Source organism: Amblyomma maculatum, chromosome 1 (assembly GCF_055883805.1).
Source record: "Amblyomma maculatum isolate TAMU_Amacu chromosome 1, ASM5588380v1, whole genome shotgun sequence".
Taxonomy (NCBI): domain Eukaryota; kingdom Metazoa; phylum Arthropoda; class Arachnida; order Ixodida; family Ixodidae; genus Amblyomma; species Amblyomma maculatum.
Window position 1 is genome coordinate 342,669,362 of NC_139344.1, and position 144,179 is coordinate 342,813,540.

General features: G+C 46.2%; 1 protein-coding gene across 2 annotated transcripts; it reads right to left on the reverse strand.

Annotated features, from left to right (window-relative positions):
• Positions 1 to 46,849: 46,849 nt before the first annotated feature.
• Positions 46,850 to 115,691, reverse strand: LOC146207619 (uncharacterized). 2 transcript variants are annotated; one of them, XM_084589208.1, is made up of 7 exons: positions 115,410 to 115,691; positions 113,760 to 114,086; positions 106,361 to 106,550; positions 72,085 to 72,275; positions 69,868 to 69,999; positions 66,751 to 66,895; positions 46,850 to 49,367 (listed from the first exon to the last, which is right to left on the reverse strand). In XM_084589208.1, exons 1-7 carry the CDS (start codon positions 115,557 to 115,559, stop codon positions 49,147 to 49,149), a joined length of 1,356 nt encoding a protein of 451 aa, XP_084445334.1. In that variant the 5' UTR covers positions 115,560 to 115,691; the 3' UTR covers positions 46,850 to 49,146. The 2 variants fall into 2 exon arrangements, with proteins under 2 accessions (XP_084445334.1, XP_084445324.1); XM_084589198.1 differs by lacking the exon at positions 115,410 to 115,691 and having other exon boundaries at positions 72,103 to 72,275; positions 113,760 to 114,083.
• Between the last annotated feature and the right edge of the window lie 28,488 nt (positions 115,692 to 144,179).

Genomic DNA, 144,179 nt, shown 5'->3' on the forward strand with positions numbered 1-144,179 from the left:
TTGCAGCAGACAAGCTCCCTGTTTAATTGCTTTATCGTGTACGCCTTTCGGCCACTCCGTCACAGACGGGGCTTTCCCGCCGCAGCTATTATGGGTCGGGGGAGAGGGAAGAGAAAAGGGAAATGAGGACGATAAGGAGGAAGAGGAAGGTGCGAGGTGGAGTCTGCTTTTTTCTTCGTCTGTTAGCCGCCTCTGGCCGAAGCTCGCAATCAAGGATACGTGTGTGGCCCCAAAGACAGAAGGCAGGGACGCCAAATGCACAACCTTTCCGGCTGCCTTCCCTCTCCCGGCGCGCTCGGCTCTGCCTCTGTTCTTCCGCAAATTGGCGAGCGAGTGGCGTCGAGAGGCGCGAGACAGAAGAACGAGCGGAGAAAGCGAAGTGGAGGAAGACGAGAGCCGTGCGAGAAGAAAGATGTGACGGCAGCGAATTAGGTTCCGCAGGCGCCTTCGAGGCTCTCGCCTGCAGCAGCACGTGCTCTCGGAGACTCTCTCTCTCTCTCTCTCTCTCTACTCGCTATGCGGTCTCTAAGCGCAGTGCTGCCCGGAGTGGAGCTGTGACGACATGAGTCACGCAGCTGCCACGTGACTAGCTTCTAAGCAGCGAATCGTGCGCCTCACAACACGTCGTTTTTGACAACGGTCATGCATTTTGTTGTTGTTGTTGTTATTCAACACTTCCGATATATTAGACTGCTTCTCCGCTGAAGTCTTGCGCGCACACCAAAATTCGCGAAAGCCGCGAACCAACTACCGACGTTAAAGTTTTGCGTTTCATACGCAACAATAGAACATGACACGTAGAGATAAGCGGTATGCTCTGGAACTTTGTGTTGTTCTGTTTCTTAGGTTCTTGTTTGTTTTGGAAAGCACCTGTTAGACCACACTAAAATCACCAGAAAAAAAGATATATTTCCTTGCTTGTTTCGTTGTTTGCATCATTTTCGCAATGGAAGAGAATAGGGGACACTGATTCTGCAAGATGAGCACATGAGAATCGCAGTATACTTGATCAAATTTATACTCTCTTAGATAAAAATCAAATGAAAAGTTGCCTACTTCTAGAGTCTTTGAGATCTGATATTCGATTTCTCTGTTGTACCTTTTTTTTTTTTTTTTGCAATCGTTAAAATTTAGCATTAAATAATCATAAACACTAAACTTTGGACAGATATCAGATTCGCCAAGAATGAATGAAGTGTGTGCAACAGCGACCTCGCTTGATGACAAGCTCCCTAACCTTCCTCAGAGCTTTACTGTAGTCTGCTCTGCTTGCGCCGCCACCCAGCATAGAGCGAGGATCTCCAGGGCATGTGACAACATCCAGCAATCCAGCGCCATTTTTGCCGCTAGTGGCAGCCGGTAGAAAGAGGGGAGGGGGAGATAACACCGAGAAGAAAAAGTGCGAGAGAAAGGCGTAGTAAGGAGGAGAAGGAGGGGGAGAGAGAATGAAAGACGGAAGGAGGGAATAAGCCCATTAGGAAATCAGCGCCTGGTGTTTCCGGCCTTGCTCGACGCTGAGCCAGGCAGCTCTTGCAGTTCCGTGCGCCAAGCACCATTGTGCTACACGCAAAGACGCTCCTCCGCAACACATTCCTGCACTTTTTTTTTTCCTCCTATGTGCGGGTTTGAGCGTGTGCTCGACGCCGCAACGCGCCGTTTATCCTGCTACTGGCTACTCACCATGCCTCGATGCCCTGATTGCGTTCTTTCATCTTGTCTCCCGCGAACTTTCCATATTTTAACTGTTTGGTCTTATCACGTGTGCTGCGCCCCTGTCCTGGACGAGTTGATAGCAACTAGCTGTTGAGAGCGAAGAAACGAAATGGAAATGAAGCACAAGGTAGAAACACTGTCGAGACTGGGCTTTCCATGTGCCTGGCAACTGCTCACAAAACGTCTATTAATATAAAAACACACTAGAGTCCGATCTTTTCGTGTGGGTGTCCGTGTGCGTGGGCGTGGGCGTACGTGCGTGCGTGCGCGGGCGTGTTCTCGGTCATGTACGTATGAGCGTGTCATTTCATCTTTCCTTGTGCATTTGATATTATTGTAATTCTAGACAAACCATTCGGGCTACCTGACAAAGAAAAGAAATGCAATGCGGGACAGTATTTTGCCTGATGAGAACTCATATTTGCTGCCAGTGATGCATAATATCTTTCCGAATTTGCGGTATCTTAGATGGAAACTAACATGGCACTTTTTCTTTTTTCGATAAGGTTAACGCCGTCTAAATATTTACATCGGAGGCCGTACCTTCAGGTGAGGAAGATAGCGAGCCACCAATTAGCTCTACGTATAATCTATCCACAATCGGGGACTAAAAACAATCATGCGGACACTGGCGCTGTCACAATGGCGCAAACTTTGCAGCGGCAGCCTGCGGTTGCACAAGAGCAAGGCTTAGCTGAAAATAGGCTCCTGTGCTCACAATTCAAAACGACAGCTCAAAAAGAATCGAGGCGGCTCTGACAAGACAATGTAATGTTAAACTCGGCTCAGCGCAGTAAAAATGACGGTGATATGAGTAACACAGACATTCAAACCAAGTATATCATATCTCCTTTTGTCTTCGTAACGATGCTTGCCGGCGATAGAAGGTCGCCGCGAATGCCCCAAGGACGGCGCTCTTCCAAGTTTGGTCCAGAAACCTCTCGAAGAGCGTTCCGGGCCATCGAAACCATGCAGTTAGCAAGCATTGTAACAATTCATAAACGGCGCTAGCGGTGCCGCTGCCTAAAGCAGGCGTCCAATCATGCGCAGTAGCACTCCGCTCAACTTACTCGCTCTTACCGTGACGGCTAAAAAATCAGCGTGAGGTTAACAGGTCCGTGATCTCCACGATTCGCAAGACTTTGTAGTTCGGAGTGATTCACTTTTAGGGGGAACATCCCTGCTGCACCTACTACACAAACAGACGCGAGCGGACGATGCAAAACACAATCTCCATGTCGTTTCGAGCGCCCGTCACTTCGATGCGGGGCCGTGTCGAACGCGCAGGTACCCTGAAGATCGTGTCCACACGCGTACAGCTCGTCCTATACCGTGGCCGTAGCTCTATTCGTGAAAAGCGTGATTTATAAATGCAAGAGGTGCAACAAGACAACATTCGTTTTGTGCCATACCGTGTAGTAGTTCGTGGCGCTCATTCTTTTTCTGAAGGTGTAACTGAGTTCCTAATTGACACGGTTATAGCGACAAAGAATAGCAATACCATAGCCATCTGTGCTAAATAAGTTGACACATAAGAAAAAGGAATTAATTAGTATTTGCCACCCATGTTAGCACGCCGTGTTAGCACACCGACATGCTTGTGAAGCAACTGGAGGCGCTTAATGCCATCATGTGTTTAGACAACACAAAACAAACAAGAAGAGGGAGTATGGCCTCAATACACTCAACAATGTTCGAACAAAAGGTTTGTTTTCGTCTAGCCTAGACAAACACAACACCCCCACTAGTAAAACCAGTGTTCCAAAAAAACCAAATTATTCTTCTGCCGCTCAGTGTTTGCCACTCACGTTAGCTCAGTGGTTGCGACTCTCGACTACTGAGACCAGAATTCGATCCCAGCCACGGGAGCCGCGTTTCAGTGTAGGCGAAACGCGAGGCGCCCGTGAACTGCACGATGTGAGTGCACGCTCCAGAACCCCAAATGGTCGAAACTATCGAAGCCCTCCCCTACGGCTTCCCCCATAGCCTGAGTTGGATTGGGATATTAAATTCCATAAAACAAACCAAACCTTGTTCGTTTCGGCCCCAAGAATTTAAACATCTCTATCTGCTGCTGTTTGTTTTGAAAGGTAAATAAGCTGTAGATCTGTCGATGTAGAGAAGCGCCCGATTCGGGAGGCAACTGTTACAACAAGTGGCAGAAAGAGCCGGTCATGCTACACGAGGAGAGAAAAGCAAGAGTTATCTATACCAAGTAGCCAATCGCACCAACAGTGATCATTAATTTCATTCAGCCTTTCACTTGCCTTATTCAAAATAGTTTGGATGCACCTTAATTAAGAATTCCCCAGTGAGTGCAAATATATATATATACTTGCTTCCAGCAGAGTTCACGGCAATGGAAGAATAGCGCCATCACAGTGTTTCAAAACTTCAGTTCAGTTCAGTTCAGTTCAGTCGTTCAGTCGTGCCCGACTCTTAGTGACCCTATGGACCATGTCACGCCACACTTTCCGGTCTCTCACTATCTTCCTAACATCACATAACTTCATCTGCAGTGCCTCGAGGATGCCATCTAACCATCGCGTTCGCTGCCTACCCCTTCTCCGGCGACCCTCAACTTTTCCCAACATCAAATCTTTCTCCAGCGACTCCTCTCTTCTCATCAGATGACCAAAGTAGCTGAGCTTTAACTTTAGAATTTGACCCTCCAATGAGCAGTCAGGGTTTATGGTTGACAATATCGACTGATTTGATCTTCTGGCAGTCCAAGGAACTCTCAAGAGTCTTCGCCAGCACCACAATTCAAACGCGTCAATTCTTCGGCGGTCAGCCTTTTTCACAGTCCAACTCTCGCATCCATACATCACAACTGGAAAGACCATAGCACGAGTTATACGGATCTTGGTTGGCAGACTAATGTCTCTGCTCTTTACTAGGCGGTCAAGGCTAACCATTGCTCTTTTTCCCAGAAGCAGGCGTCTCCTAATTTCATGGCTCCAGTCTCCTTCCGAGGTAATCTTGAAGCCCAAGAACAGAAAATCTGTCACATCTTGCACTTTTTGTCCATTGATGCTCCAGGACCTGATAGGGCAAGACGCCATGATCTTTGTCTTTTTAATGTTCAGTTTAAGCCCAAACTTCTCCCTCTCTTCTTGTACGCGCATCAGAAGTCTCTTGAGTTCCACTTCACAACAAAGGCAAAAATAAATAAATAAATAAAAGCTAGAAACATGTTTTTAATTCCTCAGATTTTCAAGTCTTGCCGCCGTCTCATTTCTGACAAACTCCAATGACTTGCGACCCCTTTTCGAAAATCTGGAGCTTCACAACCTCCGGTAGGAGCCAATATTCTTACCGTCCTAACCGGCTCGCTCGGCATTTCCTCGATACAACATTGCCTTTCTTGTCTTTCGCGGCGGTTCCCGTAAACGCGTAAAACTCTCCCCGTTCGGCTTGCAACATTTTGCACTGATGCGTAGGTCGCAGTTAGCGCCGCGCGAACAATCTGCTCTTCTTTAGTCTTCCTGTTTGGATTCCTTCCTGCGCCAAGGCACTAAACTCCCATGGGCCTACGATATAAGTAGGGGCGCGCGCACATTTGGCCACTGTGTTTCCGAAGAAAGCAAAGCTTGAAGAAGAAAGAAAACACCTTGTAAAAGCTTCGGATACACGTATTTCTCTCAAGCGACCATGCAACCGGGCCAAACGCTGGTACGGGACCGTGGTACGGTCCCATAAAAGATCGAGCTCCTTGCGAGCCGTAAAACTGTCTTCTTCCAGGGCTTTCAAGTTTTAGGCGAAGCAAACTTTACGGCTAGCGTCTGGGACGCCCGGGAGGGCGAGCAACTGGGACTAAGCAGGGGACCCACGATGCGTGGGAAGGATGACGTAAGCTCAGTGACGTAAGCGGGCGAGCAGAGAAAATTCACGGTGAAGGAGGCTCGTTTTCCGAGAGAAGGGCCATTTTAATTTACGCTTTCTCTAGGGGCGGGAGTTTGCCTTTGAGACTCTCTGCACAGAGCAGCGGTTCTTTTGAAATGCAAATGTTGCCCGTGGCTTGAAAGGAAGTAGCCGGAGGCTTTTTATTCGCAAAAGTCCTGCGCTGTGAGTGTTATCTACACTGGTAAAAAATGTGTGGGTTTCGGGCGCTTTCATTCTAAGGTGCATTCATCTACACCAAATAGTTGGCGTGTGTTCCGGGAGGTTCCATATGGGAGCATATTGATTATGCAAACCCTAATAATTATGTGTCGCAAATCAATGACAATAGTTTTTGCTTCAGTAAAACGTGTCTAGCTAATTGGTGCATTTCTGACGCATGTTGACAAGCTTGAGCATGTAGGAAGTGTTCTCCCTTCATCTTTGTCCCTTTGCGGAGCAGAAACCGTGGGTTGGTTGCCGAATAGTCAAGAATTGCTATAAAAAAAGTTCCTAGTAAAAAAGCCTGTAAAATCCCCCTAAACTACACTATAAAGCTAAAGAACAATCTAACTGTATAAATAACTAATAAACGTGTGTTCAATCATGGTGTATAAAGGAGGCTATGGTTCAATACACTGTTGCGTTAAGGCTTCTTTGATGATTTTCATTCCGTAGTGTAAGAAAGGTATTTGAGTTCTTTTTTTGTTGTGTGCGCGTGCGCGTGCGCGCGCGTGTGCGTGTGCGTGTGCGTGTGCGTGTGTGTGTGTGTGTGTGTGTGTGTGTGTGTGTGTGTGTGTGTGTGTGTGTGTGTGTGTGTGTGTGTGTGTGTGTGTGTGTGTGTGTGTGTGTGTGTGTGTGTGTGTGTGTGTGTGTGTGTGTGTGTGTGTGTGTGTGTGTGTGTGTGTGTGTGTGTGTGTGTGTGTGTGTGTGTGTGTGTGTTTGTGTGATAAACGCAGCAGTGACGCGGCTTCTATCAAGCAAATTCAACTTTGGATAACTCTGTATGGGGAGGGGAGGCTTCGTGTTTCACGGTGCACGTGTCGTAGTCGCATCGCTATTGTGCGTTGTACTGTGCACCTTCAGTTCCAAAACCACTACAGTACAAAAATGCGTTTTCAGGGTTAGTGAGGTTTTCACAGGACAAGACCTTCTAATAAATGTTTAATGAATTATAACTAAGTAATACTTCTAGTGACCGCCGCAGTGGTGCAGTGACTACGGGCGCTCAACTGCTGTACCCAAGGATGTGAGATCGAATCCCGGCGCGGTGGCCGCTTTTCGATGGAGGCGAAAAGCAAGGAGCCCGTGTGCTGTGCGATGTCAGTGCACGTTGAAGAACCCCAGGCGGTTGAAATTTCCGGTTCCTTCCACTACTGCGCGTTTCATAGCCTGTGTTGCTTTGAGACGTTAAACCCCACAAACCAAACCAAACCATGACCAAACCGATACTTGTTATTTTCGGTTAGCAGCGTTTGACGACTATGCTCAAGCGCCGGGTGCCGGCACGCTCTGATTGCTGTGTTCGGCGCACTCCTGATAACACTAACACGATTAATGCATCTTAGTGCAATGAGGGTACTTATCAGCTTATTCCACGGAAATCCCTCCATTCTTTTCCTCTAGAGCTAGAAAAAGTAAACTGGGATTACGTTCGTCATATAACCGATGCAAATGCCGCTTACGAAGCGCTTATGGGATGTTTTTTATACTTATATACGAAGCATTTCATTCGTGAGGAACGCCTAGGAAACAAAACAAAAAGGTAAAAAATGAAGTTAGAATGACAGGCGCACTTCGCAAAAGAAATTTAGGGAAAATATCGACTTCTCGACAAATTAAACGTTCCTGTGTCCTGCGGTGAAGCGGCTTGCTTTTAATCGCCACAGCAATGCTCCAAATTAAAAAGAAAAAAAAAGGGGGAGAAAATGCAGGAACACCGATTATTTTTGCAACTTTTATATGTGTTCAGGTCGCACGAGTGAATTCCCCAGAGTGTAATAAACATTCTTTTCGGGCTTCGGCAGGAAAAAGATTCGGTAGCAAAAATTATTCGCGACAGAGAAACGCTGAGCAGTGGTCGATGGTTCTTGCTATTAACGAATGTTTTGTTGACAGAGAGGCAATCACTGTCTTCTAAGCATGTAATAGCAATTTTAATCATATGATGCAAATAGGTGCCTTATTAGAAAAAATACGTGTAAAATTATGTTCTGTGTTTTAGAATGCGAAGAAATCTCCGGATAAATTTCTTGTTTTTGCAATTGATACATCACACTCACAAAGTTACAGCACGGCTAACCAAAAGGAAATCGATCAAAGAAACTAGCATTTCTTCACCAAAAAGGGTGTTTTACAAAGCAACATAGCTTTCTTGGTCCTTTGGTCGTTAATATGCATAAATGACAGTATAAAACCTTGACATTCTTTAGTCACGTGTTTCTCAAAACTTGAGTGAAGGATAAAAAGAGCTACAAACAGCTTTCCTCAGAGTATTTTTAAATTCCGCTTAATTAGAAAGTAAGTAATATCAATTGTGTAAAATCTTTATTATCCGGGGCAAAACATGTTTCGTTATGCTGTAGATGAAATAGGCAAGTCAATTTTATTGATAGCGTACTTTCTGTGAGGTGCATTTTTTCGGCACTTAAAGAAAAGACACGACAAAAAAATAAACACGTGACTGCTCTCATATACCGCTGTCAGGGGGTTTACATGAACGCGACAAAATCGGACCGAGCCGACTTGCCTGGCTGGAAATTGGCTCTCGGGCTCATGTATACGCTAGGGTATCGAGCTAAACGACTGTCGAATTGGACTGAGTCAGCTCGACCGTAGGCAGTAGGTTGGCTCGACCCTAGCTGCTGGCAAAGAAAGAAAGAAAGAAAGAAAGAAAGAAAGAAAGAAAGAAAGAAAGAAAGAAAGAAAGAAAGAAAGAAAGAAAGAAAGAAAGAAAGAAAGAAAGAAAGAAAGAAAGAAAGAAAGAAAGAAAGAAAGAAAGAAAGAAAGAAAGAAAGAAAGAAAGAAAGAAAGAAAGAGGAATGATGCCATGCACAACAAATACAATACACAGGTGGCAAAGAAGCCTCCGCCGCAAGCTCCCAGCCGCGGAAGGCCAGGAGCAGCCGACACTTTCACCCGCTACCAGAACCCCAGGGGAAGCAATCGAAATTTGAAGCCCTCCACTAAAGCACTTCTTTCTTTCACTTCCATCTTCATCCGTTTCCTTACAGCGCAGTTACTAAGACTTTAACCACATTCACGAAAAGTAAGTCGTTTACAACATATTCGTGAAGTGTCCATAACAAGACCAAGAAATCCATTCCCGCAACCCAACGACCAACGTGTTGTAACCCTAACAAGCAATAAAAAGATATGCGCCGGCAATAAAACAACGCTGCTTTCGCATAACAAAAATCACTTGGTACGCGCTTTTCGTATGCCCTGTGTGTTGTGGAGCTAATTAAAATTTTCCCATTATTAACGCCCCATGCTTCGTTGTATAGCAGAGCTGCTGTCTGCATCCTGCAGCTCCTTGTTAATAGCGGCGATTATTGATGATCTCAATGTTGCAAACAAGATGGAATTTTATTTTACTTCTGCCCCCTGAATACACTGAGAAGGATCTCGATAATTAGGTGCCTTTTTCTGCTAGCATGAACGAAAGCTGGGGTGTGCTGGCATTGTATAGTTTCGTTTTTGGTCTCTGCGATGCAAGTTTACCTGATAATACCTTAAGAATACGCGATTAATGTGAGCACGACCCTTTATGCGGGCTAGAAATAAGGCATAAAATAATTAAACGGCGGTTTAGCTTAGTAAGAACGGATACATGTGCAGAACCAATATTTAGCACTCGTTTCACTTGTTTAGATATGTTATACTTGGTTTAGCTTTGCTTTCCCGTCTCGTCACGTTTAACTAAGTTTTGCTTCGTTGAACTTTTACTTCTTTTAACCTCCATTAGCTGCAGCAGAGCGAAGACGAAATGACTGGTTAAGCGGGAAATCAAAGCGTGCTTTTACACACCATTAACCGCTTGGTTAGAGGAAGTATTTAGTTTGGAACAGTTAAGGATCAATAAAATCGTAGCGCGCTTTTATGTACCGTTCACCGTTGGCTTAGAGGAATTCGTAGAGCTGGATTGAGAATAATTAGGGACAAGGGGTAATAGATAATACTTCAGTAAACTGAGGTTCGCTGATGATATTGCCTTGCTGAGTAGTTCAGGAGACGAATTGCAAAGGATGATCAATGACATAGAAAAACAGAACGGTAGGCCTCAAAATTAATATGCAGAAGGCTAACGTTCGACATTCTCGGAAAGGAAGAGCAGTTCGCGATAAGTAGAGAGTCACTGGTAGTAGTAAGGGAATACAGCTACTTAGGACAGGAAGTGGCCGCAGATCCGGATAACGAAAGGGAAATAACTAGGAGAATCAGACTGGGCTGGAGCGCATTTGGCAAGAACTATCAGATCATGAATGGCAGGTTACCAATATCCCTCGAGAGGAAAGTATATAACAACTGTATCTTGTCGGTACCAGCTATGGAGAAGAAACGTAGAGGCTAACGAAAAGGGTTCAGCTTAAATTGATGACTCCCCCCCCCCCCCCCCCCCCTTTCTGTTCTGAGAATAAAACTGTACATCGCTCTGAGAAATTAAATTGGCCTAAAGTTTTCAACCTTTTTCAGCGACCCACTGTTATGCAATGGCTTTACTACGGCGAGCTTTAATGCTTCAGGAATAAAACAACCGTCAATGAAACTGTTGAGCACGTAAAGAAACACTGAAGGGAACGCCGGTAAATTGTAATGTAGGTCCTCTATTTTAATGTTGTCTACTCCTGCAGCTTTCTTTGAATCAAAACTAAAGACAATTGTATGAAGGTCTTCGAGTGTGGTGAAAGGTAGGAAAGTAGATGAAGCTGTGAAATTAAGTGAGTGAGGAACCTGATAAGTGGATAAAAAAGAGTTTTGGGAGACTTGGGAAACGTACGCATCGAATTCACTTACTGCAGTAAGAAAGTCAGCGAAAGATTTGACAATGATTTGGCTCATTGATTGCGTAAGATTTCTTCCAAGCAAATAGTTAATAGCTGGCCAAGTTTTGCAAGGACAGTGGTTATTATTACGAAACTTGTTTCGGAGAAACTTGAAGTTATTTTTGAGGTGCGTGTTACTGGGACGGCGTTTACATCGCTAAATTTCCTTTGGCAAGCTCGTAAGAAGGACAAAAGAAAAGAATTTTAAATTTGTTTGGGCGATGCCTGGAAAGATTTTTGCAATAAAAACAGAAGGCTCCTCCCTTATGCGAATCAGCGACTCTGACAATCTGGATAAACTAGGTTAATTATGAGCCCTGCTTTTTATCAGTGGAACAGCGTTTGCAACGCACCCAAATGGCATCCTTTTCTGCAATAGCCTGTAGAATATATCTGGAAAGCCATGGAAGATTGGGATTACGCTTTTTCTCCACTATCACATTTTGCACCGCATTTTTATATAATCAAGACCTTGCACAAATAGATCACAGACAATATGGTGGTCAACTTGCTCTAGAAACGCACCCCAGTTAAAGGACGTCACAAGGTTGTCAAATTTACCTAAATCCATATCTAGCATTTGGTCTTTATCGTCGGAGTATTTCTTTAAGGAAGAAAACACACGGCGGAATACAACAAAATAATGGTCTGATGTTTTTTCATCTGATTACTGAAGAGCGAACGTGTGCAAACGGAGCTCTAACACTGACATGATCAATGCAAGATATTATGAAATGTTTCCCAAAATGCTCTTCTCTTGTATTATCTGTAACCGTTGGTTACATAACGTGTTTTGCTAGAATTTTAAGATAATCATACGTGTGGGTGAAAGGATGTCGATATTGAAGTCGCCAACTAAAGAAATCTGTCGAATTGGCAACTGTGAGCCTAAAACGTTGTCAAATTCACAAATAAATGTCTTAGCATTTTGTGAAGGCGGCCTGTATACTGCCAGAAGAGTGACGTCACCATTAGTAAGACTTATCTACTGCGCGATGCATTCGGCAGAGCAAAATTTGACATTGCTAGGATGAGCATTCCAAATATATATATTCCACCGCCTATTCTACTAGCACGTATGAAAGAAAAGCTGAGATAGTTCGGCAATGCAAAAAGCGAAACAAGTGAAAGATGGTTGTTAATTTCAGCGAGTAAAAACACATCAAACTACAATTTGTGCTGTTAACTACTGCCAGAAATTCATTCCAATACTTACGTACTATACGTATGTTTACAAGGAGAGTGCTAAAGGCTTCATTATTATAGGGGATTAAGCAACAAAATTTAGCAATTTGATTGCACCGAGAAAAGGTAGCATTCATAATTAACCGAATTTTTCCAAATCGCCAGAGTCACTGATTCAAATAATGGAGGTGATTTCTGTTTTATTTGAAAAAAAAAAAAATCATCTTTCCATGCCATACGCAAACAACTTTATTTTCTTTGCCCTTCATACGAGCTTGACAAAACTGATTTTTTGTTAACAGCAGTGAGGTTTTCATTGAAGATGTTTTGCAACTCCTCGCTATCCACAAGAGGCCAGATCTCGCATCGGCGGTCGTCATGCGGTTGTCCTTCACAGCGACAAAAACGAACCTCATTAACAAAATTAGTTTGCTACCTTTTTTCTCCGGAAGATGGTGAGCTGCCTCAATGTTTGATTCTTGAAATTCAATTTTCAGTTTACCGGAAATGCTTTTTAGCATCTCAGGTGTCTTGTCATCATCTTTAAGGGGTAGCCCTTCTATTTCAAGGTTGGCAAACCTGCTGTATTGTTCTGTATATCATTCATGTGCTTGCGAAGATGCGTGATTTCCCCTGTTTGCCCTGTCGCCATAGTGTTCAGGGTATGAACTTCATTTTCAAGCTTTTGAATTGGAATCTGTTGCTATGTAGACGTCTTTAGCGAGGCATCACACTTTTCAGAGAAAAAAGAGAAGTCTGAACACTTTGCATAGACTCTTGTAGAGACTCGACGGTAGTATTTATGAGCAACAGTTCGTCAACTCGGCGATAAAGGGAACTTACAGCTTCCTTAAGGGGCATTAAACTCTCAAGTTTTTCAAGATAATGTTTTAGAAGAATCCCCATTTTCTGACCCTGTCTCGGTTTGGGACTCGCACTTGAAGCAAAGCCAGCCGGAGTAGGCATCAGCTCCCTTTCGAGGAGCCGAGTTTGCAGCAGCACCAGAACTTCTTCTTTCTTTTTTTTTTTTTTTTTTTTTTTGTAGTGAAAGTCACTGTCACACTTAGAGCAAGCAGGTCAGGTATTCTCCGCCACAGGGCAATACCTTGAAACATATGCCAAATTTTTGAGTGAGTAGCAGACATCTTTGGACGGCACTCAACAATGTCGTGAGTGGCGAGCGAGAGGGGGACACATGAGTGCAATGAAATGCCACTTTTACCTGCAGGAAGGTAACGATCAGTTATCGCCAAAAGCCCGCCACCGACTGTAAGCGACGCTTGTTGTCGACGCCTTTTATTCTCTCAATATCCATAAGAGCGTGGTGGAATGAGCTCGGACGCGAAAACAACAAGGCAGTGACGACTAGTTCACCCTACGAATGGTAGCAATTCATGCTTGGCGTCAGTCTTCCTCGCACCACTTCGGCCCCTCATGATAAGAGGCCCTTGATCGAGCAAAAGATGAGGTGGCGACTTCTCTTTATGGTCATTCAGTTGGATGGGGTCCACTTACTCTTTTTGTCGGCAGACGTTTAAGCAACAGCCCCAACAAGGTCCAGGGATGAGACAGCTGCCGCCACGACTAACCACTCTCTGCAGACGGGGTGGTGACCACACAGGAATGACTTCGGGACGGTTTGAGACGTCTTCCGGACAATTGCACAAAACTTGCCACCTTCCACTTTGATCTGTGCCGAAAGCGGTCTGGGGATGTTCCTACGCGTCTGTCGCGCTGCTGCCCTGGATCAATGCGGTATAATAGCTATTAACGATGAATGGTTCCTAACGACCTGGTCCTCAACCGGTCGTTAGGAATCGTCGTTCTGTACAGATGAGTCAATGGGTCGTTCACGAGAAAAGATTGCATCTTTCCTTCCCCTGAACAGCAGAAACAGGGACGCCGCCGCTTCCTCGGTATTGAAGGAGTTAGCGTTTGACAGTCGCATTATTATTGCCCCCCCCCCCCCCCCCTCATCATTTTGACAACATAAGGGATGCTGCTGTGCTCCCGTTTTCCTAATTCCAGCACAAGCGTGCTTTGCAAACTGTGTTTGCGTGTCATTCTGTCCTTTTTCATGACATGAAGCTGCGCGAACTAGTAAGATTGTTGATTAATCGTTATTTATCGCTTTCGAAGGGACGGATTAAAACAAGTTTCCAACTTTGTTATTTGTAAGCCCAGGAGCATAAAAGTACAAAAATTCTAGGAGGCTCAACTTCTGCGGTGCAAAGCTGTCTCTCCGCAACCTCGGGCACGAGCCTCTCCTCAGTGCTCACGCGCGCGCTGCGTCGGCAGCCGTGCGCATGGCATGGTGACGTCGCGTCGGCCATAACGCGACCCTGTACACTCCAGCTGCGCTCGACCGCCGGCGTGCTCTGCGGCTTCCGGCGCCTGGCGCGACATCGCCGACTGCTGCACCGAAAACAACAGCTGCGTCTCTCCGCCAGGCCAGGAACTATAGGCGCTAACGTCGAGGAGCAAGCTCCAGCCTTGATTGCGTTAGTGCGGAGTCCTCTATTACGGCCCATCTTTCTCCCATTCCTATTTCGATATCTTACTCCATTCCTCATGAAGCGGTTGAGGTGTCCGACTAGAAGTGATACAGTTGATCGGCTCTTTGCATTCGTCGAAAACCTCAAGAATTCATAAATGACGAAAAGACGATGAGATGACGCTTTAAAAATGAGAAGGGTTCAACACGGCTGAACCGAATATGGAGCGAAAGCATTAGCTGCGGGTGACGAGCGTTCTTCTCCTTCGGGGCTGTTCAAGGCCATTCGCGACTGCGGCCACGGGCTACGCGACGGGACGAAACCTGGCATAGTATTGATTTCGCAATAAAACAGCGTGAGAGGCGGCGGGAAGCGAAGCTGATGTCTGCAGCGCTGTAGTTTCTAATCCCGTTCGGGGCTGTAAGTACGTTAGGTCTGTTTCGTTCCTTCCCATTGGAACAGTACGTAGAGTATAGTGGCTAATGCGACGACCGAGGGGACTTAGCTGCCACCGAGGGCAACGACTACCACAGGATGCCGCATAGAGGCGCTGCGGACAGAGGGTTTTGACAGTGGCTTTGGGGTGTACGTATCTGCCAGGCAGTACATCTGCGGAGGCGCTCTCAACCGAATCGCGAGATCTTCCTTCTGCAAATGTGCGCCTTTTATCTTCCCGTTTGATGTCTTTTCTCGGTATGAAAGTCGTACAGGGTCCACCGAGGCTATTAAATAAACACACGTTTATCCAATTCGGCACACTGGTACAAAGCATGCCCGTTCCTTTGCAAGGCAGCTTTATATGGGCACTTTGTGATGTGGCATTCGGATCAGTAACCACTGTCACAATATGAACGCATCAAACGACGCAAACGAGAGAAACGGCATGCATTAGTGAAATTATGCACTAATGCACGCGGCAACGCCAGCTGCGCTAAGCCGCAGCAATTGTCTGCTATGCTAGATCGTCTGCCGAGACTGATACGGTCGTTCCCTTTTGTACCGATAAATCATAAGGTTTTTAATGAGGCCAATAAACACTATAAGAATAAATAGAAAAAGTAGGAAACCTTTATACCAAATATTTTGTATTGATTTACATGATGAGAATGCTAAGCACGCTTATTGTGTGCACACAGATACCTTAATCGTCGACTGATAGCAGTCATTGCGATAGATGCGTTTATTGAATGGAAAGTCAGAGAGTTGGACAGGAAAGTTGAGTACCTGACCTTCTACTTTGCACTACGGAACGGGGAAAAGGGGAAGAAAGAGGTTTGTGATGGGTAACGATGTGATGAAAAGAGGTATGGCAAAAATACACGTGCGAAAAAGCTTGTCTCACAAGCGCGAGTCCAGTCCGTGTCGCTCAAAAAACTGCAAAAAGCCCGCATTGCCTGTAGAGCTTTCCATTTGTCCAGCCAAGAGCCTAGTAGCAAATCCTCTGAGAAAGGCCTGTTGTCCAAACGCTTTAAGGAAGTGGCTAGCATTACCCTTTCGCGCACATACAGCGCATGGGCTCAACACTAATATATGCTCCACAGTCTCCGTAATGCCACAAGTGGAACATTGCGAGAAGTCAGCCCGCCCATTTAAAACGGCTCCACACATTCTTATGGGAAACTGCTGGTGCACGGCACACTCGGCAGTAAATTATAGGCACCACACCACTGGGGCGGCAAAGTTCGGAGTGTTTCGGATATGTTCGGCTTCACGTTGTTCTCTATAGGTTAGAGGTCATATATTCTTTTCCGGGTCCCGGTTTTTCTCAAGTCCGGCTTGATGTTATCCTTCAGCTTCGGATGAATGTCTTTGAAGGCATCCTCGTGAATTAGAGAAAATGGGCCCTGAAGACAACACACATGGAAAACGAAAACGACGAGGCTTTGCCTCTGTCTCCGCGGTGTCCTGTTCCGCGCGTACGAGACACAGCTAGGCTCGAGCTAGCACGAAGATTTATCATCCTTTGTGGGAGTGCGTTTGGCTACGAAAAATCCATGCCCAGCAGCTCAGCCTTCAAGTTTCGCAACTTTAAAGGCCCTGGTCGGAGCTCGGTTCACGCCAAATGACCTCTTCTATCCTTGTGTGCTTTGAGTGCGTAGGGCATCACCTGTCGCATGTGGTTGAGGTTGAGGTTGTTACTATAGCTACAGGTCGGGTTAACCTTGCGGATTCTGCCGGCAGTTGCTCCACCGCAGCAACAATTAAATATTAAATTAAACATGCACAATCAGACGTAATAGTCAAGTCACTCTGCTGTCAATATATGGAGTCGAGTCCGAGTCCTGTAGGAAAAATTGAAAGAAGGCGTGAAACCTTTTGAAGCGAAAAGCTTCACTAGGCTAGCCAACTCCAAGTCTCGCGTGTGCTCCTTCGTTAGAAACACATATAAAGCCCCGCTTTAACCAAGCCGTATGAACGTGCCTTAGCGGCCTATAGGGGTAACGTGAATGCAAGGGTTCTGGCAGGCTGAGTCTGACATAACCGTCCCATGTGAAACGAAAGACCCAAGTTGGCAGCTCCTGCCGGGGGCCACGATCATGGACATGAACACGGACACGACACACAGCGATGAGCGGTTAGACCTGGCGTAGTATTGCTTTCAGAATAAAAGCCACAGCTGCGCATGCGCAAACCACGTGACGTCACAGGAGAGGTGCAGGTGGTCGGAGCCGCCGCAACCGCCGCCGCTACTCCGCCGGTTGACCTTTAGCCGACGCCGCGCGCTTATCTTATGTGATGTATGGCTGTTCTCAATGTTTCACCGTGATGATAAGCCATGGAATATCTATAAGGTGCAACCGTGAACAACAAGGTAAGCCACAACTACGCCAAGGAACCACAAGCTAAGCCATGTAATCGTCGAAACTTTTCGCTTCTGATATCCAGGCTTAACCAAGTTAAGCCACCACCAAAATTTTTTCTAAAAGTCTGAGTTCACACGGGTAGACAATGTTCTCAAGTGAACTGTGGGGGACTCTGTTGTCATAAGGGTAAAACGAACAACGCGCTGCACCTCTGGCAGCACGTGATGTAATGTTTTATATTACCGCAGCACATGTGGAATATGTCGGAGATGATACCAGGCAGATCTTGTACATCCACGAAGAAGTACGAGCAGGGACATTGTACATGCGATGTAATAAAGTGGCTTGGGGCCTTTAGTCCTTTGGTCACTGTCGCATACAGTCTCTCCACGGCCACCTGCTGTCATTAACTAGGTCACCGAGGATTTCTGGTCCAATACAGGGGTTCAGTCAATTTCAGCCTGAGTTTGCCGAAAATAGTTTAGAGCTTTTTGTTGGACTAGTTGGCGCATGGCTTTTTTAATGCGAAGCATTACTTAGCTATGTTAACAGATTTTTGTCCGCAGCAGTTCGAATTGAGAAGTGGTAGAGGTTAATGGTTGGTTGGGTTTGTGGGGTTTAACGTCCCAAAGCGACTAAGGCTATGAGAGACGCCGTAGTGGAGGACTCCGGAAATTTCGACCACCTGGGGCTCTTTAGCGTGCACTGACATCGCACAGCTCACGGACGCCACTTCGTTTCGCCTCCATCGAAACGCAGCCGCCGAGGTCGGGTTCGAACCCGGGTACTCCGGCACAGTAGTCGGGCGTCTTACCACTGCACCACCCCGGCGGGTGGTGCAGTGGTTAATGAGGTTAATGAGTGGTGCCAATCGGTAGAAGGTGAAGTAACGTTGTGTCCGACAAAATAATTAGGTAACGATCGCAAATCGTGCCTGCGAACATGTAGACAAAAGCCGCGCGCAGGAAGTTTTTTCAACATGGTACATTATTACAGAAAAATCACTGATACATTGGTCGCTTTTTTCCTTGATGAAGTCTCAACTACATGAATAAAACCAGTTGATAGTTAACACTCTTCTGTCCTCTTAGTTTTCTTATGTGTCTGTATTGCAGTTGTTTTGTTTTTGTTTTTTGTGCGCGCAAGCGTCATTAAAAAAAATTTGCGGGAGGTAAAAGCATTTCACGCTTAAAACAGTACTCGGGGCGCAGTGCCCCAAGTGCTGTCCTCTCTCACCATCCTTATAATGAAGCGCCTCGAAACTTGTGGCGACATCTGTGGAGGCATTCTGGACGAACCGCCGCTGCCTCCGAGATCCTGTACCAACGCCAAGCGCGAACTTAGCGCCCTGCTAGACTTCATGTCGAAGTCTGGCGCCCTCGACCTCACCTAACCAATCTCCTTCCTCTCTAGGCCTCAGGTCGCACGCGAGGCGTAATAAATAGTAATAGATATGTCATCCCCAACCAGAACATCAATCCCCCCCGTAATAGATATATACAGGGATGACAACCTCGGCCAGGCGGCGCGAGCTGCGGAAGCATATAAAGGAACACTAGAGCGAGCGAGCAATCAGCGCCCTTTTCGGCGGGAATTTCATATTAGCGGCAGCAAGGCGACCGAGACGCTTCGTTTTGGCATGCACTGTATGAAGAGACATTTTTTTTTTTAAATATTAAATCGCGAAGGACATTTTCGGTGTGAATCTCGCGAAAGGAGAACAATTGTTTATAATGAGCACAATGCGGAGCAAGCATGCAGTACAAGGATGTTTTCCTGCACTCTAAAAAGTGTGTCGTAAGTGAGCGATCACAGCCCCTACGACGTGCATCTCGACGTAAGTACATAATTTGTCAGGTTTTCTGAGAAAAATTGGACTTTCACTACTTGTTAGGAACGGCTCGCACGCTGTCAACCAAGTTTCAGATGCTTGCCGCAAATATTAATCGCCTGAGCTGCGGTGTCAGGTTTCATTGCATGCGTTTATATTTTACTCGTGAGTATGTAAAAAGACAGGTCCGCAGGTGACGATATATGTGCCATTGAATTCCTGATAATAATTTGGTGTGAACATTTATTTTTGTCCGAGCGAGTGCTCCTGTGCCCTCGTTCAGACACGCACTTCGTTAAATTATTTTTAAATTGTGAACTATCAAGTACACGTGACGATAAATTGTAAATTTCCGAAACGTCGCAGCTCAGAGCACTGCACTAGTACGCTCAAAACCTATTATTTTCTGCGTGTGCTTCGTATTGTAACTGAAGGCTGTTCTCGATTTGCAAATGTGAATTTAAGCGATATAATAATAATAATAATAATAATAATAATAATAATAATAATAATAATAATAATAATAATAATAATAATAATAATAATAATAATAATAATAATAATAATAATAATAATAATAAAAGCTTACAACTGACGCGTCATAGCAGCACTGAACAAACAAGCAGCCTTGGCAAAAGCTGTTATGAAAAGTTAATGATAAGGGGTTGCGGGTTTGCCCGCCGTTATTAGCTACCCTTAAAAAGCGGCCGCTTGTACATACGCAAGCTCAGATAAATCAGCTGACGCCGCTGATTTCGCTAATCGCGGTGCCCTTCGCAATCAAAGCTGGCAATCCGGCGTTGAAAACTAACTGCAGCTAAAAGCTGTCCCCAAATGTCTCGGTGATTTGGAAAACACCGTGAAAACACGAAAAGCCTCTTCGTCAATTTTCTTTGCTTTTGCGTTGCTAACTTGGAATGAATGAAAACAAACCAGCAAAAATCCCATTGCGGCAAATAGATGCGGAATTGTTATATTTAACGTCACCTGCTAAAAACACGCATTTCCTTCAACGTGCGACCAACAGCGAGCGATTCGGTTGTAGGCTAGTCAAGCTCTCTTTTTATACGAGGCCTTTGAATCAGTCCCAGAGGCAGAACTGCGATCGATATAGCACAATGCTACACAATACAAATTAGGCTGATACTGCCGCAAAGGAGACAATTGATTTCGCGAACAGTTGCTATTCACGCTTCACGCTTCTGCTTTTCACACAACTTGCCCGAGAGAGGTGGCTAAATTTCATAGGGGTTCCCAGCGCTTCATTTTGCATCAACTATTGTGGCAATCCATAACAACAGCAATACATTCCCGCTTTCTGTGAAGACAAAGGAACAGATGCCATTGCAAAAGGTGGCATAATATTACTCGCGATGCGAATTTCGCACTGCGAATTTCGCGCTGCTAAACGCGTCGCAGTACCTGGCTGCACTCCGAGCCGATGCGGCGCTGCTGTCGAGCCTCCAAGCTTGAGTTTGGGAGCGCATGACTCAGGAACCATGATCCCGAGTCATGTCACCCCTAGGCCACGCAAGGACGTTCGGATAGCTTGGTTTAATAAAACAGGGGCTTTACACTATGTCGGGTGGATTTTCTCAAAATGTGTCTTACAACTGTATGCGCCATGCCGTGGTGCTGCAGTGCTAAAGTAGCCCGACTAATGTATGGGAAACCGACCACCGGCGGCTGCGTTTCGGTGGAGGCGGAATGGCGTCCGTGTGCTGTGCGATGTCAGTGCACGTTAAAGGTCACCAGGTGGTCGAAATTACTCCGGAGCCCTCCACTCGACACCTTTTTCTCTCTTTCCGCTTTCACTTCCACCTTCCTCCCTTCGCTTACGGCGCGGTACAGGTGCCCACAGAACAAGTGTGACAGATATTGCGCCTTTCCCTTCCTGTGAACAAATGATTATCATGTCAGCCTTCTATAGTTTCGAAATGTCTCAGTCCTGCTTATCGAAAACGCAGAAAACCGGAAGATGCGATAAAGTGCACTTGAAGCTTACGAGAGTCCAGGGCTTATGGCCGGCGCTAGCAGCAATCTTGGTGGCATGGAGGACACTCTCCAGGCGGATGTGGATGCCGTGGAGACTCACACCTGGGATATCGGATTGAGTTGCTCCCCGGCCAAATCAGAGCTCTTGCTTTTTCTGCCTCGGACCGTAGCCCCCCTATCGCCTTCTCCCGTCACTGCCTACCTTAATGGTACACTCATTCCTCTCGTCTCTATCCTCCGCATTCTTGGACTCGTTCTTAGTCCAATGGCAAGCACACCACTCTCACCACTCGACTCACAAACACTGTGCACCAAACCATGCGCCTCATGCAACCAAACCATACGCATTGCAAACCACCACCATAGCATGCGCGAACATGACCTCCGCCGACTTATCCAGGCCTTCGTTCTCAGCCGCTTCATAAATTCTCTTATCTCTTTCTTTCTCGTAGCGAGGAGGACAGTGTCAATATCCTCATTTGCCAGGCTTATAAGTCTGCACTGTTCCTTCCCACATCAACATCAACGCTCGGCTACTCTCTATGGGCGCCCATAACTCGCTTTCAGAGCTTAGTGAAGTCCCTCGCACGGCTCAGCTCCTCCGTCCCTCCCGCACCCACCCGGGTCGCGCACTTCTCTCCACCCTTAAGCTCTCCCCTCTTATCCCTGTTCCTACCTCACTGTCCATCCATTCCCACGTCTCCTCCCTCCTAACAGTGAGTCGCTTGCCTAATAAGATGCATCCCGAACACCATCCTTCCCGCAAAGGAGCGTGAGCCTCCACGCTTTGGCGTGAGTACGGACGGTAACGAGCCGTGGCTTACATGGATGCCGCCCCGTACCGCTGCTACCCAACCCATGCTCTTGCAGTGAGTGATAATTCTTTTATACCCATTCAAACTGCATCAGTCTACACTTCGACTTATGTCGAAGCCGAGGAGGCAGCTATTGCCCTCGCTATTATTCAAACCTCCGCCGAATACATTTTCAGTGACTCAAAGCCTGCGATTTATAATTACGCGCGCGGTTGGACGGGTGGCACCCGCGGCTACCTGGATCTTGCGTGCTGGTACCATTCCCTCTCGCCCTTTCTAAATCATCAGGGTGCCCGCTCACGCGACTCATCCTGGCAACGAGGCGGCCAATTCCATCGCTCGCGATTCGACTGACCGAGCAAGCCCGCTCCCGCCGGGAATATGCGCGACGCGCGGCCCTCCGCACAATCTCTTTCCCAGCACCACCAACACTTGTGGCGCCATCTTCCGGCCCACATCAACTCCAGCTCGTCTTGCCCTCCTCCACCCCGGGACGTACTCGCCGACCTGTCTGTTATGCGACGGCTCCCGCGCCGATTACTCTCATATCCTGTACTCCTGCCCGGAGCACTTATCCTCTGCCTCTTGGCACTTTAACAGTCCGCAGCAGTGGGAGGTGCTTTTTGACCAGCACCGAGCTGAACGTCTAAATTCGGCTGGCGACGTGGGCGGAGGAAGTCTCGACTAAGCACGCCCTGGACGCCACAACCGGCAGCCCGAAGGCCGCCCGCAACGCTGCTATATAATTTTGTTTATGTTGGCCTTTGGAGGGTGGCTGTCCCTGGCCCTGATGGGGCTGGGACAGGTATAGTCATCGCCACTTGCGGCGGGGGCCAGCCTGCCACCGAATTTTTATCTGTTGTAGGCCGTCATTGCACCCGCCACTGCTTCGGTGGTGGACGACGGTTGTTGCGGCGTGCGTCTTTCTCTCTCTGTTCTTTTTTTTTTTCTTCTCTATTTTATCTTCTGTCCGCACGCGGCAGCGGAGGTGGCTCAGCTACAGAGCCAGTAGCAGGCGCGTGCATTTTCTTTTCCTTCATCCTACAGTCACAACAACCACCGCACGGCAACGAGAGTGCGTGAGTGAGTGAGTGAAAAACTTTATTTAGCTCTAGATTGGCTTGTATTCTGCGGTTTTCAGATGGCTTCGTCCATCTTCTAAGACAAAGGTCGGTTGCCCTTAGTCCAGGGCTCCGCTGGATGCTGCTGCCAGTTGTGCTCGCCGAATCACACCTTCTTGGTCGACTCGGCGATCGCTGGAGAGCACTCCCTCCCATTGCTCCGCACTCGGGTTTCTTATAACGGGTACCACGCTTATCATCTGGCATGCCCACGTTATGTGGTACAGCGTGGGTGGTTCTTGGCACCAAGGGCATTTGTCAGTGTACTGTGTGGGACACATTTTGTTGAGTACGTGTAGGTTCGGGTACGAGCCCGTTTGTATCTGCCTCCACGCGACTGAGTCCTCTCTGCTAAGGGAGTTGTGTGGTGGTGGGTACCGCTTTCTGCAGCCCTTGTAATGGTTTAGTATCGCCGAATAATCTTGGGGTACAGGTTCGTTCCACTCTAGGTCGCCTACGTTGGATGCTCGGTAATAAGTGTACCCTCGAGCTATCCTGTCCGCCTGTTGGTTCCCTGTTACTCCCACGTGTGCCGGCGTCCATACTAGTATGCTTGATTGGTTTTTCGTTTGGTTGTCGTGTTATGTGGCCCCCAGAGCGGAGTATGCGGAGCGCTCTGTGCCCGATTCTGCCGCGAAGATAGTTGCGGCATGCTGTTTGTGAGTCTTGTTAGGTTTGGGGGTCGCGCGCCCCTCGGTAGCGTTGGCCTGGCGGCTCCGTGGACGGCGGACGGCATCAAAGGTGCCAGCAAAGACGAGGCGTCTTTTAACGAAACAACCTTTAATGTAACATCATGAAGAAACGGGCAGTAAAGCTGACCCGGAGAGATTACAGACACTCTCACACAGCTGGTGTCTAGCGTCGTGCCGACGGCGCGTCAAAGTAGTCTCTGTCCCAGCGGAGTCGGCCGCTGCTTTTTATAGGTTTTCCCGTTCACAGGGAAAAGGTAAACCCTCACAGGAAAGGGAGAGCCAAACATGTTGGTTCACGACGAATGACTCAATCGCAGGTGTTCCGACCTCATCTCCTCCACCTCCTGCAGACAGGAGAGGGCGACGCACTTTCCCTCGAGCTCCAGGCTTGGCCAGCTTTTGCACACACACGCACGCACACACATTTGGCGCGTGGCAGGAACACGCTGAGACTTGTCGGCGGGAGGAAGCGTTGCGCGGCCGATGAACGGCGTCGAAATGGCCGATCCGCTCGCGGTTCTGCCTGTTGCTGTGCGGTGGCCGTGTCAGCTGTCCCACTTGTCGGTGGAGAAACGTAACAGTATGCCCCGCCGGGGAAGGGAGATCCCGAAGGGCAGGGGACTGCATCCGCTGTCCGGAGGGATCGGGATGTTGCTGCTAGCCGGGGTTGTCCGACTCTGTTTCTCTTGAGCCAGTCAGCCTGAAGAATTCCTTGGCAAGTCCGGGTTTCCAAGGCACTCTGCAACTTGTCTTCAAGAGAGATTGCTGACAACCCACAACGTCACTACCACGCTAAAAACTCAACCGTTCAGCCAGCAAGCACGGCACAATCTTCACTAAGTTTTGCCAGACTATTTCCCTCTTATGCCCCCATCTACATTAAAGGGCAGCTTAGCAGCACTTGGAACGCGTCCACAAATTTGAAAATCGCATTTTCAAAACAGCACTTCAAACAAAAATAATGCAATGCAATCTGTTCAAAATACTATGTCAGGAAGAAAAACACCAACTAGTGAATACAGGCTTCTTCTCACGTTAGGGGCTCCGACTTATGCCATCGGCGTTACCGTTGAGATCACCTTTTTCACTAAAGCTTTGGCTGTCCGTTTCACGGAACAACTTTACCTTCCTGTTTCTGTACCAAGAAACAGACGAGCACGAGTCACTCGCTTTTCTAAACAACCTATCCCTCTCTTTACGCTTGGCGCACCAGTCACGCATTTTTTTTTGCACGGGCGCATTTGTGCTTTTGGGATAGTCGCTTTCTCTTTCGCGATAGCTTCAACTTCCTCGCTTCTTTCTCGCGCCTGCCTTTCCGTTTTTTTCTACGGCAGCACTGGAACACAGGATTTCTGCTTTCTTTTCGCAATCGTTTCAGTTTGCTCTCCTTACGATGGCAGCATTCTTTCTCGCGCCTGCCTTTCCGCGTTTTTCGTCGGCAGCGCGGGAATACTAGCCTTCTGCTTTCTTTCTGCAATCGTTTGAGTTTGCTCTCCTTACGATGGCAGCATTCTTTCTCGCGTCTGCCTTTCCGCGTTTTTCGGTGGCAGCACTTGAATACTCTAGTTCCACTTTCTTTCGGCGCGAGCTCTGGCCAGCTAGCGGTCAACGTTCTAGCGGTAACCGGAGCTAGTAGGACACGGGTGTCGTCGAAGTGCGGCGCCGCGTCTGCATCGCGGCCCGCAGCGCAGGACTCACTTTCAGTCAAGTCCGAACGACAACAACGGCTGACTTCAGTCGTGTCAGTCCCCCTTCAAGGCATTTGCTCTGGCGGCTCGCCACTCAGTGCGTCGCCTCGTTCAGAGCTAACCGGAGCAGGATCAAGCTCCTGCGACAGCTGGGGCGCTTCGGATAGCGTGAGGGTCATGTGCGCTACGTCCACGTTCGCACTGGGGTTGCTTTCGCAAATACAACCTAGCGTGGTATCAGAGCACGAACCATTCTGACTCTGCTCTGGTCGCTCGCTGTCGCCTTTGCAAGTCTCGCTCTCTACAGCATACGCGCACTCCTCGTCGGTCTGCCCTGGCTGATCACAACTCGCGGGCTGCGCAGTTTCCCTGATCGGCACTTCGTTTCTCTGCGTGCCCTGCTCTACGACACAGCTGATTTCGGAAACCGAAAGTTTCTCCTTTTCTAGCTCATTTCCATCTCCGCCATGCTCTACACAAGCTTCTGCTTTCGACTCGAGAGACGGTTCAGTTACTACCAGTTCCCCACTCTCATTTGATGGAACTGTATCTCCTACAGCTACTTGGGTCGGCATGCAGTTCACCTCGCTTAACGGCGTCACTTCGGACTTCTCGCCGATTAAGCCTGTGCTAACCGTCTCAGCTAGTGGCTCGACCAAGGTAACACGATGCTCTTCTGTTCGAGAATCGGTCGGCTCACTACTGCGGTCACGTTGCTCGGCCGCTTCCCCAAGCTGTTTCTCACACTCCGGTGCAAGTTCGATTTGCTCCGGAATTTCCGCACTGTCTAGCCATTCGCTTACAGCGGCTTTCAACTGATACGCCAAATCAAAGTACGACTTGTAACACTTTTTCTCGCTCTCATATCTTTTCCGAAGATCATGAGGCGTTATCTGATATCGTATCAGCAATGACTCTTTTAGTTCATCATAATTTTTCAAGCGGTCGCCAACCAATCGCTTGATTTCATCCGACGCTTCAGCGGAAAGAAGAGCTACCAACATCTGCGCCCAACTATCTCGCTCGAAACGTTTACTTCTGCAGACACTTTCGAAGTCTGCCAAATACTTTGCCATATCCTCGGCGATGAGGAACGGTGGCGGACCGTCTCGCGCTATTGAACTGTTACAATGAATGGCATTAAAAGCTTTAATCTTTTCCACGCTCATTCCATGTGCTGAAATCTCCAGCTGTATCAGTTTGCTTACGCGGGCGTCCTCTTTCTCGTAACGTTCCCTACGTTCACGATCCTCTTTCTCGCGACGTTCACGTTCCTCTTTCTCATGACGTTCACGTTCCTCTTTCTCATGACGTTCGTCAATGATCTCAAGGCATTCCAAAAGCTCGTCATCTTCAGCTTCCAACGCAAGAATAGCCTTTAACACTTCTGGTTTTCTGAGTTTGACAAATCCAGACCCAACTCCTCCGCAAGCTCCAGCAATTTCAGTTTGCGCAACGACTTCAAATCCAAATCCATGGCTGTTCCGAGTGCTGCCTTCTCTACTGCCCACTATTGCCTTGCTGCAATTAACCCAGCAACAACGACAACACAATTACCAGCTCTGTTCTCTACTTAACAAAAGCCTGGCAAAACTCAGTAGAAGAAAGTCCCGCACTCACCAAACCTCGCAGCCAAGAATCCAACGCAGTCGTTCCGCTGCAGGCAACCAGTCATCACACAGGGCTCGTTGCACTGCTCCCGCCTTTCCGCTGAGCTGCTTTGATTCACGGGTCACGCCTGTGACATCTCCGCTCTTCCCACCAGATGTTGCACCTCGGTCAGGCCTGGCTCGTTTCACCGACCACGGTCACTGCTTGGTCGTCCTCGTCTTTCCGCTGTTCACCACTTGTTGGACGACGGTATCGCCTGACTCGTCCCTCCGACCACGGTTACGGCTTGGTCGTCGTCGTCCCACCGCTCACGGTTACGGCTTGGTCGTCCCACCGCTGCCTACCAGTTGTTATGTTTGTTTCGCGTGGGACTGGGTTAACGTACCGCTGCCAGCTGTTATTACGTGCGGCGCGCAGCCCCTTGGTAGCGTTGGCCCGGCGGCTCCGTGGACGGCGGACGGCATCAAAGGTGCCAGCAAAGACGAGGCGTCTTTTAACGAAACAACCTTTAATGTAACATCATGAAGAAACGGGCAGTGAAGCTGACCCGGAGAGATTACAGACACTCTCACACAGCTGGTGTCTAGCGTCGTGCCGACGGCGCGTCAAAGTAGTCTCTGTCAGGGTTGCCAGGTCCAAAAAACGAAAAGTCGCCACAAAAATGGGGAAAGTAGCCAGAAAGTAGCCAACCAGAGGAAGAGCAATAAAAAGTAGCCAAAAAGGAGCCATGAGGCCATGCATGGGGCAGTAAATAGAGCGCTCACTGCAAAAAGACAACCAAAAACATTCGTTTAATAGTCATTTTATTCCAACACTCGTGAAGAAACAAATGCCAGTTGCGTCTTATAGAAACTAAATCACGTAGAAAAGATTTCTGAAAAAAAAAAAAAAAAGAACTGGCTGCGTAAGACTGCGATACTATATAAACAGACATAAAACTAAACTGACCAGATAAACACACATGTTATCAGAAACTTCTCTGTGATGATTAGAAACAGTATAAAATGCATAAAATTATGTCCACGAAAATGTAAGTATAAAATGTTAGTCGAGTTGGATGTCTCATACAATGGCTACAAAAGGAGAACACGACGAAAGGAAACTGCAACCACTCAGGTGCGATGTTCAGGCCTGCCGTAAATAGTTGAGTTGACCTTCTCAATCATCGTTTGGGTTTATCAAAGATATGGCCAATGTGCAGGAGGTGTTCACATGATCACACACACTTCTTTTTGATCATGACTACTAGGCGTTGGACGGGAACCTTCGGTTTCTCAAGTATAATATTACATTATCGAGAGGCGTTTACCTTAGAAATCATTCTTTCATAGGTATACCGAGTATATTCGTAAGCTTCCTTGACACTAGTGCCTAATAATGTTCGGCGAATTGCGGTCAATGAATGGTTGTCCGCGCTCCTTGATCGCATTGAAAGTGCGCAACTGTTTTATTTTGTGAACAAAGTATAAGTGCAAAGCCACTTTCACACTGATGAGACAAACCTATGGACAGAAGATGCACTCATGACTAATTTATTGTCAGCGGGTGCACGCTAAATAAGACGTACTGCAAGCAAATATGCACGGGCAAAGAAAAACATTTCGAAGCAGTTCGTGGTAAGCCTAGTTAGTGTGTTAGCTCTGTTGTGATTTTTGTCTAAGTTTGGCTAGCTAGCATAAAGCTTTTACATTTGCCCTTAGTTTGCCATCTATAATGCAAAGTTTGGCTTTAAGTGCAGTTAAATAATTAGCACTAATTAATTTGGTTCGATAACTACCACAACTCATTTGCACTCAACCTAAGCTTTCGAAAGGTATATGACGATGCATATAACTCACTAACGCTAACTAATATGGATTGCTAACTAATTCAGAGCATTTGGAGACATCCTAAGCTTTTCAACGGTATATGACTTGATCGTCTAGCTCAAAGTTTGGTTTTATACAAAATTAAATAATTAACCCAGATTAATGAGGATCACTACCACAGTGCCATTACACTTGACCTAAGCTTTCCAGCGGTATATGACTCGATGCTGCAGCGCGAATTTGGGTTTCAAGTGCGATTTTGATTGATTGGTTGGTTCACAGGAAGGGAAAGGCGCAGTATCTGTCACACTTGCTCTGTGGACGCCTGAACCGCGCCGTAAGGGAAGGGAGGAAGTGGGAGTGAAAGTGGAAAGAGAGAAAGGGGAGCCGTAGTGGAGGGCTACGGAGTAATTTCGACCACCTGGGGATCTTGAACTGCGCTGACATCGCACAGCACAGGGACGCCACTTCGTTTCGCCTTCATCGAAACGCAGCCGCCGAGGTCGGGTTCATATCATTTAATTTCGCCCGTAGTTGGTCAAAATAAGTGTATAATTAACCAATGATCCAAACTCGAGGTTTATCACGTGACATATACTATGCTTAGCCAAGATAGCTTGAAAGTAGCGAAATAAACTAAGCGGCCGCTTTGACTTTCTCTGATCTTAAAGTTCAAAGCACCAGCCTAGGTCGTTTTCTCGTTTTGCGAAAAAAAAACGGAAGTAGCGAAATAGACTGAGCGGCCGCTTTGACTTTCTCTGATCTTAAAGTTCAAAGCACCAGCCTGGGTCGTTTTCTCGTTTTGCGAAGTTTTACCGCGGTGACGGAGTTCACGCTCAAAAAAAAGATAAAAAAACCCAAACACAGCCAGTCAGAGGCAGTACTAGACCCTGGAGCGCAGACCTGGCCCAAAAACGCGCGCTTCACTGACTGCTGCGGCCGGACGGCGGGCGCCAGGGAGAAAAAGCGTGTCGTGCGCAGAGCTCGTAGCCGCCGCGCCCCTTAGCCGCGCGAGGAGAATTGAAGAGGAAAGCGCGGCGCGGAGGAGAGTGTCGCTACTTTCAAATTATCAAGGGGTTTTAGCGGATGGATGTTAAGAGCGTCCCTATGGCGTCCCTATGGCGTCCCCTTTGAAACACAGTGGGGACAGTCGTCACCATGCAGAGTTAGTTGTATTGCAGCGCTACCGTTGATAGATTTGCTATCTGTCTATCTATAAAAACGAGCATCCTGAACAGCGCGCAAACGGGCTCGTTGGAATAGGCGAAAATTTTTCAAAGTAGCCAGAAAGTAGCCAAGTAGCCAACCTAAAATTTTTGTCGCCAGGCGGCTCAGAAAGTAGCCAATTTGGCGTAAAGTAGCCAAATCTGGCAACCGTGGTCTCTGTCCCAGCGGAGTCGGCCGCTGCTTTTTATAGGTTTTCCCGTTCACAGGGAAAAGGTAAACCCTCACAGGAAAGGGAGAGCCAAACATGTTGGTTCACGACGAATGACTCAATCGCAGGTGTTCCGACCTCATCTCCTCCACCTCCTGCGGACAGGAGAGGGCGACGCACTTTCCCTCGAGCTCCAGGCTTGGCCAGCTTTTGCACACACACGCACGCACACACATTTGGCGCGTGGCAGGAACACGCTGAGACTTGTCGGCGGGAGGAAGCGTTGCGCGGCCGATGAACGGCGTCGAAATGGCCGATCCGCTCGCGGTTCTGCCTGTTGCTGTGCGGTGGCCGTGTCAGCTGTCCCACTTGTCGGTGGAGAAACGTAACAGTCTGTAAGGATTGTTAGAGTCCGTTTAGATCGATAGCCCTCCGCTGCCGCTAGAGAATATCTTGGAGATGCAGGGATAAGGGCTACAGATACGAGCTTGTACGTGCTCAGTGCGAACATGTACACCCCTTTAAGGCGTACCGGAATATTTAGTTCATTGGCTTATTGTAAAGGAATATTATTTATTATAAATATCAACGCCCTGCTCTATACTTCCGGTGCACCGAAGATGCCGTAGCCAAGATTAGCGGATGCTGCCACTGTTCCAGCTGTTTTTTCTCGCTCAACTGACGAAAGTATGCCGACAAACAAAATGAGGAGTATATAAAACTCAGGTGACATGCTTAAGCATCGCCAAACGAGTGGATAAGCGAAAGCACCGTGAAATTTCGGCTGAACAGCGCTTGCATTTAACACGTTTTCGATTACGGTCAGCCTTCAGCCCGGCAGCCCGTTCTTCTAGTGTTCCAGAAGCTCGTACCATTTTCTGCCTCTCACGCTCTGCCGAGGGATTTTCTTCTCAACTTTGTAGGGATCGTCTACCTCACACCTATACTCCCTTGTCTTCGTCGCTGCGCTGCAGTGATTTAACTGCGCTGCCTCTTTACTATGCATATATATCTGTAACATCGCTATGCGAGACACAAAAGGATCAACTTTTGCACAGAGTAGAGACAATTATCTCAGCTTTTACAGCGACACGAACCAACGCCACCCAACGCACATGAAGAAAAATCCTCAATGATTACTGAAGACACCTGTATCAACGGATGCTTCAGTCGTGCTAACGTCCATGCAGATGGATTTCGCTTCGGATCGCAAGTGTCCGTGTGACAGGTGTAAGCTGGCTGTCGTAAGGCTGCACCTAATTCGCACAGCTTCAAAGCTGCGAAATCGAATGCCGCACTTGCTATCCGCTTGCTTATCATCCACGGAAGGGCGAGAACAGAGATTGATTGATTGAATGTCCTTTATTGAATGGGAAGGCTCATGGCCATGGATGGGGATAAAGGGGAGTAGACAGAATCTTCATTGTTTAGGTCGTCACTCGAATCAAACTGTTCTAACCATGCCACTAAGCGAGCCATACTTGGCAAATGTCATCTGTGTGTTAGCACCAGTTTCTAGAAGGGAACGGTAGTTCAGGCGGTAAGGGTTTGATCTCGGACCGTCCAGTAGAAAAAGCAGGGCAATACCAGAGTCGTACAGTGGGGGCACGTAATCATTTTCTCTGTATACTGACGCCAGCGGGCCATAATACGTGGCGTGTAAGCCGCATGGGCGATGAGCTTATTCAAAAAGACTGAGTTATGTCAGCATGTTTACTCGCGTAGACAGGAAGAACGGTGAGTGCTGAAGAGCGCCGCACCGTCGCTCGTCTTCGAGCTTACTGCGGTCGTGGCCGCTAATGAAGAAGCACTTAATTGTGCTCTTCCGCTGAGCGGCCGTGCTCCGGCAGCCGACGCGGTAGCGTGATCCGCGATGCGATACAGCGATCCGCTACCACGCGTCTCACTGCGCACGTGCCGATCGCCCTGAAGGTACCACTCCTATGCTGTACGGCGGTATGGTGCGCATGCAAACCCGGCAGCAAACGCTCTGTTCAAATCCCTACTTGCCGCGGGTTGCTTCCCGACCATTCAGTGCTCGCAGAAATAACGCAGCTGAACCTTAAATTCACCCTGTCAAAAACAAGCTCCATGAACACGTGCCGCATTCGCCGAGAGGCCTAGCCTCGCACTCACCTTCGATGCGGCAGCCATCGGATGGTAATGAGTGTAACGTCTTCTAGTCGTACCGGTCGCGGCGAACGGCGAAGACGACGGTAATCCACTGGCAGCGGGCACAACGTCATGTCCAGAAGCACTGCCACTTGTATGGCGAAAATAGGTTTCGCGTCCTGCCGCGCAATCTATACCAGCGAAAAAAATAATGGGGCCGTCGCTTTTTCCACCCGCAAAAGTCATCCGCTTGCACATGCGCATTGCCATCACCGAGAGAGATGTGCGTGTGTCGGATTTATCCGTTCTCTCGCTGAGCGCTAAAGCCGGGAACAGTGACAGTGCACTTCACCGCGCATCCGCCTCAACGAGCAGACGGCACTGGCAGCGTTTTCTGCGACGAGACATCAGCGCGTGAGCGTTAGCAACCTCATGTCGAATATATATATATATATATATATATATATATATATATATATATATATATATATATATATATATATAAGTGTGTCCATATACACGGAATGAAAAAGGAAGAAATATATATATATATATATATATATATATATATATATATATATATATATATATATATATATATATTGTAATAGGCCGTTTATTGACGCTCAGATGGACAGCTGTGAGGACAGGACCTTGCAACGGCGAGCCCAGCGTACTTCTTCTTCGTCGCACAACGCACAGGTGCATGTCGATGGCGATGACTATCACAGTACATTTTCCCCCCGGGTAAAAAAAAGGAGCCATCCTGGCGACTTATGGCGCGGAAAGCACAGCGGGGTCATAGAATGGCTTCAATCGGTTCACGTGAACTGTTTCACGACCACGGCGACGCAAGTCCGCAGAGGGCGTGACGGGCTCAACTACGTAGTTGACTGCAGATGTTTGCTGGAGGACCCTATATGGCCCGTGGTAGCGAGCAAGAAACTTCTTTGAAAGGCCAGGGGTTGTGGAGGGCACCCAGAGCCACACCAGTGTGTCCGGGAGATATGGCGAAGCTTCGCCGGTATCACGGAGGTATTTTTGTTGCCACTGATTTTCTGTTGTGAGAGAGCGGGCGAGCTGACGGCATTCTTCTGCGTACGTGACGGCATCGGATAGCGGGGAAGATTCGGAAACGTCAGGGCGGTAGGGAAAAAGTGTGTCCATAGTACAGGGTGGCTCGCGCCCGTAAAGGAGAAAGAATGGAGAGAATCCAGTAGTGGCCTGTGTCGCGGTGTTATATGCGTAAGTAACAAACGGTAGAACTTGGTCCCAATTGGAATGGTCGGTGTTCACGTACATAGCCAGCATGTCACCGAGAGTGCGGTTAAAACGTTCTGTCAGTCCATTCGTCTGAGGGTGGTACGAGGTAGCGGTGCGGTGTATGATGCGGCATTCTTTCAGGAGAGCCTCAAGAGCGTCTGATAAGAAAACGCGTCCGCGGTCACTGAGCAGTTCGCGAGGGGCACCATGGCGAAGAACCAGGTTTTTCAGAATAAAGGCAGCCACGTCGCGTGCGGAAGCAGAGGGCAATGATGATGTCTCAGTGTAGCGGGTTAGATGATCCACTGCCACGATAATCCAGCGGTTGCCAGCTGAAGTTGTAGGAAGGGGACCGTATAGATCTATGCCGACACGATCAAACGGACGGGCAGGACAGGGCAACGGCTGCAACGAAGCAGAGGACTTGAGAGGAGTTTTTCGGCGTTGGCAAGACTGGCAGGAGCGGACAAAATGGCGGACAAAGCGGTACATTCCACGCCAGAAGAAGCGTAGACGCAAGCGCGTGTAGGTTTTCAACACTCCGCCGTGGGCGCACTGGGGATCAGTATGGAAAGCAGCACAAATTTCGGAGCGGAGATGACGGGGGATGACTAAAAGCCACTTCCTTCCGTCGTGAAGATAATTGCGGCGATAGAGCAGCCCGTCACGAATTGAAAAATGGTGAGCTTGGCGGGCAAGCGCCCGAGACAGACGACCTGGAGAGTGACTTGAAAGAAAGTCCAGAAGTGTGGATATCCACGGGTCGCGCCGCTGTTCCGTGGCCATGTCAATAGTGGCAAGCGAAGACAAATCGTAGGCGCAGATCTCATCAGGCAACGAAGAGGGAGGCAGCGGTGAGCGCGAAAGAGCGTCCGCGTCAGTATGCTTGAGGCCTGAGCGATATATGACACGAATGCCATACTCTTGGAGGCGAAGAGCCCAGCGAGCAAGGCGGCCGGACGGGTCCTTGAGGGACGCCAGCCAGCACAGAGCGTGATGATCAGTGACCACATAAAATGGTCGGCCATAGACATACGGACGGAATTTGCCGATGGCCCAAATAATGGCCAAGCATTCTCTTTCCGTAACAGAATAATTGGACTCTGCCTTGGTCAAGGTGCGGCTTGCGTACGCCACCACATAGTCTCGGATACCAGGTTTGCGTTGGGTGAGAACGGCGCCTATCCCAATACCGCTAGCGTCAGTGTGAATCTCAGTTGGCGCATTCGGGTCGAAGTGGCGGAGGATGGGAGGCGAAACCAAAAGACGGCGTAAAGTGTTGAAGGCGTCATCACAAGCAGGTGTCCATGCGGAGAGGTCGGAGCTACCGGAGAGGAGCTGGATGAGAGGAGCAATAATAGAGGCGAAATTTAAGATGAAGCGGCGAAAGTAGGAGCATAGGCCAATGAAACTTCGTAGCTGCTTCAGTGATTTTGGGCGTGGGAATTCGGCAACTGCACGAAGTTTGGTGGGATCGGGAAGAATGCCATCCTTAGAAACGACATGACCTAGAATTGTTAGTCGGCGAGCAGCAAAGCGGCACTTCTTCAGATTCAGTTGGAGGCCGGCGGTAGCGAGACAAGTGAGAACGTCCTTCAGTCGGAGCAGGTGGGATTGAAAATCGGTAGAAAAGACTACGATATCATCGAGATAGCAAAGACAGGTTCGCCACTTGAATCCACGAAGCACAGTGTCCATGAGGCGTTCAAATGTGGCCGGGGCGTTGCAAAGCCCAAAGGGCATGACGTTGAATTCATATAATCCATCTGGTGTGATGAAGGCAGTTTTAGAGCGGTCAGCGTCAGCCATTGGCACCTGCCAGTAGCCAGATCGTAAATCCAACGAGGAGAAAAACTCGGCGCCCTGCAAGCAGTCTAGTGCGTCATCGATGCGTGGCAGAGGATAGACGTCCTTGCGCGTGATCTTGTTGAGCCGGCGGTAGTCGACACAAAACCGGAAGGAGCCATCTTTCTTAGGTACCAACACAACTGGAGACGCCCAGGGACTGTGGGATGGCCGAATGACACCCCGACGGAGCATGTCGTCCACATGATCAGCAATTACTTGGCGCTCCGAAGCCGACACGCGATAGGGGCGCTGGCGCAAAGGTGCAGTTTTACCGGTGTCGATGGTGTGCTCTACGACAGATGTGCGGCCCAAGTCAGTTTGAGGAAAGTCGAATGAAGAAGCGAAGTTCTGCAAGAGGGCGACAAGTTGATCACGTTGCGCAAGTGGAAGATCAGCATCAATAGCATGTTGGAAAACGTCGGAGGGCGTCGAAGTGGTCGCAACATCGCAAGAGCACAGACTAACGTTGAAGGAGGGGGTTGAGTCAGCAAGAGTGGTGATATGACTGGGATCAAGCTCTTCAAGACGTCCAATGCATTCGCCACGGAGCAGGACTGCTGGGCAAGAAAATGGGTTCGAGGCGTAAAGTGCACTCTTGCCGTCTTGAATTTCGAGAACAGCGAACGGAAAAAGGAGGCAGGGATGACGGGAGGTGGCTTCGGAAGGTGTAAAAATCGCAGTCAAAGGAGTTACCCACTCACAAGACAGTGGTACGAGGGCAGCAGAGAACGGAGGAATGTCGGTGTCATGGGCGACGAGAAGTTTTGCAGTGCGGGGAGGGGTATCACAGAAGGGGGCATCACAGAGGGGGGCGAAGGCAATTTGTGCACGAGCACAGTCAATAACGGCTTGATGAGTCGATAGAAAATCGTATCCGAGGATGATATCATGTGAGCAGTTCGGCAGAACAATAAACTCGATGGGGTACAAGACGTCTTGAATGAGCACACGGGCTGTGCAAGATGCGGAGGGGTGAATGTGCTGTGATGAGGCGGTGCGGAGCGAAAAGTCGGAAATCGGAGTGGTCACTTTGCGAATTCGACGGCAGAGCGCTTCACTGATGACGGAGACGGCTGCACCGGTATCGACGAGAGCGAGAACTGTGGCGCCTTCTACAGAAACTTTGATAACATTAGCGGGACGGCATGGAGGACTTGAGGAATTCGAAACAAGCGCAGTTCTTGCCCCCGGAACTGCGACTGTTAGTTTCCCTCAACGGTGCTGGTAGAACGTCGCAGCATTGGAGAAAGCGATCGGCGCCGAGGAGAATGTGATCGACGAGTGGTATAGGTTTGGCGATCTTGTGGGACAAATTGAGAACCGGGCGGAATCATTTGCGAGCGTGAGTCGGTATCGTACGGGTAAAATCGAATGTCAGGCTGTGAAGGTTGGAGGCGCTGGCGACAAAGGCGCGCAACATGGCCCGGCCGACCGCAGGCATAGCAAATCGGAAGGTTGTCCGTAGTACGCCAAGGTTTCATAGGATGTGGGCGGAACCTTGAGGGTGGGGCTTGAAACGAAGGCTCAGCATGCGGCGGTGAACGGTAGGCAGGGACCTGCACATAGGAGCCAGACGTGGGCGAAGGTGGTGGCCTAGCCGTTACTTGGGCATACGTGAGAGGTGCCGTCACAGGCGGCACCACGGGGTTGGACGGCAAGGCATCAGCGACGTGTTCTTGCACGACACGGCGTATAGCAGGGGCCAAAGATGGAGCCAGTTCAGGAACGAGGCGGCCCGAGTCTTGAAAATGGGGAAGGAGTGAGATTTGACGTGCGACCTCTTCACGAATAAAATCTTTGATCTTTTGATTCAGCGGGCTCCCTTCAGAAGTTGGCGAACCACCCAGGGCTAATGCGGATACGCCTTCGTCGCACACACTGGAGCGGCGCCTAGAAGCGCGCCGCTTGCGGAGCTCGTCGTAGCTCTGGCAAAGCTTCACGAGTTCACTAACGCTGGTGGGATCTTTCGCTACCAGCATCTGGAAGGCGTCCTCAGAAATGCCCTCGAGGATGTAGCGGATTTTGTTTGCTTCCGGCATGGCCGGGTCGACTCGTTTGCAAAGATCAACGACGTCTTCTATGTAGCTGGTAAAGGTCTCATCAGCGCGCTGAACACGATCGTGTAAACGTTGTTCGGCCCGAAGCTTACGCACTGCCGGGCGGCCGAACACTTCCGCGAAATTCTTTTTAAATGTCGACCAAGATGACAGGTCAGCCTCATGGTTGCGAAACCAGAGGTTCGCCACGTCCGTCAGATAGAATATGACGTTACTGAGCTTGTATGAGTCATCCCACTTGTTGTAGGTGCTTACTCTTTCATAGGATGACAGCCAGTCGTCGACATCTTGATCGGCCGTGCCGCTGAACAGGCAAGGGTCACGCTGGCGCACGACGCCAGCACACATGATCGTGGGTGGAACGGCCGGCTGCGTCGAAGTGTCTTGCATGGCGGTCGTAGAGGGTAGTGTACGGCTTCGCAGTTCCAGTTTGGGTGGGATCGTTTCCGGCACCTCCGCCAATTGTAATAGGGCGTTTATTGACGCTCAGATGGAGAGCTGTGAGGACAGGACCTTGCAACGGCGAGCCCAGCGTACTTCTTCTTCGTCGCACAACGCACAGGTGCATGTCGATGGCGATGACTATCACAGTACCACAGTACAATATATATATATATATATATATATATATATATATATATATATATACACGGAATGAAAAAGGAAGAAACAGCTCAAATGGACGGGACGTGTAGAAAGGCGAGACAGACACATGAGCTGTGTCTGCCTCATGTGTCTGTCCCGCCTTTCTACACGTCCCGTCCGTTTGAGCTGTTTCTTCCTGCCGTTCAACATGAACAACCAGCCCGACAAAGCCCTCTTCTTGAATATAGGTATATATATATACATTTGGTGGCGTCAGCGACGTCCGCCGTTTGAAGCCTCATAGTCTTGAAAACTCACGAGCATGCTTCTGGAAGGTTGTAGATGGCACATGGCATAGCATGACACTGGCTAATCTGCATTCATGTGCCGAAGACAGCATGATATGACCGAGCGGCTGCCAACTCGGGGAGCGTACTCGAGATGGGAATCGACCCTCCGGGATCTTGTATCCCGATCAAGTCAGGTACATTGCTCCATGCCGCGCAGACACATGGCCCGATTAAAGCGGAGCTCTATATGTGTCAAGCAATGTGGTAACTTACGCCACAAGTATGAAGAGCTGAGCGCTAATCTGATGAAAATGCACGCAGAATGAAGATAAAATTAAGCTAGCATTCGATTAATCTGATAACCATCAGCGCACTCAGTGAGTAAAAATAACGGCAGAGTCATGCTAACGTTCTTGCGGAGGCTCTCATCTGAGCCCGCAGCATACCACGACAAAATTATGAGTAGTCATGACTAAGCTCACTCACAAAAGTTTCTGCGGGCTCACTAACACACAGACTGACACACGCTTGGGCTTACCGAACTCGTGAACTCTACTCATATAGACTCAACTTCCTCGATCGAATTCCCTCCGACTCACGACGCGTCCACAGTAGACATTTGCGACTCTCTCACATCGACTCACGACACACTTGGGCTCACTCATAACTTTAAACTCCCGACTCCTCATAGACCACATATACGTTGAAAGAATGTACAAACCGAGTCCACTACACTGAAGGATGTTAGGATCGCCAACGTACGCTGAATTAAATCCTGAATAGAAATTGCGGACATCCGTACGGTCCGACGAAAAGGGTGACCAAGCGAACGTCCGACGTACGCCAACGTCTGACATCCCGACTTCCTGCGGACGACAAATTCAGGTGTAATTTTAATGCGTAAGCATTGTACAGCTTTCGCATGGGCGTAACCTTGTCGGAGCTGTTACATCGGAAAAAGAATGATATCATCAGATAGAGCGTCAAGGAAAGGTGCGCAAGTGCCAAAATGGTGGGCTAAGTAGGTAATCAATTAAGAGCCAGTTAAGCGTGTACTCGAGCGCCAAGATAGCTGCCAGCCAACTTCCGGTTTCAGTTCTCAACTTCAGGTCACGTGTCTCAGTGCAAAATGCGAAAGCCGGAGAATTGCATACATCGCGCTCTCCTTGTCGAACACAACCAGAGTTCCGTTGAACGCATGAAAGTTCAGCGGCATTGAATGGTTTACAGGAAAGGAAAGGTGCAGTATCTGTCACTGGCGGAATCCCACTGACACATCTCGCAGACAACACAGCAACGCTTATGCTTACGCATTTCTCCAGCGCAGATTGTGCAGTGATCTCGGAATTTTTTCCATAGACCATCAATCTGGGCGCACTTTCAGCTGTGTTCAGCCGCTTCCAGATATATCAAATTATTGCTTACATCGCACTCTCATAATAACCCATTGAAAATTACGTGTAATATAGGAGTCGTGTTCGCGTTTATCCAACTCGCACTCAGCGGGAAATTCGATACACCGAACTGCGCGCCGCGCCCCTGCAAGGCGCACTTGTTTGAATGGCGCAGCCACAATCATTTTTGCGCACGGAGCCAGGTATAGGCTGCGTCACCTTGGGCACCTACTTACAGCGCTCATACTGTAGAAGCGAATAGGTGAACATCGAGTCCGCTTGAAAGCGGCCTTCTCTATAGCATGCTTGTTTTTCATAGTGACGTTGTTGCCATGCGGAAAAGCCAGAGTTCAATCCACCGGTTGTGCAGCGAAGCCAGCCTAGCTGACCGGAGGATTGCGGCGATTGAGGCGGACCACCCACAACTTCGAGAATTCCCATGCACGCAATAAAGTTTCCAACCAATCAATCAATCACGTGTGGCCTGCTTCGCTGAAGGAGAAATCAACTGTACCCTCTTTTAAGTGAGTTATTATAGCGTTTATATTGTGCCAGTAGCAGAACTACACCTCTTATGGTGAGCGGTGGTGTTTCTCAATGTACTGTCCGCAGCAGCTTTGATGTGAACCACAACCCCAACGGCACATGCGCCACGCGGCGCTAGGCGCGAGCAGCGTGAACTTCAACACTCTGATCTGACTCTACCAAATATTTAGAGCACGTGCTCGCGTTGAAGGGCGGTACGTGAGAGCGCGCTCCTCTTTTTGGCTCCTGGCGCGAAGTGGCGCTAGGCGCGCGGGTAACCAAGCAAGAAGATCACACCTGTACAATGTGTGGTAAATGTCCGTAGAAACAATTGCGCATCTTGTATTCGAATCAAGATGGCAAAAATCCGGATGTTGATGCCGGCACACTCACTCTCCCTGAGGCCTTAGGTTGTAGAGATTATGGTTGGTTGGGGGAATGAATCCGAAGTGGAAGTTAGCAAAAAAGCGACTGAAAGGTTAGTGCCTAAAATAAGTTTTTTTTTTCTTTAACCATACCTTTCATCGTAACATATCTTTTTACGCTCCGAGGTAATAAACATTACACAAAAATAGTAAAGGAAATAACGAAATAGTTGACCGATTTATAACAACGCTAAAGAAATTTAAGAAGAAAAAGAAGCCGAGCTCGCTGGCAACTGCCACTACTCCGTCTCAAAGGGGGCTCCATACAACCATTCATCGCGCGGGTGTGCGTACGTGTGCCGCGCGAGTCACCACGCCCGAAGCGAGCAGTGGGCTGCCATTATGCCGCAGCGTGCAGCACATCGCTGCAGGAAGCTCGCCTCCGTAGTTTGGGTACACCGTATTGACACTTCTGTGTTACAGAGGAGCTCATCTCCTGCATGTTTTATATATAGTATTGAAATATTTCACGACCTCCTTCGAGCTTTTTATATCTGGGATCGACTGTATAAAAATGTTCTTAGATATGTAATAAAACCGTTGTAAGTTTCGCACTTGTGTCGTCTGTCCTTCCCCAAGAAACGTATCTGAAAACTATGACCAACCAATTGCCCCCCCCCCCCCCCCCCGCCCTCACCCCGCCCCCTTTTATTAATACTGTTGGCCATGTCAGTTCTGACAACAAAATCTCATTCTCTAAAGCCCTGCAGCGCTAGGGAATTCCAACCCTTTTTTTTTTGTATACGAAACCAAAACTGAGCGCAAGAGAGAGAGAGAGAGAGAGAGAGAGAGAGAGAGAGAGAGAGAAACAATTTTCTGAGATCACTACAGAATCTGCACTGGAGAAATGCTTAAGCCTGAGCGTTGCTGTGTTGTTGGCGAGATGTGCCAGCGGGATTCCGTGACTTTCGTAAATGTTAAGTCAGCTTCACCTCTATGCTGCATTCCCCTCTAATGGCGGAACAGCACTGTATTGAAACATTATATATTATGGTCATAATTCATATCATTTATGCATCAGAACATATTCGCATAATTTCTCTATTACCACTACATGCATCTGTGTAGAAGCAACATGCGATTTCAGGTCTATATCGCAATTTTTCTGGCAGCCAATGACGCCATGTTTGGGGAAAGAAGCAGCGTGGGAAAGCCTACTTAACGATTTTTGCAAGGGGTCCATTAGCTTCGAAATTAAGGTCGATGGCGAAACCGTACCGAAAGTGCAGCAAATCAGAATCCTCGGACTTTTTATTCAAGAGGACGGATATAACGACGGAACTATAAAAAAAAAAAAAAAACACCAAATACGTGGCGCAAGTAACAGGGATATTCAGGGGGATCGCACTCAAAGGCAAATGTCTCAAAAAGAGAAGCCTCCTGAGGCTGATGCAGGTAAAATAGATGCAGGCGTACATAATAAGACGAATATTCTATGCCACACCATTGCTCAATGTCAGGCGCGAAGTGAGGGGGACCTTCGACCACGTAATTTAGGAATGCCCTAGATCTCCGGGCGCTAGAGACATATAAAATAGAGAAGCCTGGGAGACCCTGACCCTGCTGCGAAGCGAGAACCCCGCTGACCAGCATCGAGCCGTCCGCCTGGCGGCTGAGGCCACGAAGAACCAATATATTGCCGCGAAACCTTCAAAACAGTATTTGTTTTTTTTTTAACAGCCGCCGGCATACGGGCTTATCACTCTGATTCCGGACCGCGTATCAGTTCCGTAATCTTTGTTAATGCTCGATGTCGTGAGTTACGCCTTTATCAGTTTTGTTGTAGCGCAAGATGCACCGAGATCTGTCTCGAAGGTTCCGGCCACTCGGGTGTCTTTCCACAATGTTCCAGCCCGTGCTGGTAGCTGTTTGCGACGTTATCTAGATTGTTCTGTGCAGCCTTTAAATTGAGCGTTGACGAGTGTGACGAGCATTCTTTGCTCGACGATCGACGAGCACGTTTGTTTCTATCGCCGCCGCCGAGTTACTTAGTTCTTTTGCGGGCGCAAGTCAGCCCAAATAAAGAGTTTCTTTAGTGCAATCATCGACCCCCTTCATTTGTGTCGTCGACCTCGTCACCACTACGTGACAGTATATTCGCCAGCATTTAGTCGCGGAGGTCCAAGCCCCGTTTCTCAGGCCTGCGTGGTAGGAGCAGCGAGTAGGGGGTCTCCTGAATCGGTGGAAAGTGAAGTTTTAACCCATAAATCAATCATTCCATTACGCGAGTCACAGATACTTACCTTTCCTGTAAACCAATCATAGAGCGCCGCTGAACTTTGATGCGTTCAACGGAACGCATGTGTTCGGCAAGGGGCGCGCGATGTACCGTGTGCAGCAGCAACGCTCAAGCTTTCGCATTTCTGCACAGCAGATTCTGCAGTGCTCTCGGAATTTTTCAGACTGCAGTTGGTTTATTACTTCTCTTTACAGCACTTGCTAACCCTTCCCACATATTTGTGCACCCCGCAAATACCCTTACCCGCTCGTTCACGTTCAAACATTTCAATTTTCCCGCCACCAGAAGTTAGGCCTACGTCACCCATATGTGACCTCTAACGTCGACGTTAACCCCTCCCGGCTATTGACTTCTGATTTGACTTAATTGACTCTAATTAATAAATCAACTCACAGACATTCTGCTACTTGCACACCTTTCCTTGACACTCTATCTGATAGTACTATTCTTTTTTCTGATACACTGACTATTTCCTCTTTTACAGCTCCGAGAATACCATGCCCACTTGAAACCCCCTACAGAGCCATACAATGCGAACGCATTAATAAATAAACTTTATTTCGTCCAAGAGAGAGAGAGAGAGAGACCAGTTCAGCCCGCTCTGGGCGTTTGGTCGGCTTACGTGCAGGCCGTCATTGGGCCTCGTTGGCAGCCTTGGCTAATCGGAAAGCTTGTAGTCGGTTCTCCTTGTCTTCACTTTGCAGAAGGGCCGTCCGCCCAGCCGGGTTTGGTGATCTCTTCTCTTGAGCCCATCAATAAAGTCTACTACTACTACTACTACATAGCTACTTCTGCCCTAGCTATTTTCGCATTCTCATATTGTATGATCTTAGCATCCCAAGTCCGCAATGTTTGCTTTTGCTTGAAGTTAACTCTGGCTAGAAGTGATTGGCGAGAATCGTGTCTGGATATGTGTATGAAATTTCCTCCACGCTATCTCGTCCATTTTATCTAGTTAAGCTCTGTTATGTGAGGGTAATGCCTTCATGCCTATAGCCTGCAGTGTCTCACAATTTCGCTGTAATTAGTCATATTTCTTGCTCCAGCTGTGTTCTCTAGCGGTACCCCCTGGCTGCGCCGGCACGAGATATCTCGGTCCATGTTTGTTAACCCCTTCATTGCTGTCTAATTCAGAGTGAGCTGGCGACCATATAAGACTTTAGCCGCGGGTTCCGAAATGACCTCTGCGCTGTATTCTTCCAAGATCGTGACGCGGAGGAAGCTCAGTACAGATGCGACATCCAGATATTACATGTGCATACTCCAAGTGGTATTGCGCATTTTGCCTCACAGCTTGGTGCAAGGGCAGTCGTTACCAACTGTGAGCTCATTATTTTTGAGAGCGACGAAACGAAATAAAATGCGTGACGTAACGTAACCGTACAGCAGGTAGTTAACCATGTGGCACTATTCATTCATCCCAAAATGTGAATTCCCAAGATATTCACTGGTTTGCTAATGGCAGAAAGAAATATCCATTACACAATCTCGCTTACCAGTACTGGATCTAGTTGATAGCCAAGAAAGGACATCCGGATGACGTCCCATGTGCATCTAAACCAGCCTGCGGATGTTCAGATCTCAATTAGATTTTCGGTGGACATAACTTTGTGAATTATTGGGCTGTACTCACTCATTTGACATTCACTTGTTTTGAATTGGGAGTCATGATTGATCTGTGCTCTCGAATCAAGACATCTGGATAGACACACGACTCATTTGAGCGCTGCAGCAAGAGTGCTGGGCGAAAATTCCTCAGCAACACTCCGATCACAGTTCTAAACCATTGGTTCAATTGTTTAAGGCGAGATCATTGAAGGGTATGGACACATTTCTTTGAAAATATTCAGGCGTTTCTGAGGGGATGTTACCATGACCAGTCAGTGTGGCAGGCGCCAGTTTGCCAGATAGTAATTTCAGCGGCAGAAGTCGACCTCTAGTAAGCAAGCCAGCGGTGGTTACATCCCTCGTCAGCATAGTTGGGGAGTACAATTGATCCGCTACATTTTTAAAAGAAAAAGCCAGGAAAGAGGGCATTCCCCAAGAGAATTCAGGTAAAGGATCCACAGCTACAGCTGTCGTGTAACGACATTTTAGAACAAATTTCCACATTCGGTGCTGAAGTGAAATCAGTAAAGGAAAAAAGGGCATCATGCTCGTCACAATTAATTTCAACTAGGCTCTTGGGTTCTTTGTTGCACTGTGGTGCCAGGCTGTTATTGGCAACATCGTCTCTCGCAGCCCAGCCCCTGCTCCAATTTTATGGGCTCAAGAAGTTGCTCCTTCCTATACAAGTGGGAAAGCAGCTCGACGTTTCCTTCAGTGACAGCGCAACAAACTGCGAGATAGTAATGAGGTGCAGTGCTAGCACCTTCAAGGCCGTCATAGTGCTTAAGGCAAAAATAGGCAATCAAATTCGTTAGCATCTTTTAGTGCCAGATTAAATAGATGAAGTGCAGCGCGGGAAGAGTATCCGAAAATTACTCATGCTAACCTACTATGGCCATTCGGAGCCATTGCTCACAACATAAGCCCACTCCACCACTGTAAAGGAAAGCTCGCAGTAAAGATGCGAGGGTGTTTAGCATACTCAGCTAATGTTTGATGGGCTTGTGACCTGACACATCATATTCAAACTTTGTTTCATGCCTTCTCATTGTAACGCACACACCGATAAGTTGCAGCCATCTATAGGTGCCATACTCCCAGTCTATCGCAGGCGGAGGGGGAAGACAGAGCCCTATCAGCACCTTTTCGCTTCGTTCCTGGAATGCATATGTGAAGATAAGTCTGCACTCCAGGCAACAGAGCGCTATAGGTCTATAACGATTTCATACATTTTAGAAGCAGATGCCTACAGGACATATTTTAGCAGTTTTTGCAGCGCCATGACATCTTGGCATTACCTGCCGCAAATTGTTGAAACAAAGGGCATGGTTTTATCGACTTTTTCGCTCAGGGTAAAAAGAACCCCAAGAAAATCTTAAATATGTGTCATTCCTCATGCTACATGGGAATGCAAATGAGGGCAGAAATCAGAGCCAGAGAAAACGCTGCCAGAGGATCTTGCACAATATACAAAGACAATTAATAGTTGTTCGGGCTACATGGCACGAGGTGTTGGTCTTGGCTTTTGTGCTATCAGTTGAGGTGTTCTAATCTACTTATCTTGCAGAAAAAAGAAGGCACCATACGAAAAGTGAGGCGCAAGACCTGTGGTAATCCAAGTATTTCATTGCAAAGAAGCGCAGCACGTGACCAGGGGAAATCTTGTACTCAATGGAAATGAATGGGTAGCAAGCAGCATCATGGATCAAACCCTGTGCTTTCCACAAACATCACAAGACTTGAGCACAGATGAATATTGGCTGATTAGGTCCACCCTGTTGAGTGTGTCTATTGTATACTCTACACTGGAGTATTAAGCACCATCCACAGGACTATGGTGCACACAGAGAGTGACTATCCATTTCCACAGCCACATTCGTCTACACAGTTAAAAAGATACCGAACAGGCCGCCAGAAAACTCTATTCTTGAAGGTACCCGTGTACCTTGTACCTGCGTAAACTGCCTGTTCATTTATGCAATCCGCTATGCTAGACTGACTAGCTTGCTGGCCACCCTAATCGCAGTAGTATCCACCAGCACTGTTAAATTAAGTCAGCTGGCAGCACCTGTCTGGTGAACAACATGCAAGTCAAAGTTCAACAGCCATCAAAAGCTCAATGATGTTAAGAATGCGGAAGGAAAGGCAGCCACTTCCAAGCAGGCACACGAAATAGTAAGAACCTTGGAATAAATTCTAATTATCTAATGCTCCCAACTAAGGTTTCACTGGCCTGTATAGAAAGGTCAAGTGTTTCGTGATCAGTTTTAAACAGTGCAACAACTGCCCCTACTGAGTTATACCTTGAAGCCTTCACACCTTCAGTCCGTGTTACCTCAGCTATGAGTTTTACGCGAAACTAGATGTATAATATGCACTAAATACTGATATACACACACACGCAACTGTGAGCCCAACTGCTACATTGAGAGACAGCGAGGCCTTGTGAAATAATATGTTTTATTATAAATATACTCAGCAACTAAAGTAAAACCATCAACCTAAAGGTGACTTCCGAATTGCAACACACAGATGAAGCAATGTTGCAGGTACACAAAAACAGAGAAGCAGATGAGGCTACAAGTACAAGATGCGCTTGGTGCAATCCCACATAAAAAGCACGTCGGAGATGCAAAATGTGAAATCTCTGCAGTATGTCGATGCGTTCACCTTCAATGAAAAAAAGAAAATTGGGGTGGGGAGGTGGAGGGGGGGCGAGCGAAAAGAAACGCTCTCAGCCGCCATGAAGGCACATGCCGTGAGCCTACAAGTACTGATAAATAAAGTACATTTGGAGCAATATATATATATATATAATATATATGTATATAAAAAAAACTGGCCATTAACTTTAGGATGCTTTTTTTTTCTCCCTCTTTTCACTACAGCTTGGAGCTATCACAAGAAACCAGGTGTGAGTATTTACTGAGCACTTTGCTCATAATTGTAGTAACTGCAACATCAACAAAATGTGATGAAACGCTCAGAAAACAGGCAAAGAAAGAGAGAGAGTGGTGCCACAAATGCGGGAAATATGTCACAACACTTAGCATTTGCTGGTGCTGGCTTTCACATGGTTGATGCTGAGAAACATTATTGTGCTGCTACAAGATCCTCCCAGGGTACGGTTATGCAGGCAGCGTCCGTGGCTTCCGCAACCCCGTAGAGGGTTCCGAAGAAAAATGTTATCATGTACATGTTGTATAAAGTATTATAATCTGTCGCGGTTGCCAGGCTTGCTCATGCACAACTGCTAAAGGTGAAAAGTTAAAAGTGGTTCATTCTGTCTCCTGTACCTGTGTCCGCTTAGCAACACGTCAGAGGCGTAAGGCATTATTATGCTTGCCACCAATCTCTCGCACGCTGCCGTCTTGCAACTTCGCCATGCGCACGCATGCATGCATACCATCGTATAATGCTTCAAGAGCATCCCCGCAAGAAACAGCTCAGAGATACCGCAGCATATCACAACATTGCGTCAATCGCTACGTGAGATGACTGTTCTCGGGGGAAGCACTCCATAGTTGCGAAAAAAAAAAAAAAAAAAAGTGGTCGTGCAAGTCCCCAAAGCTACTACGTCTCAGCTACACGATAATGGTGCCACACAGCTGCCGATGGCTTCCTGCACACGGACACACACACACGTGTGAAAAAAAGAAAGAAAGCCATGATGCTCAGAGAGTGCATATAAGGTGCTGCCCATTGTTTTGAGGCTCCCCGTCAGCCTTCCCCATATGAAATCACAGTTGAGAATACGTTCTCGCAGCAGTGCAAAACCCCAAGACAGAGAAGCATTGTTTGAGGAGGGCCACAAGATGTGTAAGAAAACTATCAAACCAGAAATCTGAAAAAAAAAAAAAAAGAAAAAAAAAACTGACCAAAGAGCGAAAGTCGGCCGAGCTTGGCTAGAGGCCTGCAGTCCTTTCAAAGCAATGCACATCGCACCAACAGGAATACCCTGTCTGTGCACTCAAGTAATTATCCGAGAGATGTACAGTAGTTGAGGTTTCATGAAACCATTTGAGAAACTTTTTTTCCACACAGAAGCAAGCACAAGTCGCTTATTCTGAAGTCGCTACATTTTACAGTCCATTTGCAGATACGATACATACATCATAGAAACAATGTTCCAGAAAAAAAAAAAGAAAGGATCACTTTTTGAACATTGTTCACCAGCAAATGTTCTGCACTATCAAGCTACACTTTCATTACACTCATCTGGGCAGCACACACTACAGCCTTAAATGTGTTCTTCTACGAGAGTCTCTCCTAGGTGCTCCCACAACCAAACTGGCATGCAATACAAGAGAGATGTTTGTCTTAAGACAACAAGAGCACCTAAGTGAATATATGTTTATCTAGGAACGCAGTGTGAACACAGGCAGAAAACACTAAAAAGGAAAATCTGAAGAGGCAGTTAAGGCTGCTACAACTCCCTAAAAAAGGAGCAGGCACGCATATGCACACACACGCGCGCGCGCGCACGCGCACACACACACACACACACACACACACACACACACACACACACACACACACACACACACACACACACACACAGACTTTCTTCATCATATTTAGCACACTACTCCAAAATGCGCTGCTTTAAGAAAAAACAAAGTAAAAGAAACTCATCCGGAGGCAAAGACAGGAGAGGGGAAGGGGGAGAGAGAGAGAGAGAGAGACAAAAATTGAGATGCACAGCCTCAAGTTTTGCACAGCATGAACGACGGCTTATCATCAGGCTAGATCTGTAATCCGAGCTGGATCAGAGTTCTTCTCTGTGCCGCCATCACTGTGGCTGGTGCCTTCGTAATCCTCATAGGCATTCCAGGGAGCCTTGCTGTCCTGGACGGGGAGGATGCTCATCGATGAGCGAGACGATGTGCTACTAGTAGAGCGGGTCGATGAGCATGAAGCCAGCCGCTGCAGGGCCTCTTCGTCCTCAGTTCCTTTCGGCTCTGCAAGGAAATAGGAGGGGATGCAGCCTCAAGAGATTTGCATATTTCCAAAAGCTACAATTCCAAACTTCACTGAAGTAAGATCTCGGCTCAAAACACAGACAAAACCAAAAGATCAGCTGATGCAACATTTTTTAGATTACTGTTAGAAAGACAGCAGACTGAACTTTTGATGCTTACTGAAAATTAAAAATTAAAAGAGGAAATCGATGTGATATCACATTGCACCTTAGAGATGTGGAATTGTGGTTTAAGGGGATGAATGCTCGTTGATATGAATGTTAATTAAAGTAAACACGCAAGCAACACAAGCTGAAGTAAGCAGCCACATTCCGCTTAGACACGCTACAGTGAAACCTCGGTATAACGAACATGCATATAACGAATTATTAGCTACATCGAACTCTTCCAGATTATTTTTGCCAAACACATGCATTTTCAACTTCCTATATAGCAAACATGGTCTGGCATAAAACTTATAAGTCAAACCCAGATATATCGAACTCGAAGAGGATCGCGAAATAGTTCGATATATCGAATTGATAATTCGATATATAAAAATCGGCTTCAGACGCCACTTGCGATCGTGAAAAATTATACTGTATTGGCGTGTAATCAACCCACTCGCATAACCCCCACTTTTTCCCCAAGAATTTGAAAAAAAAAAAAAAAAAAATGCTTCTTAGCTTCCGCAGCCACCGCAGATTACACACGTGCAGCACGACGACACAAGCCGCTCAGAGCGTTCACAACACACACTGAGAAAGCGTCTGCCACGGGCTGAGCTGGCTTGTCCGTGCATGCGCAGTGCATGCTGCTGCAAACGAAGACCGGGAAAGAGAGGAAGGGGAGAAATAAAGTTCAATAGAAGATTGCGCTTCGCTTTATCGCGTTTTTCCCCTCTCCCGAACACCGCGGCTACATTGGTTACCTCTCGTTCCGTCACGCACATATGGCTTGCAAACGTCACGTGCTGGCGCACGGCAGCGATCACCGCAGATGTGGGCGCCTTTGGGGAAAGGACGCGGCGCTGCCCTAGACTAGACGTCGCCGAACTGCGCCCTCTCATTCCTTCCGCGCGTGGCTTGAAAATGTCACGCGGCAAACAGCCGAGGATGATGCGATCGTCTTTGGGGAAGCCGCACCGTCCAATGCGTGGTGCGGAGTTCGACATATCGAACGACCGGTGAAATTGAGTTCGATATACAACGCAGCTTTCCTATACTTTTACATGGGATTTTCAAGAGGATATTCCGTGAGTTCGATATAACTAAAATTCAAATTATCTGGGTTCAACTGTACAACAAACTTCACTTTGCCCCTCTTCAATGGCAGGCTTCATTACACTACACAAGTGCCACGTGGTGCACAACAGTATTTGCACGATTCTAACGCGCGTCCCCGATTGTAACGCGCAGTTATATCTAACACCTGAAAACCATGAAAATAACTTGACGTCGATTCTACCATGCACAAGAAATAATGCATAAACTAGTGTCTGAAAATTGCCTCAAACATTTAATGGAAGAGAATCGACACACACAAACACAAGCACAAGACGCGGACGTCATAGGCTACTAGCTGTGAGGGTCAGAAGACTGCTCTTTCTCGCTGTCCACCGACCATAAAAGGTCATCTTCAGTACCATCTAAGGGGTTGTGAATTGAATATTTTTTAATGCATGCATGATCATTGCTAGCTGGAGGGCCTTCCACGCGCCGTGAATCCATCTCGCAAATGTCCCTGAGCGTCGCTCTCTTGAGACCACGTGAGGGCCTGCCCACGGAGCCAGTCGCTGTAAACTGCGCACACTGTGCTCACGTGATCCTTTACGGGCATATTTAAGCCATGATACCATGGTTTAAGCAGACATCGAGCAGCTGGAATACTCAACCAAAAAACAGAGGCTCACAGAAGCTCATCGGCCTGCTGATACCAATGATACCGATGGCAATTCGACTGGCCTTGGTTTATTGAGTTGCTTTGTTTCGGTTTCGGTTTTGAGGTTTTTCAGCTTTGAGTACGATTGTAATGCGCATGTATTTTTAAACACACTCATTTTTTGGAAAAAAGGTAAGCCAATATGATAGCAAGCATTCAGGACTACCTCGCGGGTGCAGACAGCACCAGATGAGGCTCACCGGCATGCAGAGTAGACAGCCAAGAAATCGCCCGCTCCTCGCAACTGCCGATAGTGCCCCTCTGCAGCAGCGGCTGATCATTTGTTGCTTTTTAATCTTTTAGCTTCAAGCTTCAGTTCTAGGACTAGCGGCATGATTATGTGACAAATGTTCTAGCGAGTGCGTAGTCTCGTGCGTCGCACGTGTTGTCATGGTGGTGAACACGACGAAGAGAACAGCTCTAACGTTGAAGACAAAGTTGGAAATTATTCAGCACATGAAAAACTGTGAAAAGAAGTGAGCTCTCGCCAAGTTTTTGGGCATCCCGAAAGCTAACTTGAAAACTATCCTAAAGAACAAAGCAGTTATCAGGACAATGGAAAAACAAAGCAAGTGAGCAAGTGCATAGCTTCTTCGGCCCCCTGCTTTCAGCGACGTGAAGAAGGACTGTATATAAATAGTTTTTGAATGTTAGAGCTCCGAACATCTGTGTTGGGACCAATGCTACAACAAAAAGCGAAGACTTCGCCTTTATCCTCGGTGTCGAAACTTTGTTGCCAGCTCCGGATGGGTGCAAACGATTAAGGTTTGCTACAGCATCGTCGGGAAAGCTCAGGTGACGGCGAGATGACTAACTGTGAGAGCATAAAATGTGGCTGGAAGAGGAGTGGCCATGAATCCTTGTGAGGTACGAGCCAAAGGACATTTTCTACGTGGATGAAACGGGACTATTTTGGCAGATGCTGCCGCAGCAAACCCTTCACACACATGGAGAGCCGTGACATGGCGACAAGCAAGGTATGGTCCACTTCACTGTTTTGCTTGCAGCCAACATGGATGGCACTGCAAGACTGCGCCCCTTAGTTATCGGGAAATTTAGAACACCGATGTGCATGAAAGGGTCCTGCACACTCCCCGCAGAGTATGCTTTCAACAAGAAATGTTGAATGACTAGTGAACTTTTCATCAAATGGCTGTATTCCCGAAACTGTGAACTTGTGCGTGAGGGTCGCAAAGTGTTCATCTTTGTAGGTAACTGCACTGCACACAACGCAGAAGTTGACCTCAACAACTATGAGGTTCAGTTTTTTTTGGCCAAGCTGCAGCCCCTAGATCGGGGTGTCACCAGAGCTTTTAAAGTAATATATAAGAGGAGGCTGATCAATGCTCTTCCCGTGAAGCTTCGAATGAAGCAGGACCTGAAGATCGACCTGCTGGGAGCAATTCAAGTGCTCAAGCAGTGCCACTAATTTAGAGTTCAGATTAATGGGCATGACATTTGCGCTATCTTGTGCATATCCTTTTCGATCCTATGTCTGTGCTGATAAATTCCCGGCCACTGGTCAGTAGTGCCTTCAAGAAAGATAGATGGCACTAAAGGCAGCCTTTTCATCCTTCAGGCTTTCTTACTTCGCTGCCTCCTGCCAATAGTTCATCATTCTTTGCGTGAGCAATGCTAGGGCTCATTCTTACCCCTTGGCATAGGCCTTGTATGGCTTTCCAACACTCTTGAGAAGCTTCCTAGTGATTTACACCTTTGGCGCACCAACCCATAACACTTCAAGTATGATTTTGTCTGCCGTAGACTAGACAAGCTTGTAATTCACAGAGGCTCGATGGTGAAGTCTTGTTTTCAGAGCAGAACCATTAGAATCACTCATGCAGTTTTTGCAGTTGGAAAAGTTTCCTAACGGCTCACAGTAGTTTGCACTATCTGCTTCGTTTGCTGCTCTCTCCTCTCTCTCCACCAGCGATAAAGGCTGGGAAGAGGTACTATGTCACATGCACAGTGCATTTTTTTTCCGCATTGAACTCCCTCCAATCACCTGTGGCTCATAGTAAATTTATTTGCGAACCGATATTTATTAAGCTCTGTGCTTTCCACCTTACAAAAATTTTATTTGTATTAAGCCCAGTGCAAGATGCGTTTTATCTTTGCCCCCGGTGCTGTGACATCGTTCCCGTGTTCCGCTAAATTTTATGGCATAACATCGAGGCAGCAGTTTGGAGCAGTTTTGGAGCAATATTGCATATTGAAGCAGGGTGAAGCAGGGAAAGCAGTCTGGAGCAGAATGGAGCAAATGGAGCACCCCTTTCACACCTGCGTATCATTGTGCTGAACGTGCGGCGTAGTGTAAGCTATGTCAGCTGTGGACGTTAAGAAGCGGCAGATTTTTTTTTGTGACAGTTGACCATCCGTGTCGTCATGTTGAACATGCAGCGCAGCGTAAGCTATAGTGGCTGCAAACGTTAAGAAGTGGCATTCTAAATTTTTGCGAGAGTCGTCCATCTTTTCATCTCTGAATCAACGAAAGCACGCGATCAGCTGCGATCATGACATCTGCTTTTAGCATTGTTCGCATCAAATGGCATTTGCAGTTGTCCCGCTTTCCAATGATTTTGTGAGAGTCGACTCCACCCACCCCAAATGCGGGGTGATAAATCGAACCAGGCTTGTGCAATGAAGCCATCACGGGCACTCTAGGAGCTAACATCAAAAGTATAGCCAAAAGATAAACACGCTGTGAAATCCCTGCGTAGCATTTTGGCGCGCTGCCAATAAATGAGCTGTGGATGCGACGGCCGAAAGGGAGGGATGCACCACTAACGCTTTTTGTTTGTTTTCGAATTCTCGGCGGCAAAAGTCGAGGGTGGGTTCATTATGCGAGTGGGTTGATTACGCGACAAATGCGGTATCATTTTTCACGATCGCAAGCGCCATCTCCAGCCGATTTCTGAATATTGAATTATTTCATGATCCCCTTTGAGATCAATATATCCGGGTTCGACTGTACTTGTACCTTTGAGTTTCCTGCATTATTTGGCACACCGCAAGCACTGTCCATTTTCGCTTATGAAGTGGGCACAGACCTTCAAGTAATGTCCCCAGCCCGTGCTCTCAGCGTTCACCCTGTGGTCGTCACCTCTGGGCAGTGGTCGCATGAACACAAGTGCAGGTGCGCCCAACTTAAAAACGACGAAGCACTCTTGCACAGCTCTCGTATCCACAGCCACGCCTATGCTGCTGTGCGTACATTCATTATGCCTTTCAGCCCGTAAGATGACAAAGCAGTAGCAAGCCTTGCCAATATCCAACAAGTTTGAGATCATTCATCGCGTCTAACGTGGCACTAACAGGAAGTTTGATGTTGCAGCACAGTTCAGGATCACTGCTCTGAAAAGCAAGTTGGTCATCAGAGATGATGCACAAGAATAGCTGATTAATGATGGGCGTTGCCTTAGCAAGCCGGCTTGGAGCAAAGAAAGCTTTGTATCAGTGGTTCTTGGACATCAGTACAAGAGATTTGCCCGTCTCTCTGAGAGAGCCCTATGCAGCAGCAGAAGATAATAGATTTTGCCCGCATCCTGAACGTTTAAGTGGTTTATGGGGGGAAGTGGTTTGCTTCACACCTTTAAGGAACACTACTCCATTACTGGAAGGATAGTCAGTGCAGAAGGCACCAAAAAGTGAGTATAACACACGTGGCAAGCTGTGACGAAGAGAACTTGCAATGCTTACAACATGAACGAAACTTGCCTTATTTTAGCAACTGCTACAGACTTGGACCTGGACATTAAGGAATTATCAGTGCCATAGCGACAAAACGAATGAGCAAGGCCCATGTAACAGTCCTCTTAATAACAAACACGAATGGGTCTTCAAAGGTGTGCCCACTCGCCATGCACTTTGCTTCCAATTATAGCTCGAGCTCCTAGTTGGATGACCAGGGCCTTGTTCGAGGCTCGGCTGAATGACTTCGAAGAAGCTTACAACCGGTGGTCAAAGATCCAACTTTTCCTGCATAACTTTTCAGAGCACCATTGCAGTGTCTTGCTCAAAAACGCTGATCTTCGCTTCCTGCCCCGGAAGCAAGCTTTTAGTCATGAGATCAAGGCACCATTCTTGCGTTCATGCTGCGTTACCAGAAGGGCGTAGTTCACAACAATGTAGGTGTGACAGCAAGCAGAGTAGACTTGGCAGACTGTTTCCATTCCACACTTCACAACAGGTTGGAAGCAGGCTCAACTATTTTGGAGCAGCTTTGGAGCAAACAAGAGTTCTGGAGCATTAAAATTGCATATGTTTTGGAGCACATTTGTAAGGTCAAATGTTGATATTAATTGAAATTTCTCTTGCTGACATACAAAAATAAAAGCAATTTGCTTCCTTTTCATTCAACATTTAATTCTTCGCTTGCTATGCACGCATCTCTAACAAGGCAAGACAAGCAGTCAAAACATGCACAGGCACTTAAAATAGCTCAAATTACCTGAGAAACAATTTGGAACAGACTAGCAGCAAACAAAATGCTTTCTTCTACAGTTCATAATTGAACTCTGACTTGACAGATTCAAACACGGAGTTCACCACTTTGATGTGCTCCAGCACCACTACTAGTTTGGAGTTCACATCAATGAGCAGCCAATTTCTGCTCTTTATAATGTGCATATCCTAACTGATCCTATGCTTATGCTGATAAATGTCTGGGCACTGGTGAATAGTGCCTTTAAAGAGGATAAGAAACACTAAAGGGTAGCCTTTTCCACCCTCAGGTTCTTAGTTCACCGTCTTCTAGCCTCATGTTTTTTGCTGGAGCAACAATGGAGCTTTCTTGAATTCAATCAAAGCAATAGGCCCTGCATAGTTTTCCAGCACTCTTAAAAACATTTACAGCGATTGGCACTTTCGTGGCATTACTAAGTTTCCTAATGGCTTATGATAGTTTGTGGTGTCCGCTTCGCTCACTGTTCTCACTTCTCTCACCAGTAGCTATTCAAAAAAGCTGGGAGAAGGCGCTATGCCAAGCGCGCAGAGCATTTTTTCACCATTCTTTTTTCCTCCAATTGCTTGCGGCTCCTCTTAAATTTACTAGCGAACTCATTATGCTCCATGCTTTTCTAGTTTATGAAAAGTTTAGTTGCATTAGGCTCTGTGCTAGAAGTGCTATACATCTGCCGCTGGTGTGCAACGATAATTTTGACTATGGCGGACCCTATAGCGAGCCCATGCAACTCATAACATGCGACCGTCCTGCCGCTTAAGGGGGGACACTGGTCTTAGAGCTATTTTCATTATTTTAAAGCCAATCCCGATAAAATCATACCCTCTTGTTCAGATTTTTATGCTGATTTCAAAAATGTAACTTGTTTTTCTCTATGTCAGTTAATTCCCGAGATAATAATATTAATTATTCATTTAATTAGTACTTCCGCGCAAAAAAAACGCCTCTATAAAACATCATTTTTAATGCATGGCGGTACAGTACAATGACCAAAGAGTGCAATGATCAAAGCAGTTTTTCCATTTTACCCTTATTAGCAATTTTGCTGCACTTTGAAAGTTGTCCTTCAAGACGTGCCTATCATGCTTCAATTAACTTGGCAAAATAAAAAATTTTTGAAGCTTGAATAAAGAATTCTGCTTCGATCATTGCATTCACTGCACCTTCAGCTTTATGTAGAAAAAGGAATTACATCTCTATCTGTCCTAGATGCAGAGATATCGACGAACTAAACCAGCCAAGTGTCCAAAATTTGAGTTTTGAGAAAATGGGAAAAAACAAACTAGGCACAATTTATTCAAAATTTCGAAAAGATATATACATATTTACACTTGCAGACAGCTAATATGCACCAGGCATGTAATCTGACTGCTTGGGCTGACTAGAATGCCGCTTTTTCAGTGCCCGATGCATGTTTTCCGCAGAGGCACGCTTGCGTACTGATTCGGCTGTTCGGCGCCTGTCCTTCTCAGCCATCCTCCTGATATTCTGGACGCCAGGGTTCATATTTAGCTCACTCAGTATTTTTGAGCATGCTTGTAGGTTTCCTGCATTGAAGCGGACAACAGCCTCCGCAACAGCTGCTTGAACGGAGAACAGTGACGCATGGCGCTCCTTTGGTGCGAGTGACCATATTAGGGAGTGCAAGCTTTCATTACTGTTCTGGGTTTTTCCCTGCTGGCACCGCTCTAGCAGCTTTGGGTCTGCCAAACGCTCATAAATAGGCAAAAGTGCTTTGCACACATGTGGTGGCAAACTGTATCTGTGCTTGGGAGCAGGCTCTCCCTTGGCTGCAGCAGCATTCTGGCGGCACCACGAGTTTGCGCCTGTCGGGCAGAGGGTGTGATTTGACACGGTATCATTGGAGGTTACGTGATGATAGGTAGCCATCACTGCCTTATGCATTGCCCCAACATCTCCAGCATGGGACTTCAGGGCCCAGCTGTAATACGATGTCAACTTGGTGACAAGGTCGCCTGTCAGCTTTCCTTTGCCACTCAAGCTCTCTTTTGCATCACCTTTATGCTTGGCAATTGCATTGCGTAGGGCCGTTCCCATCCGCTTCTGCACATGGTTTGTGCAATCTTCTTTGCTGATTTCGATGTAGCCGTACACAGCTGATTCTTGCAATGCAAGAAATGTGCGGCTATCGCCGTCTGAGAGCATGGTCGTGTACCTAAGGCCATGTTTCTCCAGTGACCTTTCGAACAAAACAAGTCCGGCCTGAACTTCCATTTCACCGGACTTTTTGTCCGTGTTCTTTTGGCACAAGTGGCTTTCTTTCCACGCCTCATGGGACGGGTCACCTTCTTTGGGCCCCCAGCACAAAAGTTACTGAAAACTACATAGTCAAGTACCAGTCCAGTAAAAAGTTCTACTACGGCGCCGACACCGATGTGGGATGAATGACCCCGGGTCATCCATGAACCATCGAAAGAGACAGAAATGTTCCCGGGGTTGTCAAGGTTCAACTCGTTATAGAGTTGCCGAACAGAACGGGCGCTGTCTTTCAACACTCCTTCGGCTGCGCGTGTTGCTGCGGGCGTCAGCTTACTCTTTACGTAGTCCTGCCACGTTTTCGTGTGCAGGCCACGATGAGATATGTTCATCGCCGCAAACACATCATTCAGCGCCGTTTGCCTATGTCCGGTACTTTGCATCGCGCGTGCAGCAAGGATATTCACGGCAAACGGATTTATCTTCTGGCTGCCTTGCACGCGCGGCGAACTCCATGCCGATGAAATGTCCCCGCAAATCACGCACGCGAGAGAGAGTTTAACGGCTAGACCATATTCACGATTTCCTTTTGAAATATGGACATCCCCGCCACACACTTTACATTTCACAGCAGACAACAGTTCGTTCAGCGACTCCAAACTCACAACAGTGAACGTCGTATCGTCCGCACGGCAACCGCCGGTCGCGTCAAGAAGACGGGCATCAGAAGTGGCGATGAAATCCGCTTTCCTCTTCGTCGCTGCGGTTGAACCCAGCTCCTGCAGCATTCCTTCGGCTTTTCTTTTCTTTTCAATCAAGTCCGAAGGCTGCAGCATCGTCGTGTCGTGGCGGACGCGTCCGCTGGGCGTAGGCGCCGCCGAGCTCGCTAGGCCTATTTCGGCCGCGGGGACTTCTTGACTTGCCGCTGGCTCCTGCACATCCTCGGAGCTTTCGGGTGCCGCAGGACGGTTCCGAAAGTTGTCGCCGCGCGCACTCTTCTTCTTTTTGCCGAATTTGTGGCGCGAGCGGAATTTACTGAGGGGCATCGTCTCGCCTCGGTCTCGACTCAGAACAAAATGGCGTCTCGGACGCTTTCAACGGCTGCTGGCCCGCCGCAAGCAGACGACGTGCGATAGAATCAGCCAATCGGATGGCTCAGTTGCAGTCACGTGCGCTCAGCAGCGAATCAGATGCCGCGTTTTCGTTTTTCTTTGTGGTTATTTTTCTCAGTGGCCATTGAGGGCAGACAAGCGCTAGCGGCGGGAAATTGAAACCCAGAAAGCGCTCTTTCAAACGAGCCTAACATGGCCGAGATCGGTCCGGCGGAACGGCAGTTGCGCGCAACGAAAAATGTGCCGTTTTATCGTCTGCTGCTGCGCAAATTCAGCCCGCGCGATGATTTCAATTCGTTATTATGCTGAAAATACTGACTTCTGGAAGAAGAAAATTGGTGAACTTGTAGATTAATAGCCACAGATTCCAAAAATGCCATTTTCAGAAAATCGGTTTTTTGGTCATTTTTTGGTCCCAAAGACCCGTGTCCCCCCTTAACTGAATTGCACAGGATCGGCTGAATAGGATAAGGCTGAATCAAGGGCACTGTGTTGGTTGGGCTCTGCTGAACAAAGTTCGATATTTGAACTATTTGATTCACAAAGCTTGATACTGAACTATTTGATTTCACATTCAGGCTTTTTTCTTGATTCAAATTGATATCTGATTCGAGAATTATTATTCAACATTCGCACACTTTTAAACTTTTGCCGGTACAGTAGAATCTCGATGATACGATTACGGCTGGTACGAATTTCGGGATGATACGAATTTTAAGAATGCTTTGAACGGACTACATTGTATAGAATACGTTAAGATTCGGGGTGATACGAAGAGTTTCTGAACCTGCCGCGGTTGATACGAACGTGCAAACCAGTCGTGCATGCGAGCGGGCCGGCGCGGCTGGCCTCAAGAGGGCAACATAACCAACGCGGCCGCCGCCAACTCCCCCCCCCCTCCCCCCGCCGCGAATTATAGGAACGAACGTTGTACAAACGCACAAAGCCACCGAGCAGCTCAGCGCAAGAGCTCACAGGGGGAGAGGGTACCCACCGCAGCCGCTGCCTCTCCTCTCCAACGCCTCTCACCCCACTAGCCACCCTCCTCCCCCCTCCCTTTCGTAGCAAACCGACGAGCACTAGACAAGGACGGCCAAGGCGAAGCACGTGCCCAGTCGTGTACGTCACTCATTCGCTGGCAGCTCATTGGTCTATTGAAAAGTTGTCTCGCCGGCTGTTCCCAGGAGGACTGTGACGCTGGCTGCCGCTACAGTAGTTCTCCGGTTCTCCGTTCGCCGCTTCTTTCTGTCGTTCGCTGTGACGTGAACTGCCCAAACGTTAGAAAGACGCAAGCGTTCGCTGCTGCCGAAATGTCGCGGAAGCGTAAAGCCCTTTCTTTTAAGGAAAAGCTTGAAGTGCTGAAGAGGGTCGACGAAAAGAAGAGTGTCGACTTAGCAAAAGAGCTAGGGTTGGCACCGTCAACACTCTGCACCATTGTTGGGTAGCGAGATGTCATCTTGAAGAATGTGCAGCACTTCGGTGCGAACGTGAAGCAGGCTAAAACAGCGACCCATGTCAAGCTGGAAGAGGTTCTGCTGACTTGGTTCCGCGAAGTGACAGCGGCCGGCGTCAACGTGGACAGCAAGGTGCTACGTGAAAAAGCAGACACCGTCGCGCTTTCGCTTGGAATTGAAAATTTCCAAGCGTCTGGGGGATGGCTGCACCGGTTTAAGGAGCGGCGCGGACTTGTCTGCCGGGTCGCCTCAGGTGAAGGCAAGAAAGTGGATCAGTCAGCTGTAGATGAGTGGCTGAACACGCTGCTGGCGCTGATTTCGGAGTACGCGCCACGTGACATATTTAATGCCGACGAGGCGGGCCTCTTTTTCAACCTTCAACTAGAAAGAAGTTTGTGCGTAAAAGGCCAGGCATGCCAGGGCGGCCAGAAAAGCAAGGAGAGAGTAACAGTACTCTTTTGCTGCAACTCGGATGGATCAGAGAAACTCCAGCTTACCGTCATCGGTAAGTCGAAGAAACCGAGGTGTTTCCGATCGGCGGAGCGTTTGCCTGTCTTTTACAAAGGCAACCGAAAGACGTGGATGACTGGAGATTTTTTCCGCGAGTTCTTGACAAGCCTTGATCAGAAAATGGCGTCAAGAAACCGGAAAAGTTTGCTTTTCGTGGACCAGTGCTCTGCCCACCCAAAGGAAATGACGAAAGTCAGGTTCCTGCCGGCGAACACTACCAACCATCTTCAGCCACTGGACGCTGGGATAATTAGAAATGTGAAACATCATTTCAAAGGACTTCTAGTGAGGCGTCTGCTGGCAAAAATTGACCGTAAGGAAGCAAACTTGCGGATCAGTCTCTTAGATGCTTTGCACTTTCTAGCCATGTCGTGGGATAGTGTAACTTCAGACACAATCTCGAACTGTTTTAGAAAATGCGGATTTGCCATCGGACTTGCTGCGGCTTCGGCAGGAGATTGTCAAGAGCCAGACGAAGACCTCACGATTGATGGCTGGGACAATATGGAAACTGAAGCTTCGGTTCGGGACTTCGTTACCGCGGACGACAATGTCGCGACCTGTGGGCTGAGGTCTATTGAAGACTTGGTCAATGAAGCGAATGATTGCGAAAGTGAGCCTGACAGCGATGGTGACGCTGATGACGAGTGTGATCAGCCACCGTCAAAGGCAGATACTCTTCACGCTTTGGACGTTCTGCGCCGCACCGTAAGTGTCAGCAGCGTGAGCGACGAAACCGCGGCACGGTTTTATGCCTTTCAGGCGGAGCTTGTCCGCGACATCAACAGCAAAAAAGTACAGACGAGCATTACGGACTTTTTCGGCCGCAAGTAGTTCGCCATAATAAACTTTGGTTCATTTTCAGTTCATTCCCACGTGGATGTTGACTTGTTTTGAATCATACGAATTCGGGATGATACGAATATTTTGCGTGCTCCCTTGCAATTCGTATCATCGAGATTCTACTGTAGTGGCCTAGCACGTTCAGTGTCTCAGTGTGTTTGAAGTAAAACAAAAAAATTGTCAACCTTACATCCAAGCTTCACCTTTACAGTACTCTTAAGGGGGGACGCGACTTTTGAAAACCGAAAAATCGCGAAACAGTCCGGCGAGATGCCGCGAGAGATAAACCGGGAAGCCGCTTGCTGTGTCTGCGCCGGCCATCATGCTAGGGTGAAATGCCGCGGGGGAATCGGGAATGCCGATTGTCGAGGTTTGCAGAGCACAGGATCGACGGATCTCAGCATGTGGAAAGTGGTCCGCGGCACCAAGGCGTTCGCTGTAGCCCCGACGGAGTGCTATAGCCCTAATGTATATTTTGACGGTCGATCCGGACTTGTTCGTGATAAGCGAGTGTTCGTCTTAATTGAGGCCGTTATAAGTGGGCTCGACTACCTGAATAAATTTTTTAAGGCAAGGCAAGCAGCCCATGTATTCAAAATATTATGTCTGGAATTTGTCATAATTAATTTGATTAATCAACATAGGTCTAATTGATAACAAAAAATCCAGTGCTATGCTATTTTTCAGCAAGAAAATTAAAAAAAATGGGCTTTGTCTTGCCCTGAGGAACCTATCTAGGAATCAGCATGACAAATTGCACAATGCCAGTGCCTTTCGCAATTTCTCCAGGCTTGATATGAAGGACCTATTCGAACCAATTTGATATGCTTCTGTAACTTGAGAACTAACATACACAATTCTATGAAACTTGGTGGTTTTTCATTTGTTAATGTCATGAGCCTGTCCTGAAAATTTCATCATGATAACTTGAGAAACAAAAAAGTTACTGTTCTCTCAACCTTTGAGAGCAGTTTTCTCAGAATCAATATTTTGCACGGTGTGGCTGCTAGGGAAAGTCATAGCTCAAGAACCGCTTATTGGATTTTCATGAGGTTATTTTTGTTACATAACTAAGTAAATTTCTGAGGGCAAGACAATTCGTTTTTTTCAAAATATTTCATGTGTAATTAGGGGCAGTCAATTAAAATATCATTAAGTGAGGTGTAAATTTTAACACTAAATTTGGGACTGTACAAAAATGTTTCAGAGAGGAAATTTGGAAAAAGGGAATTGTCTTGCCCTGGGGAAACTATCCAGGAGTGACCATAACAAATCTCGCACTGCCAGCACATTTTTCAAATTCTCCAGGCCTGCCCCTAGGGACCTATGTAAACTATCTTGATATACTCCTCTAACTTGAGAACCGATGAGCCCAGCTCCATGAAACTTGGTAGTTCTTCAAATGTGTGTACTATGAGCATACCCTGAAAATTTCATTCAAATACCTCAAGAAATAAAAACGTTGGTGTTAAGGGTAGCCTCCCCCCTTAAAACTTTCAGGGTGAAATATAAACCAATATATATAGAAACTGTGCAAAGTGGGAAAATCGATATTTGAAATTAAAGCCACTAGGTAAAATTTCTTGTCTTTCTCGAATTATTCTGAAGGGGTAGGAAGCCATGCATCACTGGCGAAATGCAACGAGAGAGCCTCGGGCAGCTCAGACAAAAATGCAAGGAGCACCACCCCTATAACGTGTCTTCGCAACGTTAGGGGAGTAGTGCTAGCCAAGAAATTCCCCTCAAATACTGCGTACTCTGTGATATGAAGCATGCGTAGCGCCAGAGTCTTTCAATACTACTTTACGTTCATAAAAGTTCTCTATCACTCTATGGGAGAGTTTAGTATGCTGCCCAAAGCAGCCACAAGCAGCGCTGGAGTCAACCGGGCATGTTTTTGTGGGCAGCGGAGTGGGCAGCCTTAACTGTGTAGGAAGAAATGCATTGTGAAGTGCAGTTGTGGCGTTTTAACTGGTGCTGCATTGAAGTATGCGAATGCGTGTTTTTGTAAAACCATTAAGTTTTGTTAGCGACGCAAGCTCCCACTCAGGCCAAAGGAGCAACGACGAAACGGCGATGCATTTTTGTTCCTCGCTTCACAAAGAACTAGGACAGAAGTGGAGAACGCTGTTCAGAAAAAACAATTTTTGTAGTGGATTCTGGGAGCAGGAACGCGGATGATTTTCAAATGTTTGCTCGGAGCTTCAGATGGAAACGTGCTACAACTGAAACCAAACAGCAGATTCTGTTCCCAAACTATACGAAATTTCAAACACCTCCATGTCCCTTCCATTTTGTGGCAGTCCTGAAAGGAGCGCACAGCGGACATTCAAGTACCGGCCTCAATCCTCCTGTGAAAAAATTTTCCAATGACCTCTTGGTGCAGGTGTGGTGCAAATGTGAGCAAAAACGATTTTGTAGCTGCACATAGCAGGATTTTCCCTTTGGTGCCGCTGGGGACAAATGACACAGCTGTTCCACCATTGCGTTCCACCATTTATGCACCCTCGAGAGTTAAAGTGCTGCAGTCAAGAAATTTCCCGATAAATATGCTACTGCAGCACATTTATCAGAAAATTTCTCAAAAACTATGTGGGTCTCTAACTTCAAGCTACCCTTGCTGCACAGATATCCATAAATAAAAATGCACTAGATGCCATCACAGTTTCCACATAGAAAAAAAAAATAAAAAAATATGTGTTATCTTGTGTTCCAATTCACGTTTCTTCTAGTTTACAAAGTTTCTTCATAAGAACTTGGTAATCAACCAACATTGGCCAACATTAAGTTTCCCTCAGAGTCCCTTCAAACATAGTTATTCATCTGGAAGTCCCGCAGAAAAGATAAGGCCTGATCAATCGTGCGCTATGAAAAGAAAAAAAAAAAAAAGAGAGAGAAAAGATGCCCACAGAACCATTATAGAAGGCAAAATGAAGGCAGTAAAAGACGGCAAATGTATAGGCTTCTGGTGACCTTACTGTCTGCACCTGACCAAACACGATGTGTCTGCCTCAAAAGCAGAGAGATAAGGAAAATATCACAATATCTGCTGGCTTAGCTAGAAGCAGAGATAATGTAGCAAGGACCCCTAGTTTAGGTTGGAACAAAGATAAAGCATAAACTGCACAAAGGGCTCGTCATGCTTTCCTATACACTGCACACGATAAGCACACCTCATTCAGATAAGACAAGAGCAGGGCACTGAGTCAGAGAAACTGAAGCATAATAGACCTTATTCACGTGGCATCAATTGCACGCCACAGCACTTTTGCACTGGCACTGATGGCACGTCTCAAGATGGCACCCACGGCAACAAGACAATCCTGTTGTTTAGAAAATTCGATTATTGACTACTGCACAAAGGAATGACCAACCTTTCTTGACATGCCACTTTGAAAAGTGGAGCACACTGCCCCCCTCACCACCTTCACTATCAGATTTGGTAGGAAGCAGCATGAGGCTCTCATTTCATCACCCTCTGCCCTCACCCCGGTTACCTTGGTGTTGCCAGTTTCAAAACTAAAAGCACGAACTCAACAGAGGTTTGGTTGGGCCCAGCTTCAAAAATGATCAAATACGTAGACAGAGTTAGAGGTGCAAGATTTTCCTGCAGTAGTCTCCATGTTCTGACTAATCCATCAAACTCGAAGGTATGACAATATGCAGAAAAAATGAAAGCCTCAAACATTTCACCAAGTGTTCAGGGCATCCCGATCGTATGATCTCGCAGTGCGATAACTACCCGCCTAGTCTCTGGGTTCCTAGGGCGCAGCTAAAAGGCGTAGCTAAAGGCCTTGTGGTCCTATCCCATACAGGCACTGAGGGTTAACTGCAGCAGGCCTCCATAGAGTGTGGTGTTCCAATGATAAAAAGGATATTGTCCCTCTTGTTTTATAACCTAATACAGAAAAAACTTAATCAGAAGAACAACGAAATACAGGCATTACTGCCACCAGCCACTTTCACAAGCAGACTGTGATGATGTCTTGTGCTTTTTTTGGTTTGGTGGTCTCCGCAACTGGAACTCATAGCCATCATTTTTTAGCCGACAATCATGAAGGCCACAAGTATCTCAATGCCATCATGAATATTAAGACACATCTTCCACTGTGAAGCTAATGACCATAGTACAGCACTGCAGAGGCCTGAATCTGAGGCCCGGGCCTGGCCCACTAAGTTATCACTCTACTGACCCAGCCCGCAAAACTTTTTGAACAATTATCTCGTTGATGCACACAGAGAGCATAGAGAGCTCGGAACTTCCAAGAGCCAAATGTAATAAATTTTACGGTCGTGCAATAAAGTGCTTTGCGTTCCCTCAATACTGTCAGGCCTGTGATGTATAAATATTTAAAGTGTCCTTGCAGACAGTGGGATGACATTTTTTTTTTATGCGCACAATTTCGCGGGTGAATTCATGGCTGGATTGGTTGCCTTTCAATAGAAACAAAAAGCAAAAGGGTTTGCATAGTACGCGATTCTTTCGACCACTTGGAATTCTTACACGTGCACTGACAACGGGTCCATGCTTTACAGGTGCCATGCTTTGCTTCAATTGAAACGTGGTCACCACGGCCAGAATGAAACCTGGTTACCCAGGCTCAGAACTAATGCCTTTAAACACTGTAGTAGTACCATAAACAAATAAGCCAACAAACCTTCATTTTTCTTTTTTTTTTTCTACAACGTGCAGCGTTTATCTCATTCATCTTCTTTTCATAAAACACTTATTTTGCCAAGCAAGAGTGAGAAGAAGTCCAAAAATACCAAAGCCTCCTGGGCTAAAAAAAAACTGCAGTCTCTCTCAAAGCCCACAAGAAGCATTTGGTCCGCATAGTGCTTACCCATAGATTCGTCCTTCTCAAGTTTCGTTGACATGCACAGGTTTTCGGGGCCCATTGGTGACTTGCCGTCAGGAGTGGTCTTGCCCTTGGGCTTGCGCTTGCGAGTCTGGATGCTCTCCTTTCGCATTGCCAAGGGCCGGTTGATCTGCACCCAGTTTGCATACACCCTCATCAGCAAGAAAAAAACAGATGTACAAGAAAGAGCCATTACCATTATCATCATCAACCCAGCTATGCTTATTGTGAGGCAAAGGGCTTTCCTAGCAGTCTCCAATTAACCCTCTCGTACCCCCACTGAACCCGCTTTATCCCGACAAGCTGCCCAATCTAACCCCACCCTTCTCTCTTTTCCCTGCCCCTTGCTGCATTCCCCTTTTCTTGGAATTCACTCCATTATCGTAAGGGACCATCGACTGTCTGCTATTTGCATGACATGCCCTGCAAAAGTCCATTTTCTCTTCTGTACCTCATACATGACATAATGAACTTAAGCCTGCTCTATATTACTGGCAATATGTGCCAAATCAGTATCCAGGCGTCCCTAAGAATTCGATCCCCACCTCACTTTGCCCAACAAACCACTAATCAACCAGTGCCGGGCCATGTCACCTGGCAACTACCATCTGCCAAGGGTACCTATCTTTTTTTACTCACAGCACCAAGAGTGCAGATGCCAGCTTTCCTGGAGAACAGGGCCTTTAATGCTGTTGCCTTAAAACATCAGGAGTGCACAATGATTTCATTCTCACCAGTCAATTTAGTTCCACTGCAATGCAAAGGCATTTGCCGCCACCTCACATTATCCCCATTTTGCTTCAGCCATGACCTCTATAACCCTGCAAACCTTCTAACCTGGCCACTTGACCTCAGCACTTGCTGGCCTTGATTATGTGTCCTCATTCTGAAAGGCGGCTAGTTATCTGTCCTGTACATTAAACATATTGTCCTCGCCAATTTCCTTGTCTTAATTGCAGGTAGGGCAATTGGTTTGGTTGATAGGGTTTAAAGTCCTACAGCGGTTCTGGCTACGAGGGGCGCTATAGCGGAGGGCTCCAAATAAATTTTGACCACCTCAGGCTCTTTAGTGTGCACAGACATCGCACAGTACACGTGCACTTCGCTTTATACCTCAATCAAAAAGCGGCTGTCATGGCCAGGATCGAAACAGCATCCTTGGGTTCAACAACTGAGTGCCCTAACCACTCACATCACGGCAGGGTCAATTACAGCTGGAAAATCACAAACTCGTGTTCTTTTCTAATCCACACTACTCTCTTTCTGTCTTATAGCAGACAGTGCACCAATCGCTTTCCTTTTAAAAGCTGAATAATTTGTCCACAGCGTTTTCTTTCTTCATGTCTTCAGTTTCATTTCAAACATTTTTCTAAGCATTATAGTTTCAGCATAACAGCCAAGTACTCGCAGAATACATGTCACATATTACTACAAAAACGTTCAACCCATTGCACACTTTTGAAACTGTCATTTAATTAAATTCGAAATTCTGAAAAATAGAAAACGTGGATTGATATTGCACGTCCCAATCAGAAAGTTGACGGTCACTTATTATGACAGATGCTGAACGTAAAAAATGCTTTCACCGGAACACAATATTATTTTTAAGCTGTCATGAAAACCCACGTATACCAGGTTTAGTCTTAATAACCTATCACAAAAAGATATTTTTGTGTTGGCCGCCAGTTTGAGTAGCCACGTCAATCTCCAGTGTCAATGGAAGTCTGAATGCCACAACGAGCAGCTGCAAAGCGTACCGAATAAGCGTGACAGCCAGCGAGATTGGCTGGTCAGTCACATGAGCCACTGCCTGATGTGTCACACTGCAGTGCTCTGCTGACTACCACCTTCACAGCAAGTTGACATTGGCTCATGTTGGCAATGGACACATGCAAGCATAAGGCAATGATTGACAGGCATTGCACCATACTTTCACTGACCAAGTGTCCTTTCTACCTTCCAGCTCCAATTGCCTCTATATGCGTCATAAGTCCTAAAATCAGCAGAATTTTCTGCTTAACTCAGAGTTGCCGGCGACATTAACATGATAACATTAGACTGCCCCTTTTATGAGAGAGCCGCCGGATTCCCGCTAAACATGGATTGGCCGAACAGGTCTCTGATGTGAGGCAACTCACACTGAATCAGATTTCACCGTGATGCTGTGCACGTTAAAGATCCCCAGGTAGTCGAAATCACTCCGCAGCCCTCCACTATGGCTCCTCTTTCTTTCTTTTCACTTTCACTCCCACCTTCCTCCCTTCCCTTAATTCAGGTGTCCACAGAACAAGTGTGACAGATACTGCTCCTTTCCTCTCCTTTGAACCAATTATTATTATTATTTGATGCCGAATTTCATGCGATGGTTCGTGGAATGAGGAATTAACTGCTCAATAAAGAAAAGACCCACAGGAAGGTGGGGGGCAATATGACATGCATGTTTCATTTTGTTTTAAAAGTATACAGCCTTTGAAATGTCATGTTGTACATTTACAATTTGTTCTTGGACGTATACAGTTACTCTTCACAAACGGACAACATCATAGGTGCACAGTGAAATCAGCTGCTTAGAAAAACTTTGCATGCATTTCTATGAGCACTAACTAAGCCTACTTTTCACCCCAGTGTTGATCACATCTTGCTTCCATCACAAATTAGTGTTTATCTATATGCAGTAATAAAAAATAAATAAAATTTGTTAAGGAACATGCTAATTATGGTTGCATGGTCCCACTGTATTCAGTGTGCCACAAAAGGCAGCAAAATTAGCAGCGGGAGAAAACTGTGCACAGGTGGTTCATCAGGCAATTGAAAAAAAAAAAAAAAAAAGAGGCTACACTGCAGTCCAGGCAACTCTCAAAGATATATTTCAAAGAGGAGAAACAATTATTTGAAATATTGCAGTATCTGAACGAAGGGGAACCTTTAACACACCAGACGTTAAAGAGACAGAAGCGTTTACATTGCAAAAAATATATTTATATCGAAAGTCTGAATAGGCTATATTAAATTAACAACATACTGCGCCAAATAAGATGGTGGTAGTCACAACAGTGAACGCTGCAGGGCAGAAGCAAGCCTGCTTGTCTGAACAAGACTCACATTGTGAAGCTTGAAGTAAAGCCCACAGGCGTTGCAGACAGGCTCGCCTTCATTGTTTCGCCTCCAGAGGGTGGTGGCTGTGGTACCACAGTTCGAGCAGCACAGGCCGATTCGACGGGAAACACTGGGTTGCTGTTATGAAAAACCAATGACAGAGCTAAGCACAACATCGGAAAATGATGCGCTATTCTCATTACGCTTGTTATCTTCCGACAGAGCTAAGTTGACGATCCAAATGGTGGTGATGATGAGGAGCCGATGTTGGCTGTCAAAATTTGCTTCACATTACTCTTGGCTAGGTGTGTCTTTTCAAAGCCGAACCGAATATGAATAGCCTAACACTACTGCTGAATCAGATACACATAATGTAGTTAAGGTCTAATCAAATAGTGAAAAAGTGACTCAGATAGATGGTGAATATTTGCAGGACTATTCCAAATTTTTGCAAATACTCATGCAAAAGAGTGAGGGATGACGGTTATGAGCCCCAGACAAGGAAATTGGGCATGAAGGAAGGGCTTGCTACACCTGACTGTTACCTTCTGCACTGTTTGATCTTGAAGGCCACATGTATAGACAAATAACATTTAACACCCCGGCACTGCTAGCCCACGACCCTGCTCTGAACACTCGAACTTACTGCACGCCTATTCCAAATTGGTACAAATTATTAAAAAATTTTAGAACATATTCAATTTTGGTCAAAATAATTTTCAACCTATAAAATTTGTCTTGTGCATGAATCCAATAAGAGGGTATTGCATTTACTATTCAAAAATTTCTGAATATTCACATGACCCTGCTATCCATATGAAGTGCTCGGACTACTTTCCTTAAAACCATTAGTCAAGAATGTCTATATCGAAGTATGGAAAAAAAGTGCTTTTTCGCAACACTCCCAATTCACCCTGTCAACATCAATTCACATAGGAGGGTTATCTACAACATCAAAGCTGCACTGCATGCATTATCTCAAGCTGTTGTTTTTTTTTTTTTTTTTACTTATCATGCAATGTGTAGGCAACACGAGGACACGGTAAGAAAAAGGGAAACAAAAACATGCCACTAGCAACCGCAATGGAAGGAACATGGACTGTACAGAGGGCCTCTTTACGACCAGCTGACAGCTTATCACACAGCAAACGTCAAAGACAAAAAAGTGCTTGATCATGTTGAGGCCAGAAAAAGCTAAATGTACAAATGCTGAGAACAACTCTACAATCAGCATCCCATCTACAATCAGCATCCCATACAATCGGCATGGTTACTTGTCCAGTTAGGCTTAAGCCGTTTATACCACAAGCTGTGAGCTACGTACTATTTATTAAATGCATACTGAATGGCATGGTTACTGGTCCAGTTAGGCTTAAGCCGTTCATACCACAAGCTGCGAGCTACATACTACAGATACTATGGCTTGTACATTCCATGCACTAAACGTGATACTACAGTACTACAAAAAGTATTTAAGGGTTGAGCACCACTTTGTTTAGAAGCTATAGCAATACAATGCTTATACAGATGCATCACTAGATGCTTTGTAAAGTACAATTAAGCTACAGTTTTTTTATACCACTACATGATTAAAACAATGCAGCAGTGCCAGCATGACTCTTTTTACAAAGAAACAAACTACTATGATCCATGGTAGCCATGGTATGGGTTCCCTTTCACTGTAAACAGCCGTCAAGCGAATCTAATTAACGGAGTTTCTGTGCCGAACTTTTTTCATGCCCACCTTTATTCCAGTGAAAGAAAAAAAAGCTACGAAATGCCACAACGCTCTTTCTAAAGGATGCTCAGCCATATCTAGACTTACAATTCTGGTCCATATCACTGCCTGTGACGATGGAAGCCTTACTGTGTAGCAGCTACAGTACTGCTATTTGCAAGCACACAAAAAAAATACTTTCCTGCGCTGCATTTTATAGCTAAACTTCTCCCAGCTCTCCTGTACTTGGAATTAGCTATAACTTGACTGCTAAGAGTCTTCTTTATCCAACTCTGACAGCCCACAAGCAACTTTAGTTTTGCTGCAAAGCTACACCGAATTATGTTAACAAAATCGACCGAGAGCCTCTCTAATCATTTCACACTTAATACCCAGAAAGCTGGAGTGGGCAAGCCGGCAATCAAGCCTCTATTTTTTCGCATGCTGCATATGCTGCCACATCACAATACTATCACAATAATATGACTACTGGCTGACCACACGACCTTTATGTCAAGCGGTACCATTCTTCGCTGTGGTTTCGCAGCAGGTCTGGTGGAGCCGTTCATCTTGTGGTAGAGGCCACACGCATTGCACAGGTAGTGGCCGGTGCCATCCCTGCGCCACAGGGGCGTGGAGATGGCGCCGCAGTTGACGCACTCCCGGGCTTCACCAAACCCCGCATACTCCGACGAGTCTGCGTGGGAGAGGCCGAGCATGCAACGGCACAGCGAACAGGCACAGGGTCAGTACACGCCCCAGGCAAAATTCACACAAATGAATTCGAGCCCCCATCAGGCAGACAAGTTACACAGTAAAATAACCGTATGAGTCACAATAACCTCATAAAGGTTTCTCATATTAACTCATACAAGTGTCGTACAATCTAATATACTTCTCATATGTTGAATGATACATGTATGAGATCATACAAGATTTGTATGAGTTTAGCATGAGAAATCTGTGAGGTTATTGTGACTCATAGGGTTTTCCTCACTAGTGAATGCTTTCCACCTTTGCAAGCACAATCATTTTGTTGCCTAAATACAGAACAACAGTGCACTAATGATTAATTCACTAATAACAATATATAAGTCATGCCTGAATAGATAATCATTTAACATTATCCTTAAGTAAACAAAAAAATTGAAAATTTAGACATTATGAAAAGTTTAGCTAGCAGCATGTGGAATTTTTCAGCCTCACCTCCTGCTGTATGAATAATAAACGCACAATACTTTCTCAGCAGCATCTTTAAATAAACAATGATATGCTCGTGCATCTTCCTAACAGAAGAAAGACCATCAATGCACATGCCTTAAAGGGATACTGGGGGCATATGTTTACTGCAACCAATACAGTACTGCATTCTTAACCTGCATCAAAAACGGGACTTTTACAAAGCGAGAAAAGATCGAAACACAAACACACTACCACCAAATTTCACAAGTAAAATGCATACACCGGCAGTAATCTTACTGCTGGGAACACTTTTAAATTCAACTTTCTTAGCAATATATGTGTTATGTTCCCAGTCAAACATGAACATAGACAGAAAATAAATTTTTGATTATGATAATTGAGTGGAGTTACCCTCAGTAACCCTTAAAAAGCAGCTGCTTCAACTCTGATGCGGTTTGAAATCGAAAATGAAACAAGGCACAGCTGCTGTCCACTTATCAAGTGAAGAAACTGGAACAAATTCTTTTTCACTTTCAATGATTGTTATTGCTCACGCAGAAAGTTTTGCAAAAATTTCCAGTTAACATATCACTGGACCTGCGATAGTATATACGAATATATTATAAAATGCCTCATGCCTCACACAATTTTCAGGTCATGGAACTGCACTTCCTAATAAATACTTCCACATGTTAGACAATAAAAGCTTATACAAATCTTCCCAATTTTTAAATCATGTTTTAGCACTAAGATCAAGTAACTAAATGTGCACAGCCGGATAAGAGACTTGGGAGACGTTTAAGCCTGACCTTGAGAGCGGAACGTGATAGCATTACCGAACGTAGTCGTTACTTATTGTTCCTAAGGTTCTTTGGAATATTAAGTAATGAATGACTTATATGCTGGCAATGCAGATGATGCCAGGTTTATTGCGACACTGGGCCCATGCCACTATGTTATCGCATAAAATGTACATTTACTGAAAGTGACATCTGGATGCCTCATGGGAGCTTTCGAGACCTCTCAGCACATGTAATAACACACACACATAAAGCAAAAACTTAAGTTGCAAAATTAAGTCAGCATGTGATGGACACAATGATACTCCACCAAAAAACTGCTATGATGTAAAAACGCAAATACCTGTAAACATGTCTACCACATTTTGTACTCCAACAAGGAATCTGTGAAATGGGTAACTATCTGACACAACAACACTGTGGTAAAAATTAGCGAAATGCTGCAAGACCACTAATGCTGCTGCTTTCTTATTATTATTATTTTTTTTTTTGCACTCAGTACCATTTCAAGTTTGTATACAATGAGATTAGTATATTCAAAGGTTAAAAAGAACTTCTTTCTGTTCTTGCCCTGAAATTTCTTTAAGAAATTTGTCATGAAAACATGAGATATTCAAAATAGCTCAAAAATCTTATGCTACCACAATGGAGCATTGTTTAAGTGCTAAAGAAATTAGCCTGAAAAGATAGTAAACAAAGAGAAAGTGTTTTCTTAAGACAGTGTCAGGTGCTGTAGAACAAAGTGAAAAAGGATCACACACACTAATTTTTGAATTCAGGAAGTAAGGCACTAAATCAAATCATCCACCAGAAATAGGAAACACCAACTACCACTGAAATCACACACACTAATAAGCAAAGTTAGAAAAAAAATAAAAAGAAATGGCAAGTGATAAACTGGACAGTGTTGACATAAATGAATTGAAAAAATCTGATGCATTGAAGCAAAGATTACATATTAAGAACAAAAGCTATAGCAACAAACGGCACAGTATTTATAGAATGACCAAATAATGTAAGTATACTACGTCACATCACAAGAAAGTACAGATACTAAAAACAACTTGGAACCAATTGCATGAATGAAAACCAGATACATAGAGAAACAGTTAAAGCAATGAACGATTTTGAGAACTGGGATAAACACTGTAAATTATAACTTATTATCAGACTATAGACTAAAAATGTTCAGAGAAAACCAATACACCATACAGAAACACTAAAGAAAAAAGGCACAAAACTGTCTCTTCAATGCTCGTGTCCACTACACAGTTTTTTTTCCAGGGGCACAATGGGCGTGGGATTTTTCAAGAAAGAAGAAATAGTCTTCTGCCTTGTAGTCCGCATTGATGACATGCCTTGCAAAATGTAAGTAGACCTGCAACCTCAATTTCAGTTGAAGAAACGTGGGATGCCGACATGTTTTAATTGTCCTAGTTTTAGCACAAATTTTAATGCCAGATAGGCTTGTCAACCCAGTAGGAATCCTGAAAAAAGAAAAAAAAAAAACAATAAATCTTGCATTCTAAAATTATCGAGTCAAATCGGATGGTCTAAATGAGATTCATGAACCAGCGTGACATTTTATTATGAAATAAGCAGGCAGCCAGCCATTCATTACTGCAGCATCAATGCTTCATCTGCAATGCTATGCCCCTTGAACTACCACTCAATAAGAGGTGTAAGTCACATCTGCAATGCAATAAAATAAAATTTGGCTATTGTACAAGCAAACGTCATGCTAAAAAATTATGTCTTAACTGAAGCTTTTAGAACTCCAATTCTCAAAGCATATCCGGCTGCAATTAATGCAGTGATGCTGAAGTAACTGTAATGCATGCAAGTTCAGTAACAAGTATGACTTAGCAAAAAGGCATGCCATACTGACCTGAACAGAGCCATCATGCACACAATGCCTTGAACAGTACTGTTATAATGTGAAAGCTGGACACCCAGAGATGACCCCCAACTGCATTCTCACCTAAAAGAAAGGTTTCGAAGAAGCAGCGACAAAAAAAGAAAAAAAAAATGTGCATGGCTTCCAAATCAGCCAGTTAACAGCAGAACAGCCCAAAAGCTGTCCCACATAGCGTGTAAAAAACATGGCACGCAGAGCAAAGGCTGCCCGCTTTACAAGCACACGTTTTTAAAACCGCACATTTCATTTCATGCAGTCCTTTGAAACGCGCCCCCTCAAAGGGTAAAGCGCTCCATTATACTTTTTTTTTTTTTTTTTTCGAAACGCGTTACTATGGAGGCATGGCAGGAAACCACAAATCTAACAGCAAGACCTCATGCCGAGTGTATGCGCACGCGAACGCACGTATCAAAGCGCCGCATTTAGATAGTACTTGTCAAGTCCGCCAGCGGTCTCCCGACGACCGGCCGCGCTCGGAAACACAACAATACAAATCTGTCAGCTACAATGGAATGCGAGAACGCAGTCCCAAAGGGAGTGTATATACTCACGCTCAACTCGATCAGGGACCGCAGTAAAGCCACGGACAGACAGAATAAAAACAAAAGCAGAACAAAGCTGCACGCCAGGTGTTGTTTCCAGCGCGGATATTTTAGGCCCGAGCGATGCAACGTCACGGGAGACGGTAAAAATACGATTAAAGATGCGAGACGGCGATAAGCCTCGGCTGGGCTAGGCGATCGGCGAACGGCAGCCGCAAAACTTGCAGGATAAGATACAGCGAAGCGCAACTCCTGGCGAGGAAAATCAGCGCAGCCAAAGAACGATAACGACAGTAAAGAGTTAGCATGCTCTAGAAAAAAATAAAAGAAGGGGGGCAGGCAAGCGAGCGTCACAGCCAAAGGTGTAAACATATACCGCTCCCCATCGCCAAGCAGAAGGAAATTCTCGGTTTTGAATGTGCCCACAGTTTACTAAACAGGATAAAGTGGACTAGTTAGTTGACCAAGTCTGACCAGCTGCAAGAGAACAATCGCAGCAGTGGCAATTTTTTATCAGCTGATCGCGATTGCCAGCCTCAGATAAGCAGGGTACTCAACAATAGGTCGATTGAAAGAGATTTGAGACGCGATTGTTGCCGAATACCGAGTAAAATTTCGGTGACGCGCCCCAGGACGCTGCAAAATCGAACGCGTCGAGCGAGTTACAACATCGCGGCCCAATCGCAAAAAAGGTGCGCTCCAGTGACCACCAACAAAGCGGAGATTGCCAAGCTAGTTTCTTGTATGTTTTCGTTTCGGAGGCTTACGGCAGCCTTCGCTATCGGAAGCGATAGTCCGACAATGGCAGCTAAACCCTTGCGATTACGCGAAACAAAATTTTCCCGCATTTACAGGGTGACGTCACAGACTACAAATGCGATCAACTACCCGAAACAAGACGCTAAAAGATGTATGGAAACAATAACATACTTCGTTCGAGGACGCCGCCATTACGTGAAGCGAGAGCTTCCTTTTGCTGGATTTTCGCGATGGCACGATAAGCGGCGCCACCGGTGCGTAGTCAAAACAAATACGCCTAAAGCCGTTTTATATAGCTAACATTTTAAAAACAACTCTTTCGTTTTGAATTTATACACAGGCAAAATACTTTTGCACAAACAAATCGTAATTAAGATTCTTTTGACTGATCTGACCTACATTTCAGCAAGAACTACTAGCGCCCTCCGGTGGCGAGTCGCGCAGTTTGCCTCTTGATTTAACTTGGCGCTTGATTTGAACTACTCTGATGTGAACCGCCTTGGTTTTGTTAGCTCTGCTTATTCACATTAATGGATTTTACCAGTTATACACTGACTTCTGCCACCAAGCATGAAAAAAACGGCCAGAAAACGGGCGGAAGGTAACTGAAAAGGCTGCCTCTGGTTTACCTAATTATCTTCTTTTTCTTTTCTTTTTTATCATTTCGTCTTTTTATCTATTCAAAACTGTCTTGACCGTCTGACGAGCCCAAGCCACACCCGCGTGGTTTCCCTGATGGACCGCGCAGAAAAATTATGAAAGTTATGAAAGAAAATGGTTGCGAACTTTGAAAGCCACTCTCACATTTCTTGCAGCCCAACAGTTTTTTCTTCGGGTTTCCGACGAGGTTACTTTGTCTCGTATAACAACTTTTTAACTGCACCTGGTATCACAGTGGCGCCGCGTTCAGATGTGCAAATGCTTAACTACGTGATACGCTGGTGACCTGGATTGCATGAGAAGAGGTTCGGCCGAGCTAAATTCAACCAATCAGAAAGAAGAGTGGTAAATTGCTTCTTTCGTATTATGGCTTATTCCACATAATTTAATCAAGCAAGACGGTACACTAGTTTCCCTTCAGTCGTGTTTCGATTCATTCCTGTTGCACAGACTCTACACGGTTGGGAATCCTTAATTGAACTCTGTCTCTTGCTGCGCAGTGATAGAACCCAATCAAAAGTTTTGCGCGCGCGACGTCACGCTGCCTCCGCAATTTCAATGCTCGGTCTTATCAAAAGCGTGCAGCATTGGGGAAGCTACAACTGCGACCTAAACTAATTACGAAGGCAGTTACACTAATGTATTCGCGTGCTTGAGTGGTTTATGACTGCTGCAAGTAACCGTGAGCAATAACATGACCGCCAGGTTGTAATTCAGGGTGCGTTTTACGTGCAAACATTAGTTCGCGAATACATCTGGTGGCGGTGCTTGCACAACAACTCTAGCTTCCACAATGCTGCATGGCTTTAGTGACACAGTCGTCGACGGTTCGAGTGGCAGGAATGGGTTGATTTCGGCTGCTATGCAGTTGTTCCGTCCAAAGTATGAGAATCAACAGGTCACATGACTCGACCCATAGCATACGGCTCACAGCACAGCTCGGCGCGTATTCTGACAACTAACACGCCGCGGTGATTGCATTTCACATTGGCTCGACTGTACTACGTAGGGCAACGATCCAAACCCGTCAGTCTTAGTTGGCCTTTCGTTTGCGGCCCGTCAGCAAGCGCAACGTCGAAACAGAGTTGACACTCATGTCATATATATGTATACATTGACTGCATACACTGATAATTAGTTTGTGTTCGAAAAGACAGCCTCCCAAGTTTACGTGGAAAGTTTAGCCTATGCAGATGATTACTACCAATCATGCTGCTCTTCCTTTTTTTTTTTTTTTTTGGCCCGTCGAGAATTATGTTAACCCAAAGAGCAGAAGAACCTACACTAAATAATAAGTGGAAACCGAAGGTTTAAGCGTTGAACACGCGCTTTATACACTAAGACCAGAAATTTATTGCCTAATTTTAGTTACTAAATGTTTACGAATAGGGGCCATAAATCACGAGAAGAAGGGAATCGTGCTGGGCATTATTCTGTATGCTTTACTATGCTACGCTTTGGTGACCCAGCAGGTGCTTTATTATCCTCGGAGTGGAAGTGAAGGCCTGATTTTTCTTTTTAATTCTTTTACTGAGTTCATAGTGCTCTTGGGGCTTACATTACACCTTTTGGCGCTAGACCTACGGTCACGTGTAGCTGAGCAGCAATCCGTAAGCAAAAATCTTTTGACAGGTAATCCACGCCCGTACCCCGCCGGGGTTGCGCAGTGGTTACGGCGCTCGACTACTGTTCGCAAGGAAGCGGGATCGAATCTCAGACTCGGCAGCAGCTTTTCGGTGAAGGCGAAAAGCAAGGCACCCGTGTGCTGTGCAGTGTCAGTGCACGTTAAAGAACCCCAGATGGTCGAAATTTCCGGAGTCCTCTACTACGGCGTCTCTCATAGCCTGAGTCGCTTTGGGACGTTAAACCTCACAAACTAAACCAAACTTAATCCACACCCACCCGGTGACGTCAGCGCATGAAGCATTCCCATATAGTATATATACTACCGCGAGGTGCTGACTAGATCCACAAATGGCTTCGAAAGAGTAACCATTGGGTACTGGTGAATGCAGATCATGTTAGTATTGACTTTCGGATATCACTCAAGAAAAAAGCAATTTCGTGCCTCAAAAAGAACAGGCGCACACAATTTTCCCGTAATAGGGTACAATGAAAGCGCTAACGTCATTCCTCAATTTATTTTTCCAGCAGCTATTTGGAACAGTTGCACGTCAGGAGCCTTGGCACTTCCAGTCAGCAGTTCGACCGATCTCATTAAACCATTTTCCTCTCTCTCTTTTTTATATTTGACGTTTGGAAAGCTGCACAGAAAACAACGGAGCGTTGTATCTCAAACAACCCTGTCTGGAAAGCTTAAAGAATAATTTACTAGCTAAGTTTACTAGTCATACCGATAGCTGTGATTCCATAGATCGAAGTACTATTGGGGACAAAAGTCTGTGGACCACGCACACTGCAACCAAAGTGCATAACTTTTGTGCCAGTAGTCTGAGACAATGCATGTCGATGTGAAAGTTGGACTTTAGCTTTTTTTTTTTATTTGTGCTAGAGAAATAAGCTGATAATTCGTTTAGATCGTGGTGCTAGTTCAAAATCGCCAGACGTGTGGTCCAGAGACTTTCGTCCCTACCATAAAGACCTTTAAAACCCGAGTACGCCGTTCTAAACGCCTTGGAAAGCTACCAAATTTTCCGGAATAAATCAGTCACTGATAGAGATTAGCCGGAGACTATATAAATTATTATCTTATACATGGCGTAAATTGCAAATTACCGTCTGGTACACACGTAGAGGCTTCTGGCGTAACCAGGATAAGAGAGGCTGTTAATGTCGTAATCGCCCCCCCCCCAAAACACACACACACACACACACACACACACACACACACACACACACACACACACACACACACACACACACACACACACACACACACACACACACACACACACACACACACACACACACACACACACACACACACACACACACACACACACACACACACACACACACACACACACACACGCGCGCACGCGCGCGCACGCAAGCACATACATACATACATGCATGCGTGCGTGCGTGCGTGCACACGTAAGTACATACATACATACATACATACATACATACATACATACATACATACATACATACATACATACATACATACATACATACATACATACATACATACATACATACATACATACATACATACATACATACATACATACATACATACATACATACATACATACATACATACATACATACATACATACATACATACATACATACACATGCATATAGGGTGATCGTAAACGGAACAATGATATGCATTTCTTAAAAAAAAAAGAAAAAGAAAATAAACGTTGTGGCTTCTCAAACTATTGCTGGGATGCTGGGATAAAGTTATTTCGAACACCGTTGATAGTGTAGTCACAAAGGCACTTCCGATAATGGTCGAGTCTATCGGGATTAAATGCAAAGTACTATCCAGCGCCAGTTCTAATCGCGGTATATCAATCACGCTTGATGACAAAAACTTAAGCCGGTTCCCAATGAGCGGCTGAGGTTCCGATCCGGCTAGAGGAGCAGCCGTTGCGGTCCTAGCGTTAATGAAACACTTATTCAAAATAGAAAGTGTTCAAACTGTTTGTTTGAGTACAAGTGTAAAACATTTGGACGTATACTTTTATGTTTTGATCAAAAATGGTTTTCACGTTTAACGGAGGGAGAAATTTTTATCGTCAGGTTTTATTCCTTGTTCATGTTTCTGTCCACGAAACAGCGGGGCGAGCATTTGGGTGTAAACTGAATAACATTTGTTTGTTAGAAGTCTGTATATACCAGTAGTAATAAAAAAAATTTTTGAAAATTACTATTGAGTCAGAAAGAAACGATATTTGTTTACCAGCTTAGCACGGGAACATGTTAAGGAACATAAGATAACACCGGTCTAATGTATGAGAAGGGAGAGTTGTTTTTCTCGGGAGCCTGTGGATCGATTTGAACGAAAAGTAGCTAAATTAAATTGGAAGGATGATGGTAGCAGACGTTTAGCTTATGATCTAAAATATTACAGAAAACAATGGTAAAAAAAAAAAAAGAATAGTTGACATCGCCAGAACTAGAAATTTCTAAACCTTGCTTTTGCAGGTCTGTGCTGTTTCGTAGCAGTAAGCTGATTAGGAAGCTCTGTTGCACAGCTGCCACTATGTGCAAAGCGCGCAAATGTGACGGCCTAAATATGACGCATCATGCGTCCAGTGGAAAACTGACTCCACCTGGCGACCTCTGTCACTGCGTTTGCTCAAATAGTGCCATCAGAAATCCTCGTAATTATTCGAATATGGCGTATTTTCGCGAATATAAGCACCACCTTTCTTTTCAAGGAATTGCCCGTATCCATGGCAAGGTCGCCAAGCGCGATTACTCACTCTGTCGTCGAACCGGGCCATCACAGTTGCGATGTGGCGCGGCGTTCTTGGCGTGATCTCCGGCTTCATGTAATCTGTGTTAAGGAAGTAATCTAGTAACGTTGGTGTTAAGATGCTACGTGACAGATATGGCGGCATAAAACGCTGAAAACCAGAGCCTCTTCTGACGAGCTCTGCCGAAAACCAAAAACGACCACGGTAACTCTATCAGTGCGTAGTCACGTGGGCGTGGCATTGACGGTGCTTGGTAGGTTTTACGGGCATCGAGGGAGCGCGTTGCTTGGTTTCATGAAGCTGTTTCCTTCCTCCATGCTTGGTTTGGTGTCAGTCATAGCCTCCTTTCTACGTGTCAGTTTATTGAGAGCTGTGACGGAAGTCAGAACGAGTTTGTAGAGGGTTGTTATGGAGCTTAAAGTGTAAGCGAGTTGTAATCGCGTGTGCAGAATATGTTTTCCAACTTTGTTCGCCAACCAAATTGTTATTTCTTCCCGTTTCGTCGAGATATAGCCACGGAAAAAAAGAGGCGAGAGGAAAGGCTTCATTTTCTTCAAGGAGGGCAGGCACCAAGACGCCTCTGACTACGTTTAATTCTCGGCTATCCCCTGCTAATCGACACCACAACATGGAGTTATATAAATTCTCACTACGCTGCGTCACTCCTTCGAAACTTTCCTTGCGGCTTTCTACTGTCCAGAGAATGACTTCTGAATGGAAGCGTTGTTTTCCCACCGTGAGCTGCACTTTTCTGTGATGTTCGATCGTGCTGCTGCTTTCGTATAGGATGCGGCTGCTGCAGGGAGCTCCACTGCTGTCTTCATGAAACTACGACTGTCTGCCCTCGATGCAATGGCAGAGGAGCGTCATCATTCGTGTGGCAGTCTCCTCATACCCTTGCACAGATTTGTCCTTAACTCGTTATTTCTCTGGCCCACTCTGCACACTTCCTATCTCTTAACGTCACACCTACTATTTTTCAGTTCCATAGCCATCTGCGCTGTCTTCAACTTAAGGCACAGACGTCGACTTCAAAAGCATGCATTTTCTCGTTTAGTACACATAGGCCGTCGTTGCATGTTTCCAGCCTCGCGTAAACAAGCTTTATCGCAAGAGCATCTACTGCGTTAGAATTCAGAAGTTATCTTGCCTCATGTAGCAGCCGGGTCGGAAAAGCGCGCTGGACGACGCGCTTCCTTTCGGCGCGGTTCATGGTGTGATGCGGTTTATGGTGTCTCGATGAAGCCCTCTTCGTTTCTTTCCGGCGGAGTTCGTTGGCGGAGCTCCTGATATCTTCCTAGAGGGTCGTTGGTGTTCGTATTGCAAACTCCAGGAAGGATCGTCGGAGGAGCTCACATTACCCTCCCGGGTTTCGGCGCCAAAATTATATAGAAGGAGCTAGGGCAGGCACCAGGAAGCCTCTGACCAGGGTGTCGAACCGGATTTTGTTTTTCGGGTTCGATTCGGGTTCAGGTTCACGGCTTTCGGGTTCTGGTTCGGTTTCGGCTCCGGAGACACATTTCATTCCGGTCGAACGGGTTCGACCCTGCCCGAACCGGTTTAAACGGGTTAAAAAAAAATACAACGTTCAGGTGTATCTTTCTTTTACTCCACTTTTTAAAACTGGGTTGTTTGTCCAGTTTCAATATTTCAGTATATAATAAACGCTAAAAATTCATATAGTAGTCGTCAGATGTGACGTGCTCTAATCGGGTGTACAGACCTCAGCAAGATGTTTATAATGAGTGACCGACAGTCACAGCAGGATGGGAGAAAAATATAATTTTTTCATTGGCACATTACCAACTAAAGCTGTCACGCGCCGAAAGCTAAAATAATGTTCCTTGCTGAGCTTTTCAGGTACAGAAAATTTCACATGCATTTTAGTTTAGAGCGAAACCTCTGCTACAACATGCACAAAAATGTTTCGTCCGGCTGCCACAAAAGGACTGAGATCAGATCAAGGTCGAACCAAGCACACACTTCAATATTAACTCTGTGTATACCATTGCGTTTCGCGTTCTTAGAGGTGAAACGCAAAGGGACCCATGTGTTCTGGCCCGAAAGACGTTGACAAAAGTCCCATCCGCCACGTATTGGTGTCATTACAGTAGTTGCCGGAGAACCGGATTATTTCTCTCACTCCTGTGGCCGCGATGTGATGCGACCACCGCCTTGTTGCACATCATGGTTGCCTGCATAGGCGGGCTATATACCGTCTTCTAGAACAGCGTTGAGGCTCTTAGACTGCTATGTTTATTCGCATAATTTACAAGCATAACATGACATAATGGTTTCTCGCAAATATTATGTGTTCAATGAATGCTGCCCACTTTTTTATATGCCGGAACAAAGGACCAAAGGAAGAGCTCATTGTCGAGGGTTGTTGGCGTCATCCGGGTTAGATGACAAGAGAGGATATACTTTAGTTTAAAAATGCTCTCTTGGATCTGGCTTGTGTATACAGTTCTGGGCGCCGCAATTTCTCTTCTGAAATTTTCAAAGCGCTCGAGTCTTTGCTTTTTCTGGGCACCTCTTCAAATGCGTAGAACAGGCTCTGTACTTCTTCAATTTTCAGAGAACTGCAGCTGTCTCCGATACCTTGTAGACAGTCTTTTCTTTCCATAAGGAACGCCTCAAGCTGAGCTTGTGAGTTCTTAGGGGCAGATTCTGCTGCCGTCTGTAGCGGTACCTGATCGCCGCCGGCAATCCTGCGAAGCCAGTTCACGTGGTGATCAAATCCTGTTTTGCTTGGCACCTTTCCTCGCTGGTCAACGTAATGTGATATCGAGGGCCTTACGCTGAAGTTCAGCGATTACACAATTACTGCCATTCCCTCTTCTGTTTTTTTTTTTCCCTTAGGGCCTCTCCCTGCTTTACAAGGCTTATGCCCAGAACTCACTCGTCACTGCGCAACCTGTATGCATTTTACTCACTAGCTATACGGTTTCTCCCACTAGTGCTCTTTCAGGTTTTAGTGCCACTTTCTAGACTGTCTTAGGTATTCGCATCAGTGGCGGTGAATAATGCGATAAAACGCATTCTTTTTTTCGACACCGTAGTTTTACAGGCCGAAACGACACCCTAGAGCTTGTGAATTAATACTCCTACCGGTAATTTCCCTTGCTCCACCCAGCATTCACATTTCAACATCGAAGCTTCATTCCTGGCATAGTCTAACATGCCAAGCGAAATAAAACGAACAGTCATAAGGAAGGTAAGGCAAAATGGGAAATCGACTTATGGATTCATCTGTTTCCTAAGTTCAGATACAACTCAAGAACAGAGCGCTGAATTGCTGCCCAAGGCGGCCTCCCCACCATCAGCGTCGGCTTATCATTCAGAAGTCTCGGTTAACCAAATTGCGTCTGCAGGTGTCGCATCGCATACGGTTGCTATGCACGTGCCATATGACTCTTTGCGACGTCGTCGAACGATAGGAAAATAAAATGATTTGGGGGATATTTTTTACAGATTTATCATTTCGTTTTCAGTTGCTGATGGTGACATATTTATTTATCTATACATGTAACTCAACTTTCGAAGTATCTGCAATTATTTCTCTGCCTAGGAAGGCTCTCAACTGAAGCAACAATCTCCATGAGCGGTGCCATTGAGCAGTGCAGAGGCCACCAGTGTTCGGGATGAAATGATACCCCGACACCAGAAAGTAATGCTGTGCATGTGGCAATATATTTTTCTTTGTTCTTGTCATATTTTATGAAGGGGTAATATTTCAATATAGCTGCGGTGTATTGGAAATAAGCAAGAAGAGCGCTTTGCAAGCAGCGATAAAAGAAAATTTAAAAATAAAGAAGGTAAACTGCCAGCAAAAGTGGGTTGGAACAGTACAGCGAACCGGTTCAGAACGGTTCCTCCGATTTGTCCCGGTTCAGGTTCAGTTCCAAGATGGCGGAAAAAGTTCGGCTTCAGTTTGGTTCCGGTTCCGGTTCGACACCCTGCGATTACGTTTAATTCCCGGCTGTCAGCTACTATCCATACCACTACATGGCGTTCAGTCTTTCGTGCGCGCCCTTCCGCTGCCAAACCTCGTCTTCTTCGTCTTCGTTCAGCTTGCAAAGTCTTGCCGAACCTGCAACACCCCCTTTTTATTTTGTTCATCACGATCATGAAAAAAAAAAAAAAGAGGGGGGGGGGGGGAGGAGGTGCTTAAAATAGACCAAATACGGTAATTCAGTACTGAAGTATTTAAAAAAATATCTTTTCCCTGTCACACCTTGTTGCAATTCAAAAATACATGTCAAGATTGGTAACAAACGCTTATTTTGAAGTCAATGCAGCGCTATTGCCGAACGATGAAATCAGCCTGCTCGTAGGATTGCGTGCTGAGCGTCCCCTCCTGCCGCATTTCTCACCCGAAACGAAATATCGTTGCATTTCTGTATGCTGCAAAGCCGGACAACTCAACCGACAAGTCATCCACACCCTTACTAATGTACATCAATCTGTGCGCTTAAGGATTCCTCCCAGAAAAGTTCGAAGAGAGCCACCATATTCGACACTGGGCAGTGGGAGACAATTTCCTCAGGAGTACACGCACGCCATTACTAATTTTAAAACAGAAAACAGTAAAAACTCCTTGTAGAGTAACAAAGAGTTGCGCTGAGGAGCTCAAAAACTCTCCCCACCCTCTCAGAGCCTTGAAAGGTCCTAAAAGGAACGCAGGGGACTAATTATATTTGGACCTATGCTATATTACAAAGAGGTCCCTCTCACCGAGAACGTAGCTTTGTAAGCAAAAAGGACAAGAAGGCGAAGCATTAGTGTCGCTTTTAGCAGCGTGCAAGTGAAATGCAAGCGTCAACACCATTTTCTTTTCTTTTTTTTGCGTACGGATCCAGAAAGCCACAGTGTGTCACTCTCTTCAAAAAGAAGATGTAGTGTGTGTGTGTGTGTGTGTGTGTGTGTGTGTGTGTGTGTGTGTGTGTGTGTGTGTGTGTGTGTGTGTGTGTGTGTGTGTGTGTGTGTGTGTGTGTGTGTGTGTGTGTGTGTGTGTGTGTGTGTGTGTGTGTGTGTGTGTGTGTGTGTGTGTGTGTGTGTGTGCGTGTGTGTGTGTGTGTGTGTGTGTGTGCGTGTGTGTGTGCGTGTGTGTGTGTGTGTGTGTGTGTGCGTGTGTGTGTGTAAATAAATAAGTTAGTTCGTTATACTCCGTCGCAGGAAACTTTATCGCATATAAATGGGAGACCTATATGTAACAAAGGAAGAGCAGTTGGCTTTCCGGTTATTCATAGGAGAACATTTGTATTCCGTGTCTCCCACTTATACGCGATAAAGTTTCCTGCGACAGGATATAATGAATTTATTTATTTATCTATTTGTCAAACACTGCAGGCCCTCAGTGGGCCCTTTCCGTGACATTTAAGCAGTCATTCGATGCTGCAAAACGGAAACTGCCGCGAAAACTGGCCCTGTCGGAAGCCTCACACAACATGCACGAAACCTCCTTCCGCACTTGGGGCTTGCGTAGGTCGCTTCTCCGGGCGATTCCGCTCCACCGCCGCCACCTGCGCCTAAGCTCGAGTACATCGGTCTCTGAACGATGCCACGTAGCGCAGTGCGCACAACCCAAAATGCTTCGGCAGATTTGCCAAATTACATTACCATTGGTGTTCCCCGTGCATTCGGCATTGGTGTTCCCCGTGCGCACCGCCCAGCCCGCTGTGAGTACACTGCACTTCTCAGGTTCCGAGTGCAGTTTAGCTTCGGTTTTGCAATCCCCGATGCTATCGACACACCGCAGATTTCCCATTATCAAGCGGAAGAGCGGAAAACGAATGCGCAAGATGATTTTAGATGACTAGAATGCGTTCGTGGCTAAATTGGTGGCAACTGGCACGAAGAATTACGCAAGAAAGTTTCGAGTTGTTCCGAGCATGGCGTTGAATGTGTTCGGCAACAAAGGCGCAGTCACTAACGCTGCCACCCACGGTGCGAAAGAGGCAATAAAATTCGTCAGGGACAAGGCTGCTTACGTGTGGAGATGCGAAAGCATTACGATACGTTTCATAATAAGTCATCACTACACCTGCGAGCTATGGCTATGCGCAAATGTGTGCACAGTCTCGGCACCGTGCAACACGCTTTTGCAAAGTGTTGAGTCATGCTACGTCTCATAATGACTAGAGTTATGAGTCATGAGCCATGGCTATGGCTATGAGACATGGCTACATAATTGTACAAGCTCTATAACATTGCAGTACGTTACTTTGTAAAGGGTTGAGTCATGCTAAGTTCCATAACGACTATAAGTGGTAAGTCATGACTTTCACGATAAAGGTATAGCACGTTACGTATGTCTATAATCGTACATATGTTACGTTTCATCACTCAGACTGTGCATGTCCCCTTACATGCGCAAAGACGTGGTACACCGGCGTAGTGACGTCATCCGAATTTCGGGCCGCCTACGGTCGCTGGTGGTCAACAGCGGACAGCTTTTGTGCTAATGGGAAATATAATGATTTCACAATAAAACAATCAAAGAATACTCGCATTCGAAGCAGCTGGGGAAACCTTCATGAAAATATCAAAAGATTCTTCGGTGCCCTTCAGTCCGGAGAACTCAGCGTAGTCATTCTCCTTTAGACACAACTGTTATGCGGTGAAGTGCTATGACCGGCTTGCTTTTGTGTCATGCAGAAAAGCAAACGGTTGCGGGCGCTCACGATGGATATACGTCACTGCGCGCGCTCTTGCAACGTGGCCCGTATCGACTTAGACCTCAGAAAACTGGTCTTAACTGGCAAATGATTTTTTCTCACCATTGTGAGACTTGAATTGCTGACTGCATCACAATCCTCGGTGTCTCTTGTCTCTAAGGCAACAATCGGTTTTCCGAAATCCTATGTAGACACATTTTTAAAACAAAAAGAAAGAATAGACCAAAACCGAAACTGGTTTCATGGCCAGAATTGACTTTCCGGTTCACACATTGATGCTGTCGCATAAACTAACAGGAAACGCTCATATGCGAGTTGAATGGTGATAATGGAGACTGGCATTCACGAAGCAGTTCATAAAATGCCTAAGATGACCTCATACAGTACTCAGAATTTATTGTTCACGTGGAAAGCGGGCAGTAATGAGGGTATAATGCTTCTGACATCGCAAACGCAGTGTTATTTGCAAGAATTCATTTCAACTGAAGCTACAAAAACGGCAGGAACACCTAATGTAATCGTTTCGCGAAAATATGCAATGTAGAAAAGCCAGCCTCAATGACACTATTACTTTAAGGTTAGTTTTCTAAGTGGCGCGAAAAAAAAAGCAAAACAAAAATGCCCAAGCGCTAACGAGGCTCACATATGCTTTGTTGGTGAACCTGTATTCGACCAAACCGGATGAACTTGGTGCGCTTGTTGACGGCTCCCTGGGAAGGCGTCTTGAAGGCAGATTGGCAGCAAACTGCTCCATCTATGTTGTCATCGGTCTATACGGTGAAAGAAAACTCGCGAACAAGCAATCAATGTGGTCAAAGTCACCTACGTCTGTAAAGGTAAGGATCGCCGTGTAGGGAATCTAAACTACCTGGAGTATATGCAGGCATATATTATATAGTCACCTGTGACTACGAAATCATGGACCCTGTCAGATTAGTTACAAACAGGTTGAACTTTACTACAGGAAGACGCGTCAAAGGTTTCTTATGTAGTACTCAAGTTCTGCCATCAGAGAGTGCATGTATCTTCCGCCATAATATATTTTCTGTTTTGGCTACCAAAGGCAAACCTGGCATTCCTATTCTTCATTATTTGTGCACAATTATGTAAATGTAGCTTCTTGTGATGAATATCTGTAAGCTGCTATCCATACCTTCATGGTGCCTGCCAAATAGACTCCAACCAGTTTTTATTCTCTTTTTAACTTTTTTCTCACGGCCTGAATCAGCGGTCATTATCATTTATATGCACCCAATTTCAACAGAAAACCATAAACGAAACATTTCTTGTTACGACTGTAAAAGTGCAGCACTAATGGCCAAACCAAAAGCAGGATGGAGTTGAAACCAATGCTTTTAGAAGTATATATGAAACGACATTTCGTCCTCCCACGCACGCACGCACGCACGCACGTACACACGCGCGCAGTGTGCGTAACCTAACACGCAATATTCATTCGGGTCCTGCTTGGACTCCAGAGAAATTGTGCAAGACACGGCTTGCACGGGCTCCTTATTCTCGTGCAGCGCCCTCCCTCCCTCCCTCCCTCCCTCCCTCTTTCCCTCCCTCCCTCCCTCCCTCCCTCCCTCACTCACTCACTCACTCACTCACTCACTCACTCACTCACTCACTCACTCACTCACTCACTCACTCACTCACTCACTCACGCAGGCACGCACACACGCACGCACGTACATACCTGCGCTGCAAACTTCGCTGCACACTTTGTTATGCAGTGAAGCCACCACCTGTAGATTTATGGGTTGCTATTAGGCACTACATAGTGTGGTGTCACTTTGAGGACTCCTCTGAACACTTTTCAACGCACTCCACAAGACTGGGACTGCTACTGCCGATATCCGATACCTGCCTACCTGACCGTTCCGACCGTTCCGACCTACCAAACTGTTTCTGCCGAGCAACCCAGTCTATTCGGCTAGTTGGTTCCAGACTGTTGTAGTCACAGCGCAGCAGACGTGAGCAAAGCAACGACGGTACAACAGCGCCATTTTGTGGCTCCTTTGTGCCGTCTACGTTTGTTGCCCTGTGGCCACTGTTCTGCTGGCAAAATTGCAGCTCTTCGCGCAGTAATGTAACTTTAATAACTTTATTAAATAGACTGAAACCATACCTTCAACTCGTAACTGTCTAAAAACTAAGCATACAAACTCACTATTCTCATTCTCTCAAGTTCTACCAAAAATGCTTTCAGAATATGCGCATGTGCCTTTTTTTATTTTTTGCGCATCGGGAACTTTTTCACGGGATTGGAGTATAAAGCAGCTGTCCTGGAATTGTTTAAGTAGTTTTCTGAGTATAGGCAACCGCGGCTTCAGCTTGTAATAAATATTTCTCATATAACTTCATATTACAGCTCGGGTTATTCTTTAAGACTCCCCGAAATTCATGAATAACCATTACGCAGGAATGTAAAGCGTAAGTCGCCCCGCATTAATTACATATCTGTGCCATAGGCTGAAACTATGGTGCTGATTCCTATTTAGGAATATACAAAGTGTCACAGGTGGCCTCACTCAGGTGTCCTAGGACACCGAGTGATTCACAGGCTAACCTAAGAACAAACCACTTCAACGCACGTGTATGTACAGTGCAAATAAATTTGAAGGTAATCACGCTAGGTTTAGCCTGTACCCAGATAAAGATACCATCAGAGGTTATCGCTGCACGAGGGTAGAATAAAGTAATTTAGCATACCTGTCCCCTCGGTTCCTCTATCATGTTCTGTCCCCTTACTCGGTAGAAGATAACCCTCGGATCAGAAAAGATGTGCTGGTTTTCTTGGCCACATACTAAAATGATCACCTTCACATCGATTGCCACTGTACTACAGCAATAAACTTGACGTCATACGCATGCTCAATAGAAGTAAAGAAAGACGAAAAGGCGTTGCCTGCATTTCCACACATGCGGTGGGGACGTGGCTAGCAGGCGAAGGTTCCTGCGCACCACACCTGAAGACGAGGGTTGGTCCTAGGGAGGCCGCCATTACGTCATCGCATCTCACGTGACCCTGAGCGCGCCGATCCTCTCTCCAGGCCGCCCCCTTGCGCCTACGGGGAATTTAGAGAAACGAGCTCATTTTAGGAGCGCGGCTCTTCTTTTCTTATTATCTTGTTACACGGTCACGATTTATGACAGCAAAGCAACAGGTAACAAAAGGAGTGCTGCATGTGTAAGAGGCTGCCTTTTATAGTGTTGCATTCAGATACTTTTGACATTCTAGTGATAAACACAACACGAAAAATTTTGAAGCGAGTTTACTTACACATTATGCCTAGCAACAACATGCACCCCTAACTTGTGCTCAGCTGTACATGTACCACCAACGTTTTAAACTAGAAGAACAAACGGTGAAATAATTTGAACAGCGATATCGGACTTCCTCTCTGATGTGCCGTAATAATCTAGAAAATCGAGTCTACACCAATAGGTTTATAGTTTAAAAATTTAACGAATAAAAGCAAAACTATATCTGATTCTTCCGCTTTCGTGAAAACTCACTAACAAGGGACAGTAATTGCAGCTTCCTATCCTGTGCCTTGCTTCTCAGCTTACATATCAAAAGGCAAAGAAAGGTTACTGTCGTCAACTTGTTATCCCCTGTTATGATCTCAGAAATGGCAGCTCCAAAACTACTGCTCAAACTTTCACTTTAAACAAAATTTTGGGCAGGTGTATTTGGTCATATCTGTCTTTTTCTTGCGTCATGATTTGTGCAGGCAGCGCTTGGCACGATGTTCATTCTGATAAGGATATTTCGCAAATTATTCTCGTGCGGCCTACAGTTTGGCAGACCACCTATAGGACCAAACCTTATCTTCATCCAGGTGACAAATCATGGCTGATTACAGTGCATTCCTTCATATAGTACTCAACTGCATGCTCGCAATCACACACAAGCGCTTGTCAAAAAGGCACAGAAAAAAGTTCTAGGAATGGTTGATATTCCCTAATACGAAGTTTGATTGCAGCAATTTAAGCTTTTTTGCGATACATTGAGACAAATAATCCGAGAGACGCTTGTATGTATGTATGTATGTATGTATGTATGTATGTATGTATGTATGTATGTATGTATGTATGTATGTATGTATGTATGTATGTATGTATGTATGTATGTATGTATGTATGTATGTATGTATGTATGTATGTATGTATGTATGTATGTATGTATGTATGTATGTATGTATGTATGTATGTATGTATGTATGTATGTATGTATGTATGTATGTATGTATGTATGTATGTATGTATGTATGTATGTATGTATGTATGTATGTATGTATGTATGGATGTATGTATGTATGTATGTATGTATGTATGTATGTATGTATGTATGTATGTATGTATGTATGTATGTATGTATGTATGTATGTATGTATGTTGTGTGTGTGCGCGTGTGCGTGTGTGTGTGTGTGTGTGTGCGTGCGTGCGCAGTTACAGCTACAAAAAGATTGGTTTGGCTACCAAGTTACGAAAATACTCCATTTTTCTCCCGAGCCAAAGATAATTTTTTCAGAAGGAGGGAAAGAAAAGCCAAGAGCCAGCGGCGCAGAGCTTGTGGCTCCTCTTTTTTTTTTTTTTTTTTCTGAGAAGCTCTCTTTGGACCTGACTCTCTTTTGGCTTGGCTCGTGACTCTCTTTCGCTCGGTTACACCGGCAACAACGGCGTCACGGCTCAACCACCGAATGGGCTCATAAGAGGTGCGCTATAAAACGCCATCGAATTATTGCTCTCATTGAAAATTAATCTTCTGTTTCTCTCGCGACGGAGTATTATTTTTTTTTTTTGTATTTGCTAGCGTATAAAATCTGCTTTTTTTTTTTTGGTTATAGAGTGTTCTCGCTATTGTTATAAGGCAGTGAACTCAATGCACGAAAACTTCAATTTGTCCTCAGTGTTCTTTTAAGACATCGTCGAATTCCTATCCACTACAAAACTTCCAAAGACATCTTTTCTCTTACTTCTCTCATACGGAATGAAGATGGCATGTAGCAGCTCAGAATACGTTTGGCGGCTGCTCTCTGTGACAGCAAGTTTGTTGTTGATCGGTTCGTTTACTAAATCGCGATAGACACTAAATCAATCAATCAATCAATCAATCAATCAATCAATCACCCACTCAACCACGCACTCCCTCCCTCCCTCCCTCCTTCACTCACTCACTCACTCACTCACTCTTTAAAAAACACAATGTTACACTACTGCAAATACAAAGAAGATACGAAGCTGTGGTACCGCTACTATCGTGCAACAAAGGAACAACTACATCCATGCTGCAGGCGATGCATGGTATTGAAAAATCAACACTTTAAAAGACACAAAAACATCACGGTGCGCTCTTCCTACGACTTCCAGCAGAAAATAAACTTCAAAGCCCCCAGTAAAGTCAGATACAGTGTTTGCATAACGCATACCAAACCTAAATTGCGCCCATCATAACGATGTATTTGCACTCTTTTGGAGGAGTTACATTTGCGGCTCAAGAACACGAAAAACAAATAAAATAACAGGAACAAGGCAACAAACAACCCACCGTTCACTATACACCCAAATCAATAACAAAATAACTAAAATGAAGGGATTAATGTTTTATTCACTTTACAGATGTCTGGGCAAACGGCGTATGCCCAAGTGCAGGGGTTCACAAGCTATAGGTTCTGCGGAACCTAGGGGTTCCGCGGGCTGCTTTTGAAGGTTCTGCGAGCTCCCATAGGACCCCCTCCCCCTTATTTTCCCTTTCCTGCTTCTTGCTACGCGTGCGGACCAGGCGCATTTGGTTCAGTAAACCCCATCCTTGCTGGTTCCTCAATTTGACGCCGTCAGCGTGGGCACCACTGCAGATTAGACCTCGACCTCCGGCACACTCATGCGCGCGGCGAACGAAGGTGTGCGCCGCACAGCGCATTTATCTAAGCCAAGAAAGAAAAGCGTGCTCGTCTCACTGCTCTTTTTCCGGGCGTTTCAGTGGCGCTACCGGCGAGCCCATTTGCGCTGTAAAAGCAGTATCTGCCGAAGTAGAAAAATATGCATACGCCGCGCTTTCGCCGAAGCAGGGAGCAGCAGATAACCAATAAAAAGCCAAGCGACCCAACACGTTTACGTGGTGTTGGTCAAGCGCGCGAATGAGACAGAATGTTTGTTTTGTGAATATGTAGTTTTCTGCGTTGGTGGTACGTAACATGAGTGAGAATTGGGCATCTAATAAAAAGCGAATTGTCAAAATCAAGAAAAACAATTTATGCTTACAAAAGTGGCCGAAACGAGAAAATAGAAACAAGGCACGTTCACGGGCGAGCAACATCGCCTAATTTTAATGGCAGAGGTGGAGAGGGGGGTGCTTGGTATTTATTGAATATCTGTTAGGATTCCGTGAAGCAAAAAAAAAAAAGTTTGAGAACACCGTGGCAGGACGTGGGGAAATGTGATGCGGCGGCGCCAGTATGTATGCTGCTAGAAGGGATTCGGCTCCTCCCAACATCGCGCCGTTCACTCGTCGGACATCCTAACGCCTTGCATTGTAGCTTCGTCCAGCAGTGCATTCAGAGCTAGAGTTTCACCATAGCCGACATCAACAAACGGCGTAGCTAGACGCTCTCTCTCTCTCTCTCCTATACCTCTCTCGCGCGCTCTCTGCTTTCGCGCTTCTCTCGCATTATTCTTTGAAAAACTAAAGTCGTCTTTAAACCTCCGTGCTTAATTTTGACCTTGCAAAACTGTGTCTAGCCAGACACACGCGTAAATTTTTGTTCTATTTGTGTGGGCGCCGGTTTCATGGACCCCTTGGAGGAAGGAAACAACTAAAGAGAGGCCCTTTCCAGTCCCAATGCATTGGAGAAAGTGTGGCGGAAGTGACGTCAAAATTTAGGGTTAGCCAAGTCGGGCCATTAGCAACGGCATCGCTGTTGCTATGAAAACTAGGGCCACTAGCAGCAACGTTGCTAAGGGCCCGAGGTACGTGAGCGTCGCGGAGAAAGAAAATGAGCAGAGTAAAGGAGGAGGAGAGACACTGCAGCGTCCGGTCGCGGCGCGGCCGTGCGGCAAATCTCTTTCTCTATGGCCACATGCCGGCTTCAAAAAAGTGACGTCAGGGCCTCTCCTAAGTTTTTTCCTTCCTCCATGGTGGACCCACGCTTGAGAAACACTGATTAGTTTAGTTCGCAGCCATGGATGTGTCGGGGACCCCTTGTGGACCAGTGGAAGTGGTGGCGGGCACCTTGAGACCGAGGTAGAGGCGGAAGGGGGAGGCAACCTTGTGCAGCGAATGTTGTGCAGACCTTTTGCTGCAGTTCCGGCAGAACAGGTCGCAGAATTGCCGAATAAGGGCTGAGTTAAGGCTAAACTGGCCTCTAAAATACACGCACATATAAGACAGCGCGCCACGGCCTGGAGAGGACGTGCGGAAGAGGGGACGCGTCGGCGCCGTAATGCCACTACGGATACGATTCTTCCCTACATCGCACAGCTCGCTCGCCGGCGTCTCCAGAGGCTTTGCATTGTAGCCCCCTCCAGCAGTAAGCCAGAACTTAAGCTTCGACGATGCCGCGCGCGCGCGTGTGTGTGTGTGTGTGTGTGTGTGTGTGTGTGTGTGTGTGTGTGTGTGTGTGTGTGTGTGTGTGTGTGTGTGTGTGTGTGTGTGTGTGTGTGTGTGTGTGTGTGTGTGTGTGTGCGCGCGCGCGTGTGTGCGTGTTTGTTTGTGTGTGCGCGCGTGTGTGTGTGTGTGTGCGTGCGTGTTTTTTTTTTGTGTGTGTGTGCGTGCGTGCGTGTGTGTGTGTGTGTACGTGCGTGCGTGCGTGCGTGCGTGCGTGCGCGCGCTTATCCCGTGTGCACAGTACCCTTGGTTCCTAAATGGTTATGGGCACTGCTCCAAGCACAAGTAGGCTGCGATGACCGGGCAAATCGCTACCCAGTTCTTAGAGTTCGTCGAAACGAAAGTAAATGAAGTGGATATGAAGCTTTTCATATAAGAAAGAGGGGGGAAGGGTGTGTTAGTGACACGTCTGTCGCTCTGTTGGGGGCAGAAATGCGATTTCTTGAGCGGTTTCGGTGAAGGGGGGTGTGTTGGTTGTTCTACGCATGTGTGGTCTGTCCTATATATTGCAGGTCTTTTCAGTGCAATAAACCAGATGTAGTAGCGCTTGTCCCTTGTCCCGCCTTTTCTCTCGTGTGCGTGTGTTTTTTTTTTTTTTTTTTGCGCTAAGGATGTCGTCTGAAGCTGAAAGCCTGCATTACGATGAGTGCTTTCGGACAAGCAGTTCCCATGTTCTCTTTCGTCGCAAGTGTCGAACTTATGCAAATATTAGACATACTTATATATTGTGTGTCTGTATACATATGCCTGTCTCCATTACACTGCATGATATTCATAGCGGTCGAAATTTCATGAGTCCTCCACTACGGTGTCTCTCATAGCCTGAGTCGGTTTGGGACGTTAAACCCCACAAACCAAACCAAACCAAACCAAACCAAACCATATAATCACAGATGACTGCAACTGCCAGTCCTGCACTTTCTCTCACTTTCCTTTCTTCCTCTGTACGCGCGCAAGAGTTACTGCCTATACCCTTCAAAAAAAAAAAAAAAAACAAAAAAAAAAAACAAGATACATGCATGCTCGTATTGGCGTCAATCAGTGGTCCTACATCTGAAAAGCAAAGTCAGACGGTCTGACACAGTAAATTTTACTGCTGTGGCGTCTAGAATGTCCACAGGGTAGATTGTTATAACCCGCCCCCCCCCCCCCCCGTTCATCTATTTCCTTGGCCTCCTGCGAAGCAGCCGCAGCGTGCGCTCGACCCAATAAAGGGATACTTCCATGTCACCGCCCTAAATCAACAAGTGGCGCAGAAGAGAAACAAGGAGGAAAAGCAGTGGGTAAAATGCTTTACGAGCTCGACGCGAGTGATTCACGGCCGCATTGGCATTGAGACTACCAGCGATGGCGGCAGCCTCGATGATAACATCGGGTGCTATTTTGACGTCCCGCGCAAAGTATCCCTATCGTTCCAGATGATCGCAGGCAAAATATAAACAAAACTGGTTATTCTCCGTTTCTGCGAGACACGAGCTCGCTCAGGACACACGGAGGAGGGAAGTGTCTTGAGAAAAAGGGGAGGGGGGTCTCCGCGCGATCGTGTGCATGTGTGTATACGTTTTTATCTTTATACAAAGGCAGGTCAAGCGACAACGAGTCGACGAGTGGTGTGCGGACTGGTTACACAGGCTCCCGGAGCTAATAAAACAGGGCCCTAATGACGAGGGGCCAAGAACGAACCTTATCTCGGCCGCCCATCTCGATTTCAAAATCGTGGAGGAGTGGGCAACGGTGTGTTTTATAGCGTTACAGAGCAATCGAAGCTCTGTGGTCAGTGGGAAAACACACACCGATCATCATGAGGTATGTGACTTCATGAGTATGTTACGACTGGACACCTGTCCATGAATTCTTCGTGACACGCTATATATGACACGTGCTATTAGTGTTCTCGTTTGTTTGTTTCAGTGAGCCTTAAGAGGTTCCCGTGAGGGGCTTAAGGCGGCTTTATGGCTGATTTAGCATAGGGGGCTTTTAGCATATCGTTCTCCTATACTTTCATCCACCGACAACGCATGTGTAGATGAGCACGAGCGACCAGGTGCATGCGCTCATCTCTCGTGCTCATCTGCACATGCGTTGCAGGCCGCCCCGACTGCTGAGGCGGATCTGGGCGTGCGCCGCTGATTATTGGTGGTAACGGTGCACGGAAACGTCATGCTAACCTTTCTGTTAGAGTGATTTAGCATACGGCAAGCCGGTATCACGATGAATGGATGCATCGATGGATGGTAAATAGTAACGTCTTCTTTGAAACGGGGTGGTAGCAGTTGCTATCATGCTCATTTTTTCTCCCTATATCTTAATTATTGTTTTAGATTGGCTAACTATACCATCACTCTATTTATTGAATTTTTGTTTCTACATTACTAACATTATGTTATTTTTCTGCTTTTAAGCCACCAATCTTCCAATTGAACTGGTTCGTCGGGTCGCCAGCTCTGCTCACTTCAGAGGATCCCGAGCGGCGCATATCTACCTTTGCCCTGATGCACAGTTGTATCCCCATGTAAGTGGGTCATGGTAGTTGATCACACTGTGATAAACTTACCGATTGTTAGGAAACTGCTTATTAGAAACGACTAAACTCGAGATGAAAAATCTAGCAAACAGCGTGCAGTGTAAGAACACTCGCAACAGAGCAAAAACTTGCAGAGAGCATTCAGACCGATTTTCAGCAAGTTTGATACAACTGTAAAGTTTTAGTACTACACGATAAATAAAATAACCAGTTCCTTCGTAGCCACATCTTTAATACCAGCCCACTTCTCTCTTACCTGCACAGCGGGAAAGTGGGCAGGTAGGGCTTCAATTCTGACAGATGAAGCTAGCCGAGCTGCTAGCATTGTTCGCACATACATGCACTGCAGGTTTGTGGAGGTGTGCCAGCTGTGCGTAGTACAAACAATACTTCAGCCAACCTTCCACTTCTGTAGGTGCCATATAGCTCGACTAAACAACGACGTGTCGTTAGCCGCGGATCTCAGAGGCAAGTTTATACAGCCAATGGATTTGTAGACGGGCATCACGGATTCCTTTCCCCTCTCGGCGTTGCTAGCTTGAGTGAAATTTTCTCAGCAATAAATACGTCTTGCGCTATCATACAAACGTCAACATCGCGAAAAGGAGCTTTAAAACCGAGTTTTACCCAGAAAAGAAAAACTGAATGCCGTTGTCGCCAATTTAATTACAAATTTACTGCTTTTACGTCCCATTAAAGATGACAATGTCGCGGGTAATTTCGGTGATGAGCATAAACATGTCCCATTTATACCTTTCCGCCTGATCCAAGTGAACCAAACTACTCCTAAAACTGTTTCCTGCCCCGAAAGTCTGAACGGTGTGTCGAGATGCGGTCACTTATCTAAGATGTACACACACCTCCAACGAGTGCTTGCTCAGAAAGCCGCACTCAACGCACCAAAACTGCAAGCACGGAGCAGCTACGCTCAGTCCGGGAAGCCCCCAACCAGCTCGTTACCGTGGGAGAAGCGACGCACTGTGCACTATATACGATTACGCTGTAAGTGCGCAAGTGGAGCCCACACGGTACGAGGGCCGATAACGCGACGCGGAACTCCTCCAGCCAACGCTCCTGTTAAGCTCGCGCTGCGTGGGACAACTCGCCATCTTCCGTCTCCCAGTGGTCGTCTTCGTCGCCGTCGGTCGCTGCACCCTATCGACCGACGTACGTGACTTGAAGGACCCCGAAACCCCTTCGAACCTACGCCTCACAAACACCCTCCCCCTTATCCTCCTTTCTTCATACAAACACCTTTGCTGTACTCTGCTCTCCTCTCCATGCCACCTAGGATTCTACTCTATCTGTTTGTTTTCCTATACCTGCCAAGCGCCGAGACGTATTTATAGCCGCCGAGCAGAGCCACGCGTACTAAGAGGCCGAAGGATGCGAACGCTGCAGTGTATACGCTGTAAGCAGCTCTACCGCAGCCTATAGCTTCTTCCTTCTCTCTTCTTTTCTTTTACAATGGAAGAGGACGGCGCGATCTGAGAGAACAGTGCCACGACGTGCAGCACTGCGATGTCGCGGAGATAAGACACGCACAGCGCGGCAGGTCCTGCTTGACGTCGAAGCGGCTTTTCGAAGGAGACGGGGATATACAGGCGCAACGCACGCGCGTCTTCCTTCCACGGCCGCTGTGTTTTGCGGCGCGGCCAACAAACAAACAATCAAGCAAGCGGGCCCGCATAAAAAGAACTGGCGGCCCACCGGCACATGGCGTATGTAACAAGCCCGCGAACTAAAAACCAGCCTTCTCGGGAGCAAAGAGAGAGAAGGGGAAAGAAGGAAGAAAGAGGGCACCGGTTCGGAAGAATTAACAGCGCAGCCTTTTTTTTTTCTTTTTTTACTGTCTTCTTCCGTTTCGTTCTTGTAGCAAGTTCAAAATAATCGCTACGCGTTCTTCTCTGATGCTGCGCATATACTCCTTATGCATTTAAACCCCTTTCGTTATACGGGTGCCTGGCACGAAACCGCTAATCCAGAAGAGGAGGAGTGAAAGGGAAGGTCGGGGTGGTAAGGGGAAGGAGCTTTTCCAAGCAGCCGCTCCAACCCGTTCGCGCTCGGTGCACGCCACAATAAAACAAAGAAACGGCAGCCATCTTTTTCTTCGCGGCGCCTCTACAGAGGTTGTGTGCGTATGTATATATACTTTGTAAAGCTTGTTTCAAAAGACTCGAGAGGTGTCTCTCTCAGAGAGCATCGCAGTTTCCCCTCCGCCTTCTTAGAACTCTGCGGCTTATCTCGATATACACACGCCTCATACATTCCGTGTCGGGCAAAGATTAGAAGCGAAGATACATGCCAGAGCGAGGCATCGCGTCGGCAACCGTTCGCTGAGTACGGCCACTTCAAAGCGGCGTAAATTAGCGTGAAACGAGCTTGTCCGTCCTTCCGACAACTGCGTCCTTAACGGGATGCTGTATATGTGGTTGCGAAACATTTTTCGACATGCGAACGAGCTTTCGAAGCGTATGTAAAACAGCCAGAGATGGTGAACGAGGCAAACACGAACGCAGAGCTGGCAACGTTGTAATCCTTGAGCTCGGCGCCGTGTAGTATGCCTTCCGGACGACGACCCTTAACCGAGTCTACGAAGAACTTCAGTATAATGTTTGATTCTGTTCGAAGGGCTGCAACATACTCTTTTCTTGACGACTATTACGCAGTTAATGCAAAAGCTGGAGAAACGTGTGACCTCTGAATTTGACACGCGTGGCACGATTACGAAACTATGCATTATTCATTGCCTAAAGGAGAACGACAGAAACCATTTCATTTTTGAATACCCTTCTAACGTCGCTGCTGGGGCTAGAGTTGTGTAGGTCGCGTTGCAAGTAATTGATTGCTTGTAATTAACTAAATTTGCCTATAATTTTGTAGTTAATCGATTATTTTTATCAGACGGTAACTTCGTCCGGACCATGCAGCTGCGTTTTGTAATAGATTATTAGCAATTAGTTAAAGCTTTTCTTAAATTAAAATCCCCGGCACACACAAAGGCATACTTACGTGCGGTTAAAGCAATAACATTGGAAGAATGTTCCGCTTCCGTCAGCAATCCACCCAATTTTGGGCGCACACCAAGATTACTCTTATCTTTTCGTTTGGACGCCCAGTTTTTATATATATATATATATATATATATATATATATATATATATATATATATTTAATGCGAAAGCATTACTTCACTATGTTCACAGATTTCTGTTCGCAGACCGCGTCCGCAGAACGTGTCCGCAAAATTGTGTCCGCAGCAGTTGTGAGTAATTGAGAATTGGTAGAGGTTAATGAGTGGTGGCAATCGATAGAGGGTGACGTAATGTTGTGTCTGAAAAATTAATTAAACCAATAAGTTAATTAGGTAATTAAGTAGAGGCAAGAAATATAAAAGTAAAGGCGAAAATGGTCTCATTAGCCAATGGCTTGGTGCCCCATTTGAATGTATCAAATACTAAAATATTTATCTAAGTCAGTTAATTAGGGTGACGTCAAGAATGTGACCTTACGCAACCGGAAGTAGAGTCGAAAAAGGCGTAGGCAGAGATTGACGTGCAATTTGAAAGTGCCAAAGACTAAAACGGGTAAACAAAAAGTGAATTAATGTGACGTCAACAATGTGACGTCATGCAACCGGAAGTGGAGACAAAAAGGGCATAGGAAGATATTGGCGCTTTGCAAAAACAACCCAAATTCAAAAACTGCAAAAAGAAAAAAAAAACATACAAAAAAAAGCATCCGTGCTTTCGCATTACTTCAATGCAGATTTTGCAGTGCTTTTTAATTTTTATTTCTTTTGAGGAGGCGGGGGGGGGGGGGTCGAAATTCGAAATTTTGATTGTGTCCTGCTTAATTTTTGTGGTGTGTCAAGGTTGTGTTGAATTTTTTTGGTGAACCGCCAATGTCTTTTTTTTTTTTTTTTTTAAGAGTTTAGGGTTGGAGGATAGCCATTGGCCCTGGCCCACCCGAAGCTCTGGAGTTGACTCCTAAGTTCTTGGGGTCGTCCAAGTATGACCATGAACGTTTTCCATTGCCACCTGGTGTTCCCGAGATTCTTAGGTGGCGCCTGGGAGAAAAAGACGCTGAAGTCTGCTCGCGCGCTCTGTGCGTTGCTGGCTGCTGGTACAGCTTCTCCCTGTCTTTGTAGGCACGTCTAGCCCTATTGTCCATGATAATATTGAACCCGCAATAATGGCGGTTGGTCTGAACTAATTAACACGGAAGGACACCAAATTCTGGGTTAAACTACCAGCAAGTGCTTGCAGAAAGAAAAGGAACAGCGCAGCAAAGACGAGGACAACACGGCCCCTTGCCTTTCCTGCATATTTTTTTTTTTTTTTTCCAATTTCGCGAACTCAACCAGATTAATTAAAGTTCCTCACTGTACGCTTCTAAATTTATATTGCGAAGCTCTTGACAATGCAAACAAAAATCAGGTACACGAAAAAGCCGTTTCTTAAACTATAGGATATGTCCAACGACGCCGTGAACTTGCTGTGTAATCTACAATTGCAAATAGCAACATTTTATTTATTTATTTATTTATTTATTTATTTATTTATTTATTTATTTATTTATTTATTTATTTATTTATTTATTTATTTATTTATTTATTTATTTATTTATTTATTTATTTATTTATTTATTTATTTATTTAGTACTGTACCCACAGCGCCATTATTTGGCATTACAGTTAGAATTTGCTTCCGCAGTGTATATGCGTTTCTTTTCGTTTGTACCCACAGATGTGCGTAACGAACAACCCCACGCCACGCATCAAGTTTGAAATGACGCCATTACACACTGCGGCAAAGGGCTGCCGCGGTGTGTAATGGGCGCGGTGTGTCATTGCACTGACGTCACGAATCGCACAAATTAAAGAGGAAAGAAAGAAGGGTAGCGAAAGAGAGGAAAGGAATCCTACCAGACACTAAACAAGGACACCCCCCATCCCCTCCCCTCCCCATTGAACTGTCTTAACCCGCTTTCTTTCTATAGCCAGGCGTCAAGACTTCGAATGCATCATGAAACCTTGTTTTTGCGTTGTTTCGTGATGCATTCCAATACTAGCCACCAACTAACCCGTCTCTCGACATTATAATTGTCAAGACTTAGGCAAAATTGGTAATTTTTGCATCAGCAAAGTGGACGAGCGCAGAAAATGTTCCACTGAGATGTGTATACAGAAAACAAAACAAAGAAAACCCAGAAGAAAACAATATCTACCCTCCTCGACTGTTTTTCATCCCTGCATCCTTCTTTATTTTTGGTAATTATTTGAGCCCTTATGTGCTTTTTTCAAACGTGACGAGTATCGAAAGAAGGTGGAATTCGTAACAAAGATCAATTCGGTAGAAGCGAATTATCGCATTTTCTTCCTTCAGAAGTGGAACACACACAGAGAACGTGCGCTTTATGTAAGAAGAGTGTTCGAGTTTTCTTCCGTTTTTTTTTTTCTACAAATTTGCGTGGGTCTGATGTGCAGCTTATAACAACAGTGCAATATGTATAGCATGCATTCATTTAACACATGACACTAATAGAGAGAACGAGAAACAAAGAGAAGAATTCTTAGCCATTCACAATTGATAAGAATGTTTATTCCATGACAACGAGCACAGACTGCCTTTATTTTATGAAGAACCTTTACCTCGGATGTTTTTTGCTTGTATTCAACGCTATTCCGACCTCGTAGACGTCCCATGAAGCGAGTGATTAACAAACACAGCAACAAACAGACGTACAGCCTTTGTCAAAAGTTTAGAGTCCAGGGGATCTACTTCTGAGCCACACTATGTGGCTCGTAATTCATTCTCAGGTTTCCAAACTTGCTGAAGGCAAGCAGATTTTTCGTTCTACCCTCTTCAATAGCTAGGACTTCCACAATTGTTGAAGTCATAATATACAGCTTAAAAGCAAACCCTCTGGGCTCTAAACCTTTGACAAAGGCTGTACATTTCTAAAGAATATCACAATTAACGTTCGATAGCACAAATGACAGCACATTTTAGCATAAACACAATGATTGCAAAATTAGAATGTTTCAGAAGTATGACAGCTCAAAGTATAACAGCACGAACAAGCCCGCATCAGCTTTTTTTTTTTTTTTTTTTTGCTTTTGTTTCTTACCGGCTTGTTTTTTTAAGTAATAGATTTCAAAGGCATCGGATATAAAGAAAGTATGAAATATTCTGTTTCTAAAGAGCACATATGTTCGATGGACGTGAAGCATTGTTTTTTGACATTTGTAAACAACCATAACACTGATGGCAGAAAATAAGCTTCCACCTTCCATCAGTATGCGGCATATTTCGATTCAGTCGCGTCAGAAAACAATTACTGTACAGGAGAAAATACTAATTCAAAGCCCTCGTGCCTAAGCGATCCCTAAGATTTCTTTTGAATGTCACCTTGGACCCAACGTAATCGCCACACGTTTTGAACCACAACTTTACAATCATACAAGTTGGGAAACTCTGCTCCAAAAAGTGACCAGTATGCATTCTTTGGGTGTTTGCTGATTGCCGCGCCATCTAGGAGCGGCCGATAAAAACTACCTGCAATTCTTGTCATTTCTTTTGAAAAGTATTTTTTTTTCTTCTTTACGTTTAGTTACTTCCATAGCTGTTGAATCTAATAATTTTTGCTACTGCATCTCTCCAACTGATTTTGTTCCTATGTGTTTGTGCAACTGGGACCCAGTTTAATGACCACGGGTGCCCCAACTATCCGTAAGCACATGAATATTGACCAATCAAAGCCGCTGGATTTTATACATGGGCTGTATAGAATGTTTCGCAACTGGTAGTATTAAAGACCTGTGGTTTTGAACTCAGCCGCTGAGGTGCAGTATAATGTGGAGATAACAGCTGCGCTTAGTGGTGTCGGCCTGTTCCAATCAAGAGAGCACAACCACTCGATGTGTGTGTCTGGTTGACGAAATCACCATCTTCTTCCTCAACTCACTTGCCTCAGAAAAAGCTGCCACAGGCACGGTCATACAAGTTTCCGTACATATGGGGATCAGTTTTCAGTCTCCATGCCGAGTCACTTCGCACAAATCAAAATGAACCAAGCGCACTCCACGTCTCGCCAGCCAAAACCATCTATAGCTCCCTGAGAGTAGCTGTCACTGTTAAACTGAATTGTTTACATCCACACGGGCTCGCGACTGAATAAATGAAAACACAAGTAGTGCACTCAAGTTGATTGAAATGGTTCGCTCAACTATAGCTCAGTTATCGATAGGACTATATGCATTTACGATTCTATATATAACCAGAGTTCGTTGATTATACCAGTGTTGAAACTGCCCATATGGCCGACGTATAACTATCTGGTGCTCTGATTGGGCCCAAATTATAGATATTATAGAAATTATAGATATATGTGGCCGTGAGTAAGAGATGGCGGCTGAGCTCATAGGTGGCACAACAACCAGCTAATTTCCAGAATGTAAAGGCAGGTTTCGGACAAATTTTCATTCGGAGTTTAGTACCATGTAGCCTTAACGAACTCATATAGCTATACAAAGGCGTACGCCACAGTGCGCATATATACAGCTATGTGTAAATATATGCACCTTCTTACCATACGAAGTATATAAACAAACACTTTTCAACATTTCACACCAAGGCGTGGGCTGACCGGCAAAACCAGGTACAGTGACTGAGCGAGTGAGTGAGTGAGGAGGGGCTGGGCTTACCGGTGATCCTTGCGAACGGTGAGGCCACAGCACCTCCTTGGATGGACGAAAGCCCGGACTCGACGCCGACCCAGGGCGCCACCTCGGTGCCCATGTAGGCGTACGAACCAAGACCATTCGCTCTGCTCAGGTACGCCGACGGAGTCTCCCGACACGAAGCAGCGGCCACGCTCGCCACGCCAGACGCGCCCTGCGCCCCCCGCCGACATGTTACTCACGAGATATATAGATGCACTTTATGACTGCGCATATATGAACACACCGCTGAGTACACCAGTATGTCCGCGGGAGACTATAGCTTAAATACAGGTACAGTATATTTCTGACGAGCGAACGTTTTCCCGCTCCTAATTTACATCAATGAAATGTGGCGGGTGGTCAGAAGCTTCTTTCTGCTCCATCAGAAGACCAAGCAGTGAAAACAGTGTCTGTATTGGACGCAATAGCTGAGGATATGGTGATCTTGGGGTTCCGGTAAAAGCGTCCTCGGAAAAAAATGGCGCCAGAAAAAACGTTCCACGAAAAAAAGTCCCCATTTGCGATGCAGGAAACTTTGTCCCCAAACGGTTGAAAACGTGCAGCAGAGTATAAAGCTTTCGCTTCACTTGGTGCCCGGCTTATCAGAGATGAATGGCGTTTTGTGTTTCCGACTTTTACTGATATTAACTTTTATCTCCTTTTATGCGTTTAGGTTGAACCCTATTAACAGCGTTTGTTTATAGTGTAGATTTTTTTTCTTCTCATGTGCTGTAGTTATTTGCGCTATCGGCCTTAGACTGCGCGTCCCCGTCGCGAGAATACTACAGCGCTTTCACCCGTCGAGACTATGTCAAACAGATGCGGGGAGTTCGAAGAACCCCAGAAAAGAATATATATATATATATATATATATATATATATATATATATATATATACTGCCATATATATACTGCCATATATATACATATGGCCATATATATACTGCCATATATATATATATATATATATATATATATATATATATATATATATATATATATATATATATATATATATATATATATATGGCAGTGGAAACAGAGTTACAGTGTCTCGGTTTAGCTTTGTTTTCGGAAGAAAGGGTGAGCTGACCACCGGAATCATTAGGCTGGATGCTTCGATTGGTGACTTAGGGTGGCCATGATCATAGACCGGATCAAGCACAGACTGCCTCGCTTAGCCCCGAAAGCGTTAACCCTCCTCACGGGAAGATCTGCGAGGGTGTTTCAGTACCGCTTTCTGTTGTGGCCGGTCCCTCAAGACACCAAGACCATAGCACGCGCCGAGCCGATTTTACCTTTCTTAGTGAGTAATATTACCCAGTCGATTAGCCCTGTCTTAATGAGTGCATAATGGTCTGCGTAACTGGGGACCACGCACTGGACAGATCTACTCAGATCGTGTGTTGTAGCGGGATATTCCACCGTGCTTTTCGCAATGCCTTCTGCAGTGCATCGCAAGCCAGATACACAGGACATGTCTCAAATGATGGTTCCATCTATTCTCAAGGAAAACAAAAATGCAGCATAATAAGGAACTCTTTGCGAAGTGAGTTCCGGAAAAGCGTGTTCCGGAAGAATTCATTCTTAGGGCCAATTTTTGCCTTGGGGACGAGGCCGTATAGTGGCCTTTTCATCCCGGAAAGGTTTTTTTTTTATTTTTTTTTTCGGGGCCGCATCTTCCGAAGAAAATTTTTCCGGGGTCGTTTTTATCTACACCCGGTGATTCTGATGTGGCACCATTGGCGACAGCTATGCCCCGTTTGAAGATGATGGAGGGCGCTGCTGGCACATGACCTTGTTAAGTGGAGAAATATGGGAGAGACCTTTACCCTGCAGCGGGTACAGAGACCCTGATAACGACGACGGTGATGATGTACACTCAGGTTCTTTCCTTCTTTCGTTACCTGCACGCATCAGTATAAATCTAACAAAAGTTTTACACAAACTTTAATTTGGGTTCGTCTGAAAAATGGCGATGCCCGGTAAATAAAGTCGTGACGTCACACTTGTATGGAATGCAAATGCAACGAAGCCTGTTCACAGTCTTCGTACAGAATAGCCAACGATATAGAGCTTACCTCGTGCACTATTGCCCGGCAGGAAGTACGATCGTGTTTTTTTTTTTTTTTTTTCTGGTAGAGAAATAGCACGCAAAGCTAGTTGCAGGAAAGTAGAAGGGCGACATATTTATTACGGGCCACATATTGAGCGGCCCGGCGGTTACGTTGCAGGTCTCATTTCCACCTAGTACGTGTTCCGAGTTCCGAAGCGGACCCGCCATTACTGGAAGCCTTGCTCCTGGAGTTCGCATTTGTCAATGAATTCAGCGCATGTGTCGCGCGGCCGTTTGCGATCGGGTCTCAAGATGAGGGCGACCTCTTCGCAGATGTTCCTTTTAGTCGCGAACTGCAAAGAGATGACGCGCTATCAGTCAATGACTGCATGTATGCTGACGCCTGCATGGGTGTGGCCCACACAAGCACCGCTTATCTATATTAGCTTCCCTCACACAAAGCGTTCTCATCGTTAGTGGGCCCTGGCCTTATCGCATATCTCATAATAATGTGGATTCCGACACGCGCAATTACTTCCAGGATCTCCCCGACCGGGAGTTTATGGCGATAAACAGGAAGCGTTTATTCACGGCTTTTTTCCAGGTGGCGCGAAATCAATCAGTAGCTACTTTCCCATTGCGAGGACAGGATGAACGTGGGCCGCGTTATCTCCTTTATCAGTCGTTGCTTGTACGCAGCGGTCTTCGTTTTTGGGCTTAATTCTGAAAAATGTCGTGCCGCTGATATTTTTTTTTTAAACGTTCGGACAAAGTAGACATCCGGGCGCAATGAAAGGATTGGTGTTGAACGCCAAACATGCCGTTGTTAGACTGCCCTGCTTAATGTTTCTGGCGGTAGCTGTACACTGATGTTACCGCTAATATATATTTCTGGTCTCACACCTGCGCGGCAGCCTTGACCATGTGTTTCAGCTGAATAGCAGCTTCCTTTTATCGGACACAAGCACTGCTGCAACGATAACTTACGCGATTAAATTTGACACTTAGCCATGCAGCCTCCCTGCCGGGTATCTTGTGATTAAACATCTGCCGCATTGACTCAGATCAACAATCAGTAGTGCTATAGTCCCACTTAAAATACAAAACCTATATTTCATGAAGCTCTTCTGCACTGGGACTTATTGTGACTTGAGGCTTCAAAAGGAAAAATATAGGCGACCATATCCATTAACCGGAAGAAGGAATACTATATACTGGCAGCAAGCGGGAAACCGTACCTGGCGTTATTTACTGCCTGCTCACTGGAGGAATCCAAAGAGTTGCCTTAAGGTCCGACGCGTCGTTTCATTTTATCTTCTGTTTATGTGCCTTTTTGCTTATTGTGGGATTGTCCACGAGCTGTACTGACACCCGCCAGATCTTATTTTCCACTCTATACGGCGATGTAAAGCTAAAGGGACACGAACATCATATATTAATATGGAAACTGAATGACCACATGGGTCTTTCGGGTTCCGGTAAGAACATCCCCGGAAAAATGATCTCGGAAATATATGAGAAGGGTTCAACGCTGCTGAACCGAATGTGGAGCGAAAGCATTAGCTGCATGACCGAGCGTTGTTGTTGTTGTTGTTGTTGTTATTGTTCTTCTTCTTCTTCTTCTTCTTCTTCTTCTTCTTCTTCTTCTTCTTCTTCTTCTTCTTCTTCTTCTTCTTCTTCTTCTTCTTCTTCTTCTTCTTCTTCTTCTTCTTCTTCTTCTTCTTCTTCTCGTAGCTACGCCTTTTCACGACGTAACTGCGGCCACCCGAGGTCTCACTTTGGCTGTCATAGTGTTGTTGTCGAAAAAAAAAAAAAAAAAGAAAAGGTCCCTGGAAGAAAAGTCCCCATTTGTGAAATAGCAAATCGCTGAGTGTGGAGTTGTGCGGTTCAATGGTGCCCATCGACTCCAGAATAGTGTTGCCCATGCATATAAATAAAAAAAGACGACGTGACCGCCAAAACTCAGAGGCTAACAAGAAAAGAAGTTGGGGATAGGGTTAACATTTTTTTAAGATCCAAAGTGACATCAAAGTTGAAGATAAATTCAGTACAATAGATCGAGTTACAGAAAGTCAAATGATAGAGGGAACATAGAAAGAAATAGGTCAAAGGAATTTAATAAAAAAGTAGATTTTTTTTTTTATGGCGTTTAATGTCGTAAAGGGGGCTATGCAGTGAAGCCGTATAATGGGAGGTTCCGGAAAATTTGGACTACCTGCGGTTTTCGAAAGTGCGTTGGCATCGCACAGCCTACACGGTTGCTTTGACCTGGGCCTGGATGTGATGCTGAGAACATAACCTACTGGCCATGCATCCAGGGATGCCAAAATTCAGGTGGAAACATGCGACTCAGTGCCTTGCTTATAGACTGTGGCCACATGGCTGGCACTGTATATTTTATACTTAAAGATACTCAACTCTGCGTTGTTGTCATACAGACAACGTATCCATTAATATAAAAAGAGTAGCGGGACAGTTATGCTTGCCAAATATATATAAAGAATCGGCTTACGTCCGGGCTCGAGAAAATTACGGCGGTGACGGAAAAACTTCCTTATCATTTGAAAAAGGACGCGAAGCTTTGCAAAACGTGAGCGACGAAAAGGAGGCATGAAGAGTAACAGTGGCACGCTTACGTTTCGTGACGTCAGACGTGCAACGAATGTGTATAGCCATGCGCTGCCTCTCACTAAGGATTACGCGTGAACGACCTGACTCAGAGCACGTAGGCAAGCACTCGGTTCACTTGTCTTTCTCAGACGGTGAAGCGTGCTAACATCGCCATGCATCACACACGTATATCTGGCCGGTCGGCAAAACAGAGCAGCACCAAAGGACCACGGCTCCGCTCCGTTCGTTCCACATCTTTTGTCTCTTCGCACGAAAACAACCGGTAGACGAGATGTCGAAATGCCTTTACGTAGCGCTTAAGATCCTTCAAGCCCTGAGGGGTGTCAAGGATCCGTGCCCCGTCGACTGAAAGAGTTCTCGACACTTTCCTTTGTTTTCGAAGCAATTAAGGGGCAATGAAAGGCAAACAAAGCCAAAAGCCGTTCCCTCAACAACAGGGTGTCTACAAGGAGAAAGTAAGCCGTATATTTAGCTTCTCTTGCTGTGCATTCTATTCTTTCACGCTGCCTTTGTTCTCTCTGGCTCCCAGCGGGGTGTATCTTATACGGTTCACCTTGATGAGTAACAAACCCGCTTTACTCGGGAATGATTGCTGAGGTGAGGAGAATAGAGCACGTGAGACGACAAACACTGCACCCTCTGGAGGAGCGGGGTAAAGCAGAGAGCAACTAAAGAAACAAAAGTGAAGTAGAGCCTGACAACAATGAGTACAGCAGTAATGCGACGAGGCCCTGTCCTCAACTCTTTCTGTTGTAGTCATTTTGCTTAGCTGTGACTACTCGAACAAGAACATGTTTTTGTGTACTTCTCGTACTTCGAGGTCTCGTACCAAGTGCTGGTGGCATGGGCATGGACAGACTATGTCGTTCTGCCTAGCAGCAAGACTTTCGAAACCTTGGAAGAGAGGGCAAATACATAAAACCGCTGCTCCGCAGAAAAAACTGTCACATCATTTGTTTCGTCACGTGTAGTATAGTCATCAATAATATACACACGCCCACTGAATGGCGAAGGCCTCATCCTGTTCTCTGTCCGTTGTGTAGTAAGCCACGCTCAAGATAGATTTTTTTTTATATACGGTGCGATAATTCAGTACCTTTGAAGTGACAGCAATGATGTATACAGTATTGTGCGTTTTTATCGGGAAAAGTTTAAATTTTAAAATATTTCGTCGCCTCAGTCCCAGGCTCATTAGTAGTGAAATTTCGCGCATGAGCTTTGCGGGAGTTATTATTTTTTTTTTCTCGCAGTAAGTTTGACAGTTACAGCTGGTTTGGCCTGCGCATGGAGCAAACAGGAGGCCGTGCCGACATCAAGAGACCAAAAGCGGCGAACGCTGGGTCGCCCCCAAAGGTATACAAGGCACCATATAGCCAAACAGCAGCGAGTGCGCCATCTGTCGTCTTCAGCCTCAGAAGCCATGCAATTCTCCCTTTGTTGCATTTTTAATCCTGATGCTTTTCTTTATAAACAACCGACCCTCCCCCCCCCCCCCCCCCCCACACACACACACACACTGTTGTCCGATCTCGGTGGAGACGATAATGCGTTTGCATCACGCGTTGTCAAAACAGGTAAGTACCGTAATAATAATTGCTGCCAGTCAAAAGTTAATTACCATGATGTACAAGCCTCGTGCGCAGTTTCACAGCGAACGAATGAGTGGTTGGTTCAGATTGGAAAATGTTTTAAATCCTTCAAAATAACGATACCCAACACTGTATATAAATTGCATGCTTACAATGCAAAACATTTTTGAACTTTTGTGCTACTATGGTTGCCAACTATGACACATGGAAGATAGCCAGAAGCTTGATGCATAACGGTTTGCAACGGGACGATTGAAGAACACGTTGCCTGGCTTAATCAAGCACCAGTCCCATGTAGTATATAAAACACTAAGAAAGTCGGTCAAATCGGCTTGTAGGATTGCCACTTTTCTCTCCTGCAGGTTCACGCCGTTTGACCCAAGTTAGCCAGCCTATAAGTAGTGAACCCATTCGATCCAACTCGCTTGGGAAGAAGCATGTAAACGCGCAGGGAGGGGGGTGTTTAAAGGAGAGCAGAAATCGGAACCAGTGACGTCTGCGCGCTTCCCAGACACCTTGGAAACGCGTCGAGATCTTAGAAAACACTGCACTGCACGATTCCGGTGCCCTCTTCGACGCCGGCTGCATTATACAATCGCGGCTGCTAAGGGTGTCTCGAGTTGATAACTTGCAGTTGTCGAGCGACATTGCCTAGAGGCAGATGACGGACTCGAGCCCTTCCTGCCGAGTTTACGCACGTGAACGAGCTTACGGGTTTGTACCATAGCGATAACAAGGCCCTCTCTGGACCGTTGCAAACCGCCTGTAATGCCGCTTCCATCGATCTAACGCTACAGCTGCACACAACAGGAAGAACAGGAAGCCTTTATTTGAAAGAGCTGTCGTACTGATATTGTATATAAAAGCCATGGATGGGCAAGAACCACTTCTGTCAATTGCGAAGCACTCACCCGAGCCCAGTGATATTCAAGGGGGTTGAGGAGAGGGCGTTTGTTTCGAATCTGATCAGCGACTGATGTAACATGCCACAACATTCCCCACGCTGGTATTGCTATTAAGAAAAGGCACAGTTAAGTGCGCACGCATACAATATGCGGACACCCTAATAAGTGTCTGGTCTGCGTATATATACATAGTGGCGCACCTGAAAGGCGAACCTGGCGTGGTGGGCCGCCGCCAGGTGTCCATGCGCCGGCGAAGGGCTCGAGTACTGGGACGTGTCAGGAGACCCGCGCACTGCCTGTCCCCAGACACCGCCGAGATGGGTACTGTGACTCTGCATGGCAGCACCACCGCCGACCCCCGAAGCCGTGGTCGGGTGATGGTGATGGCCCCGCGCCGGTGACGACGTTGGCGGAGGGGGCGCCACGGTAGGCGACACCGGTGCAGGGGGCATGGCGGCCATAGAGCTGACCGCCACCGACGGAGCCGTTGGGGACGCCGACGACGACACCACCGTGCCCATGGACATCTGTGGACGCGCAAGGGCTAGCTCGATACGCGGAATGGGCTGTTTATGGTCCTTGGGTTTAACGCAATATTAATTTGATTGTAAGGATAGTGTAATGTTTACAGGATTCAACCAAGGAGCATATTTGTAATGACTAGGATGAATTCAAAGGCTCAGTAAGTGTCTTCGCACTGTGGACACCTTATCGACGCCATGGTGTTAGGAGGTCGAAAGGAAGAAAGGCGAGGGAGCAAGAAGCGCCGTATATACGTATATTTAGTGCTGGACACGGTTTAGTGGCAAGGTTAAAAAACAACTCTACCACACATAACGCGCGAAATTTTGATGGATCGGAAAAAAAGAAAAAAAAAACATGTGTATAAATACGTATAAAGATAACATATGGCAGATTCTGACGGGCAATTTCATTGCTGTTTTCTAGGGTATTTTATGGAAGTGTGTTACAGGATTGAGAACAAATACTGAGAATTTAGACATGTAAAATGTGGAGTTCCGCAAGAAAGTAATCTGACATAATTGATATTCAATGCTTATGTATGATCTGGGACCTTTGAAATCGGCAGCAGTAATCTTCCAATATGCAGATGACGCTGCAATAGCTCGAGGCACACATCGTGACTTGAGGTATATCTCCGGTTTCTACTCAGGAAGTGAAGTGTTTCAGCAAGACATTCCGAGGTAATACATTGGCTGGCACACAATTGAATATTTCTAAATAGAAAAAAAAAAATCGTCATCGCTGCATGCAGTCTCTAAATTGTCCAGCTTTCTATTAGGCCAAATCCTGTTCATTCAATTAAGCAGCGAAAAGAGCAAAATTTGCCGATAAGCCTCCAACTCGCCAAGGCTGACGCATTAAATCATAACCCTGTTACTTTAATAATCGCGAACACAACAACCTCTAACATCAAACGCCACTGCCGTATGAGTTGTTAGTTACCACGGTTATGACTGTGATAACTGACCGCATCCGCATGCTACAAGGTAATACTGCGATACGTTGCTTTGCCGTTGTGTTTTTCCGTATGCTGTTCTGTTTCTGTGCTGTTTTCTCGGTATGTTTTGACGCGTGTTGCTTTGTCGCCATGCTGTTTTTCCCTGTGCTGTTTTTTTTTTCTTTTTGCGCTGCTTTGAAGCATGCCATTTTGTCGTGTGCTGCTCTTTCCTGTCTCCGATAAGGACGGCCTTCGTGTGCTCGTGACCTTGCGAGCCCTTTTGTCTCTTAGTGCTAAGCCTAAAATGCTGCGCCGGCACAAATGACAAATGATCGCATAGAAATCAATGCTCTCCCATATGAAGCACACTTCGCATTTCAAGTCTTGCCTGGTGGTGATGCATGTATTGGTGTGGCACGGGAACCAGCGGCCTGGTGCCCGGCACGTACACCGGCGGACCCGGGTGCAGGAAGGCTGCCGAAGTCCCGCTCGAGCCGTCCTGGTACGAAGGCAGGTGCATGGCCAGGTTTTGGAACATGGTTCTTTCACAACGAGAATGAGCTTGATGTTCACTGCTAGTGCCTCTCCTGGTGCACAACTTTCAAGCAAGCCTAGAGCGCTTCGCGCTCCACACTGGCAAGCATCTTCACGACGACCCTTCTATATACACCTCCTATGTACACGCTGACACAGGCTGCGCTACCGGCTGCTGCACAGTTCACACAGCAACAACAGACGGCGTAGTTTCGCTGCCTTGATGGTCATCGCCTGAGCAGAGTCGTCGACCTCTGGACACTGAACTCCATCCTGCACATCAAAGAAATAAAAGAGAGGGGAAAGGAAGCTCACATTTAATGCATTCGTTATTTCCGGCATCAGAGGCGATGCATACGCGTCACCAGTAAGCTATGGTGTGTTATATTCAACGGCCATTTATTACTTTGCGACAGCGAACTTAGTCACGCTCTTCCATCACTGTCATGATTTCTCTGAACATGATACAAGGTGTAAAGCAAACACAATGCGATGCAGCGCTGTCTTGAACTCTCTTTACAAGCTTTGTGTGATGAAAAAAATTAACGATGTCTAACTACGCATGAAATAATTGCGTTCTGAGTTGAAGTTAGGCATCATACATGCAGGCCTCCAATGGTAAGAGTAAATCCGCAAGTCCCTATGTGAGACACGAAATTATTACAAATTCCGCCACATTGCCCTTCTTACCATTCTATACTGGCTAAACAAAACCAAAAGAGGTTGAATTTAGCGTGGTTAGAAATTTGCCTCCTCAGGTTCAACTAGACGTTTAATTTAGCACTGCTCCTGCCTCTTCGCACTCTGAAGTATTACGTCCTCGTCGTAAAAGTGAAGCGACTAATGCTCGACCTTTCCTTTTTTTTTTTTACACCAGAAGTTTTCCTTCCTTTTTTTTTTTTTCTTCTTAATAATACATTTGACGTCGTCTGTTACGCTTGCAGAGAGGATTGAGCTATAAGATCTCTCCTGGCATACTCAGCTAGCTGTTTCCGACAGTTTTCCAAGGAAGAAAACCGCTCCAGGTCGAAAAGTATGTTTATGCTACACATATATACACGTTGCTATTTGGTCCTCATGCCATCTCCTCTAAAACTGGCGCTATAGTTCGTGAAAGCTCAACATAATGCAAACAAATGTAGAAAAAAATGAGGAGCTTGCTATGAGATATATCTCTTACTGTAGTTAAACAGCACTTATCAGAGTTGTATTTATTGTAGATATTCAGTCACTTATTCTATCCTTCAAATTCTTAAGGAGCATCAAATAAAAACCAACAGGTGCATTGTTTGCCGCGCGTTAACTGCAACACATACTTGGTTTGAATCGACCCTTCGCCATGTGCTCGAAGCTTTGGTTTTTGTTTAATTTATGAGGTTTACCGTAATAGGTCGACTCAGGATATGAGGAACGTCGTAGTGGAGAGCTCCGGATAATTTGGAACGCTTACAGTTCTTTAACGCGCGTCGACATGATATCCTTCCGTTTCGCCTCCATCGATACGCGATCATTGCTGTCAACTTTGTCAAACTCGGAATGTCTTCTGTGGTGTGTAGCGTCTTTCTGATATGCAGACAGAGGGCTCTTCCCGGCTGAAACTATAGCCCTTCTCTCTCATATATATATATATATATATATATATATATATATATATATATATATATATATATATATATATATATATATATATATATAAGTTATTGTTGTGGCTGTAAGAAGAAGGAAAAGAAAATGCACGGGCCTGCTACTGGCTCTGTAGCTGAGCCACCTCCACTGCCTCATGCGGACAGAAGAGAAAATAGAGAAGAAAAAAAAGAAGAGAAAGAACGCGCGCCGCAACAACAGCCGTTGTCCATCACCTAAGCGGTCGCGAGTGCAATGACGGCCTACAACGTATAAAAATTCGGTGGCTGGCTATTCCCGCCGCACGCGGCGTTGACTACCGTCCCAGGCCCGTAAGGCCAGGAACTGCCACCCTTCCAGTTAATAGTTTATATATATATATATATATATATATATATATATATATATATATATATATATATATATATATATATATATATAAAAGCATGTGCAGTGCTGTATGTAGCTCGAAGCATGCACACAATAAAGACAACAACAAAACGTTCCTCTGCGATCTCACTTTTTTCGACCTCTGAGCAGATCAAGTTTTCATGCCATATGACACTGTGTGATTGATATTCTGCAATTTCTTAATCAAGAACAAGTGAACATAAATGTAGAAAGAGCGAGGAGAAATGGGGAATCAATGCAAAACTTAGTAACCAGAAGCAACCGGAAAGAGAGGAGCTTCCCCGGAGTATAACATTGTTTACGAACCAAGCGGACCCGACAAAGACGCGGCTAAAAAGTGCTATTTCCATGCAAAGGACGACGGCGAAGTTCAGGTGAACTGGAGGAGGACGGGCGGCCTGAGAGAAAGGAGGGCTGGTGAGGAGGGTTCCAACGCACACACAAAAGCCGACCTGTGCGGCACGGCAAAGCCATCTTTCATCTTCAGCCGCTCCCGCTGTGGCGGCCGGCGGAGAGGCGGCGGACGAGAGCGGCTCGCAGACAACAATTGCGTGTGCGTGCTTGTGCGGGTGATGCCGGCGGCGGCTCTGCCCTCCGGTCGAGCCCCGAGGCAACGCGGGCCCAATCCGAGGGCCGTTCTCCTCCGCAGGGGACGAGCCCGGGGGCGGAGCCAGCGTTCGCGCCGTGAAGCTGGCGTGCATAACGCAGAACGGTGTTGTACGCCCGCAACGCTATAGCTAGGTATGCCCGACCGCGGCGGCAACCTTTGAAAGCGCTCGGCAGTAGCAGCTGTGCGCAGGCTGCATGGCTACTCGTAGAGAAGTCTCTGATATCTTTAATAAAGCGATCAGTATCTGCAGATAGTTCATCTCAACGTCAGAAAAGCGTCACGTACAGTCTTTGTCAAAAGTGTAGAGCCCAGGGGGTCTGCTTCTGAGCCACTTCGTGCGGCTTGTAATGTATTTACAATGTTCCAAATCTCTTGAGAGTAAGAAGATTTTTTGCCCAACCCTCTCCTATGGGAAGGACCTACACTAATGCTGCATCAGCTCTGCTACACGGCTCAGAAGCAGACCCCCCGGGCTCTACAATTTTGACGAAGGCTGTACATGTTGACGTACTGTCACTTATGTAGAGATAGTATCTTAGAAATATATGTGCAAACACTGCGTCGACCTTCTTTTCGTAGCTAGAAGCAGGGGATGCACCCTCAGGGTCCTCTATGCTAAATAACATCAACCTGTCGTGTTCCATATTTGCATGTGGTCGTTACGTAACGTTCGTGGTTCTTTCGTTAGTTCGATCACCCATGTCGACTAATGCTGTCAGGAGGACTGGAGGTAAGAAGGACGGTGAATAAATCACTTAGAAATCGTCCACAAGAGCAATTCTCCTCACAAGTGGATGACAGAAAAAATATAAGATAACGAGGACAATTTTATTCAGGGCTAAGGTGTCGCATTCCTTTCTATATACTTCTGCTGAGTCAATTCATGAAATACTCGCGCGCACCCCTTTAGCAGGTAAAATTAAATTAGAGTCACCGAGCAGGAACGTTAACTCCGATACCCCCCCCCCCCCCCTTTTTTTTTTTTTTCTTGTGCAGACGGTCTTGAAATTACGTAAGTTATTCTCCAAGTCAATAGGGTTGGTTCCAAACGGCACGCTGTCACGGTCGGATCACTGTCAGATTTGACAGGGAACTAGGCTAGATTGTGTACTTCACTATAGTTGTGTACACGGAGCATAATCAGCTCGGCAGCAGGTTCCGTGGGCTCGGCCGTCAACTATTCAGTTCACAGTTTGTGCGTATTGGTCCCTGAAGCGATTATCGTGACTGTTGTATCGCCAGATGCACGAAGCATTTGGATATGACGACGGAAGGATACCCCTTATTGCTCAGTGCATGGAAAGGCGTTTAGGGAAAAAGGGATTTCTGCGCGCCTCCGACGCCTTAACTGCACAGTGGCCGACTCTAAATGTGCGTTTCCTCGCAACATTTTATGCGGAAGAGCATAAAAGAGAGGCCATTTCTGAAGGAGGAGTTTGTAATGGCGGAACTGATTTGCAGAAGATTGCCTATGTTGGTCGCTGTGCCGGTGTTTCATTCAGGCTCAGTTAAAGTATACCTGTTCCTCGAGAGGCAGTTACCTACGTAAATTAGCCAAGCGGTGGTAAGTTCGTTATACATGGGGGTCTTATCTTAGTTACCGAACCTTGAGTGGGCAAATTACTTCAAGTACGGCAGGTAGAAATAATGCTCACGGTCACTCTAAAAAAAAAGAAAAAAAAAAAACGTAACGCTGAGGAGGTCGAAGTACAACAGTGCCCTCCCATGCCCACGACAGCTAATTTGAATTATGCCGCTAAAATATGGTCGCTGCTCTCATTCTTAAAAATCGAGTATGGGCTATAGCCCTACAAGGTTCAGGCGCAGTCATATTTGCAATACAGCCATTTAATTAAATATGCGGCTTGTATGTCAACGTGATGACGTATTCGATGTCAAAAAAGCTAACAAAATCCTCCAAGAGTTCGACCTGGCTGCATGTCAATGGTAGTGAGTGTTGCTGTCAAAAGTGTCAGTGTTGCGACTTTTCTGAAACTGCAATCCGAGGAACTATACTATTCGCGCCAAAATGTGCGCCCCGCACTCTCATTTCTACGGGTCAGTTTTCTGTGTTTCTGCTGGCCATTTACCGCCCTTCTCTAGCTCACAATGTTCACTTTATAACTAGTGAAGCCATATAACCTTCACAGCAATATTGATGCGCGATGTGTTCAGCACCAGTCTGATGAGGCCTTCCTTTTATCGGCAGGTCATCGGTAAACAGCGAGTCATTCACACTGAAGCTCCGTCTAATGTGTCATCACTCTCAGTAACTGAGGACACGGAGGAATAATAGTTTGAGGTCAGTCTTCGAATGTGCTGCTCGGTCGCCGATCCGTTTTTGGCGCAGCGCTGTCAGCGCACAAGGGGTTCGTTAGCTAATGGTGACGTCAATATCGACGTCATGAAAAGCAGTCCCCCGGGCCGCGCTGCAGGCATTCACGAATACAAATATAAACCATTAGCTGAGAAAGAAATTGACGGTGTGTACTTTAAAGCGTCAGTGGGGACGAAATAAAGTTGGCGTATAATCAACCGGCTTCCGCATTCTGATGTAAGGGAGAACTGTCGCAGTAAACAGAGTTTTTATAACAGCAAGGAAATTCCAAAAATCTAAATATGTAGCTGTCACCGTCACCGCGGCCGATTTCGCAACTAAACTACGTCAGTCATACTGAATTACAGGTATAGATTGACACTAACGTGACACTAACTTGAAGACAATAATTGAAATTGACACTAACTTGAAAACTTGACATTGATTTTACCTGAAAACGGCGGCACCCAGCCCTTCTCAGCGTGCCAAATATTCTAATCCATTTTTCTGAGACATAAATACAATTTGACATCGGACTATATATAACATCATGAAAAAGGGTCAGCGAATAAATATTTAGTGAGAACAATAATTGGACAGAGTTGTCCTGAACATCGTCACCATCATCAGCCTGAACAAGCCCACTGATTGCAGGCAAATGCTTCTCTCATATATCTATCTATATTTCTCATATATATCCATATATCCATATATATCCATATATCTCATATATCTATTGTTCCAGATGCCCCACCTGATCTTCGCAATGCGTGAAGAGTGATAAATATTGAAGAAAACCGGTAAATAAGAATCGTTTTTTTTTTTTTTTTTTAAGTTCATGTGCTTGCCGATTTCACATAAAGGCTGTCGTGACGCTGGGGCTATGGCGACCCGGCTTTCACTTGGTAGCGTGCAGAGACTCCGGGTTGAAGAAGGACTGAATCTTCGAAGTTGGTAAAATATGTACAAGCAGGTTTAATGGCACTTTGAGAAAACTTATTTACAATATTTACACGAAAAAGAAGGGTACATCAGCAAAATGGCAAGCGTTAAAAGTTCATAGCGAGAAGCATCTGGATGAGCCGTTTACCCAGGGCTCAGCGCGACATTTCGTGCTCTGCAGCGTCCTTAAAAACCCCCTATGTCCAGCCCCTCTCTGAAGATGCTGACCAACCAAATCCAGGGCACGCCCCTCAGGTATCGGCATCCAATCGAACACATCACTGCACTGATGGTCTGAAGCACTGACTGGTCCGGCATTCATTCGTTGGGCGTGATCACTTGTTGGCGGGAAAAGCTTGGGAACGGCGAGGAGAGGAGGTACATTTCTATTCTTCAGCAAAGAAACCACAGGCTGGTTCTGACAAGGGGTTTTACTTCTCAGAAACCCGAGTGCACGTGGCGCCGCATAGGGCTCCCAACATGGTCCCTTTTCGACAATTGCAAATCTTTCCTGCATTCCCGGGAAATCACTTAATGGCCGTATGAGTCATGCTCCTTTCTTGTCCTGCACGTCAGCGGACATGTCACTCTGTCGTCTCCTTTGAAAAGTAGACATTCCTCACTGGACGATAGCCCTTCTCGACTGGAAGGGTGAACAAAAGAAAGAAAGCACTTCCTGCTATTTCCCTCAGGGGGACGTTTCTTTGTGTTTTTCCAGACGTTCTCTTGACACGGTCAATTTGGCATTTGCAGGTTGTCCACAAAGCAAAACATGCTTACAAAACAGGATTCCTGGAAACAGGCTCACTTAGAGCCATTGGACCATCACCACATATTCACAAAACTTATCCATGCCCACAGGCGAACAATAGAGCGCGCAATTGCGGATGCTTGGTCGTAACAGCCTCCTCCCCCGCCAGAAGAGACTCGGAGGGCAGCAGCCGCAGCTGCTGCATGAAGAGACGACTTAATGGCCTGCACGTGAACGCTTGAAGCTCGCTGTTGCTTGTCGCGTTGTCTTGATTGTTGTAGGCCAAATTGCTCGAGCTGTCTGAAACTCAACCACATGTCTAAACAAGCACTCGGCTCCCGTCTGAAGAGACCAGGTCAAAAGAAAACTGCCATTGTTGTTCGAGAAAAGCCCACTCTCAAGACGTTCAGGACCCACGTATGCCTCGAAAACCAAACGTGCTGCTTTACATAGTCATCTATATTCAAGCGCACGAAAAAAAAAAAAAAACCTGATTATCAATTTGGATACATGGTGAGGAACATCTCGGACCGCTTAGAAAGAGCGGCTAAGCGCGTCCGCATTCCCATTTAACTTCCCCTTTTTGTATCTTATTTCAAAATTGTACTGCTGTAAAATCAAGCTCCACCTAAGAAGGCGACTGTTCTTCGATGTCGCAGTTTGCAGCCAAGCCAGGGGACAATGGTCCGTCTCTACGGTGAATTTGGCCCCTCCAAGATAGCACTGCAATTTTTGAATGGCCCATACAATGCAAGTGCATTCCTTCTCTGACGCGCAATAAGCCCTCTCTCTAGAACTCAGTTTTCTGCTCAAGTAGAGCACGGGGTGCTCATTACCGTCGTCATCTCTCTGGCAGAGAACAGCACCTAACCCTCGATCACTGGCATCACACTGGACCGTGAATTCTCGGCCATAGTCTGGAGCTCGCAATACCGGACGGCTAATCAGCACAGCCTTCAGGTTTACGAAGGAGGCTTCCTTTTGTTCGTCCCAGACTACATTTGTCGGTTCTGTCTTGCGGAGAGCGTCGGTCAGAGGGCTAGCCAAAGCTGAATAGTTAGGGATGTAGTGATTGTAGTACCCAGTCAGACCCAGGAATGCTCGAATTTCCGTCTTCGTGCTCGGCCGCGGGTAGTCTGCTACCGCAGAAATCTTAATCTCGCTGGGTTTCCTGAAACCTTGACCTACATTGTGACCCAAGTAGTCCACGGTCGCCCTTGCCAGGCAACATTTCTCGGCCTTTACGGTTAGTCCAGCTTGACGCAAAAGGCTCAGTACAGCTCTTAGATGTACCATATGGTCCGCCCATGAGTCGGAAAAAACCGCAATGTCGTCTAAATAAGGCACCGCGAATGTTTCACACCCCTTTAAAACCCTATCCATGAGTCGGGAAAAACAAAATGGAGCATTTTTGAGCCCGAAACTCATCATTGTTGGCTGGTAGCTGCCCGTCGGAGTGACGAAAGCCGCGTATCTGCTGGCGCGTTCAGTGAGCGGTACTTGCCAGTATCCTCGAGTAAGGTCCAGCGTAGTCACATATGCCGCTCTACTGACCTGTTCTACTCTCTCCTCAATATTCGGAATAGGATACACTTGATCCCTGGTGAGAGAATTTAGCTTTCGGTAGTCTACCACAGGCCTAGGGTCTTTACCTGGAGCTTCTACTAAGATCATAGGCGAAGCATAATCGCTTTCCGAGGGTTTTATTACTCCCAATTCCAGCATGCGAGTTACTTCCCTATCCAGAATTTCTCTTTGCCTTGGAGAAAATCGGTAGCACCTTGATCGCACTGGCACGTCTGAAGTCAGCTCAATATCGTGCTCAGTCAAATCAGTTCTGCCTGGCCTGTCCACGAAGCAGGCCTCAAACTCTGTTATTATCTCGCCCAGATCGGACAGCTGGGATTTCTTTAGTTCTCCTCTCTGCTCCGTCTTTTTGAGAAGCTCCTGAGCGTTGCTTCCTTTTTCGCTGAGGCAAATCAAGTTATCCCCCATCTCCTCGGGAAGGTTTAACGTTAGATTTACCACGGCTTCCTTCTGCACATAAGGCTTCATAAGATTGCAATGATAAATGCGCACTGCTTTACGCCTATCGGGGATTTTCACTGCGTAGTTAGTGTCAGAAAGCTCTGCAACGACTTTAGCAGGTCCTTCCCACTGTACTTCGAGCTTATTCTTGGGATCATTGGCTTGCTCCATAGCTAAGTCCTCTCGGGTTCCACTTAAAAGTCTCGTGAGATTACTAGACACTGGCGGCAAGAGGTTACTTTCAAGAACGTCCTCATTCCGTGTCTTATCAAGCTCACTTTCATGTTGACTTATCTGAGATGCCTCGCTCTCAAAGTTTTCTGGCCCGCTATTTTCCGCATTTACCACTGTTTTAACTGCCGTTTCCTCCGCTGTTGATTTTTCTGAAATGAGCAGTGTAGCTAGTTCTCGCGCCTTTGAACGTGTTAAGGCCTGCACATTTCTGTCTCCGAAAATCAGAAGGCAAGCTTTGACCTTCTCGTAGTTGTCCGCGTCCTCCTTGTTTAGCCGCGCGACAACCTCCGCTGCCTCGCAGGGCAGAACCGTCAATAATCTCTGAGACCACGTGTCTCGCTGGAAGGACAGTTCTTCGCAAGTTCGCTCAAAGTTACCCAGATACAGACCGATATCCCCTGATATCACATATGGCTGCATGTACTTTGACATCTTGAAATCTGCCTCCTTGTTGAGACGAGGTACCGCTAGCTGGGGACAATCGCCCGACCTCTTGCTCAACTCTACTTCTAATTTCCGGAGCTCAATTTCTAGCTCCCGCTTTTTTGCTTCTCTCTCAAGCTTCTCACGTTCGTGCTCCCTTTCCTCTTTTTCCCTCTCAAGTTCACGCTCCCTTTCCTCTTTTTCCCTCTGACGTTCGCGCTCCCTTTCCTCTTTTTCCCTCTGACGTTCGCGCTCCCTTTCCTCTTTTTCCCTCTGACGTTCGCGCTCCCTTTCCTCTTTTTCCCTCTCAAGTTCACGCTCACGCCTCTTTTCCTCTTTTTCCCGCTCTTTCTGCTGTCTGAGCTGTTCCTCCTTTTTTTGGGCGATGAGGTTCCATGCTTCACTGAGCTCCTCATCATCGGCTCCCAAATCTGTGATTGCCTTTATAATCAAAGGTTTTCGTGCCAAACCACTTGTATCAATTCCCAATTCCTCACACAATAGCAACAGGTCCGGTTTCTGCAGCTTTTGTAGGTCCATGATCGCTCCGAGTGTCGGCTACTTCCAAAACAACTGTGCAAACTACCAACCTAAAGGCGTTTCCACACTCTCTTTACCAGTTCTAAAATCTAACCCTGTTCTAGAACCTGGTCCACATCAGAAGAAAAGCCAAGCACTCACCCACACATGCGATCGATGTTCCGAGCTGCCCTCTTGGCCGATTGTTGCTCCTGCTTGTTGCTTGAGATGCCACCTCCGATCACAAGGTGTTGTGGCTTGTAGCTTCAGATCCACCTCCAATCACCAGATGTTGTGGCTTGTAGATTCAGATCCCAACGCTGGGCACCAGTCGTTGTGCTTGTAGATTCAGATCCCACCGCTGATCACCAGTTGTCGTGACGCTGGGGCTATGGCGACCCGGCTTTCACTTGGTAGCGTGCAGAGACTCCGGGTTGAAGAAGGACTGAATCTTCGAAGTTGGTAAAATATGTACAAGCAGGTTTAATGGCACTTTGAGAAAACTTATTTACAATATTTACACGAAAAAGAAGGGTACATCAGCAAAATGGCAAGCGTTAAAAGTTCATAGCGAGAAGCATCTGGATGAGCCGTTTACCCAGGGCTCAGCGCGACATTTCGTGCTCTGCAGCGTCCTTAAAAACCCCCTATGTCCAGCCCCTCTCTGAAGATGCTGACCAACCAAATCCAGGGCACGCCCCTCAGGTATCGGCATCCAATCGAACACATCACTGCACTGATGGTCTGAAGCACTGACTGGTCCGGCATTCATTCGTTGGGCGTGATCACTTGTTGGCGGGAAAAGCTTGGGAACGGCGAGGAGAGGAGGTACATTTCTATTCTTCAGCAAAGAAACCACAGGCTGGTTCTGACAAGGGGTTTTACTTCTCAGAAACCCGAGTGCACGTGGCGCCGCATAGGGCTCCCAACATGGTCCCTTTTCGACAATTGCAAATCTTTCCTGCATTCCCGGGAAATCACTTAATGGCCGTATGAGTCATGCTCCTTTCTTGTCCTGCACGTCAGCGGACATGTCACTCTGTCGTCTCCTTTGAAAAGTAGACATTCCTCACTGGACGATAGCCCTTCTCGACTGGAAGGGTGAACAAAAGAAAGAAAGCACTTCCTGCTATTTCCCTCAGGGGGACGTTTCTTTGTGTTTTTCCAGACGTTCTCTTGACACGGTCAATTTGGCATTTGCAGGTTGTCCACAAAGCAAAACATGCTTACAAAACAGGATTCCTGGAAACAGGCTCACTTAGAGCCATTGGACCATCACCACATATTCACAAAACTTATCCATGCCCACAGGCGAACAATAGAGCGCGCAATTGCGGATGCTTGGTCGTAACAGGCAGCCAATTTCATCACAGAAAAAAAAAAAAAAAAAAAACTTGACAGCTCAACGAGAAGTTTGTGACTGCTTTTTTCTTGCGTGGTTGGAACTGGTGTACCTGCATTCAGACGTATTGAGCGTGTGAAACAGGGAGGAGGAGCTTCTAATAATGAGGCCCAATTGCGCCTGAGGATACACTCGTCGAGAGAAACAAGGCACAGTGAGTACACACCATGGCCTCAGAAGGAGTCCGACTGTCGTTTCTGCCTTTTGTCTCTATACAAAGTATATATAAAGTCTCTATACGACGTGCTTCGCCTTTCTGCCTTGCGTGTCTGTGCGCGCGCGCGTACATGTATCTGAGCATCTGTTTGCCGGAAATACTCAGCGCCCGAAACCCACGACAGGACGCGAATTAAGTAGCTGTAGGCGCTGACATCCGAACGTGCCAGCAACGTCGTGAGAAAAAGAGGCGCGCCAACCCGGAGACAGCGTCCCTGTTTTCGAGACTTCAGTTTAGATCACATTCGGAGATATGGGGACCCGAGCGCGCCATCTCTTAATCTCGACGCTATAGGGTCCGGTACCAAAGAACGTATTTATAGTGCGCACTCGCCGTTGCGGCAGAGATCCTTGCGTATGAAGAAAGAGCAAGACGCGGCGTTCAAAGTTAACTATACAGAAACAAGTGACTGAATAGAGTCGCGATTAATTAAAAAAAAAAAAAGAATAAAAAATGAAACGGAAACGCAAGAATACTCCCCGCTGCTGAAAGATAAAAGCAAAAGAACGAATACACTACGGCTAACAACCAACAGGACATGTAAGAAGGAGCCAAGAAGGAATAAAGAAAAATAGCAAAGCTTTGGCTCCCAGATTTCCCGCACATGGCTAGTTTTACGACCTTTTGTATTCGGCCAGCGAGAACGCTGAACTAACGCCGAGCACCAATTAGAGGCAGAGGCATTCGCTATTCAAAAGCGGGAAGAAGAATGAAGGGGAGAGAAAGGGCTGCGTCATCTTTCTAATTTGTCTTCTTCTTCTTCTTCTAGAGTCCTCGTTAATGCGTGCGTGCCGCCTTATCTCAGAGATCGGTGTGACCTGTTGCCTCTGTGCGCGCCTCGACGCTTGCAGTGGCTACGACCAGTCAACTTCGTGCATGCAACTCAGTATCTTCTTTCGCTCGTGTTCGCTGACCCGCGTGCGGCATGTATAAACGGTAACGTGCTCGCCAGCTCGCGCGAAGAAGCTAAACGGAGAGAACCATTTATACAGGAGGTTAAAGTATAAATAGAAAAGAATGGCTCGCGTACACCCTGTTCTGAACCGTATATACGGAGCTAAGTCGGACAAGTAGTACGTCGCGGCCGACTTCCAGAGAAACGAACGCGTACCCGAATGCATTCTCCCAAGAAGAAAATAAAAATCAAAATCAAAAACGAAAAATTACAGACGCACCATCAAAACGATGGAACTGTTGCACAAACTATTAATAAACTATTAATAACGTTGGATAGCAATAGCTGCACACAGAATATTCTTGTGGGCCTCGGGACTCTGACGGCAGAATTTTATAAAACTATGCCTCTTTCATCGGGGTAGGTGGCATCGTAGATTGTATACAAGCAGCACGGAGATATGACCATCATAATGCACTAGGGGATTGCTCCGATGAGGACACCGATACATTTATACATATATTGTAAGTAATCGGATGTATTCTTTCTTAAAATGTTCGGTCAGGGTTACAATAAGAAAGCGTCGCTGTGTGGATGATTTCGTCTTGTGGAGTTCGAGTGTATGGCGTCAATCATCAACGACAGCCAACGAGGACCGTTTTCTGGTAGTCAAGTATAGTAAAGGCAAGAATGGCGCGATTCCGCGAATATTCTTCCTCTGACTTTGTATATACGTCAACAAACGTTTTGATGCCGGCACGACCTATTAACACACACACACACACACACACACACACACACACACACACACACACACACACACACACACACACACACACACACACACACACACACACACACACACACACACACACACACACACACACACACACACACACACACACACACACACACACACACACACACACACACACACACACACACACACACACACACACACACACACACACACACTGAAAAGTAATCCGCTGGTTGCATTTGTCACTCACCAATGCTTTCACCTTCTATACAACCTTACTCTAATATATATTTCTTTCAAAACCCACCACCATATATACTTGCAATAAGCGCTCACGTATACTTCCAACCAGCGTGTAAACAGCGCAGCAGATTTGAAACTTTGAGCACATTGTATGTCGTGTTACTTTTATGTTAATTATAGAGCCGAGCAAACAATAACAGTAACACAATGTCGTTGTACAAACACGCCTATAGTCTGCAATATATACGCCGTGGCATCTACTTCGCTTACAGGTGCACTTTCTCCTTGAGGTTCACCTGATCTATCCGCCACGTTTCGCTTTAAATCTTCTTGTACACGTCTCCCTTCTACACCTTTTCCCATAACACTGCTTTGTATCCAAGTCAAGTTATAGTATAGAGTGCACAGCACGAAACCCAGCGGAAGAATGTATAGGAGTCAAAGAAAAAAAAAAGTTCTTATAGCCGATGTTCGTCGTCGGCTATACCCTTACAAAAAAGCTTAATGAGTTTCTGATTAAATGGTAATTACATTCCGCATCATGCACATTAACATTTCTATACATTTTCTTGATGCATTTTTGATGAGTTTCACAAGAAAGTTGGCCACCGTGTTTCTGGTTGGTACCTAATGTGTGCATTTCTTGTGTGTTATTCATGAGTGTTGACGAATGAGCACTTTTGGATAAAAAGTAAAAGCTAAAACGTAGCGAAGCACCTCAACTACATTAAAAAAAGCTAAAAAATAAAAAAATAAAACTAAGCGGAAAAAAAAAACTGCGCCCCTGGCGCGATTCGAACTCGGTACCTGTTACTCCGTAGCTTTCTACGCTAACCACTCGGCCACACGGGGAAATGGTAATGTCGGTAACGTATTTGCTTCTTATGTCTGGACTGCATTCATAAGATTGGGACATAATGTTTCGCAGCATGTTTCGAAGTGTACAGGCCATTGCGGCTGCTCTAACAATTACAACTTCTTGACCATTAGAACTTGCATCTAGGTATTAGATCTAATGTTCTAGATACCTATGCGCACTATTTTGTCCACTGCAGTCATTTTAACATGTCGGGTTTGGCATCGCTGGCAAATTTATCAGCGCTGGCTCTTCGGTGGTTGCTACCTTGGGCGTAATTTTCGCTGAACACGGAGCTGTAGCACGAACCTTTAAGGAAAAAAAGTGCGAGCAAGCTTCAATACCGGCAAGCGCAGCAGCGCCAACACTATTTTACTGGTAACTAAATCTTATTTGTATCTAAACATTTCGGGAAGCGTTGCGATGACTGAGGGCTCGGCTAATCTATACGCAGAGCAAGAAGGAGCTCGAAAGCTTAAGAAACACGCAAAATATCATGCATTATAAAGAAGGCATTGCTTCTCGTGCCCTGGTCGCGCACATGCTCCCAGGACGGTCCAGTTCCGAGTCAACGCACGGCTCGGGTTACGTCCGCGCGTCGTCGTCGGCGCAGGCCGGGGTACCCCTGCTGGTCTCTCCAAAACGGCCTGCTCGCTGGTGCAAGGAGGCATTGGAAATGGAGCGGCCTTGCGTCCGTTAGCTTGGAGGCGGTGTGGCAGTGCGTCGGTTCGCGTACACAACAATATCCTTGCCCGTAACACCCTCAAGCATATTGTCCAACCACAGCACCCATTCGCTTGGCAAGAAGTGATTTGCAATGGCACAAACACCCAAGACGCAGGGTGTAAGCGTGTTTTGAATGAAACAAATGTCCAAAAAGTTGTTTTTGTTTTTACAGTGCATGCTAAACAGAAATGAAAACATAGTAAAGAATATACATTCGCTTAGTGATGTTAATTTCCCTCATTTGAGAAAGTCAATGTATTTCCACATTAGCTCCCATACAAAAATACTGTTTTGTTTTCCAAGTACAAAACTTCTTGCGTAATCTCAAATGAAAGTCTGTTGCGGATCTCATGTTAAAACACATAAAAATTGTTTCTTAGGCAACATCCTACATGTGCTAATCAGAAATGAAAACATGGGGCTCTGAAAGTGTGCAGTTAACAAAGAAATAATATATATTCACTTAGTGATGTATACATTTCCTCATTTGATAAAGTCAATGTATTTCCACATTAGATCCTACCCAAAAATACTGTTGCGTTTTCCAAGCACAAAACTTCATGTGTGGTCTCAAAGGAAAGTCTGCTGCGGATATGATGTTAAATCACATCTAATCTTGAATCTCCTTTGAGTGGTTGATGACTCATCAAAAACTCATTACGTGGGTAACAGAAATTCAATATCATTTTTGTAAGGGTAAGTTCCGGTGGGAGCCGTCAGCATATACGCCGGTGCCACGCGATTATTTCCGACACATTTTTTCACGCGATATCTGAAACATGGGCCACGGCGGCGGCTTCGCGGTCGAAAGAACCCAGTGCACTATATCACGCAAAAATTGCCCGTCGATAGTGATCGACAGGAGAGCATGAAACGAATTATATATCAAAGTCGCATAGCGCATTGCTCACAGACAGTGGCACAGCCCCACTCGGCTCTTGGGGAGCCTCTGTAATTAGCCACGTAGGCTTAATCGGACAATAAGCTGTACGTAGGTCGCTTTAAAAGCTTCGAAACCCGCCAATTTTCAGTCGGTCTCGTGCGCGTATACTAGGCAGGTCAAGCATTCCTTGCTACCGCGGAGGCCGAACGTCAAGGCAAGCACCAATAGCTTCCCTTTACTCTGGCTTCCGGCGTTCCGTGACACAAGAGTATCGATTCAGTTGCGACTTCTGCAGATATGACAAGTGATACACATGGATGTCTCATGCAATGCAACCGTAGAGAGCCTCGTCTTCCTAACAAAAAAAAAAAAAAAAAGAAGAAGAAGAAGAAGAAGAAGAAGAAAAAAAGATACATAAACTTTAGTCTATGCGGCATAAATGAGCTCAGGGGCATAGCCGTCGCTATACAAAACCGAGGAAAATTTATAGGGACGTTTTTGCGTATCAGCGAAGAACGGTTGAGACATCGGCGACAGCTCTTAAAGATAAGACCCATGGGAATCTTAGTGAGGTGAACCGCTTATCCTGCGGGGGCATATAAAGGCTAGTTTTCCGGAAACAGCTGCAGGGCATCTTTGGAAAGACCTGATTGGTAGGAAAGAGGGCGCACATATATGCCCCGAGGCTAATCGATTTCTCTCGCAGGAAGTTGAATCGGAGAGGAGAGGTCGTAGACGAGACTAACTCGTTTCCAGTTCTAAACTCGACCGTTACAGGCATTCGCAATACATGCTGGTCGGCGGCGACTGTCCCCTCAAAGCATCAATATGCATTTTCGCATTCGCCCCGGGATTGACTCTTCGACACCCTTAGAATTATATTGAAGTTTAGCGATTCACTCGCATGTGGTCTCGCATTATGATATCATGCGCACTATTATAGTAGCGCGAGCTGTCTCGATGTGATCGAGCAGTCTATCGACAGTGAGAACAAGGGCAGTGTGGTGACGGAGGCGATGATCGCCAATGGGAGGCATGCATAATCGCTGCGAGCGCTGTTCCGCAACACGAACCGCATATAGCCGCCCACAATAATGGTGATACAGAGCGTTACATTAATTGAGCTTTTAATTAAACATTTATTTCACGATATCATACATATCATGCAGCTCGTAACAAACCATGCGATGTTCGTGGGTCACAAGAACGCCAGAAGGAGGCAACGGCTAGCTTCTTCCGAGCACAGTGAAGCGCCGGCGAGATCGCCTTTGGAAGCTAAAGGCGAGAGCAAAAGAGCGGCAAACACACACATCAATAGTCCTATTAGCCATGTATGGTTCCTCAAAACAGCTTAACAGGCGGGAGTGGATTTTCACTGGAACAAAACGTTATGCTCTGAATTCATATTGGTCACTTGGAAGCTGTCGTATCGGTGCCGAGGGAAAGCACATCGAAAGGAGCACTTTAATATGTTGGTTTGGTTTGTGAGGTTTAACGTTCTAAAGCGACTCAGGCTGTGAGAGACGCCGTAGTAGAGGGCTCCGGAGATTTCGACCACCCGGGGTTATTTAACATGCACTGACATCGCACAGCACACGGGCGCTTTGCTTTTCGCGCTTTTCGCCTCCATCGAAAAGCGGCGCCGCGGCCGGTACTGATCACTCATCCTTGGGCATAGTAGCCAAGCGCCCCAACCACTGCACCACTACTGCGGGCCACTTTAAGATGCGTTTGCCGACAACGCTCAATGTGTATGCATGACAACAAAAGACGGTGCAGCATGCAAGCATGCTGTGAGGTGGGGTATTTCATACCATTTATGACAGTGCACATTGTGCACTATGATGCGCAACAATTACGCATTGAAAATGGTCCCAATATTTTACTATTGTTTTGTTGTTGTTGTTGCTGTTGTTGTTGTTGTTGTTGTTGTTGTTGTTGTTGTTGTTGTTGTTGTTGTTGTTGTTGTTGTTGTTGTTGTTGTTGTTGAAAATATGTGAGGTTTGGCTGCACCACGTCCAGGAACACGACGTTCTTTCCCATAAGTGACGTCAGGGGTCGTAAACGAGGGGCAGAAAATTTATATGTCAAATCCCTATAAAAATAAACGCTGCCGAAAAACCATCAGCACATCTTAAAAGAGCCGTTGAACGCATCATTGCCAAGAACAAAGTGACACGCCATTGACCTCGGTTTCTCCTTAGTTCAAAGAACTAACAACTAGGTCTTGTTTTATTAGAAAATAAACTGCATATTCACTCTTGAAAGTTGTTTTCTTCGGGAAACCGGCGAAATGACAACTCTAGCGACCTTGCGTATATGCACTCAGCGAGTCCGGTCTTTGTGAGGCGACAAACAACCCGCGGAGCGTTTGTCGCCTAATTTCATCTCAAGAGTGCGAACGCGTAAGTGGCCGGCCGCTGCTGGCAGTGTGAGCAACCCCTGAAGGCAGGGCAGCCAGCAGTTTTCAGTGGCCTGTATATATACATACACACGTCGTCCCCTTCACGGCCAATGAAGCCGTTCTAGCCCGGGGCCGAGGCGTTGCGAGGACAATTATACAGCCGACACACGTATAAATATTCCGCGACGTCTCTATAAGGAATTTGTGCTAGCTATATTTTTCTTTCCGCGGCCAAGCGTCGCTCGATGAATGCCGAGCGCTGGCCGGCAACTGTCCACGGAACTTCCCACACGTGCTTGCTTGGGCCCCCGGCGGCGACTTGTTTTGCTGCTGCTGACGCGAGAGCAGAGGTTTTGCTTTTGCCTGCTTTTGCCTGCTTGCTGTCTTCGCGCACTCCCTCCATGCATGCGGTCCCCGCTGCGATCCTCCATGCTGTAGCGCGTGTTGTGCACGGGAAATGAGTCTGTTTTCGCGGTTAATGGAGAAATCTTCTCATTTTACGTGCTCTGGTCGAGACATATATAATACGCCTTGGGGCTGTGCACGGACTGACCATTGGGTAAGGGAGTATCAGGTTTGTTTCTGGAATCATTCTGCAATTCTTTGAATTTCGAAATTAGGCGAACTAATACACTTTCTTAGTTCAAGTTGAAATTAAAAAATTTTCTTCTTAATTTGTGATTTCTTTATTTACCTTTTGTGTCGCGGAATTATTAAGTGTTTTTGTACTTTTTTCTGTATTCTGTTTTTATATCTAAATCTGTTGGCAATGCACTCTTTACTATGTATGTCGTTATTTATTTTCAGTGTTGCTTCATAAATTTTCTTACAATAATATTACTCTTTATGTTGCCTATCAAAATCTATTACCATGGGAGGTCCCACCTGCGATCTTGTACCATGGGACCTCTCGCTGTATATTATTGTACCTTGTTTTTTGATGCAAAAATAAACTTTCAACTTCAACTTCAACTTTGTTTCTTTTTGGCTAACTTGATGGGTTTAATTGATACTCATATATTTTTCGTTGACAAACAGCCTATGTTCATTTGCTGTGTACGCCTAAAGAGTGAGCGAAGTTGCGGGATGTGTCGTCTCACGTTTCCTCGGCCCCACAAATGTCATTTATTGCGTTATTTGTTCCCATGAAACCCAGTTACCAACTAGCGAAAATGTCTATTCGCTGTAAAATTCGACCTCCAGTACTTTGCACCTAAAAGGGATCCCTGTGAAGGGGCATTATTTTACTGGTTCCTTTTCATTATTTCTTTATTTATTTACATTGCTGTCGTTGGTCAGTCCGCATTGCTATGATGCTACAACAACTGATATCGTTTGAACACAATCATTCTGACGACGAAAGCGGAAAGAAGCAATCGCAGCAGGTTAAAGGAAGGAAACAAGAAACTAGTGCTACGTGTCATTCGTGTTCAGGGGTCCCATTTAGAATTAAATTGAACTGGTTCACATGAAGAACAAGGCGCAGTATCCGTCACACTTGTTTCTGTGGACACCTTAACTGCGCCGTAGGGCCAGGAGCAGCCACCACCTTCACAGTGAGGCTGTGAAGGTGGCGGCTGCTCCTGGCCCTACGGGGCTGGGACTGGTACGTCGCAGAGCACATGTTTGCTAGCATTTTAGTGGAATATGGGGTAGCATTCAGGTATTATGTCAAATGCATATATCTTCCTCCCGATTGGCCAACACATGCTCGGTGCTGAACGCCAAGCCCTTCCAAGTTACCAGTGACGAAGATAGCAAAGCTTCAACCGCTCGAAAAGCCAGATATCTGTGCAGTTAACAACTGAATACAGTAACTAACATAGCAACATTGAAATAGCCAAAAACAAATAGGAATAGTTGCGAAGGCACATGTGCGCGCGCCAGTATAGGTATGAACACATGCGCATATCGTATACGATGTTGTCACATCATGGCACCTCCCTCCCCCCCCCCCCCCTGCCCCATTAAATTAGCCAAAAACCAATTAGAATAGATGCGCACACGTTCGCGCAGACGTAATTATAACATTCAAATCAGATCGCAACATTCAAATAGAAAAGAACAAATAGGAATAGATGCGCACACACATGTACGCACACGCAAGCAGGCGTGAACACGTATATGCATATATCGTATACGATCTTGTCAGATGGCACAACAACTTTCAATTAGCCGGAAACAAATATAGGATTAGATGCTCACACATTCACGCACAGGCAAACAGGCTGGAACATGTGCGCACAGCGATGTTGCTCCGTGGCAATATAGAGAAGAGAATGTCCACGTGTACATTTCTTTTTCTCCCTGAAAACACTATACGCAGACCATGTTGCAAAGCATGGCCAGAATAAAAAAATAACGTAAGCAGGGCAAATGCTATCATATATCAGGCATCAACTAAACAACAAGAAGAAGAAACTCAAGTGACAAGGCGGCTAAGAATCTCGACAAGATTGCAAACATAAACTGCATGTTTCTTAACTACGGCGCAATCTTTCAAGCCAATAGCAAACACTTCGCCATTCGGCAACCAGCCATTCCTCCCAGCGGTTAATTGCGTTATGAACACCTCCACACATTTCCTTATTACGGCCGCACGGTTGCCACGGGTTTTGATTTCTTCGTACTTGTTTTTATCGAACCGTCGCAGCTAACCTTCATTCGGTGGCACGTAGCCTCTTCGTCTCGTCTTTCCTATTTTTGTTTTCTTCAGAGGAGAGATAAAGATCGATACCATGACTTTTTAATGCTTCCTCGTGACCGCCTACGCCAGCTGCAATCCAAACTCATGCCAAAGTTGTCGCTGAAGAAGACGGACTCTCCTTGTATATACGACGGCGATCAGCTCGGGGAACTGCACACGCCAGTGCCACTCTGATCATCGGTGAAAAGTCAGACATAACGAAGCCCTCACATGCTGAACACGTGTGCATGAATTGCTGACGAGTTTGGGCGTAAGCGGGTATCATTAACGATAGTTCGATCATGAGATTCAAAATGGTTCTTTTTGTAAGGCCGTGTATACATGGTTGATGAGTTGGCTGGTTTATGGAGTTTCGAGTCTCAATTAGAGCGGCTTTGGCTACGAGGGATATAACGTATAGTGCATGCCTCCAGAAAATTTCGACCACTGGGGGGTTCTTTAATCGACATCGCATGCATGCAGGGATCGAATCTGGGTCGCCAGACTGATCACTATAATCCGAGCCCTATAGAGTTACCGCGGTGGGGCTGGGCGTTTATGATAATAATACTGGCATATGCCATTCAAGGAAACAACTGGTATAAGGAATAGACCGCGCGGTCCACCGCATGTCATATTAATGCGCTGACCATTTACTATAGAGTCAACAAAATTAGGTTTTTAACGTTCGCCAATATTAAACAGGACAGAAGTTATGTGACAAATTCTCGACCTTATAATCTTGTCTTGTGGACGGAGATTTACTGCTGCTCAAAAACGAAGAAACAAAAAGCTTCTCAGGGAGGCCCCCTCACCAGTAACATTGGACAGTTCTCAAGACCGTAGTAATTACCTAATTCCATTGCATCTGTTAGAGGGACTTTTCAGATGGCTGGCAAGCCAGTGCTTTAGGTAAATGAGGGTTTATATCGCCCAACAGTGACTCAGGCTATGAGGGACGCCATAATGGAGGGCCCTGGAAATTCAGCTACCTGGATTTCATTAACATGCAATGACATCGAACAGTACACGGGCGCCTATAGCTTTTCATTTCTGGCGAAAGGCCGGCTGCCGCGGCCGAGATTAAAGAACCCGCATCCTTGGGTTCACCGCAGTCGGGCGCCTATATGACCACTGAGCCACCGCGGCGAGTCCATGGAAATCTGTTGTCGCCTTTGTCCGGCGAGCCTCCTGTGAGGGGCATTTGCCGCTACTCTCACTCTCTTCTGTTCCGTCCGACTATTAAGTTTTGAAGATCTTCAATTCCGTAATTTCCGTGAGTTTCTAAGATCTTCGATTTCAGCAGGAAGAAAAGAAGAAGTCTACTACTTAATTCACCGCCTCCCATCGCTTTTACGAAACAAACAAGCAAACGTCAGAAAAGATAGACAAAGGATTTACTGCATGGGCAATTACCCTCTTTTAACGCTCCTCGCGGTGGTGATGTACTATCGCTTAATCGTTATTGTCTCCTTTGGCAGAGTTTGGTTTGTGGGGTTTAACGCCCCAAAGCGACTCAGGCTATGAGAGACGCCGTAGTACAGGACTCCGGAAATTTCGACCACCTGGGGTTCTTTAACGTGCACAGCATGCACGGGCGCCTTGCTTTTAGCCTCTATCGAAAAGCGGCCGCTGAGGCCGCGATTCGATCCCGCGTCCTCGGGAACAGTAGTCGAGCGCCGTAACCACTGCGCCACCCCGGCGGGGTGGCAGAGTTTGGTCTAGTTTATAAGGTGACTATGCTATGTGGGACGCCAGAGTGCAAGGCTCCGGAAATTTTGACTCCCTTTTCGCCGCCACATGATCGAGACCTCGTTTTTGGAACCAGTCAGTGGAACGCCTTATAACCACTAAGCCTTAACGGCGAAGCCCTATGTTCTCTGGAACAATGTGCATGACGTCACTGGATATCACTCGTGATGTCACTGAATTCGGATCAATCAATGTGGTGCATTTCTATGACGCGATACAGCGGACGCGTTACTGCAGGGTAACCAGTTCACAGCCCCATGCTGACCGTCAATACGTGTTACGAAATCACTGATACCACAGAACCAGGAAAAGTGCCCTCGGCAGCTGTCGGAGTAAAGTGGTGATGTAGGAATTTTACTCTCCGCCTTTTTTATCAAACTTGTCTTCGACCTAAATTTTGCGGTTTTGTTAAGAGAATCAGAGAAAGCTAAAATGCATGCATAGAAGAAATATGTTCAGGAAAAGGTGGTTCCTCTTTTGTAGAATAGCTTTGGTTGCAACGTCCTTCCAATTGTGCTCATGCAGGTGCAATTTTATGACAAAACTATTCCACCGTCAAAGCTCGAGCCTCGAACTCCGTTTCTGTATACAGAACAACATTTAGACGTCTGGCTTGAATACGCGTCTTAAAAAGCTATACCATTCCTTAGCGGCTGTATACGGACACAGGAGCCGTGATGGAGATGTCTGCGAAACGTTCTTCAGATCGAAATACGGAAGAATTTTTCTACTTGCCTCAGTCTCCGCCCCTTAACTATACTGTGTCTATATATAGTACTCGGCCATAGACATTGCGGTCTCTATTTCAGGGCTATTTTTGGGATATCATTTAAGGTTTTTAAGGAGACTAAGTTAGGTATTGCACTGTTGGTGCGGCAATCCATGGCGACTGCAACCAAGCATCCTCCTAGACACGCGCCGTTTAACTCTCTCGTGAGCGCAGATAAGGTAGTATAAGCCAAGAATAAAAACGACGCAAAAAAGCTAAACATTTCTGCAACGCACTATAAAAAGTTATACACTCAGCGCGCACGTGCGCTGATACAAGCGAGAAAATATCTACGTATACAAGAAATACACAAACTACAAGAGGAAGCCAAGTAGACGGTTAGAGGGAGCGTGCGCCTAGAGAGATAGAGAAAGAGAGGCTCAAGTCTGCTCAGAGCACCTGTTTGTCTACGCACATCTCCGAAGTAGCAGCAGCGCGACGTATATACACCGGCCTCTCCACCAGCACGGCCTCAGACCGGACAGATTTGGCCGGGTGTAAAGCTGAGTCGTTGGCAACATTGTCGCTCCGCTAAACACGTCTGAACCCAGCCAGCTGGCGCGGTGGGCGACGGCGGGAACTTAACTCAACCCCGATAACTCGAGCAGTGTTACTGGCGCTAATTAACAGAAAACAGCCTTTTAGTCATCTGTACGCAAAATCGGTTCCCAAGCAACAACCCTGTAACAAGCCTCACGGCCATCACCCCCGCCCCCCTCCCCCCGTTTACTTTCTTGTTTTTATCGAACCCTCTAAAAAAAGGAACGAAATGGTGCTGCGCGTGTGCGTACACGCTCGCATCTCGACCAGTCCCCGCACCGCTGCCAATTAGAACAATTTGCTCCCTATTTAACGACTCGATCACGGTCAGCGAACTTGCGTGTGAGTCTTGTGCGGGTACGCTGTGGCTCCTCCGGTGTCCCGGCCACACACAGGCACGTGCATGCGCGTATATAGAGGTGAGCGGCTGCTAAAAGCGTGCGTGGTCCGATACTCATCGAGGCCGCGATACGAGGTGTCGCTGCACAGCGGCGAAGGGCTCCGTGATGCCGCATGTTCATCGTCGAGCAAAGCAAAGAAGAATCCTGTTCAGGGAGCCGGTCATCATCGACGAGAAAAGGCGACGACCGTTTCTGCACGCGTGAGCGCTTTTACCCCCAAACAACCTTTTTTCAGACCGACAAGTATGCAGCCCCTCGAGCTCATCATCAAGCCCTATATACGTATATGCCCCACTTGATGTAATTTCGTTGAATGTTTTACTACATACTATAATAAACTGCTATATTCTGTGTAACGGTAACTTGGACTGCCTTTATTGAAGGTTATTGCGGACGAGCTCTTTGTAACCGAAAAGGTGCATCTCTCACGATGTTCTATATATGCGAGGTACTGCAAAGGTTCTAAGCCGAGTTGATCAGCGGTAGGTGCAACTTCTGACCGCTTTCTGCGAATCAAAATATGCTCTGGGGACCGCTTAGCGAGGTCATCGCGGGCATGAGCCCCCTATGACAGTTTCTCGCTCTAAAACTGCAGCGGACTCTATAAAGGTTGACACCCACAAAGTTCACTTCACGCTTCGCTTTTTCTTACGACTGGCCGCAGGACCATATCCCAGCCACGGCGGCCGCATTTCAATGAAGGCGAGATGTGAGAACGCCCGTGTGCTGTGCGATGTCAGTACACTGTCTAAAATCATAATTCGATCGAAGCCCTCCAACTTCATTCCTCTTCGCTTTCACTTCGCATGATCCCCATCGTACATGTACGGGGTATATAGAAAACCGTGCGATGCGCCTGGCAGTTTTTTTTCTTCCGGTATCCTCTCTGCATGTTTAAAGCAGGTGTCGGGAATGTCGCCGGAGCAATTGTCAAATGTTGTGCACCCAGAGTTTTTCGTAATGATTGGCGCATGTAGTATTGTCACTAGTTGCAGATCCTGAACTGCAAAATAACAACTAACATTCATCTAATTCAATCAGACGCAGCACACCATACGAAGATGCATAACGTTGGCACGCTATATCCTACAGTACTCAAGTGCCTTGACAGTCTAACTTCGATGCTGAGAGCGTTTCTGCGCAGCGCTTCGCACCAAGTGCGCATGTAAAAACAGTCGGCATCAAGAAATTCGTGCACTTGCGAAAGACGTGAACGAAAGATCAGGCAGACAGTGTGCATCTTTGCGTTTCAAGAGATCAGATCGCTCACCTATAGACCAACACCTTGTTGTGTCCTGCAGTAGCAAGGAGTTTTAATAGTATAAGATAGATGGGCGCTGCACACACTGTGCAGGTGTTTTCCAGTGTACGCCACAAGATGTGGGTAGTCAAAAAAAACTCCCACCCTTTGCTCAACCCCTTTTCCATTTCCCCTACATCCTACAGCTGAGAAGGGTCTTGCTCTGCTGCTCACGCCAGAGTCCCAACGGGCTCATGCAGCCAAACGGGTAACGGCGGCGGCTTTGTCCAGCGTGCTCCCGGACTATAAAGACTCATGGCACTTTCGGGCCTGTACTCTCATTTTTGTTTTCATTAACTGATTTCACCATCACCCCATTTATAATAAATTACAGTGCGCTTCTACTCGTCAAGGTAATGAGGTGATGCACCATGCTGATTCTCCTCATCCGCAGCTGTGGTACGCCTTCACATCCAGCAGGCGTGCATCCGTATTCAGTTCCTTCATGACGCTGGCGTAAGTATATAGGTAGCATAAAGCTATGAAAGGGGTAGGAATATGGAGGGTGGGGGGATGAGAGAGGGGGGGGGGGGTAGTATAAAGCTACACCGGATTGTCGTCCGATGATCAAGTGCGGTGTGCCCATAGAGTTACCTTTTGAATATTTGCTCTTTGTCTAGAGAATATGCGAGGCATTTTAGGAATATGCCTGCCGCGGGATGGATCCTCATGGATCTTCAGGGATGACTTTCAGGCACCAAGTATGCGGTCACAACGTTAATGGGTTACCGAAGGTTGCAGTGTGTAAATGTACTATTTATCAAGCTTGTAATGTCTCCTTTTTATATGCGCTAGCAAAGTCATCGGCATAACCAGGACGACGTTAACCAGTGGTGCGGTCCTATACTAAAACAATAAACAGTGAATCTTCTTGGAGTCCGAAGAAGGCTGTAACGAGAGTCAAATTGTTTTTGTGATCACTGAGACTACGGAAACGTGCAATCACAGCAGAGGTAGAACGGGAGATTGACACATATCTTTATGTTCACCACCTCTGTAACACCATCGATTGCAGAGGTATTATATAAAATTGTATATCACCTGAACGACAGCAGAAACTAAGGAGATATATCACCTCGATGATACGCAGTTGCGGAGGTACAGGAACTTATGCATCAGGGACAGCGGAGGTATACATTACACCACCTCGATGATATCGACAATTGCGGAGATGCGCCACCTCGATGCGCCGACGATTGTAGAGGCACTGCACCATCTCCGTGTCATTAGCAAATGTGGAGATATTAGCCGTGTCTATACGTTATCAGCGACTGCTGAGGTAGTGCACCACCTTGATGATGGCAGTAATTGTGGACGCGCTTCACCGTTCTATTACATGAGCAATTGCAGATATATATCTAACCGCCTGAATGAAATACACACGATTGTAGAGGTGTACTACACAATTCTCTATGACGGCCACAGCTGCGATCATACTAAACCACCATACACGACGATACCTGTGATTGCGGGGGTATATACAGTATACACCATCTCGATGACACCGCCAAATGCGATGGCATCGCCTTGATACCAGTGAGTGCGGAGGTACTGCATCGCCTCGATGACATTGACAACACTAAAGGTATAGTATACACCATCTTGATACTATACTATAGAGATACTAAAATCTTCTCGACCATAACAGGGATTGCGAATGTGTATGCAGCGAATGTGAAGATATCAAATGACGTCGGTGATACTTGCAATTTCAACAGTATTATACAACACACTGTGATAACGGCGATAGCGGAGGTAGCACATCACATAACACTGTCGAAATGCGGACATAGTAATCAAATTGACGATCGAAGACGTATATTACATCACGTCAATGGTACACACCAGCAACTTCTAAGGTAGTCTGCTGCGTTTTAAAGGTTATTACTTCAGGCTTAACAATAAATTGCTTTTAACGGTTGCTGTTTTTTTTTTTTTCACCAATAATGTTGAAAGTAATAAATGGGATTAGGTTAGCCGAATAACTCCTCTATCTTTCAATGCCATTACTATTGCCCTTATCATCGTCTCGAGCAGGAAAATTTGATTATTTTGGCCGTAACGAACGCGATAAGCTTCAAATTGTGAGAGACTCCGTTTCCCCTCCTCATTGATATACCTGTGACTGTAGAGGTAGTACATTAACTGCGGGGGTATATATCTCTTGGATCATACCAGCAGTCGCAGATATTCTAACCACCTCTCGAATACTAGCGATTATTACGTCACACTGATGACATATCGACAACTGTGCACGCAAAGTTACATCCCATCTTGATGATACCATTGAACCCGAATATAGTACACATCAAAATATATACCAGGCGTTCAGCACTTGCTGGGTCAACAATCACTATTCGTTGCTATTTAGACACAGAGATTCAATCTGCCTAAGTGCACCAGATGCAGATACTATTTACCCAATCTCCCAGTCTTCTGTCGGAAACACCACAACCTCAATAGATTCACTACCCCCCTCCCACACACACATTTCCCTCTCGTCCGCCTCCAGCGTTTTAAGCACGGCCGTTCAACGCCCAACTCCGGTGCCCCGGGTTGAAGCAAAGCCTGCGTGTAGTATTTTGCATTCAGGCGCTATAATGCGCGGCAGTACAAACGCGGGACAACAAAACCAGTATTAAAAAAGGGCAGGCGCAGCTGGTGCGGTTTCGCAGCAGCGATGAGGATCAATGCCACCTACTCACGTTCGCGCGGATTTCGGCCGCGTCGCAATCGGTTTTATGGCCGTTGTGTGTGTTTGTGCGTTCGACGACATTCGTCCACCGCAATGGTAGCTGCGACGCAATGCCGTCTAGACCATCCAGCCGTAAAAACCGAGAGAAGGAGGGGAGAGAGACAACAAAGGTAAAAATCAAAGCCGAGCGAAGCAAAGGTTAATAGTAACGAAACCTGGCTGGTTTAGCGTCGTGCG

Bases quoted from the DNA above. Each gene is read 5' to 3' on its own strand.
- LOC146207619 (XM_084589208.1), bottom strand. From the start codon at position 115,559: ATGTTCCAAAACCTGGCCATGCACCTGCCTTCGTACCAGGACGGCTCG. The intron at 72,276-106,360 runs GTAAGCCCAGCC...TCTCCCACGCAG, and splicing joins ACCGTTCGCAAGGATCACCG to ACTCGTCGGAGTATGCGGGG. The intron at 70,000-72,084 runs GTCGTGTGGTCA...TTTTCATAACAG, and splicing joins TGGTACCGCTTGACATAAAG to CAACCCAGTGTTTCCCGTCG.